This window comes from Tiliqua scincoides, unplaced genomic scaffold, assembly GCF_035046505.1.
Source record: "Tiliqua scincoides isolate rTilSci1 unplaced genomic scaffold, rTilSci1.hap2 HAP2_SCAFFOLD_82, whole genome shotgun sequence".
NCBI classification, from domain to species: domain Eukaryota; kingdom Metazoa; phylum Chordata; class Lepidosauria; order Squamata; family Scincidae; genus Tiliqua; species Tiliqua scincoides.
In genome coordinates, this window is record NW_027101662.1 from 9,848 (window position 1) to 137,247 (window position 127,400).

Genomic DNA, 127,400 nt, shown 5'->3' on the forward strand with positions numbered 1-127,400 from the left:
TTGGCCTCCTTTGGGGTGAGGCCCGATCCTGCACGCGGCCTAGAGGGGGCAGAGGACCGCTCTTCCCAGCGGGCGAGGAGGGGGGCGAGGCGAGGCGCGGGCGGAGCAGCTGCCGGCGGCTCAGCGGGGCTGAGCTCCTTACTGCTGCGGCCGCTAAATTTAGCGGGCTGAGCCGCTCAGGAGCCGCTGGCCGAGCGGGAAGCGCGGCGCAGGCGCCGGGTCGGCCTGGAGCGGGAGGCGCTCCCCGCGAGGGGCCCAGCGCTCCCCCGCAGTTCGCGCGCGGCCGCGGCGGGGCAGGCGGGCCTTCCTCGGGAGCGCTCCGTCCTGCCCGGGCAGCGCGCCTGGGCCGCGACTCAGAAGGCGAGGCGGGGCCGCGCAGGGGTCCCGGCGGGGCGGGGCGGACTCTGCTCGCGCCGCCCCGGCCCAGGGGAGAGGAGCCCGCCGCGCCAGGCAGGACTGCAGGGGCCTCCTCGGGCCAGCGCGCGCCAGGCCTGCGCAGACGCCCGAGAGGCACGCGGCTGGAGGCCCGGCTCTCCGCCATGGGATGCGAGTGCAGCCCAGCGGCTTCTTCAGGCCGGGGCGGGGCGCCTGAGCCTGTGGCCAGAATCCCCACTGAGGCCCCTGGCACCCCGCAGGCACCCCGCACACGGGCCACACCTGGCGGCTGCAGGGGGCAGCGTTCTGCTTGACAGCCCCCTCCTGCCCCAGGCCAGGCAGAGAAGAGGGCCTGGAGATGAGCCCCTCCCCTTCTGCCAGAAGGACTTTCAGGTGCCAAGAAGTGGTGGGAGAGGAAGCCATGGCGGGGCTCTTCTTCATCTCCTTGCTGGTTCCCTTCGGAGATGCTTCTTCTTGGCAAGCAGATTTCCTTGGCATCGTACAGCACCCTTCTCTCTGCGCTCTCCCAGGGGCTTGGCCTTGGTCCCCCGCCCAGGCCCCCCTGCCTTCATTTTTGACTAGAAGAACATCTTGTCTTGTTTGCCCAGGGAGGGCTGGCTCCTGTGCACATGTCGGCAGAGGCTTTCACCCCAGACAATGCCAAGTGCTTTCCAGAAGCTGTGCCAAAAACCTCCTGATTCACATGTGTGATCCGATAACTAGCAGCTGTCCATCAGCCCAGCCAGCTGCTGCCTGCTCTTGTGCCTCTGCGCTCAGTCTCATCCGCTCTGCTAGAGAACACCCACCTCCTTACTCACTGCAGGCCTCGCGCTGGCCGTCCACCCTGCTCCTCCCAGGCTCCAGCGAGCATTCCTGTCTGCTCACATCATTCTGCCTGGACGCCTGCATGTGGCAGAAGACCTCACGGTGGGTGGGGCCTTTGCTCCAGTGACCACCAGGGGCCTCAAGATGAATGTGCTTGGGAAGCATTGGCTGTGGGAAAGATTAGAAAGGCAAGGAGGGGGGAGTGCCAGGGGTGTGAGGAAGCCTGCTTTAAGTATTCCAAGTGTTGGGCTGCCCAGAGAGGACCGATTGGTGCGAGTGGCACCTGTGCTGCGACCGGTCCAGGAATACCAAAACAAGAAGAAAAGGACAGCCAAATGATTCTTTGCCAACACGCCCCTTACTGCTGTCACATGGTTTAGCCTGGCATGAGAGCAGCCCTCTTGGATCCGGGTGACGGGGTGTCCGTGCAGAAGGTCTGCCTTCCCCACAGACTGGTGTCTCCCCCTTCTTCACTGACCCTGGACCGATGGCACGTCAAGTCCCTTCAGTACTTCCCTCCATGGGTCAACTTTGCATTCCCCCTTTTAGTGGCATTTTATGCACAGCCTGTCAGCAGACTTTATCGCAGTCTTGATGCAGGATGATGAGCCTGAGCACACGTGTCTGCGCTGATCAGGTCCTGTGCAAAATGCTGTGTGTACACAGAGCACCACTCAAAAGTGTCCTGGAACCTTGTAGAGGCGTTTTGCTGCCAGGTGTGCCTGCGATGCCCAGTGCCCCAGACAGGTATGCAGGTTACCTGCCCCCAGCTCTGGTCTGGAGAGGGGGGTCCCAGCTTAGTCTGGGAGTGTCATGAACCCTTTCCTCCTTCTGTGCACAGCATTGCCCTCGGCTGGCCACAGCTGAGAGAGGCAACCCCTCTGTACTTCTGTCCTTGCAGGACTGACACAGCAACTCCTGCCTTGGAGGAGCAGCCGCTTTGCTGAGCGAGGACCACCCGCGTGGCTGGTTTTTCAGTACGATTGTGCCCTCGTTTTGAAGCAGCAGATGCAGCAGAAACAGCAGGGGAGGTCCCAGGTGAGGACAAGTGGAAAAGCAATGGCCAAGACATGTCTGCTCACATGTGTGACAGAAGCACTCAAAGACAGCGCCTGGTGGGCTTTAAAGAAGGCTGAGACTGAATGTCCCTAGGCAGTTTACAGTGCCTTGAGCCACAATTCGAAAGAGAAGCACCAACAGGCAGTTCATAGTCAAGGCTGGAGGTTGCCTGTCCAACAACCTCCTGGAAAGAGCAATGATGAAGAGTTGAGGAGGTCCGAATGTTGTCTCTGGCAGCTGCAAGCTGGATGTGTGGCTTGCAAGGCCTTCAGCAGGGCTGGGGCACCACCTGGGCAGAAGCAGGGCGCTCCATGCTTCACAGCAGGCAAGGAACCTGTCCTTGAATCCCAGACTTGTTAAGCACGTGCCCAGAGGTGCTGTCTTCCTTGTCATCTGTTCCCAGTGTTGAACTTCTGAAGCTGCCATCAGTGCTGAGACAGACTGTTATGAGGCTAAGTGTCAGGTGACGACAGCTGTCTGGAATCCCAGGCTCTGTCTGAAAGCAGCAGGGGCTGAGCAGAGGACCTTCTGCGTACAAAGCATGTGGCCTCTGCCTGAGTGAGCCCCATGTCTTTGGCCTCACATGCCTTCCAGGACTGAGCCCTGGCACTGGAAGCCGGGGAGCACCAGGGACTGACCGGGCCCAGTGCTGGCTGAGGTCTGATGGGCCATGGCCACTTGAGAACCCCCCCCCCCCGCCTCTGAAGCACCCATCTGAGAAGGAGAACATGTTCCAGAGACCTGTGTTGTCAGTGAAGGGCAAACTCTGGGGGAGCCTCTCACTGGCCAGTGGGGAGCAAGCAGAGATCTCCCCATTCTCCTTTGGAGGTGGAGGTGCTGCCACCCACCTTTGCTACTGGAGAGCTTTGGGAACTTCTGGGGGCCTGGTGCACTTGGGGGCTTGGCCCCAGAACCCCCCTGCTGCCTGGTGCTGCGGCTACTCTCAGGGCACCCTTGCTCATTACTGCAAGTTGCTGTGCTGAGGTTTGCCATTCTTCAAGATGTGCAGATCACCACCTGAACCTCGCTGCAAATGTGCTGGGAGGGAGATAGCCAGTTCTTGGGCTGTCGTGCCTGTCCAGATGTGGGAAATGCCTCTTCTGTGCAACAAGACTGGATCCAGGGGGACACAGGAGAACCCTTCAGGCTACCTGGTATCCAGCCTATAGGAGCCTGCCAATTTCTGGAGGAGAGTCCTTCACAGATTACAAGCCACGATGGGTATGTGCAACCTCCTGATTTTAGAAGTGGGCTACCTCAGAATGCCAGATGCAGGGGAGGGCACCAGGATGCAGGTCTCCTGTTGTCTTGTGTGCTCCCGCTGACGCATTTGGTGGGCCACTGTGAGATACAGGAAGCTGGACTAGATGGGCCATTGGCCTGATTCAGCGGGGCTCTTCTTATGTTCAGTGGAACAAAGTCTGGGGGGGCTGGAGGTGGGGGGCTTGTCTGTCCCTGCCCTAAGTGCAGCACTGTCTGTGAGCCCCAAACAAGTTGAAAGGGAGGCAGGAAAGAAGGGAGGTCATCGGGCCTGATGGTGGGGAGGGACTAGTAGGGAGTGATGTTGTGTTCTTTCTTCAGGGGTTACTAGAGCACTCCCATGGAGGTGGAAGCAGGAACAGGCCTGATGCCAGAAATGGTTCTTGAAAGGCCATTTGGAAATGATCTGCGCCATGGTGCGCTGTGCAGCCTGGACACAAGCCGGGGGCGTCTGTGCTGGCCCCAGCACACGTCTTGCAGAAGCACTGGTCATGTGGCTGGGCTCAACCTTTCAAGTGGGATAGAATCCCCCAGAACCAAATGGTCAGCCATTGGGCATTAAACGCACTGAGCACATGGGCAGCCAGAACCTTTCTGCCCCTCCTCCCAGGCCCTTCTTTCTTGGGAGTGGACTGGCTAGTGGCTGGACTAAAGCAGCCTCTGCACTGGACTCCGCCTGGAGAGTGGACCAGAACATTTCTGACATCCCAGCCTTTGTCTAGTAAGTGCCAGAGAGGCTGCCTTGACCTTCTCTGTCAGCAGACCAGGGCAGGCAAGTATGTATGCATTTGGGTTGGTAATGCAGCTGCCTCTGCATGTGGCACATGATGCACAGGCTTAATTTGAAGAGCTCTGCTCTTGAACTGTGACAGGAGGCATGGGCAGCTACTGCATCCAATAAGGGGGGGCTGTGGGCCTCCTCCCTCGAACTGCCCCTTCTGCCAGGGGGTCACCTTTGGCCAGGACAGTGCTCTGTTCAGAGGTCTTGAGCCAACTTGTTCCAAACAATTGTGTGGAGGAGGAGAAGGGAGAGGAATGGACCCACCTGCATTTTGCAGAAGTGACTTCTCTGAGTGCGTCAGGTGTGAGCTGGCCCTGCAGATCTTTTACTTGGCCCCAAAGGTCCAGGCCAAATGTGCAGAAACCCACGTGGTAATCGGCACTTGCCACCATATACCCAAGTGTCACTTTCCCACTCGCCCCCTCTTAGTCAGTGAGTCTGTAGACTTCCATGTGACGTGGGTTGCCACAGGGGCCTGGAGGCATGTCGGAGCAAGGCAAAGGACCTGAGGAGGAATTGCAAGCTGGTCATGGAGGGCAACAATTGATCTGGGCTCTCCAGGACAACTGTACCCTTCTTTGACACTCTCTGTGTAAACTGTGGGGTGGTTGTCATCTGCCTCTGTGCTTCAGGAGTGGTGCAGAGGAGGAAGCGCCACAGAACCAAGGGACCCCAGTGGGTTAACTTCTCTGCTGCCAGGAGTGTCTGCATTAGATGAGTGGCTGAGTGCCCTGGGGGTGCATGGAGCCTGTTGTCACCCCATGAGCCATCCCATCAGGTGTCCAAAGCTGCAGGGAACTGCTTGCGATCCCATGCAGAGGACAGTGTTGAGCTGGCAGGGAGGCAGCCAGTGTGGTGGGCAGGGTGGTCTTTTGGGCTTCTGTGGACCTGTGGGCACCAAGGACCTGTGGGCAGGACAGCCCAGGAGTGGGACTGGTGAGGGCAGTGGCCGACTGGAGGGCCTTGCGCAGCAGAGCTTGCAGCAGAGACTGGCCCCTTTCTGGGAAGGCAGCTGTTGTGATGGTGGCCTTCCTTGCCAGGATTGATCCCCCCACAGCCTGTGTGTAGGAGAAGCACAAGGAAGTGGCTGCTGGCACCCCTTCACGCTTTGTGGATGCAAGTCATTATTTACTGTGTCCATGTAATAGGCGATTGCTGGTGTGGCGCGCAGTAGCCACGCTGTTGAAGATGGTTTCTGGACTTTGCATTGAGATCTATACCATGAATCAGTTTTGTGAAGATTAAGCCCCTTGTCTTTGCTTGAGCCACTGTCCACAGAGCATGTCCCTGATCCTGAACATGCTGCTTCTGCCACACTTTCCGTCTTTGGCCATGTTCCCCGCTGAAAAGTCACCTGTCCTCACACTTGCTGCAGCTGCAGAACCTGCAGTGGGGGGGGGGGGCCCTGAGGCAGAGGCACACTTGACCTGCCTCCAGTGGGCACGGATGAATGAAGCGGGTGACTGGGCTTGCAGGCAGGGCATGTCCAAAAGCTCCCTTCCCTGGTTCTGAACAGGAGGGTGACCCTCAGGAACTGCTTAATCAGGCCCCAAACAAATAAGCTTTACTTCTGGGGGGAGCTGCCTGCTTGGAACCAGAGAGGGGCCCCCATTTTCTCAAGAAGGAATTTCCTCTTGGAGGAAACCCACTTCCTTGGTTGAAGAGCAGAACTGCAGAAAACAAGGGGGGGATCCACAAAGAATCACAGCAAATGCCTCCCAGCCCAGTCCTATTCTTGGCCAGCCCGCTGGGCATCAAGGCACTGATGCAGCCTCTGCTGCATCCTGGGGACCACAGTGGGGACCACTGTGCAACAGAGATGCAAGTGAGCAAAATTCTTACAAACCTCCTCTACAACACCGGGGCCCCCAATGGGTCTACTTGGATTTGGTGCAGCTCTTTGGTGGTGCAAGTGCAAGGGGGCTTGGTGTTGGTGGGCAGGGGCATAGGATATCAGTGGTACTGTTGCCACCAGTGAGTGCCCCCTGCCCCCCTCTGACAGGCCTCCAGGCAGCCTTGCCCCTGCCCCAGTCCTCCCTCTCCAGCCCACCCCCAGGCCGCCTCCCCCAGCAGTGGTGGGCCGCACTGGTGCCAGCACTGTACACCTTGCTACTGCTCTTGTAGTGCCAGCCATGTAGGCCTTCCACTGACAGAATGTGCCTGCCGCCAGCATAGGGCACCCTCAAGGTTGGGCTGTGAAGCAGGATGTTTCCTGTCCTCGGAGGGCACAACCGAGGGGAGCTCCCACCTCTTTCAGCAGACAAGTGCAGCCGGAATTTTTGCCAAACCAGAAGGTCTTTGAAGAGAGGAAGGTCGCCTTGGGTGCCCTTTGGGGAGAAAGGCGGAATACAAATCCAATAAAATAAAATAAATAAATAGGGCCTGTGAGGCTTGTGCCACAAGGAGAGCCCTGGATTGTGGTGGCTGCAGATCCCATGAGTTGAAACCCATGGCTGTGACTCTCAGCTATGTCTTCCCACAGAGCAGCTGCATGTGTTGCTTGGAGGGCCTTGGTGGCAGTTGAGCAAAGCTGGCCTTGTCATCGCATCCCCACCAGTAATGCTGCCTGTGCATCAGGCCCATCCAGCACCCTCTGCCTGCGGGGCAGAGCCAGTGGTGTAGCTAGTGGGGGTGCGAAGCGCAAAGTTTTGTAGGGAGCCTCACTGCAGCATGCAGGTGGCCCCTCCCCCTCCTTCAGAGCTATTCCAGGCGATGGCAGCAAAATGGTGTACGCCTTCTGGGAGTGTGCCAGGGAGGCCTTCTGGGCAGATGCCTCCGTTTTGCTCTAGCAGCCCAGACTGGCTCCAAAGGAGAGTGGGAGGGGCTGCTTGCGCTCCGTGGTGAAACTCCCTGCAAAACTTAGTGCTTTGCACCCCCTCTAGCTATGCCACCGGGCAGAGCATCTCCACGAGCAAACGCTTGCGGTGAGCAGGTTCTCTTCCCCACAAGGATGGAGCGCAGTCTGCAAACCCCACTCCTCCTGACCTCTGGGGGAGGGGGAACTACACAACCCACTTCTCCTCCTCCCTCCTCCAGGGGCCTGCAGTCATGCTCGCTGTCCTTGCCTCTGTTCCTTGAGCTTTCTTTCCCACTCCAGCCTAAGGGCTCCAGAGAGGGAGGAAATACCCTGAATGAGTAGGCAGGAGCACAACCAATAGGGAGGGCTGGCTGAGCTTTGAAAGCAAGTGTGGCCAAGAAGGTAGCAGGGACCTACACTGGGAGGGTGGGTAGTAGCAGAGACCTTGAGACGAGACAGGGCATATGGCGCTCTCTCTCTCTCTCTCTCACACACACACACACACACACACACACACACACGGAAACATGGAAAAGAGCCTGGAAACAGAAGGGGAAGATGTCTTTCCAGGATGAGGCAGAAAGAGGAAAAGGGGGGGCGCCTTCCTGTCCAGCCTTCCTGCAGCTCCAGGAGTAGAAATTCCAGGCCACAAAACTCCCTGTGATCCAGTGGGGGATAGCAGAGCAAGAAAGGCTTGTGTAGGATGAAGCGCACAGGTATGGATGTGTGTGCGCGCTGACACAGTAAGGGGCCAAGGGGGCTGTCGGCCCCAGGTGCCAGCCTCTGGGGCGGTGACACCACTAGTGAGCAAAATTGCTAAAATTGTGGTTGTTTGGAGTAACCCCCTCATGCATACTGTTGGTTATGTACTTTGCAGCAAAATGCAGTGACAGAATTGGAGTGAAGTATCTCCATTCTATCCAAAATTATGGCCCAAAAAACAAAAATGCAACTGTAACAAAAGGCATTAAATGCATGGAGCTCTATGGAAAGTGAAACTGAGCCATATTGTGTGTTTACTCATGAGTAGGTAAGCTTGCCATAGTCCATTGGAAAGGGCAGGCTGAGAGGAATCCAACGACACCAGAATGGTCCTGATCCAATAAATGCACCCCCCAAATAACACCCGAGAAGGAAGTCCCTGCCTCTAAGAGCTGACAAATGTATTGAGCCCTATGGAAAGCAAAACTAAGCTACAAGTTGGTGTTTGCTCACAATTAAGCAAAGGTGCCTTGGGTCATGGTCGGGTCAGGGAAAGAGGAATGCAAAGCCACCAGAACAGTCCCAATCTGGTGAAAGTGGAGCTCAGCAAATGCTCCAGAAGGCAGATCACCCCCGCCCCTCAAAGAAAAGAATAAAACAGGGACTTGGGCTGGTAAGGTGAATTTTTTTTTCTTTTTTAGACTTGTAATGCTAGGGGTGTCCTGATGGTGTTATAGTTTACATAGAAGAACTTAAATTGAACTGGGCACTGGGTAGGGTTGAAAATCTTAACTGATTTTTCTTGGGGGGGGTTGTGATTGCAGGCATGCTACAGAGAAAATGCACTTGGTGGAACAGGGCTGGCTTCCCTTTATTTTATTATTTTTATTTAGCATTTGTTTTACTTTAATTATATTTATTTTAATTTCTTTGGTGATGTCACATCTGACCAAGAATCACCTCCAGTGAGTCCCTGACAGATTGTCATTCTAAAAAGTGGGTCCCAGTGCTAAGAGTTTGAGAACCACTGCAATAAGGTGTTAGTAAGACGACACCTGGTGTGTGTGTGTGGGGGGGGGGGTAACACTACTAGTGATCAAAATTGTGGTTTTTAGAAATAATACCATCACGTTATAGACCATTTGATGCATGATTTACAACAGAATGCAATGAAACAAACTGCACTGAAATATCTGTGTTCTATCAAAAGCTATAGCCGAATAACCAAAAAAGAAAAACGCAACTCTCTTACGCTACAAAAAGTGGATTTGCTCAACTCAAAACTTACCAATGAGCCCGAGTGTTCTGAGAGCTAATGAGGTGTTTTGGTAACACAGCAGGGAACCAAGAAGATGTTGTTATGAGTCAGCTCCCTTTTCCATGTATCAGAGCTCATACTAGAACTCCTATTCAGTTGTGTGAGTGTCATCAAGTTGGCCACTCTTTTTCTTGTTGATAACTGATTGGTTGGGTAACCTGTATTGCTCTGTAGTGAAATAAAGTTAACGGGGGTGACACCATAAGTCATCAGATACGGGGGGCAGTATGTCACAGGGACGGGCATGAGCACAATCTTCAGAGCCCAGGTCAACCAGGCAGATAGACCTGGGCTCCCGGTTTGGCTTCCATGGCTGAGGTTTGCTGAGTGGATAGACCTGGACTTGGAGCCCAGAGCTCCCTGCTGGGTAGACCTGGACTCCCATTCTGCCTGCCCTCTGGAGCTGCCTCTTCCAGGTGGGTAGATCTGGGCTCCAGGTTTAACTTTGACATCTGTGGCCAAGATTTGCTGGGCGGGTAGACCTGGGATGCCACCTGGACTTGCAGCTCAGATTGTCATATTGGGGGGTGGGGTGTCAAAAATTTATGGGCTCTGGGTGCCAAATGACATTCATTCACCACTCTGTGTATGTGTGTGTGTGACACTTTGGGGGCTGGCTGGAGACTAGGGTGAGGGGCTTTACCTGTACAGAAACTGGCCACAATGTGTATGCTTCCCAAAGACTGCCCAGGTTGGAAGGAAGGAGGCCCCCTGGACACCTGCTGGCCTGGGCATGGGTCAGGGCTGAGAAGTGCAGGGGGCCATCAACACACACCCAGCTTTCGCCTCCCTGTGTACAATGTGGGGTTCCCATGTGGCGTGGGGAGGCATGTTCCTTGTCACAGGGCAGCCTCTGTGGCCAGCAGGTGGGAGTCTGTCCCATGGGGGCTCCCTCTGCTCATCTGTGTGGGTGGGGGAATGGCCCTACCCTGCTGCTCATCCTGTTGGCATTGTGTGCAAAAGGTGGCACACCAACCCTCCAGCAGTGGTGGTCTGGGGAGCAAGAAACACTTGCTCAGCACTTTGCTGAGGCTGGCAAGCCACGGCCTGAACAGCCATTGCAAGGCCAGGAAAGTCCCAGGTGCTGTGCCGCCTGAGTGTGCCCTACTTGAAATCGCCCCACCACGGTCCTCTTTGGCTAGAATCCTCCAATGGTGCAGTTTCTGCTCTTGCCCCACTGTCCCCAGGGAGCAGTTTCTCTGGCGGCAGTGGCTGTGGTGGCTGCACACCCAGCTGTTACCTGAAGCTCGGTGGAGCCTGAACAGATCTTGCGGAAGAAAGAGCTGCTGAGATGGGGAACAGATCAGGCCCAGGAGGAACCACGGCACTGGGAGGCAGCAGCCTCAGAACCACGAGGCCACTTTTGCTCTAACCATCAAGTGGGATGTCCAGAGGCAGCCCTGAGACTGCTGGTGAGATGTAGCAGCACCTACCTCGGGCACATTTTAGCCAAATCCATGGTGGTGAGGCAGTAAGGAGCTCTATTTGGAGAAGGGGGAGATACACAGTCCAGTGTGCTCTTGCCTGCCAAGTGGATGGGGGCCTTGGGCAAAGGATCAGTCCCAGAGCTGGAAGAAGCGCTGAAATCACCACAGATGCCATTCCTTGTCGTGCTGGGAAAGAGCCAGACCCAGTCCACCCAGGCCTGATCCAACTACATGACAGTGTGCATGTATAAAATGCTGCACTTTCACTCCCAAATTCTGAAACCAACTTTTGTAGTTGGAAGGATACAACTCAGAGCATTGGCACACCTTGGCTGAATTTGCCTCTGCTTGATAAATCAGGGCTGTGCGGGAATACTGTGCCACAAACCAGGAGCAGCAGGCTGGGCGCCTCTAATCTATAAGGTGCAGTGAAGATGGGCCAGAAGGCAGAGACTCAAAGCGATGCTTCACAAAGGGCCTTCCAAGAATGCCCACAGCACAGCATCAGCCTGCAGAACTCCCTGCCACATGGAATGATAGAATGATTGAAGTGAGGGAACAAAATTCATGGTGGATGCAACATGGGATGTAAGGACTTCATTCCTCTGAGACATCTGGCTGTCAAATACATGACCCATGCTGCACTGAGATACTGCAATATTCATGAACTGATTCATTGTTTAAAGCATGACAGGGAAGAAACTCCTGTTGGCCATGAGTTGCTGCACTCTGGCCAGCTGCTCTTCACAAGAGGCCATGCCATCTTGCTCCTGGCGGCACTTTGGTGCCTGGGCAGCCATGGGGGTGGCAGAAATACACATGCTGACCTATTTCTGGCACAGAGGCAGCAATGAGAATGGCTGGGTTTTTTTGCCTGTTATGCAGGTGTTAAAGGGACAGGAGCCTTGTTGGGGAGAAAAGTTGGCTATCCCACTCATCTCTCCTGGCTGGGGGTGCTGCTCCTTCTAGGCCAGCAGCCCTGGAGAATCTGCACTGCTTCCTCCTGTTTGGGATGTTTCAGCCACAAAAATCTGTATATCAGAGAAAGGGAAGGTGTGGGGGGGGGGATGCCCCATGTATGCAACTGTGCCCAGACCCTCATCACCCCATCTTGCTGGCACGAAATTTGTGGCACCTTTAGACATTCCGCATGGGGGGGGGTCTTCTGTATTTGAGAGAGAAACAGCCGCACTTCCTCACTGATCCAATTCAGTCCCCTCACTGAAGTTCCAGCAGGCCAGCTGCTGCTCCTTTGCTCAAGACAAGGCAGGACGGCTACTCTTACAGACGCCCCTGCTGCTGAACCCCCCCCACTTGCCGTGCCAGCTTTTACGAGTAGACCGAGTCCCAGCAGGAGTGGGAGCCTCCATTAACTTCTTGGGGGTCACTGGAACGGCTGCCTGTACAAGGACACCTCAGTTTGGTCCTCAGGGTTCAGCAAGGGACAAGGGAGAGCCAGTAAGGGAAGCCTGAAGCTGGCAAAACCATTCAGCTCCCCTCAGTCCCAGATGAGGCCTCTGCCTTCTCCCTCCTCGCTCTGCAGGACTTCCAGAGCCAGCAACACCCTTTAAGCCAGAAAAATGCAGTGCAAGGAGCCCTGGGCAGAGCAGGGGCGCCTGGAACCAACTCTTTCTGCAGCAGCCATGAAGCTCCCTGGGAGGGCAGTCAGTCAGTCAGCCCCATTCAGACGAAGGGGAGGTGGGGCTCCAGCAGTGGCTCTTCCAACACTTGTTCTGACTGAAATGCAACGGGAGGGGGGGGCTGAGAATTTGCTTTCAGAGACCCTAAGGGGAGTAGTGAATTCTGGCCGCCCCTTTCCTGACCAAATTTCCTCTCCCTGCTGCTCCCCTCATGCCAGGCCTGTGCACCTGAGCGGGATGAGGGTGGTGGTGCAATGGGGAGGGCCTGCCAGCCTGTTCTCCACACCAGCTACCTGCTGGTCCCTTCCCCAAACCTGCTGGAAGCCCCAAGAAGGCCAGATGACTCTGCCCCCCCCGTGTGTGGCGGGGGGGCCTCAATTCCCCTCCCCAGCGGCCTTTAAAGAAAGGCGGCCAAGCGCCTGGCAGTCGGGTGTCCGGCTGGCGAGGACACGTGTGCTTGCCAGTGGCTGCCCCGCGGGCCCAGCGCGCAGCAAACACACACCGCACAGCAGGCTCTGCCTCGCCTCCCTTTATTGGCTCCACTCGCGGCACAAGAAGCCCAGAGAAGTCCCGAAAGGCGGCGAGGCCCCGGTGGGCTCCCGCGCAGGGCCAGGTCCAGGCGGCCACGTCCGCTTTCCTTTCGCGCAGCAGAAGACACAGAAGGGCGCCATGCAGAGGCTCCGCGGTGCCAGTGTCTCCGCAGGGGCAGCAGGGCCGGCGGTTGCGCAACAGGCGCGGGGGGGGGTTAAGCAAGGGCAGGAGGGCGGCGGGCAGCGCTCCGGCCCTGGAACTGCAAACACAGCGCCCTCACCCAGCCGGCAGTCCCGGGGGTCCAGCACCCTGGCGGCGGCCGGCTCCGAACACGGCAGGCGCTCCTGGAAAACCGGGGGGGGCGCGGTGGGGGAGCAACAGTCCCGTCAGACGCCCCAAGGGAAGCATCGCAGGCGCGGCCCTTCCGCGGCGAGCTTCCTTCCCAGGGCAGCAGCATTCGAATTCGGCGGCGGGTCGGGGCGGCCGGCCGTCAGCCGCTGTCGGGCTCCGGGGGCGGCGGGGAGCCGCCGTCGCGGCCGCTGCTGTCGATGGAGGACTCGCTGCCGGTGCTGTCGCCGGAGAGGAGGCGGGTGACGCGCAGGTCGGCGCGCAGCAGCTCCACGTCGTTGCCGATGGCCAGCGCGCCCAGGCCGCGGATGAGCCGGCCCAGGCCGGGCCCCGCCGCCGCCTCGCGCCCCGGGCCGGCCGGCGGGAGCAGCAGCTCGTCGTCGTCGTCGTCCTCGCCGCTGCAGGCCTCCGGCTCGCCCGCGGCGCCCTCCGGCTCGTCCCAGCCGCCGTCCTCCTCCGGCGGCGGCCCCGCGTGGGCGCGCGCCTCCAGCTCCTCGCCCAGCGAGTCCTCGGAGATGGGGCCGAGGCGGGGCGCGGCGCGTCCGCGCTCGGCGGGCGGCTTGTAGCAGCCGGCGGGCCCGCGCAGCAGCAGCCTGCGCAGCGGCACGAGCGGGAGGGCGCCGTCGGCGGCGCGGCCGGCCTGCTGCAGCTGCTGGTGCCGCGCGTCGGCGCGCCTCTTCAGGCGGCGGAACTCGGCCAGCGCGGCCGCGGAGGTCTGGAAGAGCAGCAGCGCCAGCGCGCGCGCCTTCTCCGGCCGGGACAGCAGCGCCGCGTGGCAGCGCAGCAGCACCGCCTTGTGCCGCGCCTCGTGCCGGTACACCCAGGCGAAGAGGCGCGGCAGGCGCGGGTCGGCCACGCAGTAGGTCACGCGGTGCAGCAGGTACAGGTGGCCCGGCCGCGGCCCGGCCCCGGCCTCGGCGGGCGCCAGGCGCAGGCCCTGCGGCCCCACCGTCAGCCGCATGCGCGCGCCCAGCCGGCCGGCCTCGCTGCGCGCCCAGATCCTGCCCACGGCGGCGTCGGTGCAGCCCTCGCCCTTGGCCTGCAGCGTGGCCGCGTTGCCCAGGTACAGCACCGAGAAGGCGGGCGCCTCGCCGCTCACGCGGAACGTCCTGCGCCTGCGGCGGAACAGGCCGCCCACCCGGCTCAGCGCGCCCTCCGCCGCGCCCGCCGGGCACTGCCCGCGCGCCTTCGACGGGGGCGGCGGCGGCGGCGCGCGCCGCTCCTCGTCCGCCGCCAGCAGCTCGAACTTGTGCCTCTTCCAGGGAAGCATCGCGGCGCTGCCCGACGGCGCGGCCGGCCCGGGGCGCTGCTGCTGCTCAGCTGGACGCGCCCGCCGCAGCGCCCGCCGCCCGCGCATCCCGAGGGCGCCGGAGGAGCGGCGCGGCCGGGCAGGACGTCGCCGGCAGCCGCCGCCGCAGCCGCGCGCGCCCCCCGCGCCGCGTCGCCATCCCCGGCGCTCACATCCCCGCCGCCGGAGCGAGTGCTGCGGCTGCAGGCGGCGCCGCGGCTAAATAGAGGCCGGCAGGGGGCGCGCGCGGCCGGGGAGGAGCCAGCGCCGCAGGACGCCGCCCGCGCCCGGTCCTGGGGGGCGGGCCTCGCCGGCCAGGCCGCCCGCGCAGCGCTCCCGGGCAGCGGCACCCGGCGCCCCAGCCCTGGTCTTCGCGCCGCCTGCGCCAGTCGGGGCCCGGCCGCGGGCTGCTGCTCGGCCCTCTCCCCGGGACCGGCCGCAGCCCAGCAGCGTGCCCAGCCGGCCTGTGGCCCTGCACTGTGGCCGGGCCTGGCCGTCATAAGAACATTAGAACAGCCGCGCTGGATCAGGCCAGAGGCCCATCTAGTCCAGCTCCTGCATTTCACAGCGGCCCACCAAATGCCCAGGGAGCACACAAGGCAGCAAGAGGCCTGCATCCTGGTGCCCTCCCTGCATCTGACATAGCCCATTTCTCAATGTGTCTTGGCCCTTCCCTCCCTCCCTGCTCCCTGACCTGGAAGCAGCTCCCAGGACCTTCCCTGATCGCGCCTTTGGGGAGAGGCTTTGTCCAGAGACCCTCTCGCTGGCCGCCTCCAGCCCCATCCTGTTGGCAGCTCCAAAGCATTCCAGAGGGCTCTGGCGCCTGCCTCCTTGTAGGCTGCCCCCGAACCCCCCACTTGTCAGCACCTTGCTTCCGCTGGGCCCTGGTCATTAGACACTGTCCCTGAGAAGGGCAGTCCAGGCACGGGGTCTGCCTGTGTCTTCAGTAGTGAAGACTGGCAGGCAGACTGACTTTGCTCCACCTCTCTGCAGCCCCCTGCCCACTTTAAGTCTTCCTTTTACGCCTTTGTCACCTAAGGGTCCAGCCACCTCCAGGGCAGCTTTCCTGCTTCGCATGTGTTTGAAGAAGTGCTTCTGGTCCACCAGGCTGTTTCTAACCATATGTGTCTCACAGCCCAGTCAGGTGCTACCCAGAGCGCCAGGCTGCCACAGCACCAGAATGAGAGCTGCGGCATCCAACATGCTCTCCCCCACATAAGGAAAGTAGCCCCACAATGAGGCTACTCAATTCTGCACCTGCTGTCGAGCAGGCACAGAGTAACAGTTCCATGTCGGACCAAGCAGCTTGACAAGGGGCTCTGGATCCAGTGGAGACAAGCTCCACCGGTACCACCTCCTCCCTCCTCGTTTCCTCCCCCACCACATCTCCCTGCCCTCCGCCAGCCCTCTGCCCACCTCCCCCCATAAGAACATAAGAACAGCCCCACTGGATCAGGCCATAGGCCCATCTAGTCCAGCTTCCTGTATCTCACAGCGGCCCACCAAATGCCCCAGGGAGCACACCAGATAACAAGAGACCTCATCCTGGTGCCCTCCCCTGCATCTGGCATTCTGACATAACCCATTTCTAAAATCAGGAGGTTGCGCATACACATCATGGCTTGTAACCCTTAACGGATTTTTCCTCCAGAAACTTGTCCAATCCCCTTTTAAAGGCGTCCAGGCTAGACGCCATCACCACATCCTGTGGCAAGGAGTTCCACAGACCGACCACACGCTGAGTAAAGAAAAATTTTCTTTTGTCTGTTCTAACTCTCCCAACACTCAATTTTAGTGGATGTCCCCTGGTTCTGGTGTTATATGAGAGTGTAAAGAGCATCTCCCTATCCACTCTGTCCATCCCCTGCATAATTCTGTATGTCTCAATCATGTCCCCCCTCAAGCGTCTCTTTTCTAGGCTGAAGAGGCCCAAATGCCGTAGCCTTTCCTCATAAGGAAGGTGCCCCAGCCCCGTAATCATCTTAGTCGCTCTCTTTTGCACCTTTTCCATTTCCACTATGTCTTTTTTGTGATGCGGCGACCAGAACTGGACACAATACTCCAGGTGTGGCCTTACCATCGATTTGTACAACGGCATTATAATACTAACCGTTTTGTTCTCAATACCCTTCCTAATGATCCCAAGCATAGAATTGGCCTTCTTTATTGCCGCCGCACATTGGGTCGACACTTTCATCGACCTGTCCACCACCACCCCAAGATCTCTCTCCTGATCTGTCACAGACAGCTCAGAACCCATCAGCCTATATCTAAAGTTTTGATTTTTTGCCCCAATGTGCATGACCTTACACTTACTGACATTGAAGCGCACCTGCCATTTTGCTGCCCATTCTGCCAGTCTGGAGAGATCCTTCTGGAGCTCCTCACAGTCACTTCTGGTCTTCACCACTCGGAAAAGTTTGGTGTCGTCTGCAAACTTAGCCACTTCACTGCTCACCCCTGTCTCCAGGTCATTTATGAAGAGGTTGAAGAGCAGGTCCTGCGTACCCCACCCCGGAATGTCTCCTCCCTGCCTCTCCCCACACTCCCACTTACCTTTCCACCACTAGGTGATTCAGGCAACCGATGAGCGGCAGACCGCTGGCCTCCCACTGGTGCTGGCGCAGCGCAGGCTCGCGGTGGACTAGGTCCAGCACTGGGCTAGCACTAAGCCCCACAAATGTGCCTTATGGTACACAATGGGACTTCTTGACTCTGCATCCACTATCTAGTGGGCATAAAGAGTTCTGTGTTGAGCTGAGAGGCTCTGTGCGGAGCTCCGGATCTAGCAGAGCTGAGCTGGTTGGATGGCCATATACAGAGGGTGTTTGTCAGTGGTTTTGAGTCAACCTGGAGGACAGTTTCGAGTGGGATATCCCAGGGCTCTGTCTTGGGCCCAGTTCTCTTTAACATCCTCATCAGTGACTTAGATGAAGAGATACAAGGGCGTCTCATCAAATTTGCGGGTGACACCAAGCTGGGAGGAGTAGCAAACGCAATAGAGGCATTCAGGAAAACCTGGAAAAACTGGAATACTGGGCTGAAATGAGTGAGAATTTCAACAGGGAAAAATGCCAGGTTCTGCACAGGCAAAAATAACCTGGATAATAAGATCTCACCTGGAGCACTGTATCCAATTCTGGGCACCTCACTTAAATAGAGATGCAGCTAAACTGGAGTGGGTTCATTGAAGAGCTATGATCAGAGGGCTGGAGAACAAGCCCTATGAGGAAAGGTTGAGGGAATTTGGTACGTTCAGCCTGGAGAAGAGAAGGCTGAGAGGGGATATGAGAGCTCTCTTCAAATACCTAAAGGGCTGTCATATGGAAGAAGGGACAAATTTGTTCTCAGCTGCCTCTGAAAGTAGAACTAGATCAAACGGCTACAAACTGCAAGAGAAGACATTCCGATTGGATGTCAGGAAGAAATCCCTGACTAAGGGCGGTTCAGCAGTGGAACAAATTGCTGAGGGAGGTAGTGGACTCTCCTGTCTCTGGAGATCCTCAAGCAGAGACTTGACAAGCACCTGTTGGAGATGCTCTAGGAGGATTTCTTGCTACAGGCAGAGCGTTGAACTAGATGACCTTGTAGGTCCCCTTCCACCTCTATGATTCTATGGTTCTTCCCACCCGACTCCTGGGACTGGTGCTTTTCTTAAATGACCTGGAGGCAGGGCTAAGCAGCAAGGTGGCCAAGTTTGCAGATGACACCAAACTTTTCCGAGTGGTGAAGACCAGAAGTGATTGTGAGGAGCTCCAGAAGGATCCCTCCAAACTGGGAGACTGGGCAGCAAAATGGCAGATGCATTTCAATGTCAGTAAGTGTAAAGTCATGCACATTGCGGCAAAAAAATCAACACATATATGCTAATGGGTTCTGAGCTGTCTGTGACAGATCAGGAGAGAGATCTTGGGGTGGTGGTGGACAGGTCGATGAAAGTGTCGACCCAATGTGCGGCAGCAGTGAGGGAGGCCAATTCTATGCTTGGGATCATTAGAAATGGTATTGAGAACAAAACGGCTCATATTATAATGCTGTTGTACAAATCGATGGTCGGGCCACACCTGGAGTATTGTGTCCAGTTCTGGTGGCCACATCTCAAAAAGGACATAGTGGAAATGGAAAAGGTGCAAAAGAGAGCGACTAAGATGATTAGTGGGCTGGGGCACCTCCCTTATGAGGAAAGGCTACGGCGTTTGGACCTCTCTTTTCAGCCTAGAAAAGAGGCGCCTGAGGGGGGGACATGATTGAGAAATACAAAATTATGCACAGGAAGGATAAAGTGGATAGAGAGATGCTCTTTACACTCTCACATAACACCAGAACCAGGGGACATCCACTAAAATTGAGTGTTGGGAGGGTTAGGACAGACAAAAGAAAATATTTCTTTACTCAGCGTGTGGTTGGTCTGTGGAACTCCTTGCCACAGGATGTGGTGACAGTATCTGGCCTAGATACCTTTAAAAGGGATTGGACAAGTTTCTGGAGGAAAAATCCATTATGGGTTACAAGCCATGATGTGTATGTGCAACCTCCTGATTTTAGAAATGGGCTATGTCAGATGCAGGTCTCTTGTTATCTGGTGTGCTCCCTGAGGCATTTGGTGGGCCACTGAGATACAGGAAGCTGGACTAGATGGGCCTATGGCCTGATCCAGTGGGGCTGTTCTTATTAGTTGTTTCTCACCTCAGCTGGCCTCAGGGTGGGACTCTGCCAGGGGAGGGGGAGGGGTTTCTCTGCTCCCAGGGTTCCTGAGGGTCTGCAACCGTCTCACGCAGTCCTGAGCCAACTTGGCCTGCCAGGACCAGGCCTGTCTTCTGGTTACTGAGGATACAATCCTAGCCATATTTTCCTGGGAGTAAGCCCCATTGACTATAATTGGATGTACTTCTGAGTAGACATTCATAGGATTGGGCTCTGAACCATTCTGAAAAATGTGACTTTCTAGTCGTGATTCTTGCCTCTGATCCTTGAGGGAGCACACAGGATCAGAAACTTGCATCCTGTTGCCACTCCCTCGCACCTGGCATGCAGAGGCAGATTGTCTCTGAACCCTGGAGGTCACATGTAGTCATCTTGGCTTTTCTCTGCACTTTTCTTCACCTGAACTTTTCCTCCCTCAATCTGTCCAGGTTCCCTTTAAGGAGGAGGCCAAAACTTCCAGGTCATTTATCGAAAAGCACCACTTCCAAGAGATTCTTGAGGCATACTTCTTTTCACCTCTCTCTGTCGTGAAAATTGTGCATTGACATCCCCTCTCTGTTTCCTGGTCCTCAACCAGTTCCTAATCCATGAGAGGACTTGCCTTCTTTTTCTCTGAGGTTTTCTCAGCAGCTTTTGGTGAGGGACTGTGTCAAATGCCTTCTGAAAACCAGATATATAATATCCACAGGTTAAGAACATAAGATCCTTGCTGGATCAGGCCAAAAGCCCATCTAGTCCAGCTTCCTGTATCTCACAGTGGCCCACCAAATGGCCCAGGGAGCGCACAAAACAACAGACAAAACCTGTGTCCTGGTGCCCTCTCCTGCATCTGGCAATCAGAGGCAGCCTGCCCCTAAAACCAAGAGCTTGCACAGACCTACCATGACTTGTAACCCATAATGAACTTTTCCTCCAGAAATTTATCCAATCCCCTCTTAAAGGCATCCAGGCAAGGTGCCATCACTACTTCCTGTGGTAAGGAGTTCCACAGACTAATTACATGCTGGGTAAAGAAATATTTTCTTCTGTCTGTCCTAACTCTCCCAACACAGGTTCTCCTGCATCCACATGCCTGTCCTCAAGATTTGAAGAGAGGGGTGTTACCAAAAGGGCTGTTTTGTTTAGGGGAATTAGTATATTAACCTTTTGGAAACTTTTAGGACCATAGGCTGGATAACAAGACAGGGTAGAGCAAAGAAATCCCTTGTTTAGCTTAAGGAGGAGACTGGGAGAAAGGTAACTTTCAATCAAAGGATTATATTTTTATTGCAAAATCACACAAAGGTAAACATAATACACATGGATAATTGATAAGTATAGATTTCTAGTACTTGTGTCTAGTCTACCTAGCTTGTGGTGGCTGCATGTGCTATGTATTTGGGTGCATCCGAAAAGGAATCAGAAACGGATAGGGTGTAGGGAAGTATTTTAGGGGTTCCTTAATCTGCTAAACCCAGTTTGCTAACTAAAGATGGGGAAGAAGGGAGGAATAGATAGGATGGAAGGGAGAGAGTTTAGACGCAAGATATATTTACCTGTCCGGGGAGCAGTTGGATGGGAAAGAGTCCTAGGAAGGACCACTCCCATGGGAGGGCAGCCAGAGAGAGAGAGAGAGAGAGAGAGAGAGAGAGAGAGAGAGAGGCATGTGCTCTGAGCTTACTCTTAAGGGGTTGTCTGACCTGGAAGCTGACCTAAACTGACCGGAAGTATCCCAGAGCTGTGCACATGCTCAGTATACACACAGGTACACGTGGAGTATGTAAAACAAAGGGTGGAAGGGTCCAGAAATCAGCTTTCAGCAAAGCCTGACTCTGGGGTAGGGGGGAGTAGCTTGCTTCCTGTTGCTACTGGATTTTGGAGTCTGGAGGTAGCTTAATGGCTGTGATTTAGTTAACAATAGGTGATAGACTTTGCTGCCAAAGTCCTCCTCCTTTAAGGTGTTTGCATATTCAGTGATTGACTTAAACAATAAAGACATTTCCAGTGTCTCTAGAGAAAATGAGTCTTCCCAGACTGAAGGTGGCCAACAACATGAGCTTATGATTTGACTCCTTTTGTGGCCTGTAAGAGAAGTTTTAGGCCTGCATGTTAGTCCAAAATACATAACCAGATGTAAAAACACAACTTGGAAGGGAAAAGGGGATTTTCATGTAACGGGCAGAGCAGCTTCCTCAAGATGGAGCAGGGGTGGTGGATCTTGTTCCTGGGGTTCCTCTCCCATGGGGTGCAGGCTGCCTGGGGAACACTGAGACATGGTTTGAGGGAATTTCCCTTCCCCAATCTGTCTTCTCCATGGGATCTTTCACTTGTCATTGAATTGAGAGGGTTCCAATCTCAGAATCATGACACCACATGGAATGGGTGATGAAGGAGGCCATGTGGGAAGGGGAGGACCCACATGGTTCCAGTCAAGCTAGTGGACGGGGGCCTCATTCCTTCCTAAAATGCAGCCAGTTTGTAGAACCTGTGCAAGTCAAAAGAAGTGAGAAAAAATACAACTGTTCCAAAAAAGTCTGGATCATGAGTCACTTTTTGTTCTGAATGGCTGTTATATATACAAAGATGTCAGGATGCTGGTACGGACCAGAGAGTGTGGCTGAGGTCAGCTGGTCAAAGGTCTAACCGTCTGAGGTTTCCCAACTCCCCAAGCAAGCCCGAGGCCTGGAGTGCAGTTCCCCTTTGAATTCAGACACTTTGGCTCCCAAGAAAAGTCTCCAGCGTATCAGAAACATCAGGGATCCCTAAACAGGATTAGTACCACAACATCCTGGCACCATAAACAAACATTTGGCCAAGAACAAGGGAGGCAGGGCAGTAATAAGGATGGGACCCATCAAGATCTGCCAAATAGAAGGTCATGGAACGGTGCCTGCCAAGGAAGGAAAAAGCAGACAGATGATGCTCAAGAGGAGGAGGCAGTGACAGGAGAGTTAAAAGCAAGGCGCAAACAGAAAGAACCGATGAGGGTGCATGCACAGCGGAGGAAGAAGGCCGCTGACCCAGAGGCGCAGGAACTTCAGGCTCAAGCAGTGGAGCCCCACCAGGGCTGGCCACTGTCAGTTGTGTTCTGTTTCTGACTTTCTATAGAGCTTGGGCTATGGGTTATGACAATGAGTTATCTCAGAATGCCAGATGCAAGAGGGGGCACCAGGATGAGGTCTCTTGCTGTCTTGTGTGTTCCCTGGGCATTTGGTGGGCCACTGTAAGATATAGGAAGCTGAACTAGATGGGCCTACAGCCTGATCCAGTGGGGCTGTTCTTATGTTGGGCTCAGAGTCTGCACTGTCCTCTCTCCACACCCCCGCTCACCCCTTTGGCATGGGACTGTGGTGGGACTGTGGTAAGGGCTCGCAAAGGGCTTTACATTTGTGACAGTGTGTGCCAGTGGTAAGCCGGCATGCACTGTTCAGAATCTGTCCACACTGTACAATAATTGGGCATTCACTCCATCTCATTTGTAATCAAAACCAAGCTGTCCCAGCATCAGATGCACCCTCAAAGAGAGGCTCAGCCCCCCTCCTCCAGATCCCTGAACTGGGCTCCAGCTTGACTGGCTCTGGCCAGCCACCGGAAATCCTCTGCTCTGTGCCCAGACCCAAGACAGGGTTCACACTTAGTCTGAGCAGATGTCAGTGTGTGTGTGTTCCCGGGGGGAGGAGGAGGCTCCTCACAGGTCACGAGTCACCTATTCCCTGCTGCTGTGATGTATCAGGCAGGCATCTGTGGGGCCTGTGGGAGGACAGCAGCGTGACATAAATTGGGGGGGGGGGAGATGCCAGCAAAGATGTCAAGGGCATTGGGTGCAGGTGAGTGTGGCTAAGGGAGCAGGCTGCTGCAACAGTGGCCCCATGTCATATTAGAACATAAAAGCCCCACTGGATCAGGGCAAAGGCCCATCTAGTCCAGCTTCCTGTATTTCACAGAGGCCCACCAGATGCCTCAGGGAACTACATGATAACAACAACAACAACAACAACAACTTGGTGTTTATATACCTCCTTTCTGGTCATTGGATTACTCCTCTGAGTTTATTCAAGGCGGTTTACATAGGCAGGCATTTCTAAACCCCTCAAGGGGATTTTTACAATCATGGAGGTTCTCTCTTTCAAGAACCAACAACATTTCAGGTGGATCTTCCTGGTTTGGTCTCACTTCTGGCCTCCAGTTCTCCCAGCAGGCTGACAAGCAGCTCCATCTCTCACATGGAGGGCAGCCAAGACGCTTCTTGCTCACACGAAGAGCAGGTGGAATCACTTGTCAGCTGCTTCAAGGTCTCGCCATTCTCAGCCGTTCAGGGAGCTGCCTGTGTCCTCGAACTGGCAACCTTCTGGTGTTATCTTCAGGCTAACGGAGGCTCTACCCTCTAGACCAGACCTCCTGCCCATGAGACAACAAGAGACCTGCATGCTGGTGCCCTCCCTTGCATTTGGCATTCTGAGATATGCAAGCCCACTGCTTGGCCCATAGTATATTGGCAACCTTCAGTCTCGAAAGACTATGGTATCGCGCTCTGAAAGGTGGTTCTGGCACAGCGTCTAGTGTGGCTGAAAAGGCCAATCCGGGAGTGACAATCCCTTCCACACCGGGAGCAAGTGCAGTCTGTCCCTGGTCTGTCTCCCTGGCTATGGGCCTTCCTTCTTTGCCTCTTAGCCTCAGACTGTTGGCCAAGTGTCTCTTCAAACTGGGAAAGGCCATGCTGCACAGCCTGCCTCCAAGCAGGCCGCTCAGAGGCCACGGTTTCCCACTTGTTGAGGTCCATCCCTAAGGCCTTCAGATCCCTCTTGCAGATGTCCTTGTATCGCAGCTGTGGTCTACCTGTAGGGCGCTTTCCTTGCACGAGTTCTCCATAGAGGAGATCCTTTGGGATCCGGCCATCATCCATTCTCACGACATGACCAAGCCAACGCAGGCGTCTCTGTTTCAGCAAACATGCAGTGCCCTGTAATGGGTCTGTGTGGGCTATAGCCCCCCAGCCAGCTGTACTTGTTTCTGGTGCTGCCAAATGCTACATGGTCTACAGGCTGCGCTTTGCCTGCATTCTGCTCTGGCTGGGTTAGGCAGCAGTTGTGTGGACCAGCTGGTCTGGGTTTTGGACCTGCCCCCCTACTTCTGCCTGCCATGGGCGTTTCTGGCCAATCAGGCACAAGCAAGTCCCTTGTTAGCTTGCACCTGTCTCATCTGTGTGGGTCAAGGGAGGGCACTGGGATGCAGGTCTCTTGTTATCTGTTGCACTCCCTGGGGCATTTGGTGGGCCGCTGTGAGATACAGGAAGCTGGACTAGATGGGCCTATGGCCTGATCCAGTGGGGCTGTTCTTATGTTCTTAACTACAATTCCCAGGACGCCTTGCAGGTCTCTTGTTATCTGGTGCACTCCCTGGGGCATTTGGTGGGCCGCTGTGAGATACAGGAAGCTAGACTAGATGGGCCTATGGCCTGATCCAGTGGGGCTGTTCTTATGTCCTTATGTCCTGGGTCTTTGTGCAGCAAGCTGTCAGTACTGACTTACCACAGCTGTGCTGGGCCTCTCCTGGCAGAAAGGCTCCTTCCGGCAACTGAACTCTCCCACAGGGAGTGGCCCCACGTTCATTTCACATGGCTGCCCACTCCCGAGAGGGCTGCTTCGTCTTATGTACTCAGAAAAGTATTTTGGGACGCAAGTGTTGCGTCAGTGGAATGAGGGGCTTCAGCTCCAGGTGTTGGGGCTCTGCTTTGCCTCTTTTATGCCTGTGCCCCAGGAGCTCCCACACTGATGGCAGGAGGGGTGCAGTGACATCTAGGGTCACTGGGACATCCAGTCTGCCTGGTTGGCAGCAGCAACCGGTGCTGTGTTTCTCATTCCTGGGTTGTGGACCCAGGGATGGCCTCCCTTGGGGCGTGTGCCTGCCCCTGTCCCCGCTTCATTCACCCTGGTGGACTCTCTCTGACCTGGGACTGGGGGGGTGCCGTGTGTTTCTCCCCCCATTGCTGAGCTGTGCGGGGTTTCCGAGGGCGCTGGAGGTGTTCTGGGAGGGCGTCGCCAGTGTGGAGGTGCCTGGGCTCATGCTTCCTCTTCAGTGTGGCAGGGCTGAGGATATGGTGAATGCCAGGAAAAGAGCCCTGCTGGATCAGGCCAAAGAGGGCCACCTAGTGCAGCTTCCTGCATCTCCCACCAGGGAGCACACGTGGCAGAGAGACCTGCAGCTCTACATGCAGCTATATTCGTGGCTAGTTTGCAGTGAGGGTGGAATTGGGGGAGGGGAGAGGAGGTCCTCCTAGGAAGAGCCCACCCAGCCCAGCTCCTGCATCTCACAGCAGCCCGCCCGGTGCCTCTGGAAGCACACAGGACAAGAGACCTGCACCCTGGTGCCCTCCCCCATCTGGCACTGCCAGGCAAGGATGTGCGGGGGCGGCGGCCAGGTGAGGCAGAGCCTCCCCACCGGAGTCCTTCGAAAAGCGGGGTTGTGGTGCGGGTCTTTCTGAAGGCCTCTGGCGGGAGGCTCTGCCTCACCTGTCCCCCCCAGCACATCCCTGTTCCGAGGCAGCCGCTCCGAGAGCAGGACCTGCGCGTTTCCCCCGCGGCTCTGCCGCTCCCCTGGGAAGGCGGAGTGGCAGGGAGTTCCGCAGGAGCCCGGCCAGGGCTCCGCTCCTCCCCCGGAACTGCCGGCGAGCGTCGGGCCGGCGCGCCGCCTGCTCGTCAGCGGAAGCGCCAGTTCCGGCGAGCGCGGCGCCGGCATGGGGAAGAAGAAGGCGGCGGCCGGCCTGGGCCGGGCCCTGCAGCGGGAGCGCGGCCGGGCGCGGGGCGGCCTCCGGGCCGGCGACGGCTGGGTGAGTGGGAGCGGGAAAGGGGGCACGCGGGGGGGCCGGGCCGGGGGGGGGCGAGCGAGCGCGGCCTCGCTGACCGGCCGCCCTCCTCCCCTCCCCCCCACAGCGGCACGCGAGCGAGAGCGGCGGCGGCGCCCCGGCCCGGCCGGGCCCCGAGTCGGTCACCGAGCAGAGTTCCCTGGAGGAGTTCCTGGCGACGGCGGCGCTGGCGGGCACCCGCTTTGCGGCAGGTGAGTCCCGCGGGCCGGCGGGCGGGGCGCGGCCGGCTCCGCGGCCCTTCTGCGCCCTGACACCGCTTGCTCTCCGCAGAGAAGCTGGACGCGCGGCTGGTCCCCGCCCGGCCCCGGCCCGGGCTGCTGACGGCCGAGGAGGCCCGGGAGGCCCGGCGGCTGCAGGAGCAGCACCAGCACTTCCTGTGCATCCCGCGGAGGTGAGCGAGAGCGCTGCGCGGGGACCGCCTGGCATCCCGGGGCGCAGGCCCGCTGCCGGCAGTGGGACGCCTCCGAGCGGGCTGGGCAGCGGGGCGCCCTCGCCAGGGCTGTGCTGCAGGTTGCGCCGCTGCCTGCGTTTCTGGCCTCCGGGGCCAGCCTGCCGCTCTGCTCTCAGAGCCAGGACAGCAGAGCGGAGCCCAGGAGAGCCTGCAGGCTCCCAGGCAGCAGGAGCGTGGCTTGGAGCTGAGCCGGGCCCTGGCACCTTCTGGGGCGGCTGCTGGTCGCAAAGTTCTGTGTCTGTTCTTTGCCCTCCACTTTCACTGGAAATCTGAAGAACTGGTCTGGAGGACTTCTGTCACCAGCTCTTGTCCTCCTGCCCCTTGGATATTCTTGAAGATTTGCGGTACAACTCTGTGCATGTCATATCTACTCAGAAGCAAGTCCTATGGTGTCCAGCAGGGCTTGCTCCCAGGAACGTGTGTACAGGATGGTAGCTTTCGAAATGTTCTCCGCCCTCTGCCCTAATGCTTTCTATCTGTTGTACCTACTTTGTAATTCCTTTATGGTTGTCACAGCAACCTCCTGAAACCTTTCCACTTTATTAATATTTGTGTCCTTTTCACATTTTTATACCACCCTGCTCTCTCTTCCTTTTATCCTCCCAACAACCCTGTGAGGTAGGTGAGGCTGTCCCAAAGTAAGAACATAAGAACAGCCCCACTGGATCAGGCCATAGGCCCATCTAGTCCAGCTTCCTGTATCTCACAGCGGCCCACCAAATGCCCCAGGAAGCACACCAGATAACAAGAGACCTCATCCTGGTGCCCTCCCCTACATCTGGCATTCTGACTTAACCCATTCCTAAAATCAGGAGGTTGCGCATACACATCATGGCTTGTACCCCATAATGGATTTTTCCTCCAGAAACTCGTCCAATCCCCTTTTAAAGGCGTCTAGGCTAGACGCTAGCACCACATCCTGTGGCAAGGAGTTCCACAGACCGACCACGCGCTGAGTAAAGAAATATTTTCTTTTGTCTGTCCTAACCCGCCCAACACTCAATTTTAGTGGATGTCCCCTGGTTCTGGTATTATGTGAGAGTGTAAAGAGCATCTCCCTATCCACTCTGTCCATCCCCTGCATAATTTTGTATGTCTCAATCATGTCCCCCCTCAAGCGTCTCTTTTCTAGGCTGAAGAGGCCCAAACGCCGTAGCCTTTCCTCATAAGGAAGGTGCCCCAGCCCCGTAATCATCTTAGTCGCTCTCTTTTGCACCTTTTCCATTTCCACTATGTCTTTTTTGAGATGCGGCGACCAGAACTGGACACAATACTCCAGGTGTGGCCTTACCATCGATTTGTACAACGGCATTATAATACTAGCCATTTTGTTCTCAATACCCTTCCTAATGATCCCAAGCATAGAATTGGCCTTCTTCACTGCCGCCGCACATTGGGTCGACACTTTCATCGACCTGTCCACCACCACCCCAAGATCTCTCTCCTGATCTGTCACAGACAGCTCAGAACCCATCAGCCTATATCTAAAGTTTTGATTTTTTGCCCCAATGTGCATGACTTTACACTTACTGACATTGAAGCGCATCTGCCATTTTGCTGCCCATTCTGCCAGTCTGGAGAGATCCTTCTGGAGCTCCTCACAATCACTTCTGGTCTTTACCACTCGGAAAAGTTTGGTGTCATCTGCAAACTTAGCCACTTCACTGCTCAACCCTGTCTCCAGGTCATTTATGAAGAGGTTGAAAAGCACCGGTCCCAGGACAGATCCTTGGGGCACACCGCTTTTCACCTCTCTCCATTGTGAAAATTGCCCATTGACACCCACTCTCTGCTTCCTGGCCTCCAACCAGTTCTCAATCCATGAGAGGACCTGTCCTCTAATTCCCTGACTGTGGAGTTTTTTCAGTAGCCTTTGGTGAGGGACCGTGTCGAATGCCTTCCGAAAGTCCAGATATATAATGTCCACGGGTTCTCCCGCATCCACATGCCTGTTGACCTTTTCAAAGAATTCTATAAGGTTCGTGAGGCAAGACTTACCCTTACAGAAGCCATGCTGACTCTCCCTCAGCAAGGCCTGTTCGTCTATGTGTTTTGAGATCCTATCTTTGATGAGGCATTCCACCATCTTACCCGGTATGGATGTTAGGCTGACCGGCCTATAGTTTCCCGGGTCCCCCCTCTTTCCCTTTTTAAAAATAGGCGTGACATTTGCTATCCTCCAATCTTCTGGCACCATGGCCGTTTTGAGGGACAAGTTGCATACCTTAGTCAAGAGATCTGCAACTTCATTCTTCAATTCCTTAATAACCCTTGTCTCCCAGAAAGCTTCACGGCTGAATGAGGATTTGAACCTGGATCTTACAGGTTTAAGTCCAGCTCCTGAACCACTACACCATTCTAGCGCTAACTGGCTTGTGGTGTTATCTGAGTTTTTGGGTGGTGTTGGCATCCACAGCCCTGCTTGAAGCACTTCCAGAAAACAGTGTTAAACATATACACCCACCCACACACTCACTCACTTCCCATACAGGCAATCAATAATTTTACAGGCTTGTCAGTGGCTGGGAGGGGCTCAGTTGAAAAGCTATCTGAATTTTCATGTTTTCCTTTTGTGATTGGTTATTTCAGACCACGCTGGGACAAGCAAACCAGCCCTGAAATGTTAAATCAAGCAGAAAGAGATGGCTTCCTGGAGTGGAGGCGGCGGCTGGCGCAGTGAGTGTCTCGTCCTGGTGCCCCATAGGAGGCTACCTTGTGGCGGGTCAGCCCATGCCGGGTCCTGCTGGCTCAGCTTTTCTGGCACTGAGTGGCAGCAGCTCTGCAGGGCTTCAGTCAGGAGTCTGGAGAGTGCTCATAGTTAAAATCTCTAGGTCTGGAGAGACTCACAAAGAAGGGATGCCAGCACCAAACTATTGTGACCTTTCTGTGGTGCACTGGCCTCTAGCATGTTGCCAGCACAGAAGGTTGTATCCCTGGTAGATTCCTGGGATTCTTGTGTGTCTAAGCATCTTATTTTGTTTTCCGTAAGTGGGGGAGTCAGTGTAAAAAACATTCAAGTCAGTAAGCAGGCTCTTCCTGATTGGAGGCGTTTCTTAGTTTATATTTGCACTCCTCCAGTCAACGCTAATTACTTAGGCTGCTGACAACAGTTTAAAACGTTAAAAGGGATGGCCAGAAACGTAGCTCAAAATGTGACATGAAACTAAAGCAGTAGCAGAACAAAAGTGTTTCCAGATCTGGCTGTGGGGCTCAAGACAGCCAAAGAAGCAGTTCTGTTGTGCGTTGCTGCTGGAGAAAAGGCGGTGGCCCCGCTGTCTGTCTTGAGTCCCACAGCAGCTACCTTGCTGCTTGATGCTGTAGAGAGATCCAAGGGAACAGCTGGTGCCAGGCACCCCTGCTGGCATTGGTGGCCATGCCTGCCCAGGGATGCCCTAACCTCGGCAAAGTGTGCCGATGGCACCTGGGTATAAGCGCAGTGGGCCCAGTGTGAGGTGTCGGGCCTGGGAGTGATGAGATAAATTGCTTTTCTCCAGCTTGATGGTCTTGGCAACCCCAGCAGAAAAACAGATTGCAAGTAGCTTAAATGTGGGGGTGGTGGGTTAGGTGAAAGGCTTTACTAAGCCCCGCTTAGTAAACAGCCACACTTCCAGCTTCAGCAGGGTGGCAGCTGTGTGTGTCTGTGGCAGCCAAAACAGAGGCCCCGGTGGTGACACTTTCCAAGACCAGCCCGTCTATTTCCAACATAATTTTTTGGGGCTCCGGTCTGCTTCTTCAGACGCCTGTAGCATTCTCTCCTTTGAAGGAGGGAGGCAGCTGTTCAAGGCAGTGGGAGGGAGGAAGCAGAGCTAGGCAAAGCTCTTCAAGGCAGAGCTAGGGGCTGCCTCTTTCCTCCTAGAGCTCTTTGATCCCCTCTTCCACCGTTCCTCTGCCCCCCTGCCTGCCTGCCTGCCTGTGTCAGCAGAGGACCCCTGGTCTGCTCTGCCCTTGGAGAAGTGGACCGTAACTCACCAGAGGTTATGCTGACACAAGTGGCTTGGTTTGCAAGGCACAAGAAGACTCTTTACATTTTCAGCTGACACCTGCAAGACTCAAGAGGGTTGTGGAATTATTATTACTACTGTGTTTCTGTCCCACTTTTCTTCTCTGGAGGGGACCCAAGGAATTCTACAGGCATAGCCCTGTCTATCCCTTATGGGCCACCTCTCATCCTGAGAGGTGAGACTTCTTGAAGCAGAAGATCCTGCACAAGGGGATGTTGGAAGCAGTGTGTCGAAGGACCTGCTGTTCCTTTATACCCATGCTCTGATGCATGGTCAACAGATGCTATTGTAGGGATTGCTGATGCCACCTCCTTCAGCAACAGGTGATGGTGCAGGCATGGAATATGGAAACTACTGTTAGAATGCTCTAAGACCTGGGTGAAGAACTGTTTGTCAACCTCTCCAATGCAATGGTTCTTGCTCCCTCTCCAGACTGGAGGAAGAACAGAAGCTCCTTCTGACCCCGTTTGAACGTAACCTGGAGTTTTGGCGGCAGTTGTGGCGTGTACTGGAAAGAAGGTAATGTTCCATCGTGTGCTGTGAGCGCCACACACCCCTGCTGGGAATGGTGCCACAGCCCTGGCAGCTGCAAGTGGCATGTTCCAGTGACCACAGGGTGGGGGGCTGAGGAACTGATAGCAGTGAAAGTAGTTGGGGGGGGGGACTGGGGTTGTGGGCCTGGGAGCCCAGAGAATGCCTGGAATCTGAACACTCCTTCATGAGGGTTGAAAATGGATCCCCACTCGGTGCAGCTCTGCCTTGTCAGGAGATTCCCTGAGTTGGCTCCTACTGGTTCCCTTAAATGACTTGCTCTCCAGGATCCCAAACAGTGTTGTTGCTTTTTCCTCTGCCCTTCCTTGTGAATGCCATTGGGGACTCTGCCAGAGAGCCCAGAAGCGCTGGGTTACTGGGATGGGTGAGTGATTTTGGCCCATGGAAATGGCATTTTCCTCTTCTTTTACAGTGATGTTGTGGTGCAGATAGTGGATGCCCGGAACCCGCTCCTCTTCAGGTGCCCAGATTTGGTAGGTGAGGCGGGCTCACTTGATCTCCCTTGAGCAGTGTGAGAGGTGTGGTAGCACCCTATACTAAAAAGCCCTCTGTTCTTGGCGGATCGACTCCAGGTTGCTTGTTTGCTCACTTGATTGCTCCTGTGATGCTGCAGTCATAGAAGGTTCTACTGATCCTTGATTTGTGCCCGACAATTGTATGGGATTTGCTGAATATACTGAGCTGAGGAGATATCCTGGGTAGTGCTGAGAGAGACCACACGTGCCCCTGGGAAATCTGGAGCTTCTCCCCACTGTGAGGTCACATCAATCCCCTACGTACAGTCAAACCTGGAATGTGTATCTGAGGCAGATTCCACCACCAACTGCCCACTGGAAATGCAGGCTCAGGATTGCACTTCCAGCTTTTTGCCCAGCAGGGGGCCTGCCTGCCTGCCTGCCTGCTACTTGAGTTCCTGGAGGAGGGGGAGATGTGGGGAGCTTCTTGACTGCTCTCCTTGCTTCCCTTCTCCCTCTCTCATCCACACACTGGAGCCCTTGGAGGCAGGAGGCTCCAGTGGTTTTCATCACATCAAAGCAAAGATTTATTGGGGACGGAAATGGAACAAGGCTGGAACAGGCAGCCCAATTCAGTGTTCCAAAATAAAGGGAAAAGGAGACTCTTGGGAAAACCTCCCTGACTCCAGCATGTACTCGAAATCAGAGCATCCTCCTGGCACTGGAGGGAAGGACATTTCTTGGAGTCGCCAGTGTCATGACTTATACTTTGCTCTCGGTGGCTCCCCCCAGCCAGCTCTCTCTTGCTTCCCTAGTTGGGAACCCAGCTCTGGCTTTACATTAAATGTACTGCTCCGATGTCAGATGAGCACCTGGGGACAATGGCAGGTGGGAATGTGAGAGCACAGAGCAAGGAGCCTGTAGTTCATGCAAGTGGCTCAAGGAAGCCACAGTTGCCACTAGGGAAACTGGGGATGGACGAATGGATTGCTGCTTCATTGGGCGATCTGGCAGAGCGATTCCAGCAGCTCTGTGCTTCTGCTGCCTCCTTGTTGGTGATCGACTTCTCTTGTCTTGTTTGTGCCTGGTTAGGAGCGTTACGTGAAAGAACTCAGCCCTGCCAAGGAGAACCTCGTGCTGTTGAACAAGGCTGACTTGCTGAGTGAGGAGCAGCGGTCTGCCTGGGCACGCTTCTTCGAGGGGGAAGGCGTGAGGGTGGTATTCTGGTCAGCCCTGGCGGAGGAGAGGCGTCTGGCAGCTGGCCTTCAGGTGACTTTGCTGAGCCATGGCAAGTGTGTGTGTGTGTGGGGGGGTGTCTTCCAGGCAGTTATCCAGGCCTTCGGATGTTCTGCCACAGCACCCTCCTGTTGGCACAGTGGATACTTGCATCCACCTTGACTGAGAGCCCTCCACTTCCAGGCAGAGTTGAGGCTCTTCCAGGTGTATTTATGCCCTCAAAGTTCAGGGGCCTACCTTAACTCTGGCAATAGGGGGTTCTCTCGCCTTGCATGTTGGATCCATGCACCCACATGTTCTCTTTTACTTTCAGCCAGTCCTGTTCCTCTGGAAAAGCTAGAGCTGTTGGCAAGAGATATACCCCACCTTTTAGAACAGAGTCATTGCAGGACTGCCAACAACCATAATTGAAAAGAATAATTAAACAGTGATAGAAACACATTAAATCTGTTAAAAACTATTTAGTGAAAATCCTTGTATAATAAATGGGTCTTGATGGCACAGGATGCTTGAAAGCAGTGAGGGGGGGGATCTGGCGGGCTTCCCTGGACAGATTGTTCCAGAGCTGCAGTGGTGCCACCACAGAGGAAGCCCTGTCCATTTTGTGTCAGAGGTGGGCCAGAGAGCTGAGTTGGCTCCTGTGTGCAACCAGGTAGGCGTCTATCAGGCATGCTGGCCCTAAGCCACGTGTGACTCTGAAGGTTTGTACTGGCAACTTCCTGCTTTTTCTGTGGAAGGGGGAGGACACTCCATGATGTGTATTTGGTGTCCATTTGCTCAGGAGATGAATACTGTGGAGCTCCTAGATCCCAGCCAGGAGGAACTGCAGGCTGCACACAGCAGTGGTGGAGGCAGGCTTGGGTCTTCCCCGTGGCCCCCTGGATACGATGAGCACGACAGCAGCCAGGAGGATGTGTACGAGGACTGTGAGGAGGATGCCTGGCTGACCTGTTCTGAAGACGAGGCAGGTGGTGCTGGGGTCTTGAAAGAAAAGGGGTCTTGCGATGCTGAAGTCCAGGAGCCGGGGCTCCAGCAAGGCCAGCCCATCAGAAACAGCAGCTGCTTGGTGTCCAGAGATGAACTCCTGGAGATCTTGAAGGCTGTACACACTGGGAAGACGGTCCGCAATGGAGAAGTCACCTTGGGGCTGGTAAGTTGGCATGGCTGCTTGAGATTGTTGCTCCATCTCCTCTCAAAGCCTGGGACCCTCAACAGCTGCTTCCTTCACCAGAACCAGTGTGGGGGAGAGCGGGAGGGGCCACTTCCCAGGCAGGGCCAGGCAGGGTGGCTTGTAGAGGGCTGCTCTAGCAAGCATGTCCAGCACTGTAGTGGCCAAGGACAAAATGACTATTCCTCCTCCCCCCCCCCCCATAAAGATCTACAGAACCAAGCCCCTGCTTGGGGAGCTGGTTTCAGATGCCAAGTCCCAGTTGTGGTTGGGAGGAGAGCACCTCTGCATGGCACCTGACTTGCCTCAAGCAGGCACAGCTGGGATTTAAGGAGGTCAGCATCCTGGACAGCAGGGTGTGTCCCTCAGGCAGAAATCCCTTGGTGCTTGGGAATCTGAGTGGCTGCAAAGGCAGCGGCCACAGGAGCTCTGACCAGGTGCTTCTCCCCCCCCACCCCCGCAGCTTGCTGCTGGTTCCTGGGCAGGTATCAAATCTCTCCTGATCACATTTCCCCACATGTGGGACCAGATTGGTTCTTCATCTCTTCATGATGGGACAGATTCCTATCAGCCTCCTGACTTCCACTTCTGTCTCTGTTTCTTCACTCAAGAGAACTTCCACATTCTTCCAAGTTCTCTTGGATGTCCTGGCTGCTTCCCAGAGCCGTGGCAGAGCCTGGTTGGCCCCTCTCTGGAGCAGCAGGCACAAGAGCCCTGCCTGAGTGCCAGCCCTGTTCTTCCTTCCCAGGTGGGTTACCCCAATGTCGGGAAGAGTTCGACAATCAACACCATCCTTGGAAAGAAAAAGGTGTCGGTGTCGGCCACGCCAGGACACACAAAGCATTTCCAGGTACTGCCAGAATGGGGCAAGCTGGCGCCACTGGCTGGCTCTCCTCGGGTCAGTGCTGGGAGCCCAGGGGCCCTGCAGGGCCATATAACTTGCAATAACCCAGATGTTGAGCCAGGAAACCAGCTTGGCTTCTGCGGTGTCCTGAGTTGCACAGCAGCCTTTCCCAGTAGTCCCTGAGAACCATCACCGTCAGCTGCTGTCGGAGGGTGGAAGGAAATTCCATGTTCCTCATGGTCAAGGTGGTACCTGGGGAGGGGGGAAACGTACCCCTGCTGAGCCTGTCCAGACTACCTGGGGCTGGGGGAGGGAGAGAGGATGGGGTTGTTGTGGGAGAAAGCAGACGGGGTGACGAGGCAATGGACTAGTGCACAGCGATGCCTTCATCCAGCTGCCACCTCTGTCAGGGCTGGCTGTCTGTGGAGCTGTCCCCATCAGGTGTCTGAGAAGGCCCTTTTTTCCCCCTCTGGTAGTGCAGCCCCAAGAGCTGACCCTGTATTTTTTTTTGGGAGGGGGGAGCATCCCATGTCCTCTAGAATCTCTTGGGTTGACCTGTTGTTGTAGTCTCCTTAAGGCTCCCAGGGCAGTGAGCCCAGATGCAGGCAGGCAGGCATGGCTTGTTGCTGCTCTTCTCTTCACTCAGCACTTGGAGATAATAATAATAATAAACTTTATTTTTATCCCGCCCTTCTCCCCAAAGGGACCCAGGGCGGCTAAGATAGAAGAAGGTGCCTGGCAGGTTCCCTTTCTGCTTTCCAAAGAGAAGCGAGGAGGGGGAAGTGGGAGGGGTGATGTGGCTGAGGCCTGCTTGGTTGTATCTTGCAGACGCTGTATGTGGAGCCCGGCCTGTGCCTCTGTGACTGTCCTGGCCTGGTGATGCCCTCCTTTGTCTCCACGAAGGCCGAGATGACCTGCAGTGGGATCCTGCCCATAGACCAACTGAGGGACCATGTCCCCCCTGTCTCTCTCATATCTTTTGCTCTGCTGTAGGGAGGCCACTTGGGTCATTGGCAGAATTTTGCTGTGACTGGCTGTGTGCAGATTTTAGCTGGGATGCAGGAGCACTGGGGCAGCCTCCTGACTAAAGCAGTTTTTGTCCTGCACCTGTCTAATTAACATAAGAACATAAGAACAGCCCCGCTGGATCAGGCGATAGTCCCATCTAGTCCAGCTTCCTGTATCTCACAGCAGCCCACCAAATGCCCCAAGGAGCACACCAGTTAACAAGAGACCTCATCCTGGTGCCCTCCCTTGCATCTGACATAGCCCATTTCTAAAATCAGGAGGTTGCACATACACATCATGTCTTGTAACCCGTAATGGATTTTTCCTCCAGAAACTCGTCCAATCCCCTTTTAAAGGCGTCTAGGCTAGACGCCAGCACCACATCCTGTGGCAAGGAGTTCCACAGACCGACCACGCGCTGAGTAAAGAAATATTTTCTTTTGTCTGTCCTAACCCGCCCAACACTCAATTTTAGTGGATGTCCCCTGGTTCTGGTATTATGTGAGAGTGTAAAGAGCATCTCCCTATCCACTCTGTCCATCCCCTGCATAATTTTGTATGTCTCAATCATGTCCCCCCTCAGGCGCCTCTTTTCTAGGCTGAAGAGGCCCAAACGCCGTAGCCTTTCCTCATAAGGAAGGTGCCCCAGCCCCGTAATCATCTTAGGCTGGCCAGAGATTCTTGCATTCCTAGGGCTCTGCAATCCCAGAGTGTTGGGTGGGGCAGGGTGAAGAAGGGGAGGTGGGTGCTTAGAACTGGATTAGCGCACAAAGGTTGAGAGCACAGCAGCCATCAAGGAGATTGTAGGCTTGAGGAGGGGCCCGCAGCCTGTTGAGGAATGGCTCATCCAGAGAAGTTGTGGAGGGATGCTCTTTGGACCATCAACTACCAGCTCTCCTCCCTTCGCCCTTGTGCAGCGGTAGGATATTCTTAAGGAGATCAGGAGGAACCAGGTCAGCATGGGAGGGGGGAGAAGGCTGTATGTTGCATGTTAAGGGACAGAGCTTGGATGTCCTGGGGACAGCTGCAGCTCAGAACTTCATGGCCGCCAGGGCATGTCTGGCTTGTGTCTCGGGGTATCTGCTCCAATGAATGATGCGGGACACACCCTTCACCTGTTGTTCACTGCTGGGCACTTCAGTGGTGATCTGGATGTGGAGGAGAGTAAGATTACTCCTTTGCCATGGATAGATCACTTCCTGGTGAGATTTAGGGCACAATCCTAACCAGGTCTACTCAGAAGTAAGTCCTATTTTGTTCAGTGGGGTTTACTCTCAGGAACATGTGGTTAGGATTGCAGCCTTAGGCTTGTTCATGGTTTTCCACATCCACAGAGACGGGACCATGTTGTATGGTCTGCCTCTGAGGCTGAGATGGATTCTTGAAGCCTCTGGGGGACTTCCCATTGCCAGAGTTGGTGACTCACCCAGTGCCCTGGTTGATCTCTGTAATGGGGAGATGAGGGGAGCCTGAGCATCCTCTGCCCAACTGCAGAGTGAGACCAACTGCTCCGAGGAGCTGCGGGAGATTAATCGGCAGGGCAGACGCCTGGAGCAACAGTGGCAGAAGACGGGTGCTGCATCTCGCCACACACCAGTGAGAGCTCATTTGAGAGCCTGTTCGTGGCTGTGCGGCAGCCAAGAGGCTGTTCTTCTCTGCCACCGTCGCATCAGCAGCAAATCATCCTGCTGGGCTTTTTCATGTAGTCTGTGATCTCCCAGCAGATTGGGAGAAACACACAGAAGGCCCAATGTGCTGAGTTGGTGAAGCACTTTGCGGATAAAGTTGATCAAATCCAGCACGGCTTGGACTATACATTAGGAGTATCTAATGACGTTCCTTTGGCGTCTGTCAGTTCTGTCTCCTGGGATTCTTTTCAGCTTGTAGAACCTGAGGGTGTGGACAGGACTCCTTGGAGTGTGAGACCATCTGCTTGCCTGCTCAACTCTTCCCTGGCATGGCTGATTAGATCTGCCCAGGGAGGGTTGACTGAGGGAAGGATGCCACTGCCATTGAAGTGAGCAGTGGTGTGTCCCTTCCTGAAGAAATACCATATTGGACTCTACCATACTGAATGATTTTCAGTCCGTCTTAAACATCCCAGGTTTGGGCAAGGTGTTCTAGTGGGTGATGGCGCCCCAGCTCCAGGGGTCCTGGAGGAAGCTGACAATTTAGAGCTTTTCAATCTGACTTCTGGCCAGTGTTCAGGAGAGAGATGGCTTTGGTCACCTTGGTAGATAAATTGTGATGGGGACCAGACAGGGGAGTGCGTCCCTTTTAGTCCTGCTGGACCTTTCAGAATGCCAGATGCAGGGAGGGCACCAGGATGCAGGTCTCTTGTTATCTGGTTTGCTCCCTGAGGCATTTGGTGGGCCGCTGTGAGATTCAGGAAGCTGGACTAGATGGGCCTATGGCCTGATCCAGCGGGGCTCTTCTTATGTTCAGTGGCTTTTGGCAGCATTGACCATGGCTTCCTGTTGGTTTGGGGCTTAGAGGCACCATTTGGGGTGGTTCTGTTCCTTCCTGGCTGACAGATCCCAGAAGGTGGTACTGGGGGATGGTGTCCTGGCCTTGGAAGGGAGGGGTGCTGCAAGGTTCAATTCTATCTCCTGTGCTATTTAACGTCCATAGGAAGCTGTTGGGAGAGGCCATCCAGAGACTTGGGGTTCTAGTTCTGCTTTCAGAGACAGCTGAGAATAAATTATTCCCTTCTTCCACATGACAGCCCGTTAGGTATTTGAAGAGAGCTCTCAGCCTTCTCTTCTCCAGGTTGAACACGCCAAGTTCCCTCCACCTTTCCTCGTAGGGCTTGTCCTCCAGCCCCCTGATCATCCTCGTCGCTCTCCTCTGAACCTGCTCCAGTTTGGCTGCATCTCTCTTAAAGTGGGGTGCCCAGAACTGCACACAGCACTCCAGGTGAGGTCTAGCCAGAGCAGAGTAAAGAGGAACCACAACTTCTCGTGACTTGGAAGCTACGGTACTGTTAATGCAGCTAAAATTACATTCACCTACTTTGCAGCCGCATCACACTGCTGACTCATGTTCATCCTGTGATCCGTTGCAACTCCAAGATCCCGCTCACATGACCCATCCTCTGTGGTCAGCTGGGGGCCATGCCACCATTAGTGGAGGTGGACGGTGGCTTCTCAGTGGTGGCACCCTGACTGTGGAATTCCCTCCCCTTGGAGTTCTGCTCCCTCCTTGGAGACCTTTTGGTGTGGCCATAACACCTTTTAATTTAGAATGACATTTGACACCGTACATGATGGACTGGCGTTTTAATCACACATAATTTTTAATTGCTTTATGCAGTCCATTGGGCTTTGTCTTGTTCTAATTGTGTTGAATTCTGTAAGGCGCCTTGTTTGCCCTAACTGGGAGAAAGGCAGGGCATGAAATAAACCAGTGGAGCATGGGCAGCCTGGTGCCGGGGTGCAGTGGGGCTGTGTCTGCTTGTGGCATGAGTGCAGATTGGGCAGCTTCATAACCCTCTGCTCTTTGGCTGGGGGAGCAGGTTGCTGAGGACACTTGAAATGCACCACTTGAGTTCAGTGTTTGGAGCAGACATTCTGGGGGATTTCGTCAGTGGGGAGGCAGGGGTGGGAACAGCTGGCTGGCTCACCTGTCACGGTTCCTTTTCTTGTTCCTTCACTTGCCTACGTTTGCCAGCGAATCCCACGACGTGTTTTGGAGGCAACCTACGGGATCAACATTGTGAGGCCTCGTGAGGACGATGCACCGGATCGGCCACCCACGGCAGAGGAGCTGCTGACGGCCTACGGGTGTGAGTGAGGCAACTAGCTGGGTGTCCTGCCCCTGCCCTTGCTCCCAGACAGACCAGGGTAGGACTGGCCATCCTCACAGAGCTGGGTGGTGGTGGTTCAGGGGCCTCTCCCCCAACTCACCATGACCTGAAATGTGTGTGATCTGGAGAGAGACCCCACTGTTCTCCACCAATCTGACGTTTGGGTAGACAGCTTGGCTCTTGAGGCCTGTTCCCTGCCTGAGTTCCTGTCTCTCTGAAGGGCTCTTTGTTGGGCCTGTGAATCACTTAGGAGCCAGGGGCTGCATGTTAGACCTGCTGACCAGGGTCCCTTCCCCCTTGGCTGTGTGGTGATTCAGTTGGGCATCTGCCCAGAGGTGTCCACATAGGCCAGCCAGCCTCTGTCTCTCTGCTCTGTAGTTCTCAATTGGAAGGGTTTTCTCTCTCAGCCATCCGTGTCCTTGGCTCAGGGGGCCCCTGTCCAGCAAGAGCTTTATCTCCCTGAGCTGCGGTCGCTTCTCTTGCAATCTCCTGGTCTTCCTCCCCTGCACAGGCATGAGGGGCTTCATGACAGATCATGGACAGGTGGACCAGCCTCGCTCAGCCCGCTGTGTGTTGAAGGACTACGTCAAGGTAAGCGTGAGCCGGGGAGGAAAGCGGCAGTTCTGGGTGGCAGCACTGGGCTCTGTGGTGCAGGCATGGAGGCAGATGGCAGCGATAGAGAGGTAGAGGCTTCAAATGCTGCTCCTCTCTCTGTACCCCGTCAGCACACTAGAGAACATAAGGGAAAATTTGAAATATCTCAGAAATAACTTCCAGAAAAATGCTCACGACATTCTGAAAATGTTTTGCAATATTCATTTTTAAAAAGTTACATGCTAAATAGTTACGTTGTTGGGCAACGAGAAGGAGAGCTGACAAGCCTCTTGAAGACGCTGCTGTGTCTGGGGAGAGGGGTCCTTTTTCTGAGCACAAGCAGGGCCTGTGCTGTGCTGATCCGGGAAGGGAAGGCCTTGGGAACAGGGGCTGCAGCCTCCTCTGAGAACTCTTCTTCTCCCTGGGCTGCTTCTGCATCCACCCTGAGCGTAGCTTGATTTGTTCTTGAGTCTGAGATATTTCTCTCTCATCTTTCTTGCCTGTCAAGGCGACTCTTATGGTGGCACAAAACATGTACAGAGGTGGTTTTGCCTCACCTAGGATGCCAATGGTTTTCCTTTTATTCAGAGGGACTAGACGAATGGGAGAACTAGACAGAGCCTCCCTGTGTACATCTCATGCAAAAACAGCCACTGTCGGAGCAGGTGAGGCTCCCTTTCAGGCTGTGAGTCAGCAAGGAAGTTCTTCCAAGGCAGAAGGAGGGCGTCATTGTCATCAGTGTCTTCCCCAAGACCACCATCCAGGACCTGAGACTAGCCTGCTCGTTGGGGTTCCCTGACAGCTTTATCTGTTCCTCTTGTGAAGCAGCTCTGGGGAGGGGGGCAGCTTGGAAAAGGCAGTCAGCTGCTAGCAGGCAGAGACTTGGGCCTCATGCCAGGTGGTGGGGAGGTGGCGGCAAGGGCCCCTCTGGGCCTCTTGCTGGAGCAGAGGTGAGACTCACCCCACCCACTCTTCCTTCACAGGGCAAGCTGCTTTACTGCCATCCTCCCCCTGGTGTTGACCCCAAAGACTTCCAGTCCTACCAAGAGAGGAATGGTCCCAGCAAGAATGCAGAGGGTGGGGCAGAAGTGCAGCCTGGAGAGAACCCCAAGGCCAAGCAGATTGAAAATGTGGTGGACAAGGCCTTCTTCCATCAGGTAGCAAGGAGAGGGTGTGTGCATGAGTGTACACCTTTGCATGTTCATACGTGTGTGCGGCCTGGAAAGGATGCGGGAGAGACACTGGCCCTGTCCTGGGGGAGGGGGTGGTGGTTCTTCTGTGCCAGTGACAGGAGCTGTCTCCATTCCAGGAGAATGTCCGGGCCTTGACGAGAGGTGTCCAGGCTGTGATGGGGTCCAGAGCTGGTGTTGACTCACCCCCTGTCTTGGGGCAGAGCCCAGGAAAGCCCTGGAAGAAACATGGTAACAGAAACAAGAAGGAGAAGATTCGCCGTGTCACTAAGCACTTGGAGGCATGACCCTTGAGCTAACAGAATAGGAGCCTCTTGTCCTCTTTTGGAGAGGGAGAGCACAGAGTGGAGGTCCTTCCCTTAGTGGAGGAGCTCTGTAGTTCTCCCCCCAGCCAGAGCTACTCCGATAAGAGATTTGGGATGACAGCTTGCCAGGACCTCCAGGAGAGGCCTTGGAGCAGCCAGGTGTTTTCCTGACCAGGAGGTGGAGGAGCTGCTTGGAAGGCACTCTTGCCTTGTCCTCGGAAGCGGCTGCTTGTCCTCGGAGAGAGACAGTGGTCCACTCTCTACAATAAACTGTTCTTGCATTTCCACTTGCTGGGCATCTTGTTTTCAACACATGAAGTCTTTCAACCCAGAGGTCCCTTGCTGTGGGCTGCTGCCATCTGACAGCCTGGAGGTGTTTTTAGAATCCCCTGCACCCACTGCTTCTCTCAGGTGCAAGAGGGTGGTGGGTCATTCCCAGAAGTGCCAGCCAGGTAGCTGTGGAGACCTGGATGCAGGCTGAAGAGCAGAAGATCCTATTTCTCCCTCTGAGAGCAGCAGGTCCTCAATGGGGCAAGGTGGGACACTGTGGTAAAGACACGGGCTGGTTCAGAATGGGCTTATTAAAGTGACAGGCCATGTTGTGAACTGAGCCCCCCCTCCAAAGCAGCATGCTTGTGCTTTTGTGGTATCCTGCGGGGGAGTCCTGTGGGGGCAACAAAATCACAAGCAGAGATTAAAGGTGGTTTCTGTTTGGAGTTGGTTGGGATCCAAACTGCAAGTGACCCTCCCACGCACTGAAGTCACCCAAAGTGCAGGGAAGCACTTAGGCTGGCGTGGCCCTCCCAAGTGCTCAGCTGGAGGGCCTGCTCCTGGCTGTTTGCTGTGGGGAGTCAGAGCTAGAGCACGGCGCTGTGTCCCAGATGAATCAGCTGCTTGCAGGGAAGGCAGCTCTCTCAGCTGCCCCTGTGAAGAGACCAGGGCTTGTTGGAGGGGTGGCATGGTCTCCACCAGTCCTGCCCCAAGCAGCAGGGTGTGCCAGGTGACAGGAATGGGGTGGCCTTGGCAAGCTCAGAACTGGCAGTGGAAGGAGGTCTGCAAAAGGTGGTGGCACAGAACATCTCACAGTCCCTTCCAGGGTGCAGGAAGAGCGGGGGGGAGGGCATGCCAGGAGGGCACTCCTGATGCCATGCCCTATTCTTATCCCAGGGCAGAGCGCTTCTGCCTGCCCCCATTTTCCTCAGGGGCTTGCAGTGGGGCAGGTCCAGGCCAAAGAGTCTTTGCAAATGGCAACTTTGACTTCACGGGCAGCCAAGAGTAGTAGCCGTCATGGGGCAGATTTGCAGCCAACTAGGGAGGCTGGTGCGTCCCACCTTGGCTTGCAGCCTCGAAGGAGAAGGACTGCTGCTGCCCAGCTGCTCCCATGTCCCTTCCCTTTCAGTGCAAGAACTTGAGAATGCAAAAACTTCCCTTCTCTGTCATTTGGGGGGGGGGGGTTTCAGCAAGTGGCAAAGAAGTCCTGGAGGAGGCAGAGGGCTGTTAGAGGGGCAGCTGCTGCTGTTTGGGTCTTGTTTCAGATGGGTCCTCCCTGGGCAATGGTCTGGCCACTGACAGCCTTTCTGCTGTGCCGGACTGACCTGGCCGGGACTGAGGGGCACCTCTGCTTGCTGCCACCAGTGCCCATTCTTCTCTGATCAACAGCCAGAGGCCCTCCTGGAGGCAGCTTGCTGGTAACCGTGACAGCTCCTGGCCTCATGCTGGTGGGTCCCACACTGGGCGTGCAAGCGGCTTCCGTTGCCTCTTAGAGCTGTGGCCTTATAGTGTGCAGGAGAGGCCTATTTGGATGCAGCTGTACAGCAGGATGGGGCTCCGTCCATGGCAGCAGAGGCCCCTAGCTATGATTTGGGGGGGGGTGGTACTGTATGGGGAGAAAGCATGGGGTGTTGGAGGGGCTTCTCTCCTGCCCTGCTGCTGGGGGCTGGTGCCCGACAAAAACCCTTTCCTGTCAGAAGACTTGGCTAAAGCTACACTCTGCATCTCACAGGTTCTCAGGTAGTGGTGACAGCAGGACTTGTTGGTAGGGGGGCAGTTTTTCTGGGAGGGGGACATGCTGGGGCAGGCAGAGGCTGTGTGAACATAAGAACAGCCCCACTGGATCAGGCCATAGGCCCATCTAGTCCAGCTTCCTGTATCTCACACCGGCCCCACCAAATGCCCCAGGGAGCACACCAGATAACAAGAGACCTCATTCTGGCACCCTCCCTTGCATCTGGCATTCTGACATAGCCCATTTCCCCTCGAGATCCCCCTTGGCCCTTTTGAACTCTGGAGCCAGCAGGCCAGGTGGGCCCTTGGTGACCAATTGCTCTCCCCCCCCCCCAATGCCTGCTGGTTCCAGGGGCTCTTAGGGCCCAATCCTATTCAACTTTCCAGCACCGGTGCTGCCTCAATGCAGTCCCGAGGTAAGGGAACAAATGTTCCCATACCTTGAGGAGGCCACTGTGACTGCCTTCCCATCACAGGAAGCATTGCATACCCCATTGGCACAGCAGCACCAGCACTGGAAAATTGGATAGGACTGGGCCCTTAGTCCTTCTCCACTTGCGCTCCCGGTTTTTTGCCCTGCTGAAGGAGGGGGGCCTGTTTGGAGCACCTGCACTGGGCAGTGTCTGGTCTGCCCTCAGGCTTGATGCACAGCAGAATGTCCCGACCCTTTGGCTACCCCACCCTCCTTTGCCATGCACAGAGGGGGGGGATATGGAGTGACAGCAAAAAGTGGGAGCAGCAGCCACCACAGTACCCATGTGGGTACTTACTCTGCTGCATCCCTGTCCCCCCAAAGTCAGGCATTTCTGCATGAACGTCTGCAATGGTTTTTTGTTTTGGTCATGGACGTGAAGGGGCTTCAAGATGGGGAAGATACACCTACTGCTGCTTTCATCTCAGATTTCAGCCAGAGGGCAGCTGGCAAGTGGGGCTGGAGCAGAGGAGTGGGTGCAGGGTCCTGCCCCCTGCTGGCTAAGGACTCTTATGGCTGCTCTGGCTTCTGTGAGATGATACAGCACAGCAGACAGCAAGTATTCCCAAGGCACAACCCCCCCCCCTCCAAAAAAAAACAGGTGCAAGAAAGGGTTCTGTGATTCATGCTGCTGAGGGCAGGAATTCATGCTACTGAGGGCCTGCCCAGAATGCTCCAGCAGCACAGGCAAGTGAGCCATGGAGAAGCCAGCAGCCCAGCAGCAAGGACATTCCCTTACTCAATGGGCTTTTCGTAATGTGGCCAGAAAACACAGAGACCTGAGTGCGCCTCCAAGCTTGTGCGCTTACCAGGCCAAGGAGCTGCAGTACACTGGGCTGGCTTGTGGCAGAGAGGGGTGCACAGTGGGCAGGGGCCTCCTGCTGGCTGTGCCCAGTTTGCCTCTTACAAGTGAAAAGCAATCTTTTCATTTAACCTCCAAGGTGAAGCTAAACTCAATTTACACTTCCTCCTTTCTGTGCAGTTTTGCTGGGGCAGGGAGTGGAGGGTTTGAATGGCCCAAGAACTCCAGCAGAAGCCTCACTTGGAGGAAGGGCCCATCCAATTCTCTTGCATGGCTCCCCATCACCTTCTAGGATGTTTCATTGCCAACAGGTGAGATTTAAACATCAATTGTTCTTTGTAGATTGGAATTGCTATACATGGGGGGGGGGCTGTGTGCAAAGTGGAGCTGCTGTTGGGGGGGGAGCAGCAGATGGAAGTCACACTGCATTCCAGATTCAATCAACTGGAGGTGTGAGGGAAAAGGCTCTGCCAGAGGTGCCCCAGCCCTTCTGACTATTGCAACTTGTTTTTGCTCCTGTGGAGTCTCAAAGTGGGTGTCTTGGCAAGCTAATAATTTCTAGCTGTGTGGTGCAGGGGAAAAAACTTCCTTCCTGTCAGGTATGCCACAAACAAGTACGTCCCAGGCTAGAGGAAGCTGGTTTGGGGGCCTTGGCTGGTCTCTGCCTGTGTGTGGAGAGAGTCTCAGAGGGCCAGAAAGTGGTGCTGAGAAAGACTCTTCTGACAAGAGTCTCCACTGCTGCCTGGACTGGGCCTTTCAGTTGGGGGGGGAGAGAAGCTTCCTCAGGCTATTGTGGCTGCACATCTAGCCCAGCCCAGCCTGGCAGAGAAAGCCAAGGGAAGGGCCTCCTGGCCAGCGCTCTCTGACCTGGTGAGTCCTGCTCACCCACCCAGTTTCTGCCCTCTCACTACTAGGACAATAGCAGTGCAAGGGGGGGGGGTGTCCAACTGCTTGCAGCCCTTCCATCTGCAGGGAGCCTGCGGGCTTTCGCTGCCCTCCTGATAAGGCAGAGGACTGGGAGTGGGATAATTCCCGACACCTAAACAATGACTGAGCCCCCTCCCTACACTAGAGCTGCTGGCTGGGCCCATTGTGGGCTGTGTGGTACATCTTCTGCCCAAAGACAGGGTCAAGCCTAGAACTCTGGGCAAGAGCCAAGAAGGAGCCCTGGGAGCACCAGGATGACTGGTGGTTCCTGTTGAACTGCCACAACCAAACACCCTCTGGCAGGGCTCAGGCTGGCTGTATTTCACACTGAAATAAACTGGGCAAGGGTAAGGGCCTCCTCCAAATGCGAACTGGCTGTGCAGTGCTGAGTTTGGCTCCAGGAATCATGGACGAGGCCCCCCAGAGAGGAGCAAGCGGTCCCCACGACCACCCTCTGCAAGCACCTCTTGTGAAATAGGGCACCTGCCATCCTGCCTCTGGGGCAGAATGTGCTCAGGAAGGTGGCAGTGCAGCTCAGTGTGCAGTCAGTGGGGAGGGGGAGGAGAGGCAGCCTAGGCAACTGGGTGAGCCTCTGGCAACCCCCCCACCGCAAAGCGACAAGGTCCCCCCGTTCCTAGCCCACTCTTCCTTCCAGGCGCGGGCCGCGCTGCTTGCAGAGGCGGGGCGCGGGGCTCTGGTGGTGCTGCCCGCTCCCTGCTGGCCCGGGGCTCCGGGGGCTCCGCGTCCCTGCGGGAGGGTCGCGCCGGGCCGGACGAGCTCCTCCGCAGCCGGCTCTGCGGCCCTGGCCGGCCGGGCGGGCTCGGGGCTCGGGGCTCGCGGCTGCGCGCACGTGGCCGGCCTGGCGGGAGGCGGCCCGCGTGACGCGGAGGTGCGGGGCAGAGCTCGAGGCCTGCGGCTGACGTCACTTCCTGTCGCCGCCGGGGGCGGAGCGGCTGCTGCGCGGGGAGGCCTGGCGGGTGGCCGGCCGGCCGGCGCGGAGGGCGCGGCGGAGGCAGGTGAGGAGAGGAGAGGAGAGGAGGGCGCGCCGGGCGGGGCAGCACTCCGCCCTGCCGGCCGGCCGGCCGGTCTGCGGAGGGGCCGCGCCTCGTGCTTCGCCCCGCGCCGGGGCCGCGCTCCCCAGGCGCCTCCTCCCGCCGCCCGCGTGGACGGAGCCCTCTGCGGCGCGCTTGGGTGTCGGCGAGCGGCTCCGGCCTGCTCCCGCGCCTGCGGACCGGTCACGGGCGTGCGGCGTGCCTGCGAGGCGGCTCCGGAGGCCCTGCCTCCCCACCGCAGTCCCTGGCCGGCCGGGAGTGCCGCTCGTGCTCCGGCCTGCGCTCCTGGGCACGAGGGGCCGGCCGTCCGCGGGGCTCGTCTCCGCCCCGGAGGCCGCTCAGGCCGCTTGCCGGGAGCGCGGCGCCACGTGCGCTCGCTGAGCCGCCCCGGAAGGAGAGGCGGCTTGCCGGCAGGGCGGGAGTGCAGGTGAGGGGAGGAGCGCCCTGAGCAGGTCAGCAGGCAGGCCGGGGCTCCAGCAGCACTCCCGCTCGCGGACTGCTGCCCCCCTCCCTGCGCCTGGCCGCAGACCCCCAGAACAGGAAGCCTCATCGCAGCTGTGGCCTGCAGCGGGCCCTCTCTGGAACAGGCGCCATCAAGGCTTACGGGAAGGGCCCTGGATCCGCCTGAAGGCCCACCTGGCCCACCAGTGCTTCAGGGAGCACCCGGGACTCACCTGCGCCCTGCAGCTGGCATTCTCAGGTAGCCACACCCAAACGCTCGTGCTTCAGTGAGTAAGCTGCAAGTGGTGACCGATGCCTGTGCCTGCCCTGCTTCAGAAGCTCCGCTGAAGACTTGTTCGCAGACGCATCAGTTGGAGAGCGAAGAGCGTGTCTGTGAAGCGTTTTGCAAACTAGTCGCAGTGGGCCTTGCCTCGTGGCTGCTCTGGACCAGGCCATCTTGGGACCTTTGATCCTTGAAAGAACTGCTGGATGGTGCTTTGCCTGCGCAGTGTCAGCACCACAGCAAGGAGGTCCAGACAAACTTGCGTGCCTTGGATTGGCCTTTGCAGTTATTTGGCTGTCTGAGAAATAGAGTGGATTAGATCAGAATTTGATCAGAAGTTCAAATTTGATGAGCGTTGCCACTCTGTCAGCCTGGCTTGCTCCTGTTTCTGGTTTTGCGTTTTTTCCTGCCCATGTGAATTGGGGCTCTACTGCTGAAAATCAGCTTTCATCAGGGGTTGGCAGTAGGATTGGACAATCTCTTGGTATGCTTGCTTGCCAGGCCTGTGGACTGGCATGCCACCCACCTGAGCCTCAGTGGTGCCCCCACCTTTCAGGTGGTATGGGCTTGGGCTGGAAGGTTACAAGAAGGTGGGCGTGGAACAGTGGTGCTTGTTGAAAACATTGAGGTGTGCTAACCTGTTAGCATAACCAGGAGTTGCTTGAGATGGGTCTTCTTCAGTCTGGGTTCAGGCTGGGCCTTGGTTTCTTGGGTTGTTGATCTGTGCCAGGAAATTAGTGGGAAGAGGGCAGTTCTGGTAGTTCTGCTGAACCTCTCAGTGATTTTGGATGGTTTTGACCCCAGTATCCTTTTGAGCCAGCTTCCCAGAGTGGCGTTGTGAACCCTGTGTTACAGCAATGCTGGTTGCTTTTGGTGTTTGGTCTGTCACATGTTGGTCAGTCACTCTCTGGGGTGTTCCCATGACATTGTTGTCCACCTATTTTTTCCAACTCTAAATTGTCCTGTTAACATAGAAAATCCATATACTTTTTTGAGAACAGCCATGCAGTGACTTCTCCTGTGGACTGCTCTGTCTTTTTGAAAGTCCTGGGAGAAGAGAGCGGTTTAATTCACCATTTTCAGCGATGTTCAGCTTTCGTCAGGGATGCGTAAATGATGAGCTGACATAGTAGCAAGTTATAGTTCTCGTCGCCCTTGCTGCATTCCTTCTCTTCTCCGTTGAGCTTTCTGGCATGCTCAGAGGGCTTGGGAGAGGCAGGCTGGCGTACGGAGAAGGGAGAGAGCCAGCAGGGGTCTCTCTGTTGCTTGGAAGGCCTGCTGTGGAAGCAAGTTCTTTGAAGAGGGAGTCTGTCCGGTGCTGAGGATTCTGCCTGGTCCTCTGCCCACCAGTTTGACTTGAGCAGAGTTCAGGTCAAGCCCCCAAACAGCTGCAGTGGAGAAGGAGCATGCAACGCCAACTGGCAGACGGGAGGCTTGCATGTGGTGGTGACTGTCCCTGATTCTTGCTCATTTCTTCTGTTTGTTTTAGACCAGTGATTTTCAACTGCTGTGCTGTGGCACAGTGTCGTGCTGTGAATGGTCTGCAGGTATGCCGCAGGAGTTTGGGTGAGGGTAATTTGTTAGTAGTGCTGTTGGGGGATGTGAGCTCCCTGCTGGCAGTATGGTGAGCGCTGTCAATTGTAAAAAAACTAATGGTGTGAATTGACAATTTTAGCACTTTGTCAGTGTACCCTGAGATGAGAGAGGTTGAAAATCACTGTTTTAGACCTTTCTGTCTCCTGCCCCCCCCCCCAGTGAAGTTCAGTGTCCTGAAGAGGTGGCTGAGTCAGTCCAGTTGTGATTCCTCTGTTGTTGTAGAGCTCCTCCAGTACACAAATAATCTGCTGCTATGCCAGTTCATGGGAACATGAACCCCCCCTCCTCAAGTCCCAAGAATGGGAAGTTTAAAGGGCCCAGGTGGCCTCAAGTTTCTGATGGCATAGGTCAAGCCTGATTGGTTCCCTAGGTTTATAGATGGGGGTAACGGGCCCCCCTCTGTACAGATATTTCTGATGATGAATTAGGGAATTTGAAGCCTCTTGGGGGGCGACTTTCTGCTGACTGGGGATGTGTGGAAGGCCCAAGGTCCTGGACTCACTCCAGCCCTTGGGGCTTGGGCTTGCCCGGCTTCTTTTTGGCTGGCCTTGGAGTCTGCAGCCCCACTTTCTGCTCAGCTCTGGACATGTCCACTTCTCCTGTTATGGTTCTCTTGTTTGTTTTGTGTAATTTGTGCAGCTGCAAGGTAGCCTCCTTCTGCCTGGCACACCCTGACCTTGGGTGGAGTTAGCAGGAACTTCCAGACGAGGTTGGCTGGAAGCAAGCACTGGCTCCTGGGCATGTCTGCTGAGTGCTGGGAACACACAGCCTCTCTTGGGAAGCACTGCAAGAATGGGGCGGGCCTGGGTTTCCCACCCCAGAAGACGTATTAGTGGGGCAGTCCTTCCCTCAATGCAGGCGGAGGCCGTAAAGTCAGAACCTTCCGAGCAACATGGTGGGGAAGAGGTGGTGGAGACCTCTCCTCCACTGGTTCCTTAGCTGTTTTCTGGAGATGCTTCAGATTCTGTTTCTGAGCTCATGGATGGCCCAGTGCAATTGGAAAGGGATCCACTGACATGCTGGGGCACTCAATCGGCAGGCGTGATGTAGCGGCATCGATGCCCGAAACCCTTGGGATTCCTGGGAAGTGTTGTTGGGAGAGAAGCTGCCCTCTCACAAATTGGACTTCCTGGGGCACTGTGGGAAGCAAGGATGCTGGGCCAGGTGGGTCCCAGAAGGCCTGATCCAGCAGGGCCACTCCTGTGAGCTTGTGTCAGTGGCCTCTTGGCCCCAACTCTGGCTCTGCATCTCCCAGCAGCGTGTCAGGGGCCGTTTTCCTCCTGGAGTCTGCTGCTGTCCACAATCCTCTGTGCACACACACGCTCACTTCTTTGGGATTATGATGTTGCATTCCTTTTTTCAGTTTGGCCCGAGATGGGCTGGCAGCAGCCAGGAGTGCTCATGGGGAGCAGCTGCTGGGCGGCTCTCCAGTGTGCCGGCCTGGAAGCCTGTCACCTGCTCTGGCCAGGCTCTCTGGAGAGTATCCGCAATATGGGACATGGAGCGGACAAGGAAAGCGCCAGGCAGAGGAGGTAGCATTTGGGGAGCTGCTTTGCTGCAGTGTTTAAACATGGACGCTTTTGAGAATGGGAAGTTTCTGAAGCTGACCGGGGCTGGCTGTATTTCTCTGCCTCGCAGCTTGACCTGGAGCTGAACCTGCCCCAGATTGACTAGGCTGGGAGGAATGAACCTTTCCAAGACTGGCCTCTCTGTTGCTGAGTCCTCTTGCAGGACATGTTAGCAGGAGCAGCGGAGCTCAGGAAAGAAACAAGAGAGTAGATTAGCCGCACTTGGGCAAGAGGCAGGACTCAGGACCAGCTAATGCCCTTGGCCTGCCTGCAGTGAGATCCAGTGCCTGCTGAGTAGATGCTCTGCAGGAGCCACAGCCTAACAGTGAAGTGAAGCAGGTGCAGAGTGGGAGGCCAGCGGGGAGATAGTCTTACTCTTGACTAGAACAGGCTCCTGCCTGAACCAGCAAAGCAATGATGTGATGTGGCTCTTTCTGTGATAATGGCTGCTTGGGGTTGTAATCCTCTCTTTCTCCAGTGAATACAGGGTGGGTGTTCTACATGTGCTGCAGTCCACAAAACACATAATACTGTAAGGAATGCACTTTTTAACAAATGTAAATACTTTTTTGGTTGGTGCTTGTAAGTTACAATGGTTTTACTTAAGCTTAAATCTGGAGACAAAGCCCACATTATACCAGAAAGCCTAAGATGGGAAGTGATGGAAAGGGCAGTGAGAGGGGAGCTTTGTTGGAGAGTCACTGGTATCCTTGTAAAATTTCCAGGTATTCATCCAGCCATGATGTCATGCTTATTGTGCCAGGCTTGTCGAGGGAGTACTGTGGTGGGAAGCTTTGTTTGCTATTCAGCAGCCTGGCCCTTTGGACTGTGGAGAGAGTCTACCGTGGGGCCTAGGAGGCTGGCATGGAAGTGGTCATATCTCTGAGTCTGCTCAGAAGACTGCGGTTGGGGAAGCTGAGTGTGCTCAAGTCCAAACTGCATCAGAGGAGCAAAGTCCTTGCCTGTTTCTCTCTGTGTGTGAGTGTGTGTGGGGGGGGGGGGATAAAGAACAGATGGGGGAGGGAGGTGACTGGGATGGTGGTGTGCTGGGGGAGCATTTCACCCTTTTCTCCTGTGCTGCGGTCCTGACAAAAATGCCCCCCCCCCAACTTACAGGTAACCCTGGAAGGGACGCTGCCACTGGAACGACTGAAGTGTTCTCAGTACTCTCAGGAGGAAATTGCGGAATGCCCCAGGATGATCTTTAGTTGAATCTCCCCTCCATGCAAGGTCAAACGAGAAGGCTGAGGCTTTCTCTTAGGGGGTGGGAAGTCAGTGAAGAGGCCCCTCCCACTGCTGCTTCCTGACATTGATTTGTGGAAGCCTGAGCAAGAAGCCCTGGAGCCAGAACTGTGTGCACAGGAGGAAATCTTTAGTTCATCTGATACATGGGGCTGTTTGTCAGGCATGGCTGGTTTGCAGAGGCACCTCATGGCAGACAGGATTGCAAAGTGTCCATCCAGGTGACTTCCTTGAATTGGATGTCCTCTTCCCATTTCTGTATTTCCCTTGACTCTTTGGTAGGCGCCCTGAAGAGATCTCCTGGTGGTCTTGTATCCTTCGCGCGTCTGTTCCTTGCTGGTGGTATCCTAAGGGCTCCAGCTGGCTATGGGAATGGAAGACCGTCCCTGTAGAAAATGCTCTTGGTGCATTTGGCTTGTGGAAAGCAAGTTAGGGTAGGTGCATCCAGAGTGTCCCTTGCCTCAGTCCTGTTGCCCCCCCCCCAATACTAGAACTAACTTAGGATGGGGTGGCTAACTTGCAGCATGCCACACGACATGTTTAGTGTACAGAATCTTTGAATGTGTCACTCTCCCTGCCACTTGTAGTGTCCCAGGATGGTGCAGTGGCCCCGCTGTTGAGAGGAGGCTAGGCCCTGCACTGTTTGCCTCTGGTAGCAGGCAGACCTGCCACGCTTTGTCTGGTGTCACTGCACCAAACATTGTTGGTGATGCCTCTGCGCCCAACCCTGTGAACTGGCTGAACATAAAGGCCTCAGCTGGTCAGCTGCCAGCAGCCCTTGCCAAATGTCAGGCTGAGGTGGTCGCACCCCAGCATGCCTTGCATGAAGGTGACCAGTGGCCAAATGGCCTGTTCTAGCTCTGGCTCAGCAGCGGTCTTTGCGCAGAGCTGGTCCGTACTTTGTCTGATGGGGGAATCGGCTCTTCTGCACGTGGCACTTAGAAAATGTCCACGGGCCGCTAGTGGTACACATGCCACAGGTTGGCCATCCCTGAATTAGGAGGTAACAAGCATGACATAGAACCTAGTGGGCTATGCAAATGACATATTGGGTGAGTTCCTTGTTAACACCCACAGTATTCATGTTCATCAATATAGCTGGATTGTTGAACTGAAACTGTCACACCCTTTGGATTATTTTCTTAAGGTAGAAAATAGCTTGGTAGCTTCTGCTAAGGTATTAACCAAAAATTTTCTGGGCTAGTGGCCAGTTTGAAGGGTGGAAAAGGCACTAGCAAAAAGGGGTCGTGTAGCTGGTGTTGCTGTGTTCCCAATAAGCTCACTTTCCAGTATGTGCACATTCCCTCCTCACTCCAACTTGGTTCCTTAAGTGACATTCCTGAGAGTTTGCCAGGCATTTGCCCTGGAGGGGGTAAGGCTAGGCTTCCTCTAATGAAGGGCCAGCAGTTGGAATGGAAAGCTGCGGTTCTGCAGGGCATCTTGGTGTCACCTTCTAGTCTAAGGTTTTGCAAACTCAGGCTCCCCACCTTGATGTAATCTGGCTGGTGAGCATAAGTCATCCTGCCTAATAACTGAAACCAGACACTGCCCAGGCCAGCTGTTCGGGCTTTCCTGATGCCCTCTCCAAGAAACCTTTCTCGCCCACACCCTACAAATGGGTGCAGCCTGCTCCCCTGCCCTGTCTCTTGTCCTCAACTGGGGTGCAGTTAAGCTTTTATGCCCTCCTGGATGGACACGCCTGCACTCACTCAAGCCCAGGAAATTCCTGGCTGCACGCTCTGCATATCATTCTGCACCCAGGAAAGACCTTGTGCTCTTTGTCTGAAGTCCTGCTACGACCCCAGCCTGGGGAGCAGTGTCATCATTTCCTCTCCCTCCATTTTCCCTCCACAGAAACTTCCACACGGCCTGTTTCCGGCGTGGATAACCTCTTGCTTCAGTAGGCACTCTCGCCTTTCGAGGAGCTGCTGTCTCTGCCCACCCACAGGCCCTTTTTTGACTTCATTTGCCTTCCCCCCACATCTGAAACTGGGCAGCCCTGTCTTGCTCTGCACAGGGACACTGTAGCCCCGTCTGCCTGGCAGGTGAAGAGGCCATTTCTCCTCTCCTCCCACTTTCCTGTCCCTCCTCTTTCCCTTTAATCAGTGACTTCTTGCTCCCTTCCTCGACTATCCCTTCATCTGTCCTGAGCAGTTTGCTGAGCCTGGTCCATTTGAAGCAAAGTGGTGCTTGAGTGCATCCAGCCCCCTCCAGTGCCAGCAGGGGTGGGGCGGGGCTGGCCTGGCCTCCTCTTGCCACCTCGGAGGCAGAGTTGACCTGGAGATGACTGGCAGGGTCAGCAGCTCCCTTACTGAAGGATATTCTGGTGGCCCTGGACTGGGGCGGGGCGGGTGAGCTCATGAGCGACTGAGCTTGATCTGTTGATAGCGGCCTGACTTGCATGTGTCTGGGGGTGCCTTGGTGGAGATGGGGGGCTTCCTTGCTGTCGCTTTGCTCGCTCGAGTATTTCCTGTTTGGTAACTGTCTTGTTGACAAAAATATGGTCACGAAGTGTTTGTTTTCCTTCGTCCCCTTCAGTGAGCATGGGAAAGGTTTGGGATGGTTAGAAAGCAAATGAACATCTAACTTCTCTCATCTGTGAGGGGGAAAGAAGCTGTTTGTTGGTATGGGAAGAATTGTGTGGCCAGAACGTTCTCCAGACCGTGATTAGATCCACCTGGAGTGTAGTTTGTTCTCGAAAGACAGAACTTACTTGTGATTGTAAAACCCGGAGGTTTACAATAAAGCCTGCCTGTGTAAACCACCTCAAATAAGCCCAAAGGAGTAATCCAATGGTCAGAAAGGTGGTATATAAATACCAGTTGTTGTTATTACTAATTTCTGCAAGAAGGAAATATTCGCTAGTTCTGGGGTGTCAAACTCATTTCATACAGTGGAATGCAGGCATTTATGGCGCCTGCTGAGGGCCAGAATTGATGTCATGAAGCAAGAAATGATGTCATGAAGCAGGTCATGTCCAGAAATCAGCACTTTTTTTCTCACTTAGGAACTCATTAGCTGCAGAAGAGAAAATTACACAAACCTTGATCATATTTTCAAGATATGGAAAAGCCCAATTATCACGGGGGGGGGGCTGACCTTTCAACAGTGACAGCTCAGCAGGTCTCCCAGGTGGTGGGAGAGCCCAAGGGCCTGATAAATTGATGTGGCCCCCGGGCCTTATGTCTGACACCCCTGCGCTAGTCAGTGCACTGGATTTCTATTCTTCAAGTTGCTTTCTGTGTTCCAGGAGGCACCTCAAAGCCATCAGCCCTGCTGGAGTCATGTGAATTGTTCTCCCTGCAGACTGCATACAGCTGCCTCCTCGCCAGCAGGCTTCTCTGGCCTCACCTGGGTTGAATCCCCAGTTTCCTTTTCAGGCCTTGTGCATGAAAGAATAGCAAGGAACGGTGCCTTGGGTCGCGTAACGTTTTACCTGCATCTATAGCACATGCTGTGTCCTGGAGGCCCAGCACTATGGGGCTCTGTTGCAATTCACCCGTAAAGTGCACTTTGGCAGTGTGGTGGGTAGCGTACTGCTCAATGCCAGCAGGAAGGCCAGAGCCTTCCCATGTGTGCCAGGGAGCATCACTGGCCACACGCTGGAGCACATAAGCCAGTGGGAGACGCGGGAGGGCAGAACAGGGGCAGGAAGGGGGCAGAACTGGGTGGCAAAATGGGGGTGGAGAGGCTACAGGAAGGGATGGATCTGATGATGATGGCGCAATCCGGTTCCTGTCTTCTTCATGGGCACCCCCTTCCCGTATCTCTCCTTGGATTTCCGCCAGTGAAATTGCTGGCACAGATCCAAGGAGACCCATTGCAGAGCAGGAGGCTTACTGAGGTGTACTGTAAAGGGTTTTTAATCCCCTTTCTCCTCAGAAATCTTATGATTCTCCCCCCCCCCCCGGGATACTGTGCACTTGTTTTTTGTGTGGCAGCACCAGTGGGGGTGGGGTGGGGGCGTGAAGGGTAGGGTTGGGCTGTGGCTCTGTGTTTAGCATCGTGGGGAACTTCTCCTCCCCTCTCAGTGGGGCTGGTGCTTTGGAGGAACGTGCAAGGAATTGTGGTGCTCTGTGGGGTCCCTCTCTGGACATGCAGTGCCGCTGCCTTCCCCTGGCTGCTGCTGTTCTGGGTCGGTCTGCCTTGGCATGTCCTCCCAATAATGCTCTGGGGAGGAGGAGCAGGAGCAGGAGCTCTGGGGATTTTCCCTGGAGGTGCTGTTGGAGTTGACCCTGGACCCTTCTGCGTGCAGCGCAGTGCCCTGTCTTTGAGTGTCAGGTCTTCCTTGTGGCCAGGAGTGCAGTGTGGGGTGACTTGCAGTATCCCTGCCCTTTTCACATGCTGCTCGGTGTAGGCAGACTGGCTGTGCTGCAGCAGCAGCAGCACATAGGAAGGACGGTGTCTGCTGCATGATTGTGCCCAAAGGTGGGCTTTAAAGTGCACCTGGACTGAAACAACGTCCTGGAGCTCTGATTTCTGCAAAGGAGCTTCAACAGAAACTACACTACATTTGTTACAGGTTACAAGTCATAGCAGGTATGTTACTTGTAAGCTCTTGGTTTTAGAGGCAGGCTGCCTCTGATTGCCAGATGCAGGGGAGGGCACTGGGACACAGATTGTATCTGTTGTCTTGTGTGCTCCCTGGGGCATTTGGTGGACCGCTGTGAGATACAGGAAACTGAACTAGATGGGCCCTTGGCCTGATCCAGATGGCTCTTTTTATTTTTTTATGTTCTTACAAGTTACCTGGGATGAGTGTTTGCACATGTAGCCTCTGAGTCCCAACTCATAGCTGCCTTGCACAGCAGAATTGGTGGGGGAGAGCAGTGTGAAGTGGTTTCCTGCGCCCAGTGCAGTGGAGCTTCCTGGCTATCCAAAGTGATGCCATGTGTGTGAGCTGTCACAGTGGGAGTGGCAGCTGCAGTGGAGCAGTTGTACTGTGAGAGCAGGAGGTAAAAAACCAAAAAGCAAAGTCGTTGGCCAGCACTGCAGAGAGGGGACCTCAACAATTTCTGCATTGGCTTGTGTGATTACGGGTTGAGCCCTTGGAAGATCGATCACCACAAGCAAGAAGAGAGGTTGGCTGAGGGAGAGGTCTTTGCTGCATATCCATTCCTGAAGTGTGGTGCTGAAGGGCCTGCTCAACTCTGTCTTGGCAAGATTAGTCTTTGACTTTCCTGGTGACCAACGCTGGAGTGTAGTGTCTAAGTCAGGGGTGCCCAAACCCTGGCCCTGGGGCCACTTGCGGCCCTCGAGGCCTCTCAGAGTGGACCTGAGGGAGCCTCCAGTCTCCAGTGAGCCTCTGGCCCTCTGGAGATGTGTTGGTACCAGCACTGGCCTGATGCAATTGCTCTCAGCGTGAGGGCGACTGTTTGACCTCTCGTGTGAGCTGTGGGATGAGGGTTTCCTCCTCTGCTTGCCGTTTCAAGTCCGAGATGCAGTAGTGGCAGCAAAGGAAAGGCCAGCCTTGCTTCGTGCACGGCCTTGCATAGGCCTTGAACTATTTCAAGACTTTCATTCATTCATATAAGTTCATCTTTAATGTATTCGTTTATGTAAATGTATTCAAATTTTAAATGTAAATTAATTCTTTTTCCCCCCCCCCCGGCCCCCGACACAGTGTCGGAGAGGTGATGTGGCCCTCCTGCCAAAAACTTTGGACACCCCTGGTCTAAGTGGGTGGAGAGCCATGGTGGAGGTTTCATTTGGCCTTCTTGGTCCTTGTGATCCTGGGCTGCCTTGGCGTGCGCAGTTGGCGCGTGCATATGGGGGCAAGCTAATTTTAGCTGTGAGGTGCAGTTCGTAGGGCAAATGATAACGGGCAGCTGCACCCGGAGTCCATCTGCACAGCCTTGGCGCCTGGGCCCCGTTTTTGTCTCTGCACTGCCTGTTTACTCCCATTTTGAGCACAAAGCTGCCCATTGTGTGAAGGAGGAAGGGTTTGGTATCCTACATGCTCCCAACAGTGGAGATAACATCAGGGCTGATGGGTGCGTGTGGGGCTGGGGCTTTAGCTTCCAGGGGGTCGTTTGTCCACTTTGAATAGCTTGAGCTGCACCAGCAGTCTGGGGGCCGCAGACACATCCTCCAGCTCAGCCTCACTCAAGCTTGCAATTGTCTGTGGCCGAAAAAAATCTCCCGCCAAGCAATGCCAAATGCTCCTCTGATAAGGCATCTCCAGCAGCAGTTGGCGACCCTTTTCCCTTTTCTGAAGGGTTACTTTAGACAAAATAGTTCATTGGTGGGACTTCCCTTCCAGATGGGGTGATGGCTCTTAAGAAGGGCTGGCTCCACGTCAGACTCGGTGATAAAAACCGGGGAGAGGCTGCAGGGAGGCACTGAAGAGAGGAACCTGCTGCCTGTTGTGCACTGCCTGACTGGCTGGGGAGCTTGCACGCACACAGGTGCTGCTTCAATCCTTGAAGGCTGTAAGATGTACAACCAGGACTAGCAGCTTGGAATTTGTAGTTTTGTTTGGAGGTTTTGAACAAAATGTGGGGCCTGTCTCAGAAATTCACAGGCTGCAGTATCTTGCCAGGCACTTGAAGTGACTTTGACTGGTCTGCAGGGCACTCCCGGATCTGATGTAGGGGAGTGTTGGCTTTGGGGCTTTTGGAGGGTGCTTCTAAGCTGAAAGCAAAGCCTTCCTTTGACCTTCTGTGTTGGTCACTTCAGAGCAGGGTGGGCTGCTTGCCTTGTGAAGCCATGCACTACAGTGACTTTAGGAATGTATTGGGCAAGTGTTTTCTCCTTTCTCTGTCAGAGGGTGATTTTCTGCCTCTTAACTGTCTCTTGACATGTGTGCCTCGGTGTGTGACTAACTAGCAACTTCTTACTTCTCCTCAGAGAGCCTCTGAGGCAGAGCCTCTCCTCAGCATTGTTTCTCTGTCGCCTGGCTTCTTGCTGCTCCTTTCCCAGTTCTTTTTCGAAAGGGTCAGAATGTTGTGTAGGGTCTTGGAGGGGTGGTCTTGCCCAGACATTTGCTTGCAAAAGGGGAGTACGTGGACCGTCCATAGTTCCACGTCCATTCTCTGCTCTTCGGGGTTAACGTTTGGGGATGGGAAGGGGGCAGCAGAGGTTTTCAAGCAACACAGGCAGGTGAATGGAATTGAATCAGGTTACCCTGGCAAGTAACCTGAACGCTCTTATTGGGGTATTGTGCCCAGGAAAGCAATACTGGGCACACAAGTACCCAGGGCTAAAATGGGCCTCATTGCAGTGCTGTTAATGGATGATCACTTGATGATACAACCCTTGATGTAACCCTTACTTGATCACTTGGTGTAACCCTTACTTCATTTGACTTTGATCTGTGAAGAGGCTGAGGTTGTGGGTTGTTTCTTTGCCTGGTGGTTTTAACCCAAAAGGTATTGTTGTACATCCTGTTAAAAGCCTTTCATGAATTTAGGGCACTAGCTAGTAAGATTTTATTATTATTATTATTATTATTAACAACAACAGTGGTATTTATGCACCACTTTTCAACAAAAGTTCACAAAGCGGTTTACAGAGAAATTTGTAATTTACAGGGCTATTGCTTACTCCCCCCCCCCATTAAAGCTGGTTTAACATCTTGTGTGTGACGGAGGTGCAACTGTGTGATGGCTTGGTTCAAACACGCTACCTGGTTCCAGGATGATTTCACGCTTCTCTTTTGGGATCTGTGCAAAGACCATCTCTTACATTTCTCCCTTTTTAATACGATTTTGAAGTTAGAACTTAAATTCTTCAGGCATTCTTAGCTAGGTAAGCCTGGGTAATACACCAAAGTAGTTTTCAATATGGAAGTCTGAACTGAGGGGAGATCTTGGTAAGGGGGCTTGTTTTGGGATCCCAAATCAGATTCCAAAGACCAGCTCTAAACCGGCTTTGTGCAGGCCAATTCGGTACATTGCAAAGATTCATGTAGTCAAAAGTGCTTGTAGCTGTGGGGGCCTATACAGCACAATGATAAAAGCGAGTCTCTGCAGTGAGGACTTTGATGTTAAATTTGAAGGGCCATTTGAAGGAGAAGTGAAGGCGGCGGCAGCAGCAGAAGGATGTCTGGTGATCCCAAGTTTTTTCTGAACATTGACTGTTTATCCAGTGATGGCTCGTGAGGTGTGGGGCTCTTTCATCCAGCATGCACCTCATGTGTGCACCTCACATGGGGGGGGGGGTTTATGGGTTTCACTGGTGGGAGGGTGGGATTCATGGGTAGGAACCAAATAAGGCTTAGTGGAAAGAGAAGTGTGCCAGCTCTTGGATATGTCCAGTGTCGGCACATCATACTTGCTGCTGGCCAGAGCTGCCTCTGCTGACCACAGCCAATAAAGAGGGAGAGCCTCTTGGGCAACTTGGGAGGCAGATCTGACCAATGCAGGCAAGATCCTGCCACAGTGGCATGCCTGAAATATCCAGTATTGCCTCCCCAGTTGCCCAAGACGCTTCCCCCACTGCACCCCATGAACCCTCTTTGAAGGCCAACAATAAACGTTTGGCAAATCAACAAGCAACTCGAGCATCAAGAAACTCAAAATCTGCCAAAATCCGTGATGTGATGTTGGCATCTTGTGGTCATCAAAACATTGCACCCGTGTGTGGGTGACTGTGTCTGTGTTAACGTGAAAGTGAAACCAACTGTGTATGACCTCGGATGCAGCACATCCCCCAGAGGGTTGCTGCGCTTAATCACCATTTAGTTGGGGATTTGGATTCTGCCATTTGATCCCCAAAGCAGCTCATGATAAACCTGAGCTTTCACGAGGAGGCCCAGTTTGGCTCTTCTCCTGACCAGGAACTCCTCTGTCTTGTGCTGGTGGACTGCATGTGCTCAGGAGCCAGTATTTGGGTCATGAGCGTTTCGCCTACACGCACATTGCTGAAGTGCAGTGAGGCACAGGTCATTTGTCTTGATGGATTTCCAGCTAGACATGCTTTTCTTGGGTGGGACTTGATCGCAGTGATGGACAAAGGGGAGGTGGCATCTGCATGGTCTCGTTCTGTTACAGTATTTTGGCAGCAATAAAAAATGATTGTGGAACCCAGTGCAAAAGTGATGCACTTTTCTAAGGGAGTACAGATGGGGGGGGGTCCAGCCTTTCCCCTTGATGTTCCCACATGGGGAATGAAAGGTACTCCCCTCCCTCCCCAAAGCTTCTGCCTGAGCAGTGCTGGGGTGCTGAACTGGACTCTCACCACACTTCCTCTGAGGGACTCAGGGCAGTAACTGTGGGGTGTCCAAGGGGTCTACTCTCTGCAGAGTGGCTGGGCCTGGCCAGATTGTGCTTCTGAGGCCAAATTCCATCCAGCGGCACATCCAGGCTGCTTCTGAGCAGAGGTGAGCTGCAGTCTTCAGAAGTTTACCTGGCGAGTGGGGAAAGTGATCCTGGCCTCCCCATTGCCACCTGGAGGCCCACCAGGCACAAGCATTGAGGTGGCTGCTTGGTTCTGCCATAGCCTACCTGCTTGGGTGGGGGTCGGGCTGCTGCCTGCCGCTGTCTATCTTGGACTCCCTCCCCACCTACATTCACTGAAGAAAGCTGAATTTTCCACGCCGTATGCTGATGAAGCCCCAAGGGAAGAAGAGGCCCATGAGGGTCTCTTGGATGAGGGCTGCTCTCAGCTTGTTGCACTGTGGAAACAGGCCCCGGCCATGTCCCAGCAGCCGCCTGTCCCATGACCGAAGCTAGTGTGACAGACAGACCCCTTCAGCAGCTGACCTTTGCACCCATCTTGAGAGACATGCCTTCAGGGCTTGTGTTTCCTTCCTTCTTTCATCCAGGTCTTCCTGACAGACCCGAGAACCTCTCTGCCTTGTGCTGAACATGGAAAATGAGGAGAAGCTCATCAACAGAGGCCAGGAAGATGAGATGGTAACTGGGACCAGGGTCTTGCTGCTTGTGTGAAAAGAGAAGTGCTTTTCTTTCCTTTCCAGGGCGAACAGCTGCAAGAAACAGACCAAATGGAGCTGAAAAGGTTTTGGCCGTTCCGTGCAACAGGGCAGAAGTGCCTTGTGTGTCTTCCATGCAACAGGGCAGAAGTGCCGCTGCTTTGTTCTAGGCATGAAGCTGAATGTTTGCTTGTGTTAGGGCAGCTACTGCACAGCCGAGCTGTTGGTTTTAATTTGGGAGTGCCACTGCCTGAGTGGTGCTCGCAGGAATTGGAGCCAGGTGAAAGAGGTGCACTGACTCTGAGATGGTCAAAGAGCAATAAAAGCAACAAGGAAGTTATGTAAAAGCAGCCAGACCTCCTGGCCCCCAGCTCTGCCCCCAGCAATTCAGCAATGCATGGACAGAGCATACTCACCCAATGTGCTAGGCAGAGGGTGTTGCATTGCAGGGGCCCCAGTGCTGGAACAGGCCCTGCCCCTGGTGATCCCAGACCACAGTTCTGCCAGTGGCAGCGTTGAGGCAGAGCCTCCGATCCAGATATCCAGAAACTGCCCATTTCCCGCACAGGAGAATGGCTGTCCTTCCAGCTGCTCCCGCGAGTGCTGGATCTGCACAATGAGTTTAATTCTAGACTCTTCTCCCAAAGCGTCAGGGTGCCATTGACCACCTGATGGGCTTCTCTGTCTCCATGCAGGAGATTTACGGTTACAACCTGTGTCGTTGGAAGCTGGCTTTGGTCACCATGGGAGTGCTCTGTACTGGCGGCTTCCTACTCCTTCTCCTCTACTGGATGCCTGAGTGGCGGGTGAAAGCAACGTGCACAAGGACTCCGCTAAGAGGCTGTGAAGTGGTGCTGCTGAGAACTACGGTGAGCTGGTGCTCTGGGGCCCAAAGGCTCCCACTTGGGCAAGGAGAAGCCCGGCGGTGCCTCAGCACTTGCACCAGTGCTTGTCCATTGTCCTAGAAAGGTGTGGTCTTGAGGGATTCCCCCCCTTTTGAAACTCTGCCAGAACTCTTGACTTCTGTTTGGGAAACTTGTCAAAACCACAACTGTCAAGCCCCTTGCTCTGCTCTTTGCGTGTTTTGTAGCGAAAGCCAAGGCAGCCCCATGGAGCTTGGTAGCTCAGGAGCTGCAGCGATCCCAGTGCCCCCCAGTCTTCCCCCTCCTGCAGTCATTTCCATGTAGGAGAGGTTGGGTTTTGTGAAGCAGCTTCAAGGCCTTCACTGGCCAGTGCTGAGTCACCCCATCCATCCACATGGTTTGAATAGTGACGGAAATCCAACAGTCATCCTACTTTGCATCCCTGGGAAAGGTGGGGAAAGCGTCCTGGTGTGCTTGGAGATCCTGTAACTCCTGTTTCATACTCGGTAACTTCTGTCCCTAAAAGCACCTAAAACCCACCGAGCACTGGGTAGAGCCCCAGTGAGCCGGTCCCAGTCCTGCAAGGTTGTCCTTTCCAGACAACTTGTCACCATAGGTGAGGCTGCTGACAAAACTCCACAGTCAGAGAATTAGAGGGCAGGTCCTCTCCTGGATTAGGAACTGGTTGAGGCCCAGGAAGCAGAGAGTGGGTGTCAATGGGCAATTTTCACAATGGAGAGATGTGGAAAGTGGAGTGCCCCAAGGATCTGTCCTGGGACCTGTACTTTTCAACCTGTTCATAAATGACCTGGAGGGAGGGCTAAGCAGCGAGGTGGCCAAGTTTGCAGATGACACCAAACTTTTCTGAGTGGTGAAGACCAGAAGAGATTGTGAGGAGCTCCGGAAGGATCTCTCCAAACTGGCAGAATAGGCAGCAAAATGGCAAATATGTTTCAGTGTAAATAAGTGTAAAGTCATGTACGTTGGGGCAAAGAACCAAAACTTTACATATAGTCTAATAATGGGTTCTGAGCTGTCTGAGACAGATCAGGAGAGAGATCTTGGGGTGCTTGTGGACAGCTCAATGAAAGTGTCAAACCAATGTGTGACGGCAGTGAAGAGGGCTAATTCTTGGGGCTTGGGATCATTAGGAAAGGCATTGAGAATAAGACGGCTAATACTGTAATGCCGTTGTACAAATAGATGGTAAGGCCACATCTGGAGTATTGTGTCTAGTTCTGGTTGCCACATCTCAAAAAGGATAAAGTGGAGTTGGAAAAGGTGCAAAAGAGAGCAACCAAAATGATTGCTGGGCTGGGGCACCTTCCTTATGAGGAAAAGCTACAGCATTTGGGGCTTTTCAGTCTGAAAAAGAGGCGCCTGAGGGGGAACATGATTGAGACATACAAAATTTTGCAGGGGATAGACAGAGTGGATAGAGAGACACTCTTTTCCCTCTCACATAACACCAGAACCAGGGGACATCCACGAAAGTTGAGTGTTGGCAGAGTTAGGACAGACAGAAGAAAATATTTCTTTATCCAGCGTGTCATTAGTTTGTGGAACTCTTTGCCACAGGAAGTAGTGATGGCATCTTGCCTGGATGCCTTTAAGAGGGGATGGGATGAATTTCTGGAGGAAAATTTCATTACGGGTTACAAGTCATAGTAGGCATGTGTAAGCTCTTGGTTTTAGAGGCAAGCTGCCTTTGACTGCCAGATGCAGGGGAGGGCACCGGGATGCAGATCGTGTCTGTTGTCTTGTGTGCTCCCTGGGGCATTTGGTGGGCCACTGATATACAGGAAGCTGGACTAGATGGGCTCCTCTTATGTTCTTATGAGGCACCTTGGAGGGGAAAGGGGGAAACAGGTGACTGCAATTGTTTGGAGAGATGCCAATTCTCTACAGTAATTGGCCCTGAAGTAGAAAAAGAATCCAGAGAATCAGTTGAATACCAAGGGCGCGCAAGTGAGAAAAGGTGTGTGCTTAGAAATTTCTCCACGTCAGACATGTGTTTGAATTGACTATCCAGAGGGAGAGGTTTCACATGTGCAGGATGGCCAAGTGGAATCTTCATGGTGAAAGTGCTTCTAAAGAGGGAAGAGTTAGCCAGAGTTATATTGTGGGTATATTCTGAACAAAAAGAGCTCTGCCATTAAGCTGTTTAAAGCAGCCATTTTAAATCTTCTTCAGCTCGCGGCACACTGACAGAGCACTAAAATTGTCAAGGCACACTACCAGTTTTTTACTTACATTAAATTACTACATTACAATTAATTTTTAATTAATATAATTAATACAATTAAATCATTACATGACAAGGGGCACAATCCTAACCAGGTCTACTCAGAAGTAAGTTGTATTTTGTTCAATGGAGCTTACTCTCAGGAAAGTGTGGTTAGGATTGCAGCCAAGAAGTTTGGCTGAGTACGAAGTTTGGAGTATATGTGATTCTGGGAAGGAGGAAAAATGTTGTTATTAAAGTGTAACGCCAGAGAGTGCTGACATACATAGAGAGGTCAGACTGAGCACACAGTGGGGGGAGGGGCATGAAAACACATGATAGAAAGAAGTGCAGGATTCAGCTGGAGTGGGGGGGGGGAGAATGTGAGGAAAGTGATTCTGGACCTTGGAAAGGTGCAGAGGAGCGAAGGGAGGGACAGTAAGAGAGGTGCTGACTGCGATTATGAGATTTGGGGGGATGTGCCTGTGGGAGGGAGTGGAGAGGGGAGAAGTGCCAATTGCCTGCTCCTGTATTTAAGGGGGAAAAAGTGTGACCAAAAGCCAGATTCTAGGCATATCTACTCAGAAGTAGGCCCTACTATAGTCAATGGGGCTTACTCCCAGGTAAGTGTGGATAGGACTGTGGCCCAAAGCCCTTCCCCTAAAAGGCAAAAGACAAGGCAGGGAGGGTCGCTTTGGGGAGTTGCAGGCAACTGGGGCTCCAGGACCCTTTTAGCCAGCCAGTTCTCGGGCTGGTGGCCTCAGCAGACTCGCTCGCTTCCTGCCTGCTTGCCTGCTCCTGCCTCCCTCCTTCTCGCTCACTCTGTGGGCTTCTCTAGCTGCCCAGTCAGCATGTGGGGTGGACTTGATACCCAATCCTAGGTGTGTCTACTCGGAAGTAAGCCCCATAATAGTCAGCAGGGCTTACTTCCAGGTAAATGAGGATCCTCTCATTTGCAGCCGTCCTCTCACTCAGCAGCAGGAGATGCAAAGCAGTTGTGGCTGCTCCTTTTTCGCTGGCTGCCGTGTGAGGGTCAAAGCAGCCGCTTCTCTCCCCCCCCCCCGGCATGGCTGCTACCTGCCTCCTCTGGCCCCGCATCACATCTGAGCCTGCCTCGTGGCACACCAGTTTGCCGCGACACAGCGGTTAATAATTGCTGCTTTAAAGGATAAGGCATATGTCTCGTACCCCATGCAAAAAGGTGTCAGAAGAAAATGGGTTTTTCCCCTTGTATGACGTAACAGGCTGTCATTGTGAGGTTGAGGCTGCACACCCTGAGGGTGCAGGTGAAAGGAGGCTCTGCATGGTGGCTATGAGTGGGTGACATGGCAGTGTGTGCAGTAGCAGTCAGCTTATGGCCTGGGCACATGCACCGCATTGGGCCTGCTGCCATCCCTTTCCACCAGGCCACAGCCCTATGCACACTTCTCAGGGAGTAAGCCCTGTAGAACACAATGCGACCGACTTCTGAGTCACCTTGGGTAGGGCAATATGAGCAGGCAGCACCCCCCCCAGTGGGAAGAGGATGGAAACACTGTTGGCTTATCCCTCCCCTTCGCACTCCCAAGCAGAGCAAAGCGCTTGCTGCTGCCTCCCCTCCTTGCCACAGAAATGGCTGCCCTTTCAGGCCAAGAGCAGAGAGCTGCGGCACAGAAGGGCTTCCAGGGGGGACATCGAGGGCACCACCTCACCTGCCAAACTCAGAAATCTCCAGCCCCATGTGGGCTTTGCAACCATATGCTCAGAAACCCTCGTGGGAATCTGAGTGTATGCTTAAGAGGGGCACGAGTGGGAAAGGGATTCCATGGCAGAAGTGGGTAAGGGCTGCTTGGATACTCCATGGCACAAAACCCACATGGTTATGACTTCATAACATGCTCATGTGCCCTGGAAAGTGCCCACCATTTTACACTGTTGGTCTGAGCCTCAGGCTGTGGCTGTTGCGGTAGCGGGCCTGAGCCTGCCAACTGGCGCATGTCTGGTCGTGAGCAGAAGGAGAGCACAGGCTGGCTCCCAGAAGGGGAACGTGACTGCAGATTGCACACATGGTCAGAAGGACCAGCTTGTGATTTGAGAAATGGGGTGGGGGAGGGAGGGAGGAGAGAAATCGAAGGCCCCGCACATTGTCAGAAAAACTACCGTGCAGGTTTCTGTGCATGTTGTGGGGAGGGACTTCTGAAGGTTCTCTGTCCCCTGACCTGAGAGTATGTTGTTCTCCTGCCTACTCACTACTGATGAGATCCAGTTCTAGACTGGACTCCCTTCGCAGTGCAGTGGTGGGTGGTCTTTCTCAAATATGAGTGCACTGGTCGTGTTAAGCAGCCATTAGTTCATCTGAGGATGTTGAAGCTTATTGTTCACTTTTTACACACACTTTCTCCTCTCTCTTTCTTTTTAAAAAGGATGAGTTCCAGATCTGGTTTTGTGCCAAGGTTCGCATTGTGCTCTCTTTGGGTCTCAACCCACTCCAGACTCCAAAATGTGTGGCAGAGAAAATAACCAACGGCTGCAGCAGTCGTATCTATGTCAGCCCTTCAGGAGAGGATGCAAATGACTTGAGCAGCGTCTCCCAGGCCCACCTGCAGGAGGTACCAGCGTCTGCAGTGGAAACAACAGCAGCTTTAGAAACAGTGTTTGGTTTGCCTCTGTCTGATGCGATGGATCAGCCACTTTCTGCTAGAGGAGTTTTGGGGGAGGCAGCAGAGTTCTGACAAAGTGGACTGACAAGGTGAAACCCTTGGTCACACTCAAGGTCATGCTAGAAAGGTCCACCCACACCTACTCCCACCCCAGCCAGAGGAGCAAACTGCTCAGTCTTGAGCATGACCTGCCAGACCTGCTGTGGCTGTGGGCTGACAGGGTTGTGAAGAAGAGTGCACCTCCTGGGTCCGCCTGCGTGGCTGAGGCAGTGTGCTGGCTGCATGGTGAGAAAATGGCCCTGTGGCAGGCAGCAGGTGGGGCAGCACCAGGGGGATCTTTGACTGTGGTCATCTCTGAGAGTGCTGGAGTAGCGCTCCTCGGATGCCTGACAGTATTTGTGTGTCTTCTAGATCCGATGCTTCACCCACCACAGCGTGAGGTACTTCTGGAACGAGGTGGCCCAAAACTTCCGCTCCATCAAGTAAGAGCCACATCTATTTCCCACCGCTCCTTCTGGCAGATGTCCTCCATGCTCTAGGCCCGGGGTGCCAAAACTTCTCCCAGGACTTCTTCAAAGCTGGCACACCAGTTCAGTCACTCCCTTGTCTCCCTTTTCTTTAGGGGTCTGGATGAATCCACGTCCTGCTCTTCGATTCACAGTGAGCACAGTGCAGGCCTGACCAAGGGGATGAGGGAGTACAGGTATGCGCCATGAACATGTGATCCCCCTCCCCTGGTGATAGCCTGTCAAAAACAGCCATGTCCGGCACTCTGTTGCAGATGGTGGTGGCAAAAGAAGCTGTGTTGAGCTGTGTGCATTCTGTGTGTAGGGCTTGCAAAGGAGCAAAAGCAAAAGTGAAGAAGCAGCATTTAACTTACAGATTTGAATAGATCTAAGCTAGGAAACTCCAGCACTGAGAGGTCTGGGGCTGGAGAAGGGACAACTGCCCTCCTGTTCTGACCCCTGAGAACTTGCTGCTGGCCCCCAGGAATTGAAGCACCATCGCCCTACTGTCACAGGGGTTTGGCACCTAATTGCTTTTTTGCTGCTCTTGCAAGCAGGAAGTAAGTAAGCCACTGACTCTTCCACCCCATGGCATTGGGCTGGGAAGGGCAGCGTCCTCAGCCACTTGTGTTGAAGTTGCCTCTCTAATTGTGCCAGTGGCCATGAGACCTTGTCTGTGCTAGTCGAGGGTTGAGATCCAGTTGCTGAAGCAAGGGGAAGGAGGCACAGCCCAGGAACACCAAGCAGTGTGGCCAGGAGAGGCTCTCAAAGGAGGCTGTCCCTTTGTTCTGTTTTCCCCTGGGAAATGGCTGTGGCAGGATCTCAGGTGGTTTTGGAAACCTCCGAGCCTCCTCTGGCCAGTGGGAGACCAGCTGCTCAGATAAGCCATGACAAGATGCACAGTCCCTGTGCTGCCTGCTGCCTCCTGGCTGCTCGTTTCAGTCACTGGGTGTCTTCACCCAGTCAGGGGTGCAGAACAGTGATGCTTTTGTTCTTTCCATCCCCCTTTTATACAGGAAATTGTTCTACGGGGTCAATGAAATTGCTGTGAAAGTGCCTTCGGTCTTTAAGCTGTTAATCAAGGAGGTGAGAAAGGTGTTGCTGCTGCTGTTGGCGGTGTTGTGGGATGGTGAGTGGGAGCGCAGTTGGCGCTGACGGAGCTGGAGCGAATGCTCGATTGCCCTCCTTGCTGGACTGGTGTTGCAACTGAGTAGGAACACTCGTGGCCAGTGGTGGCAGGCTTTGGGGATGGTTGTGGCTTGTTCTTGGTGAGCCTTTTTATTCACCACTCACAAGCACGGAATGGGAGCTGCATGCTCTGACATGAAGTCGGGTGCGCTGTGAGTGGCGGCTTCTCTTGAACGCTTTCCATTATTGCTTCTGGTTCAGGAACCAGGCTGGTGCAAGTGATCTGCAGGCAGCACTGTCTTGCTTGCCATTTGGCCCTAGGTATTGTACTGGGGCATTGTGAGAGAGACAGTTCTGTGGCACCTTAAAGATGAACACATTTGTTTCCGCTTAAACGCAAGACTTAAACCTGCTTGTCCTTTCAGGTGCTGCAGGACTGTCTGTAGTGCTGCAGTTTCTGCTGCCACAGGGTACGTGGCCATCCTCCTGCAGCTAGGTGGGGGCTGGCTGCTTTTGAGAAGGCTTTCCTCATTGTGTGGTTTAGCCCTCTGGGGAGCAGCTTGCGATGGTGGTGGGGGTGCTGACCTGCTGCAGTTGTACTCCGCATGGAAACTTGCATGAGACAAGTGAGAAGAGACAGCCTCTGCAGGCTTGGTTTGGCTGCTGCCTGCTCATTCCGCTTCCATTCATCCTCCATGGGCTTGTATGTGTGTGGGGACCTGGTTCCCCTTCCTTAGGAGAACAGTAGTTATTTTTGATCCATGTTGCTCAGGCACAGAGAGAAAGACAGACATTTTAGATCATCCCAGAGAAGGATGACTGCCTTTTAAAGCTGAGGTGCTAAGAATTAAGGAGAGTTCACTGAGAGTTCTGGCTGTGACAGCGCCCTCAGCAGGACTCACCTTGGACGAGCGACATTAATTTTAATTAATTAATCGACCCCGCTAATTGGGTAAGAGGCACTTTTTCAAGTGGGTGCTCCTTTTTTTAGCAGGGGGAGAGTAACTGGCCCTCCTCACCCCAGCAGTGTCTTTTCTAGTGGCTGTCTGCTGGTATTCATTTGCATCTTTTCAGATTGTGAGCCCTTTTGGGACAGGGAGCCATTTAGTTATTTGATTTTTCTCTGTAAACCGCTTTGTGAACTTTTAGTTGAAAAGCGGCATATAAATACTGTTAATAATAATGTTAATAATTTGCACTTTGAGTTAACCTACTTCTTGTGAAGGGTGTAACACGGTGTGTGTCTCTCTTTCAGGTGCTGAATCCTTTTTACATTTTCCAGCTGTTCAGTGTGATCTTGTGGAGCACAGACGAATATTACTACTATGCCGCAGCGATTGTGCTCATGTCTCTGATCTCCGTTGTCAGCTCTCTTTACACCATCCGAAAGGTGGGTTCCTGCTCATTAGCCAAGTGGTGCGTCCCTGTCTCTTCTGCATTTCCCCTCCTGTCACCTTTCAGCTTCAGGCACGGCTGCTGCTCGGTGTCACTTGACTCTGAGGGATGTAGAGCAATAAGTGTCTTCCCTTCCAGTTTGACTGGAATGTCTGACTGAGATCTGCCACCTTGCAAAACATTCTTGGCAGCAAGAGTGTCTGAAAGTTTGAAACCTTTTTATCGGGAAGCGGTTCTCCAAATACTTCCTGAGTGGTCACTGTGTTGACATGACATCACCACCTGTGGTCACATAAGAACATAAGAACAGCCCCACTGGATCAGGCCATAGGCCCATCTAGTCCAGCTTCCTGTATCTCACAGCGGCCCACCAAATGCCCCAGGGAGCACACCAGATAACAAGAGACCTCATCCTGGTGCTCTCCCCTACATCTGGCATTCTGACTTAACCCATTCCTAAAATCAGGAGGTTGCGCATACACATCATGGCTTGTACCCCATAATGGATTTTTCCTCCAGAAACTCGTCCAATCCCCTTTTAAAGGCGTCTAGGCTAGACGCCAGCACCACATCCTGTGGCAAGGAGTTCCACAGACCGACCACGCGCTGAGTAAAGAAATATTTTCTTTTGTCTGTCCTAACCCGCCCAACACTCAATTTTAGTGGATGTCCCCTGGTTCTGGTATTATGTGAGAGTGTAAAGAGCATCTCCCTATCCACTCTGTCCATCCCCTGCATAATTTTGTATGTCTCAATCATGTCCCCCCTCAAGCGTCTCTTTTCTAGGCTGAAGAGGCCCAAACGCCGTAGCCTTTCCTCATAAGGAAGGTGCCCCAGCCCCGTAATCATCTTAGTCGCTCTCTTTTGCACCTTTTCCATTTCCACTATGTCTTTTTTGAGATGCGGCGACCAGAACTGGACACAATACTCCAGGTGTGGCCTTACCATCGATTTGTACAACGGCATTATAATACTAACCGTTTTGTTCTCAATACCCTTCCTAATGATCCCAAGCATAGAATTGGCCTTCTTCACTGCCGCCGCACATTGGGTCGACACTTTCATCGACCTGTCCACCACCACCCCAAGATCTCTCTCCTGATCTGTCACAGACAGCTCAGAACCCATCAGCCTATATCTAAAGTTTTGATTTTTTGCCCCAATGTGCATGACTTTACACTTACTGACATTGAAGCGCATCTGCCATTTTGCTGCCCATTCTGCCAGTCTGGAGAGATCCTTCTGGAGCTCCTCACAATCACTTCTGGTCTTTACCACTCGGAAAAGTTTGGTGTCGTCTGCAAACTTAGCCACTTCACTGCTCAACCCTGTCTCCAGGTCATTTATGAAGAGGTTGAAAAGCACCGGTCCCAGGACAGATCCTTGGGGCACACCGCTTTTCACCTCTCTCCATTGTGAAAATTGCCCATTGACACCCACTCTCTGCTTCCTGGCCTTCAACCAGTTCTCAATCCACGAGAGGACCTGTCCTCTAATTCCCTGACTGTGGAGTTTTTTCAGTAGCCTTTGGTGAGGGACCGTGTCAAACGCCTTCTGAAAGTCCAGATATATAATGTCCACGGGTTCTCCCGCATCCACATGCCTGTTGACAGCTGTGTGCAGCAACTCCCCCAGTAGCCAGAAGGAAGGGCCACTTTGTTGGAAACAGCGCATGCATCTTGTGTATAAAGTGTACGTGATTCAGAAAGAAGAGACGTTTTCACACCTTTCTGGAAGCGTTTGGATGCCCTTTGGGGTCAGGCTTGTGGGCAAACCAGTGCCTTAGCCTCTTCTTCTCTCTAAAGCTTCTGTCCTGTGAATGTTGCCCAGACCAGGCCAGGCAGGGTTTTTCTCTTTCTTTTGGTTAGGTGTTCTCTGACATTCAGAGGGGGGAAAGCGTCACCTGGGGATTAGCCAGGCTTCCTTGTGCTCAGGCTGCTGCCTAGTCACTGAGTTCAAAGCCCGGAACCCTGACTGGGCTGAAGAGAGAGCAAAATGCTAAAGCTCTAAAATGCTTTGTCCAAAAATCCTATTCCTCTGGGGGTGCCTGTGTTTGGCTTTGCTCTGTCTCTTTGTAAAATGGAAACGATATAAAATACATACCATAGATATTTTAGTGTAAGTCAATCTCACAGATAAGGTTTGAGCCAAAGTATAGAAGTTTCTATGACCTGCAGATAAATGGGGGGACGGGGTTAAACTTTAGGGGGCAGCCTGACTATAATTTTGTGTGATTTTTATCCAAGGCTAGATCCTGAAAAATAATTGGTAGTAAATAATACTATCAGTAATTGTAGCCTAGAACTGTACAGTCTCTAATTTATTAAACATAATAGTAAAAGATGATAAGATACATTGGTATTAACTTTTTAAATTTTGGTCTTCACAACCTATTTGTAAACGCTATCAGAGTAGGTGCACTGTAAACAACATACCAGTAGAACCCTTAATCAGATCTTTCTGTGAGGTGCCTGCTGTGTTAAACCAGAGGCTCTACATATAACATACAACATATAATGCATAACTAGGAGTGCGCAATTCAATTCACAGTGGAGAGACGAGCAACAAGGACTGAGCATGAGCAAGCGCAGCTACAAACAGGTGCAACCATATTCAGAAATAAACCCTTTGCTTTCCGTGGGTGTTGTTCTTAAGTAATGGTTCACTGAATTGTAGCCTGAGACTTTGTTTAAAATGGAAAGAGGATTACATCCTGTTTTTTTAAAAACCAGACCTCTGCTAAACATTCGCAAAATGGAGCGAGGCTACAGAAGGGTCTGCTAAAGAGAACGAGACTTGTTTGATTTCAATGTAAGACTAGAATCCTGGCTTGCTTTTCTTCTCAGGAGGAGAACAGAGGATTAACTTTGGCTCGCCTTACATACGAGTATCTCTGGTATTCTTCTCCATGTCCTTTTGCTCTCCTCTGTGCTTCTAGCTCCCACAACATGCCCGAACAGCCCTGACCCCTGAGTGATCTGCGGATAAGGCGAGGAGATAATTTGAGGCTGTTTTATTGGCAGAAATTTCTTGCCTTAGAGGCAAGTATCCACGGTGCCTTCCATCAGTGCAGCTTTGAAAAAAATCTAGATAACAAAACCACGCTAAAAATGGCAGTCTTGTAGAGCAGGTACAGTTTTCTGCAAGCGAGAGACCCCGACTGAACAAGTCCTTTCCTGGAAGAGGCCAGTGAAGTGGCTTGGCAGGGAGTTGGAGTGCTCCCCCTGGGAGAAGATTCCAGTCCTTGTTGCTGTCTGCTGACCTTCTGGTGTTGATCGCGCCCTCAGCAGGTCCTCCTTGGGTGAGCAGCATTAAAATGTAGGGAGGGCCACCAGTCAAATGTGTTCTTTTGTAGCAAAATCTGCACTTGGAATTCTGTCTGGAAATCAGCTGGGATCCCTCATGCAATTCTCTTGGGACTGAGGTTGTGTGGTGAGTCAGGGCTGGGGCTGCCTCCTGCTTTCTGGTCAGCCTTCAGAGGCCACCCTGGGCCTGTGGTTCTGCTGTGGCTTGAATAGTGGGAGGCAGTTGTTCCCTGGGTGCCGCTGGCACACTGAGTCTGCCTGGAAGAAAGCTCTTCGCACTGGGCCTGCCACTTGCTGGTAGGCTCCTTGGCTGTAAAGTGTGCTTCTTTGGGAGGGGGGAATGGAGGGTGCCACCACCCCTCCCCGAGCAGATTGGGCACCTGTTCCCTACTTGGTAGGTCTGCCAACCAACAGATTCTCCATCGTGGTCTGAGGAAATGGTCTTGAGCGCATCTGGAACAGCAGCCGCCCTGGCCTGGGGCTGGTCAGTGCCTGGATGGAGACTATTCTGGACAGTGACCTCCATTCCCTAATGGAAGGAGGGCAGGGTGTTTCAGTGGGGAAAGCCTCAGCTGGATTACCATGCCCCCCTTAGTCTCCTGTCATCACCAGGCTGCTGGGTACCTATGGCTGGGTGATCCCTTCCCCACCCTCAGGTGTCTGCTCTTCTCTGGCCTGCCAAGCCACTTCACTGGCCTCTTTCAGGAAAGGACATGTTCAGTTGTGGTCTCTTGCTTGCAGAAAAATGCAAGGGGGAGGGGCTGGTGCTCCTGGTGAGTGATGTTGTTGTCTTCTCTCCCCCCCTTTCTTCTGCAGCAATACATGATGCTCCATGACATGGTGGCAGCTCACAGCATCATCCGGGTGACGGTCAGCAGAGCCAATCAAGGTAGAGTGGGCAAGTGAGCAGCCAGAGCTTGGCAGTCACCTGAGAAGTGGTGGGGTCGCTGTCCTGGTGGATTCTCTGCCTGAACTCCTGGCAGTAGGACTGTGAGTGGGGGCTTCCCTGCCAAAAGGGCGAGGCCTCCCCCAGTCTGGCATGCTGTGGCAGGGGAGCGTTCTCAGTGCTCCCCACCCACGCAGCTTCCTCATGACACTGGTTGTGGTCTCCTGCTTTCCCCTTTGAGAGCCAGGACATGGCTGCTGGCTGAAGCCCGGATGCACGGAGAGGGGGGTTCTCCAAGCGTGTGGTTTGAGCAGCAGCCGGATCTCCGCAGTGTTGCTTCAGGGAAGGCGGTCCTTTGTTGGGCTTGAGGGAGCCTTCTTTGAGAGCCGCTCTGGGTCTTCTGTCAGCTTCTCTCTTCCCGCATGTGCTGCTGATGCCACCATGTCAGCGCCTTGCTTCTGATCTAAAGGGCAACCTTCCAGTCTGCCCCTAGTTTGTTTCACGGGTTCATCCTCTGCTTTCCTCACCCTGCAAGTGCTGCTGCTGTTGGGGTTCAGTACTCATACCAGCCCCCAAGTTCCAAAGGCCATGGAAAAGCGTCAGTGTGGCAGTGGGGCATCTCCGGGCAGAGTGTGGCCTGAGTCTGCTTTCCTTGGGGGAGAGCGCGTGAGTCTTGTGGCACTTTTGGAACAGTGATTGCATTGACAAATGGAGGCAAGTGGAGGACACTACTGCAAGCAGGCGATCTGCTGTCCCCAGTCACACAGACCTGCCCTTGGAAGGTTCCTTGGGCCAACTCAGAGGGTGCCATCTCTTCTAAATGGCACATGGCTGGTGGTTCTCTCTTGTATGTGCAGCTGCATAAGTATAAGAACATAAGAACAGCCCCACTGGATCAGGCCATAGGCCCATCTAGTCCAGCTTCTTGTATCTCACAGCGGCCCACCAAATGCCCCGGGGAGCACACCAGATAACAAGAGACCTGCAAGGCCTCCTGGGAATTGTAGTTAAGAACATAAGAACAGCCCCGCTGGATCAGGCCATAGGCCCATCTAGTCCAGCTTCTTGTATCTCACAGCGGCCCACCAAATGCCCCAAGGAGCACACCAGATAACAAGAGACCTCATCCTGGTGCCCTCCCCTGCATCTGGCATTCTGACATAGCCCATTTCTAAAATCAGGAGGTTGCGCATACACATCATGGCTTGTACCCCATAATGGATTTTTCCTCCAGAAACTTGTCCAATCCCCTTCTAAAGGCGTCTAGGCTAGATCCATGCCACCTGTGTCTCCCCGTGGTGGTGGTGGTGGTGGGGTGTGTGTGTGTGTGTTGTGCTCTCCAAGCTTGGAAGGATGCTCCTTCCAAACACTTGAGAGACCTCCATGTTCATATGCAGGCTGTGGAGACATACATGTTGCGTGTTTGGGAGCACGTGTAAATGCACATCTTTGCAGATCTCGTAGTCTTTGGTCATGCTGGACATTTCCACAAACTATCAACATAAACCTGAAGGAGAAGGTCGGACTCTTTGGCTTTTTGGCTCCCCTAGAGAAGGAGATGGTGCCTGAAGTGATCCCCTGCTGACACTCTGGCCTCCACCTCCACACAAATTCTCTCCCTCCTGTGGAAGGGGAGATTCCCTTATTAGAGAGGGAGGGAGGATGCAGGGGAATTATGCAGGGCATGGATCAAGTGCTCTTTACCCACTCACATAACACAGGAATCAGGGGATATCCACTAAACTTGAGTGCTGGGAGAGTTAGAACAGACAAAAGAAAATATTTCTTTACAAAGTGTGTAATTAGTCTGTGGAACGCGGACCTGGGGCCGTGACCAGGCACACTCCCACTGTCCAGTGTTGAGGTGACTCAGGACTCCTTGGGATCAGCACCTCGCAGTTTTGGAGAAGGATATGTGGGTTTGAAGGGCTGAGAGAGTTGGCTGTTCTCCGAGAGCAGAGCATCCTCCAGACCCTTGTCCACTGAAACACAAGGAAGGTAGGACTTTCCTGTGGACACAGACCAGCCTTCCCATGAGACTGTAAGAAATAGACATTTGATTCAGGGGTTTACGTTCGTGTGCTGGGGGAGCTACTTGCTTGAAGAGGCCACATGTGAGTGCCATTAGCCTAATCAAAGAATTGCTAGGCAGATGCCTTGGCCCCGTGACAGTTTTGGTTCCTCTGCTTATTTTCCCCTGTACTTGTAACTTGCAGGCGTAGAAGAGATCCTGTCGACAGACCTTGTACCTGGAGACGTCATAGTACTCCCATTGAATGGGATGATCATGCCTTGTGATGCAGTGCTTGTCAGTGGAACTTGCATTGTGAATGAGAGCATGTTGACAGGTAATGCAGAATGACTGGCCTGGCAGGCCCAGAGCTGGGAATGGGCTTGCAGCCTTTCCAGTGGCTAGGGCGCCCCTACCTCTGCCAGCCAAGCTCTCCTCTGGTTTCAGGTGAAAGTGTTCCAGTTACCAAGACCAACCTGCCAAACCCCGCTGGGGACCCCAGATCCCTGGAGGACGAAGTGTACAGCCCAGAGGAGCACAGGAGGCACACCTTGTTCTGTGGCACAGCCGTCATCCAGACCCGCTTCTACACTGGGGAGCTTGTCAAGGCTGTTGTGGTCAGAACAGGTATGTATTAGACACACACCCTTCACTTGCCTGGCGCTTGAAGAGAATGGATGACTTTTGGGCACAGCAGGAGGCATGACTGTCCTGGCTCAGACCTGCCAAGCTCCATGGGATGCTGCTTCACCCTGCCAGCAGCCTAGTTGTTGGTTGCTGGATTCAAGAGTTCTCTCTTGCCCCCCCCCCCCACTCTTGTTGAGCATCCAGGCAGAAGCCTTGCTCTGTCCTGATTGCCGAACCCTGCCTGCCCAAAGGATGCCCTCCACCCATGGGCTGTCCCTCCCTGGTGAGAGTCACCCCTCTTGGTGGTGAAGCCTGCTGTTCTCTGACTTTCCTTTTGGAAGATGTCCTCATCCTGGAAGATGGAACCTTGGGGCCTTTCCCAGACAGACTTGCTCTTCAGGGTGTGTACTCCACACAGAATACCATGTCTTCACCATGTTTACGCCAGGAGGGAGGTTTTTTTTGGTGTAGGATTTGTGTATCTGACCTGTCCCCCATTTCAGGCTTCAGCACTTCCAAGGGGCAGCTGGTCCGTTCCATCCTGTACCCAAAGCCCACAGATTTTAAGCTCTACCGAGATGCCTACATGTTCCTTCTCTGCCTGGTGGGCGTGGCAGGTGTTGGATTTCTCTACACAGTTGTTATCAGCATCATTTACCAGGTACAGCTTCTGTCCCTTTTTCTCTTTCCTCCTCTGATCGGAGTCCTAGTATCTCCAGAATATAGTAAGGGGGTTTATGGAGCTGCTTGTGGTAAGTCACATTAGAGTTCCAGAGTTCTTGGTCTCTTGGCAATTCCATTTATGAGGAAATGGGTCTCTGTAGCTTCCAACCAAAACATTTCTGTTGTTCATCCTGCCCCTGCTCATTCTCATTAGACTCCAGATAACACAAGGGCCCCCTCTCATTCCTGCTTGATACCTTTTTAGAGCACCCCAAAGACAGATTGCCCTCACCTGCTTTGTGGTCAGGTTCTGAGGAGCTCTGAGGAGTTTTCTGGGTTGGTTTCTCCTCATCCTGACCCTGGCCCCAAACGCCTTAGCCAGGGATTGATGGGAAGACCTCGAGGACCCACCACTTTGTGGCAAAGCACTTCAGCAGGGAAATCTCCAGGTACAGGATGTAGAGCGGCCAGATTGTGTGTCTCAGGTAGGGAACTGGCTGCCTGCCAGCCCCTTGGGAGGGACCCACAGCCTGAGTGTCAAATTGGGCACTGTCCTGGCTAGCGCACTTTGAGGTTGCATGTGGTTCCTTGTTCCCCTCTAGTGAGGCAACTCCTGTTGCATGTCATGATGCTTCAGTGCAGGGGCCACTGGGCACTGAGCTTATCTGGGTCCGCATGGGTTTTGCTAGCAGCAAATGACTTGTGTGTTGGGAGTGCACTGACTGTTGTTATTCCACTGCAGGTTTCAGCCCACATCATAGTAATTGAGTCTCTGGACATCATCACTATCACTGTTCCTCCGGCCCTTCCTGCTGCAATGACTGCTGGGATTGTTTACGCACAAAGGCGGTTGAAGAAAATTGGCATCTTCTGTATCAGCCCTCAGAGAATAAACATTTGTGGCCAGCTGAATCTCGTCTGCTTTGACAAGGTTCAAGTTATTTGTTAAATCTTTTGCTTGGGGAGCCCTGTGCTGAGTTGAGAATAAGGCTTCAGAGGGAGCCCCTTTGCTGCTTGGTGCAGTGTGTGGATTAGGCTGAGTAGGAGAGCAGCTCCTAAGGAGTGGAGATGTTTCAGCCTCAACCTGTGCAGCTCAGCATGCTCACCTGGCGATGGGCCAAGCCTTTGGGAAGGGAGCACTTCTGAAGACCTCCTTCATTAGGTTTTGCTCAGTCATCACCCTCTTCTGTTGCCCGACAGAAGAGGTGTGTCAGTACTTCAGTAACTGTCAACAACTGGGGACTAGTGCTGTCCCCATTTTGGGAAACCAGTGCAGCATGAGCTCTGGTGACACCTGAGTGCCTTTGCGTCTGTGGCCCTGTCTCCCCACCTGCCTTGGGCCAAGTTGAGTCTTTGGCAATCATGGCAGCTTGGCTTGGAAGAAATTTGCTCCCTGGCCAAAGACAATTCCGTTCCTCTAACCCCAGTATGTGTTGGCATCCACGATGGGCGTGGTGCTCTGGTGCCACTGGGGTCTCTAGTGCTGCTGGGAGGGATCCCAGACGTTTGCCCTGCTGAGGTCCATCAGGCTTCTCTGAATGTCTCACAACGCCTTTTTAAGACACCTATAAATACAACACCTATAAATTGTATAATTGTCACCTATAAAGACACCTATAAATTCTCCTTGCTGAATCTGCAGGTCTTGGCTCTGTCCTTGTCCTCCTAGACCTTCAGCACAGCTGGTTGCTCTCTCTAGCTTGGCTTCCACTCTGCCTTGGTTGCAACTTTCAGAGAGGCAGTCTTGTCAGTTTGTGGTGAGAAAAGTAGCAGAGTTCCTTCTCATCAATACAGATGAGCCCATTCATCTTGGCAGCAGCATTTGTGGATGCCGCTGGTGCCACGTTCTTGTGGCTCTCCTCCCATGTCTCCCGTTTGTCCTTCAGGGATTTCACAGGGGGATGTTTATCCTTCTTGCACCCCCCCCCTCTGTTGGGGTCTCTCAGGAGTCTGCTCTGCTCTTGATATGTGCTGTCTCAGGGCAAGCTGTGGCACAGCTGTCCCCTTGGCATGCAGCTGTGTGACTCTGCTGCCCCAGGGCTCCCTTCCTTCCCACCACCCAGTCCTGTATCCCAGCTCTAGCTCTTCAGCTTGGAGGCTTTGCTGTTCCCTGAGCTTATTGGCATCCATGAACTGTGTTAGTGTGCACTTTCAGACAGGCCGCTAGCCTGGGCTTTTTCTTGGACTTCCTTCTCGCTTTCCTTCCTCATGTCCAGCCTGTCCCCAAATCCTGCCGTACCCTCCCTTCCAGTACTGCAAGGATGTGACGAGTGTCCTGCTCCCACACCAGGCAGGCTTCTTGCCTGTCGTGCTTGTCCTGCAACTGAATTCAGAGGCATAGTGCTGCCTCTCTTTGCCAGGAGCACAGCTTAGGGAAAGAATGCAAAGAGGAGGTAATAATCACTTCCATTTGAGTTCTTTTACGTGCTCAGGGGGATGGGAGGGACCACTTGAACCTATTCTAAGCTCCTGGAGAGAGAATGATCCATGGGTTTTCTGTCAGCTGCCATCTCCCGCATTAACGAGGCTATTGTTAAATGACTTTTTTCTTTTAATTAAAGGCCCTATTGAGATAAAATGGTGAAAAATCCAAAAATTCAATAATTAGGTAGACAGACGTTTTCCCCAGGGGTTAGTTATGATCCCAAATAAGCAGAAGGGAGGCCACCACTAACGGGCTTTTGTTTCATCAGAGGCTGCAGAGTCCCTCTTTCTAGCACAGATCTCCTTTGATTCGGTGCATTCACATCCTGAGAGTTTCTTCACCTAGCACGATGGGGGGGTGGGAGATTTAATGTATTTAAACATTTATACCCCACCTTCCCTAAAGCTGAAGGCAGCTTGCAGAACTTAATACGTAAAACAGTATTGAATTATTAAAAAATCTAGATAATTTAAAACCAGAACAGCAGTAATTACACAGATTTCACAGGTGATGAACCTGGAATGACTAGTGCTAAAGGAAGTATCTGGACTCGAAGAAAGGTGCCCAGAAGGGGCATATCTTCCATGGATCCTGGATTCTGTCAGCTCTCTTTTTGTTCTTGGAGTTGCCTTTCTGTGGGGGTGCACAGGGAAGGGGAAGGGAGTGTGTGACCGAGCCTGTCTTTTCTGCTCTTTGTGTTCCTACTCATTCCTTCCCGGATCTGTGCTGCTTTGGGCTAGGGCAGTGGCTCCCAGACTTTTCAGCACTAGGACCCACTTTTTCAAACAACACTGTCGGGACCCACCAGCTGTACAAAACTTTTTTAAAAGCTTCACTTTACCAGGTGTCCAAACCTCTTTTTTTATCCCTTTCACTGTGGTGGAGGGGACTGCACTCTGGCGCATTTGTTGAGCTCCGTGTTCTTTGGATTAGGATCATTCTGGTGACCTTGCGGTCCCCTTTGCTGGGCCTTACAAATTGATGGTAAGGCCACACCTGGAGTATTGCATCCAGTTCTGGTCCCCACATCTCAAAAAAGACATAGTGGAAATGGAAAAGGTGCAAAAGAGAGCGACTAAGATGATTACGGGGCTGGGGCACCTTCCTTATGAGGAAAGGCTACGGCGTTTGGGTCTCTTCAGCCTAGAAAGGAGGCGACTGAGGGGGGACATGATTGAGACATACAAAATTATGCAGGGGATGGACAGAGTGGAGAGAGATATGCTGTTTTCCCTCTCACACAACACCACAACGAGGGGACATCCACTAAAATTGAGTGTTGGGAGAGTTAGGACAGACGAAATAAAATATTACTTTACTCAGCATGTGGTTGGTCTGTGGAACTCGTTGCCAAGGGATGTGGTGATGTCAGGCCTAGACACCTTTAAAAGGGGATTGGACAAATTTCTGGAGGAAAAATCCATTGCGGTTTACAAGAAGTGACGTGTATGTGCAACCTCCTGATTTTAGAAATGGGCTGTGCCAGATGCAAGGGAGGGCACCAGGATGGAGGTCTCGTTGTCTGGTGTGCTCCCTGGGGGATTTGGTGGGCCGCTGTGAGATACAGGAAGCCGGACTAGATGGGCCTATGGCCGGATCCAGCGAGGTTGTTCTTATGTTTTTATGCCTTTGATAAGAGTAGGCTTACTCATCTACTCACGAGTAAGCATACGCATGTGGCTCAGTTTCCCTTTCCATAGCGCTCGGTAGTTTTTCCTTGTCAACTATCAGCTTGTCTGTTTTGTGACCCACCAAAAGCAGTTTGGGGCTAGGAGGGCATGAATTGGGGCACTGGCAGCTGAGCGGACACTTCCTGCCTTCTCTAGGTGTCCTGGCAGTTTCATTGCCAACCAGTGTTGTATGGCAAGCATTTTGCCTCCTAGTTATGAGTGACCAGTTGTGATGGAATGGGGACTGGGATGGGCATCATGGTGCAAATGTGTGCTTTGCACTGCACGACTTCCTGTAATCTGTATGTGGGTGAGCCTCCCAATGGGCAGCTCCCCTCAACGTTCATGCCCGTTTGCCTGAGAGATGTGGAGGGGTCTGTCTCCCTGATGCCTTGCTGACTTTTCACACTTGTGCAGAGGGTTATGGAAAATTACAGAAGTGTGTGGCTGCATGTGCACATGGGTGAAAAGCTTTGCAAAATGTGCTTCTTCTCTCTCCTGGCCATCTCTTTTGTCCAGATTAGACCAGATCAGAGCAGAGCTGCTGCAGAGTCTCCTCTAGGCAGATGACAGTGCCTGGCCTGCTTCACCTGGGCTGCAGCGCTGCAGCAGGGCCTCTGGATCACATTCTGGGCCACATTTTAGATGTTGCACTTTGTGCTTGTGCTCGCGGTCCAAGTATTCTCTTCTTAAGTTTCCCCTTTTATCCCCCAGTAGACCGGCACTCTTACGGAAGATGGTCTTGATCTTTGGGGGATCCAGAGGGTCGAAAATGCTCAGTAAGTAGAGAAGCTCAGCTGCCAGGTGGTACTCAAGATAGATGTGTCTGTGTGTGAGTAGAGCTGGAAGGGCGTGGCAGGTACTTGTCATGATCAGGAAAAGCCTTTATCCACCATGAAGTAGGCGCTCCTGTTTCTGTGCAGGACCCACCCGTTGGTAGTGTTGGACTTTAAGGGACCTAGGCCTTGGTCAGGTGATACAATTCGAGCTCTTCTGTCATGGGGGGAGGAACTTTATCATGCTTTAAATTACAGTGCTAATTAGATTAACTGAACCTCCCAAGAGCTTGATTGTCCAAATCCATTTTGTATTCTGTACAAAGCTCAGTGTTGCTCATTAGCATTTCCATGAAACATGCTCAGGATGGACTTTGGGTGTCTGTGTTTAGAAGTAGACCGAAACACAGTAGAACATGAATCCGCTCCTTGAACTACTGGTGTTGATGAGCGTGAGAACAGTAGTACTACACTGAGTGACTGTTTTTGTCTTCAGCTTCCTTTTGCCAGAAGAAAATGCTTGCAGCGAGAGCTTGCTCAAGTCCTCCTTTGTTGCCTGCATGGCAACCTGTCACTCTCTCACAAAGATTGATGGAGTGCTTTCAGGAGACCCGCTAGATTTGAAGATGTTTGAAGCCACCGGATGGGTGAGTAGCAACATCTGCCCAAGGAGCAGCAGCTCAACATGCCAGAGAGTTGGCTGTCTCTTAAGTGTAAGACTCAGGGGAATAGCTTCCTAATGTGCACTTGCTTATACGGGTCTCACAAGCCTCCCAGATGCAACCGGAGAACACCTCCGATCATGTCTGGGAGCTCTGGTCTTGCCCTCCACTGTGGGTTCGGAACTTGTGGTGAGTTAAATCCGCAGTTCCGGAATCCACATACAAGGGCAGACTTGTATACCATCTTGGTGTTCTCTGCAAGTGTCTTCCACTTGCGTCTGTTTGCTGTGGTTTTGAGGTTGTAAGATGCTTTGGGCTGTTCTAGAACAGTTTCACAATCCCTCTGGCACGATGCAGGCAAAGAGCTTCTGTATGATGCCATCAGTACGCATGGCAATTTGCAGAGGGCAAGAGACTAAGATCTTGTTGCAAAGGACTTACTGCCTGAAATTCACCAAAGGGGCAGCAGCAAAGGAAGGGGTAGGGTCAGTGGGGAGAAATAAACCTAACTGATGCTGTTCTGTGGGTTTGGACATTTCAGTAAGGATTGTACTGAGGCATCTTGGAAAGGTGGGTTTTGCCTGGAGAAGGATTCTCTCATGGGGGCCTGGGCCCTGTTGAGCAAAGTGCCCGGGGCAAGTTTTCGGTGCTGAATTCATCCTGGGTCAGGCATCCACAGTCATGGGTTGTGACCTCTCAGGTGCTTGTCGTCCCCACCTTGGCCTGTGTTTGCAGTCCCAGGCAGGCAGCAAAAGTCGAGGGGCCCTGGCTTGGTGGTCATGAGGACTGAATGCTTTGTGACCAGGGATTTGCAGCCCAGTTTGTACCCTCCATCCATTTAATGCACAAGTTGGTCTTAAGAAGTGTCACTGGCCATCAGGGCTGCTGAAATGGTAGGACTTACTAGAGCAAGTGTGTTTGTGTCACTCAGATACTTGAAGAAGCCACAGAAGAGGAGACTGCTCTTCACAATCGAATTATGCCAACTGTGGTCCGGCCGCCTAAGCAGCTGCTGCCGGAATCCAAACCTGCCACCCATGAAGAAATGGTGAGCAGTCATAGAGGCCTCCTCTCCACTCCCCTTGGTCACAAGGGCTCCGTTCTGTGCATCTGACTCTCTCGAGCACAAGGCCGGCGGCCTCTATCTGTGTACCGGGCGAGAGTGCTGCTGCTGCCTGGAGCAGGCCCCTGGTCCACCCAGCTCAGGATCATCAGTGCTTTGGGGTGCCAAGCAGACCAAGGTCTTTCACCTCCCTGCTTGGGGACTTTGCCAGAAACTGAAGCAGCCGGTACCTTCTGTGTGGAAAACAGGGGGGACGAGTGCCATTGAGCTCTGGCTTTGTTTTGACTTGGGGATCATTCCTAGACCTCTGGTTCACCTGACCCCAAGATCCAGTCCAGCTGTGGTGAAATGGATCAGATGGACCAGAGCTCTAGGCAAGAGACCCCAAATTGAAACAGCTGGCATTTGTGGTGATCAGTGTGTAGAATGATTCCCACAGTCAGAATATTTGCAGGTGGGTGGAGACTGCATGAGAGTGGCTGAAAGAGAATGTACTTCCCCATCTCTGGCAAAGCTTCTGGAGGGGTGCTGTCACTTGGGTGCTGCAAAGCCATGAAGGAGAGGTCAGAAAAATGGTAATGACTGTCCTCTCCTTTCTTTGCAGGAGCTCTTTGAGCTTTCGGTGAGTGTCGTCAGCATCTTGGTTGTTTGTGACCTTCCCCTTCCCTCATAAAGGGTCTTGGAGAGGGGCAGGTAGGCCCAATGCCCCAGTTGGTTTCCTTCTGCCTGGTGGCGCTGAGAGAGTGAGCTGCAAACTGAGACGTCTCAGTTCAGATCTCGCCCTGCCACCAGCACTGACTGGGTGGCCTGAGGACAGCGGCTCCTGGCACCAGCATCCTGCCCTTTTCAGAATGGCTCATCTTAGTGGTGATAAACATGGCGTGAGGGCGCTTTGCACGTTCAAAGTGCAGCGGAAATGCCAAGACTGATGGTGATTTATTCCCACCTGGTTAGGCTGTCTATGAAATAGGCATTGTGCGACAGTTTCCGTTCTCCTCTGCTTTGCAACGAATGTGCATTGTGGCAAGAGTCCTTGGACAGAAAAGGATGGATGCCTACATGAAGGGGGCCCCGGAGGTGGTGGCTGGATTGTGCAAGCAGGAAACAGGTAAAAGGCGAATGACTTGCTTAGATGGAAGGGCTTAATTCTTCCTGCTGCATTGCACGATTGTAATAATTCCTCATTGTTTATATGAGCAATCACTGTATGGCAGCGGTTTTCAGACTCTCCAGGAGTTTGAAAACCACTCTGAGTTCTTGCAGGAGTGGGGGAAGGCAGTGTGACATGATCCCCAGGATTGCACCGCTCAGGGGGCTGCAGGGGCTTGTCTGTACTTACCAGATCCTCCTGCAGCCTCCTGGGGGGGTGCGGGGAGCCCTGCGCAACCTTCTGCAGGGCTCCCCGAATCATTGAAAGTGAAAGTGGAGCGATCACGCTCCACTTCCAGTTTAGCGGAGGCGGGGTGTGATTGCTCCGCATTCGCTTTCAAAGCTTTGGGGAGCCCTGCAGAAGGTCGCACAGGGCTCCCCACACCCCCAGGAGGCTGCAGGAGGCTCTGGTAAGTACAGCCAAGCTCCTGCAGCTCCCTGAGCGGCACGATCCTGGGGACTGCATTGCTGCCTCCTCACTGCCCCCGCCCCTTAAGGCGAAAGAGGCCTGGGCCCTGGTTTTGCTATTACAAGGTATGCAGATTCATACCTGAAAATTCACTAAACGCACATAGTTCTGATTGGACAAGACCTTGGTTCATGAAGCACTACTTCTTCGCACTGATAATACAGCTGTCCCAGTGCCTCCCTTATCCCCCTTGGCCTGCTCTTTCCCCAGTACAGTTCCTTGCCTTCTGAGGCCTCCCTCCCTCCCAGCATCTCAGCAGAAGTGGTGCTGCTGGAAGGGTGGCCCATGCAGTCAGTGGGCTCTCCCAGTGCTGCCCTTTCAGCAGGGCTGCTTCTGCCAAGGCATCATTTTGCAGCTGAGAGCAGATGATGGCAGTGCTGGTAGAGTCCAGTTTTCATGGGGGCTGCATATATGGCTTCCGAGGGCCGTATCCAGCCTGTGGGTCTTATGTTTGACACCCCAAGTTTAGTGACCGTATCAGTCCTGCTCTGTGTCTTGTGCTCACCGAAAACCGGTGCCAGCTGCTGCCCCTTCAGAGATGACCAAGGTGCAAATCAACTGTTGGGAGAGTGTTAACTAATAATTCTGGTACTACTCTAAGGTAATTGCATAAATAGTTGAGTAGAAATTGTATTGTTTTCATATTGGGATATTGTTCTGTGCTCTTTGGGTTTTGGGGGGGAAGGGTGAACATTTGGTTTCAGGAACCAACTGGAAATTAGAACATGTGATCTTGTGTGAAAAATGTTTCTGGCTTTCATGGAAGTAATTAAGCTTGTATGATGAGGAATTTCTGTATTTTGTCTTGTTTCCAGTCCCCGTGGACTTTGAGAGGGTGCTGGAAGAGTACACGAAGCAGGGCTTTCGCGTCATTGCTCTGGCGCACAGGAGGCTGGAATCCAAGCTCACCTGGCACAAAGTCCAGAATGTTGGCCGGTGAGTGGAGACAAGGGGCAGCAGTTGTGACACCGCGGGGTCTTATTTGGCATCACCCTCTTGCCCAGGCTGAATGCAGAGGGGCCCTGTGCAGTCTCTGCTTGGAAAGGGGGAGTTCCCTGCATGGGGATATGGGTGATATGCAAAATTCCTGTGCAAACAGTTCAAGATCCGCGTTGGTAGCCCTTCCTTAGATGCTCTGACCAGGTGAAGTCACATGGGTGGCGACCACGAAGGGGCTCCTCACTACTGGCAGTGGAACGTCCTTCCCCAACCAGTAGGAGTGACACCAACTCTTTTTGTCGTGCAGGAGGCAAGTTAAAACCTGCTTGCTCACTGAGGCTTTGTACAACTCTTCAGTTTTGTATTGTTATGAGTTCGCTACTTTGATTCTTAGTGGCGGTGTTAACATTCACCTCTGCTGCTCTTGCTTTGAAGGGTGTGTTGTGCATGCAGGTTACAAAAAGGTTTATTCTTCTGCTACTGCTTTTGTGGTTGATTTGTTGGTGTACAGCTGTGAGTTTTTATATAGAGCAGCAGCTTATAAATGTCTTAAATCAGGGGCGCTCAATAGGTGGATCGCGATCTACCGGTAGATCGCGAGGCAAAATGAGTAGATCGCGGAGCCCTGTCTCTCCAAACTGTTAATATGTCAGTTTCGTCTAGTGACTAGACAAAACTGACATATTTAGCTGACACTAAACTGACACTGAAACGGACACTTTAGCTGCTCTTCAGGCATGCAGCAACAAAACTGACAAAACTGACTAGACTCCAGCAGGGGCTCCATACATTAAAGGGGGTGTCTGTCAGACGCTTCCTTCCCCCCTGGTAGATCTCCGGGCCTTGCTGGGTTTCAAAGTAGCTCTCGAGCCAAAAAAGTGTGAGCACCCCTGTCTTAAATAGATAATTTGAATTTATACCCTGCGTTAAACTGTGGTCACTTCCAGAAGGCGAGTCTCCAAACATGAGGCAGCCGTGGCTTTTCAGCCACCACTTGTTGGAGCTCTGCTGTAGTTGCTCTGGGACTGGCAGGGGCTTGTGGCAGAGCAGCCAAGGTGCTGGTGAGCGGGACAGCCATGAGCACCTGCATTTCTGTGTTGGATCAGACCTTTGGCCCACCAGGGCCTCTCTGGTTTCCCCCTTCCTCTAGTTGGTAGTGCCTGGTCTTTAGAAGAATGTGGTCTCTGATTGTGTTGGTGGTTCTGTCTGTAGCCACTAATGGGCCTGTCCTCCACAGAGATTTCCTAAGTCCTCGAAATGTACTTTTCATTTAAAAAACACAAGCCCCTAAGCTAGCATGGAGGTCAAGGAAGAGCTGTTCTGGTTCCATCCTGGACTCGCTGGCAGTTTTATTTTTTTCCCCTGTTCTAGACATTTCCCAAACCACATTATAAGGAGGCCATAGAACAGCCGGTCACTAGGACCTCGTGCTGCCTCGGAAGCCCCTTGCAGGGAGCCCTGATGGGAGCAAGGCCAGCCTCTCTCTGGCCAGTGGGCCGCTGTGGGAATGGGGACACTGGCCCAGGTCTGTTTCCCTGACGGAGCCTGATCTGGCAGCACTACTGTTACAGTTCCTTCCTTTGAACCTGCCCTTCTTGCTACTGCTGTGCATTGACTTGACCCTAGTTCTTCCTTACACCTCGTCACTTGATGCCTTACTAGGTGCAACTGCAGGCGCCTGTGGGGCTAGAACGTGGTGCCCCGGCAGACATCATCCTGCACTTGCAAGGAATCTTGCCTGACAGTGAACTGCCCCTTGATCCAGTTTGGATCATCAAGCTCTTGGCAGCCAGAGTTGGATTTGGCTGCCTTGGAATCGCATCTCTCTTTGCTGGCTGCTGCATGTGGGTGGTTTTTGCCTTCAGTTGAATTGCTGACTGGCAGTAGTTATGCTTCCCTTAACAGTGTCTGCGGTTTCCCCCCTGCTTCCCCTCCCCCGGTTTCGCTGCAGAGATGCCATTGAGGGCAGCATGGATTTCATGGGGTTAATCATAATGCAGAATAAACTCAAGCAAGAGACTCCGGCTGTACTTGAAGATTTGCACAGAGCCAATATCCGCACCGTCATGGTCACAGGTTTGCCAGCAACCGTTATTTCGGCCCTTTCCAGCCAACTGCGAACCCCAGCCTTCCTCAGTGCGGATTCCTTTTTTGTTGTGGGAGTTCAAATGCAGTGACCTGCTGCTCCAGGGCAGTCCTTTGGGAGTGGCTCGTGGGAATGGCACTCTCCCCCTTCTGGAGTGCAAATCCCTCCCATTCCAAAGTGGAGCCCAGTGCAGCCCTCTCCCCTTGGTTTTCTCTCTGAAGGAGGAAGAGGGTACAGTGGGTGTTGATTAAGGTGTGTGCCCACCAGGAAGAAGGGGGGAGGGTGTGCTTTGTCACGCAGCACTGATGAAAGTGGGGCAAGCCCACACAGGGTGGGGGAGGACCACCACCAGCTGCTTTGGCTGCAGAAGAGCTCATCTGCAGCTTCTCTCAACACAGGGATATCTCAAGGGTGGGGGGTCAATGATGTGGGTCAGCATTTCCTTTAAGCAACAAGGCTGTGCAGCTCTAGTAGACGTTCCCCTCTGGGTGCTTCAGAGCTCAATGATGTCATCATGGCTGAGTGCTCCAGAGCCACCCCCTTGCAGCCATAAGCAGTCTCTGCATAGTTGGCGTGGCGGGAGGATTAGAGGGAACTGTGACAGGGCGCGTTAGCGGCTGCCAGCCCTGGACTAGAGCGACCAGGGGTCTGGAGGCTCAAGACCAGCTTGCCTGGATGTGACTTGACTGGCAGCATGAAGGCTCACAGGCCTCTTCATTATGGACACCTGGGCACACAGTCTTTCTGGCTTTAAGAAGCACCCACCTGCTGACCTGTTACCGAGGCTGCCCCGTGGTGCTCCTCTTGTGGCAGCTCTCCTATGGTGGCCCCCCTATGGTGGCCTGGGCCTCTTTGACAGCTCACAATTCTTAAGTTGTGGATACATTAATCTATGATGTCTGATGGAGACGGCCTGCAGTGAAAGTGAGGCACAAACTGGACCGTACTACAAATTTCAAGTTGAAAATTTATTTTTAACGGGTTTTGTGTACTTTTGTGCCAAGTTTTGTGAAAATCTTTACAGCCAAATATTGTCAAAAGCACACAAATTTAAAAAAATTAAGCTCTTTGGAGGGAAAGTAGAGAAGCTTAGGATTGGGCTGGCTGGTGCTGCCCTGTTTTACTGGAGGTGTGAAAAGAGTCCCCTTTGCTTAGCACAGAACACAACGGTTGTGGGATGCAGAGTGAAGCCAGGAGTCTGGGGAGGAAGCCTGGGCAACATGTCTTCTGCTTGCTCACTAGGTGACAACATGCTGACTGCCATCTCTGTGGCCAGAGATTGTGGGATGATTCTACCTCGAGACAAGGTGATCATTGCCGAAGCACTACCTCCAAAGGACGGGCAGACCGCCAGGATCAACTGGCATTATGCAGATGCCCTTGCCAAAGGGGCCAGTACCCCACCAGCCATTGCCCTGGAGGTAACTGGGTGACTAGAGCTCTCTTGAGGCTCTCCTTGCTTATCTGGACTTTCTTTCCTTCTGTGGTGGGCCCCAGGGAGGGTCCTGTCGGGGGCAGCAGCTGGTGCAAAGGGCAGAGGCCCATGTGGTGGCCGAGTCCTGGTGGTTTGACACTGTGGAACTCCTTAAGCCCTTTTTCTGGGACCAGGTTTCTAAAGGACTGGTATAAACCTGCTTGCCCAGGAGGACCTTATGGTGTCCAGGTTGCTGGGCCCAAGAGGTGAGGCCTTCTCTCTTGAGGTGCCCCAATAGTGGAGCACCTTCCCTTTTCCATAGCCAGCCCAGCTGGTGATGGGGGAGCGGCAGGTTCAGAGTAGCCCTCAGAGTGAGTCCATTGCTGCCTCCCTGCAGCCCCCCACAGACACAGCAAGTAGGAACTGGGTCATTGGCTTTCATGCCCTTCCTCCGGCTCCTTTGCACAGAGTTTAAAGGGGGAAGGAGACCCTTAAAAGGGAAACTCCACAAGAGGCTGCAGCAGGGCATGGGGATGGCAAAGTGCCCTTTCCTCCTGTGAGTCCTTCTCCTGTTTTCAGGAAAGTCAGGTGCCCCGAAGTTTTGTTCGGGGGAGGGGGGGAACTTATGTGCATGCCTAAGCAAAGATGGCCATACTGTATGGGAGGGGTTCAGCAGCCCCCGTTGCGCCATCCCTGGTCAAGGTCAGTACTTTGTTGTCAACCTTTGAGCAGGGCCTGAAGACCTTCCTGCTCAGACTTCCATCCTGGCTTCTTTGTGCCAGTTGTTTTAACTGTAAACTGTATTGTCATCTGCTACCTTTTGTTTTTATTATCTCCTGTTTTTCTGCTTTTAGCGTTTGATTTTTAAAAAATTTATTTTATTGTACTTTCTGTATTTTTTAAACTTCTATTGTGAGCTGCCTGGGATGTTCCAATTTATGGGAGGAAAGGTAGAATATAAGTATTTTAAAGAAATATGTTTTCCAGATGATGCCTCCCTCTCAGTCTTGGAAAGAATCTGTAATTTAAAATCAGGTTAAGAAAAATCAAAATTCAAGGTGAGCTTTCTCATCTCATCAGGCAGAAAGCTGAAATCTGCCCAACGGATCAGGTGTTCATCCCTGCTAGTTAGTATCACTTGGGAGGCCTCTTGATGGCGGAACAGACTCTTCTCTGCGGGTTCTGCTCTGTGCAGCATCTTTTCTGTATATTTAGCTGAGCCTCTACAAGAGCCTCTTCTCTCCCTCCCTGATGCCTGCTTGGTCTTCCAGATGGGCGTATCTCTGGGTTCGCTATTCCTGTCTCTTATAAAGAGGTTTCTCTCACCAGCAGTGCTAGATCAGGTCAGAAGTTTGGTCCAAGGGAACTTGCAACCAAGTGAAGTGCCATGACTCCCTTGTTTGTTACAGGATATCCCTGTCAAGTTGGCCCATGAGAGCCTTGAGGACCTGCAGCTGACCAAATACCATTTTGCGATGAATGGGAAGTCGTTTGCAGTGATCCAGGAGCACTTTCAGGATCTTGTCCCTAAGGTCTGTCTCTGGGGTGCTTTTCCAATACAGCAGCCTTCTGTATTGCAGATGTGAAGAGCTGGCCGATTGGGGCATCTCCCCTCCCATGTTTGGAAGAGAGCGAACACGTGCATGGTTGCAAATGAAGTGTGTTGTTCCCTTCAGCTGGAGCAGTCTTTGCCCCAAAGGTTTTCTTTGCTCGATCTGGCATTTCTAAACACCCCTGTGGTACTACAGTCGCCAAGCAAGCAGCTCCTGGCTAGACTGTCCTTCTCAGAGGCTTTCAATGTTCGGTGCCAACCTCATTAATGTGGTCAGACCAAACGGCCAGAGTTCCATTTGAGCTCAGAGAACTCAGAGAACAAATAATTTTGTTCTCAATACCTTTTCTAATGATCCCAAGCATAGAATTGGCCTTCTTCACTGCCGCCGCACATTGGGTCGACACTTTCATCGACCTGTCCACCACCCCCCCAAGATCTCTCTCCTGATCTGTCACAGACAGCTCAGAACCCATCAGCCTATATCTAAAGTTTTGATTTTTTGCCCCAATGTGCATGACTTTACACTTACTGACATTGAAGCGCATCTGCCATTTTGCTGCACATTCCGCCAGTTTGGAGAGATCCTTCTGGAGCTCCTCACAATCACTTCTGGTCTTCACCACTCGGAAAAGTTTGGTGTCGTCTGCAAACTTAGCCACCTCACTGCTCAACCCTGTCTCCAGGTCATTTATGAAGAGGTTGAAAAGCACCGGTCCCAGGACAGATCCTTGGGGCACACCGCTTTTCACCTCTCTCCATTGTGAAAATTGCCCATTGACACCCACTCTCTGCTTCCTGGCCTCCAACCAGTTCTCAATCCACGAGAGGACCTGTCCTCTAATTCCCTGACTGTGGAGTTTTTTCAGTAGCCTTTGGTGAGAACGCCTTCTGAAAGTCCAGACATATAATGTCCACGGGTTCTCCCTCATCCACATGCCTGTTGACCTTTTCAAAGAATTCTAAAAGATTAAACTCAGTAAGTTAAGGATGTGCTATGTAAAAAAGGACTGTTATTGTGTCCATCCTTAATCTCCTGCCCACTGGTTTCACCTGGTCAGCCAGAAGAGTGTGTTTCTCCACAGTGTGCCTCCCCCACACGTCATCTTCTGAGCTGAAAGGTCCCAACGGCTGCAGCCTTGCTTGCTTTGTAAGGAAGTTGCTCCAGCCCTCTGATAGTTTTGCTGTCTGTTTTCTACATCTTTTCCAGGTCTAAAATACCTATTTTGAGATGGGGGGATCAGAACGGTACGCAAGATTCCCAAAACGGCTTCTCTGCAGTACTGCAAAAATTTCCCCTCTATTTACAAAATGATGTTTCTGGAGGAAAAGGGTGAAATGTGTAGACTTTGGTGCATGCTGTAAGTGTTTCTGGAAGTGCTACCTTTTCATGATGTTGTTGACAGAACCACTCTTTTCCAGCTTGTGTTGCATGGCACGGTGTTTGCTCGCATGGCGCCGGATCAGAAGACGCAGCTGGTGGAGGCTCTGCAGAATGTCGAGTGAGTATGTCTGAACGTACTGTAGACTGTGTGTGACCCAGTTATTTGCAGCCAGCCTGACACACCTCAGGATTGAGGCTTTTGTTTTCAGATTTAAAGAATAAAACTGCTAATGGGGAAAGGGCAATTGGTGGGAGTTGCTCTCATTTGAAGGAGGCAAATGTCTTCTCAGTATGGGGTCTTTTGAGTGGCTTACCATACTGGCTATCTGGCTGGCATAAGAACATAAGAAGAGCCCCGCTGGATCAGGCCAAAGACCCATCTAGTCCAGCTTCCTGTATCTCACAGTGGCCCACCAAATGCTTCAGGGAGCACACAAGACAACCTGCGTCCTGGTGCCCTTCCCTGCATCTGGCAGTCAGAGGCAACTTGCCTCTAAAACCAAGAGCTTCCACATATCTACTATGACTTGTAATCCATAACGAACTTTTCCTCCACAAATTTGTCCAATTCCCTCTTAAAGGCATCCAGGCAAGATGCCATCACTACTACTTGTGGCAAAGAGTTCAACTCTTTTCTGGACTGAAGAGGCCCAAACGCTGTAGCCTTTCCTCATAAGGAAGGTGCCCCAGCCTAGTCCTTGCTCTGAACCTGGAAGGCAGGGTCTGTTTTCAGGGGCAACTTTGGATCTGAGGGCAAAGCTCAGAAACGTGGCATTTATGCAGACCAGAAAAAGGGTGACTCCACAGTGCAGAAAAAACAGTATTTTATGGATGAAGGCTCCAGTAGAACACAGTTTGAGAGATCTCTTCCTCAAGTGTAGACTTAGATGTATAACCAATTGCCGTCATTTTATATAATACAGTCAGTTCTTGTTATCCGCTGGGGTTAGGTTCCTGGAAACTCCAGCAGATACAAAATCTGCAAGCGCAGATTTCTGGGTTCTCAGATCACTGGGTTTAGGTGGTGGGATAGCTAACCTGCCAGCAGCGGAGACCTTCAGAAAGACAGTGGATGGTTTCAAAATGATGCCTGGGAATAGTGCGCATAGCTTCAGAATGCTGTGGATTAGCGAGAACAGACTGCGAATGGCACAAGTCAAGTCTCGTTCTCCTGGTATAAGCAAATCTGTGGAACTGGAGTGCATCATTAACAAGGATTGACAGTATATCAAACATCAATAACATGAAAAGTATGAAAATTCCTACATCATTTTTACAGAATCATCAGTTATCATTAGATTTATGTATTTGTACTCAAGGAGCAGCACATTGTAGGGCAAGCATACCTCATACCATGACAGTTCTTGCCCTAGAGATGTCTAACCATCTTAACCCCAGACACTGCAGTTGAAAAAGCTGGAAGAAAAAAATCATAATTGAGTGTGTAAAGAATATGCAGAGAGAAGTAATTTCATGAAAATTGAAGTGTGTGTCTGTACAGGATTCTTCCTGTGAACCTTTTCAGTTTTCACCGATGAGAACATAAATGGAGTTTGCAGTGTGTAACTTGGGTGTCTTGCGTGGCATGAGATAGGTTTGTCCTACATTGTGTTGCTCTTTGAGTAGAGATCCAGAATCTCAAAACTGATGAATTTCTAAAGTATGATGCAGAGTTTAGTTTCATATTGACCATGTTTTTTATGGATACAGTCGAGAAATATTACCAGTGATTACCAAGAGTGTAATCATGTAGTGAATGACACATGAATTCCAGTGGAGCATATATCAGTGTATTGGTTGAGAGGACAATCTTTAAGGCAGTGGCCCAGTAATTGGCAGCAGTTTGATTGCTATGATGGCGCTGTTGCCAGGCAGGGAAGGGTTTTCACTTGGGGGGCTGCTATGGCTCTGTGGAGGGTCTGGGGTGTCTGTGACCCCCTCTGCAGCCCTACCCAGGGCTTCAAAATGTGGAAAGAAAGGAGGGCAAACCCTCTTCCGGGTTTTGTTCCAGATCAGGAAGTGGGTTTTTTTTCTTTTTTCCCACATTTTGAGACCTCAGGGAGGGCTGCAGAGGGGGTTGCAGACTCCCCAAACCCTCCAGAGAGCCAAAGCAGACCCCAGGTAAGTGAAAAATCCCTCTCTGCCCAGCAGCAGCACAATCGCAGTGATTGTATTGCTGCCCTCCCTCCCAAGCAAAGACTTCCAGCATTCCCAAAGTCCAAGTAGGACTTGGGAACCACTGGACTATGCACTTTAGTTTGCCTCTGAGGAAACTTTCAGCTGGTGATCTTATTAGAACTTCTGTCAGTTAAAGTGCCGTTTTCTCCTGTACTCTGAGAGCCACCAACTGTGAGCTCCGTTTCTGTCCCTAGTCTTGAAGGAAAGGAGGCAAGCGATGCTGGTGTGAGAGAGAAGAGTGCTTTTGTGTGAAGGAAGAGATTTCTCAGCCACTGGGAACTGGGGGATTGTGCCGCGTTCTCCGTCATTTCCCACCACCGGAGCTCCCTGGGGAGTGAGGGTCACTTGCTGAACCTTCTCCTACAGAGTGTCGGCTTCCTGCTGAGGGCTGTTAATGGGATCCTGGCTCAGAAGTGGGGAGGCAGGAGGCATCCCTTTCAGGGAGGGAGCAGCAAGCACAGGGAGGCCTTGGACAGTGGCCTCTGCAAGGAACCTGAGTCAAGAGGGTGCACAGTGAGGATCAGAAGGCCAGCCTTCTGGCTGTGTCCCAGTGATAGGTGTAGCTGTGTTTTTCCAATTGGGAATAAGACCCCACACTTGCAACAGGGTGCTCCTTTTCTGTTGCCTGAAGCTGTGACGGTTTGGCTCCTGGCAGTGGTGTGGAGGGCACCAGGGCTTGCCAGACTCTCTCCTCTTGTCGTGGCCCCAGCTGGCTCAGTGGCAGGGCATGCTCTGACTCAGCTTGTCCTTTTGCAGCTACTACGTGGGTATGTGCGGTGATGGAGCCAACGACTGTGGGGTGAGTACCCGCCTTCCCTGGCGCATCCTCCTGTCCGGTGAGGCGGCAGCGAGGTGCTGATGGTTTTCCACCTGCTTTTCCTGGCAGGCGCTGAAGAGGGCCCACGGAGGCATTTCCCTGTCTGAGCTGGAGGCCTCCGTGGCATCGCCATTCACCTCCCGGACGCCCAGCATCTCCTGCGTGCCAAGCCTGATCAGGTAAGCAGCCAGGAGTGCCCCGGAGTGTCCTGGTGCCACTCAGTGACAGCCTGCAGAAGGGTCCTTGCTCGCTGCCGTAGCGCCGCTGGGCTTGTGGCGCTGAACCCCAAGCCGAATCCAAGCCTGATCTCTGGGGAGGGCTGGTAGGGAAAAGCTGTCGCCGGTCAGTGTCAGGACAGGGCTGACCTGGACGGGACCTGGAGACCAACCTCCTGCCGTAGCCGTGGGCTCCCTGCCGCTGGGAGCACGCCGTGCCTCTGCTCTCCCTGCGCGGGATTCCTTGGCACTCAGCGTTTGGCCTCTTGTACGGCAAGCACCGTTCTTGCTGTCGCAACGGTGTGTTGCTGACAAATCTGTGGGTATCTTGTCTCCACAGGGAAGGCCGGGCTGCTTTAATTACTTCCTTCTGCGTGTTTAAATTCATGGCTTTGTACAGCATCATCCAGTACATCAGCGTCACCCTGCTGTACTCTGTAAGTTTCTCCATTGCATTTGGAGTCTTAACACAAAAGGATTTTGCAGGTCTGTTTTTCTTCAGTTTCTGAGCATGTTTGCGATAGCAGGAAGACCTTCCGCCCCCAACTGGCAGGCATGGGTGGGACAAGAGGGAGAGCTTCGTTTGGACCAACTCATCAAAGAGTATGGCCTGTTGCTTTTGCTCATCTTCACTGCCACACCAGTTGGCCTGAGTTCCTCTTACAAACTGGGGAGTTGAGGCTATGAGAGGGACTCGCTGATGGCAGAGGCAGACTCTGAGCCTCTTGCGGGGGGTGCAGTAGGACAATTGCCTGCTAGCCAGGACTTCTCCCGTTGAGCTTCCATGTGGTTTTGAGTGCCTGTATTCAGAGGCATAACCAGGTCATTTGACACCACCACCACCCGTATACAACAAACTTATTTTTAGTAAGAGTCATGACATGAAATGAATAATAATAATGGCCAGAAAATAAACACAGTGAACATTTCCTACAAGCAGGGGTAAAAGTCAGTACCCTCCCTTGCTGCTGTTCCCCAACATGTAGTACTTGGTGACATACTGTCCCTACATCTGGAGGTTCGATGTAGCCATTATGGTTAATAGCCACTGATAGTCCTCTAGTCCACCATGAATGGTTAGAATCATTTTTAAAGTCATCTAAGCCAGTGACCAACAACACCCAAGTTTCCCACCAGTGGCATCTCTAGTGTTGGTGCTACCTGATGTGGGAACTCATGGTGTCACCTCCATTAAATTAATTAATTATTTCAATATATAACAGTACAGATCACCAATAAATCAGTAACCAACAAAAAAATCAGTGGCCAACTTGATGACACTCACACAACTGACTAATGGCACAATCCTAACCCACTTTCCATCACCAATATAAGGGCAATGCAGCTCCGAGGTAAGGGAACAAACATTCCCTTACCTTGAGGAGGCCTCCGTGAGTGCCAGCCAACTGCAGGATGCAGCACATTGGCACTGCTATGCCAGTGCTGGAAAGTGGGTTAGGATTTGGGCCTAAGAGTTGAAGTATTGACTGATACAGGAAAATGAGAGATCTCAAAAAGGACACAGTGGAAATGGAAAAGGTGCAAAAGAGAGTGGGAAGGATAAAGTGGACAGAGAAATGCTCTTTACACTCTCACGTTACACCAGAACCAGGGAACACATCCACTAAAATTGAGTGTTGGAAGAGTTTGGATAGACAAAAGAAAATATTTCTTTACTCAGCGTGTGGTTGGTCTGTGGAACTCCTTGCCACAGGATGTGGTGACAGCATCTGCCCTGGACACCTTTAAAAGCGGATTGGACAAGTTTCTGGAGGAAAAATCCATTATGGGTTACAAGCCATGATGCGTATGTGCAACCTCCTGATTTTAGAAATGGGCTACGTCAGATGCAAGGGAGGGCACCAGGGTGCAGGTCTCTTGTAATCAGATGTGCTCTCTGGGGCATTTGGTGGGGCCGCTGTGAGATACAGGAAGCTGGACTAGATGGGCCTACGGCCTGATCCAGTGGGGCTGTTCTTGTGTTCCCCCCACAAGCCTTGTTCGTCTGTGTGTTTTGAGATCCTATCTTTGATGAGGCATTCCACCATCTTACCCGGTATAGATGTTACGCTGACCGGCTTATAGTTTCCCGGGTCCCCCCTCTTTCCCTTTTTAAAGATAGGCGTGACATTTGCTATCCTCCAATCTTCTGGCATCATGGCTGTTTTGAGGGACAAGTTGCATATCTTGGTCAAGAGATCAGCAACTTCATTTTTCAATCCCTTAATAACTCTTGGGTGGATGCCATCAGGGCCCGGTGACTTATTGATCTTTATTTTATCAAAGAGGTCTGAAACATCTTCTCTTTTAACCTCTATCTGACTTAACTCCTCGGTCAGGAGGGGCCGTTCGGGCAGCGGTATCTGCCCGAGGTCTTCTGCCATGAAGAAAGATGCAAGGAACTCATTTAATTTCTCTGCCATCTCTAAGTCTCCTTTTATCTCCCCTTTCCCTCCCTCACCATCCAGAGGGCCAACCGCTTCTCTGGCGGGTTTCCTGCTTCTAACATATTTGAAGAAGCTTTTATTATTCCCCTTAATGCTGCTGGCCATGCATTCCTCATAGTCTCGCTTGGCCTCCCATATCACCTTCTTACATTTATTTTGCCACAGTTTATGTTCCTTTTTATTCTCCTCATTAGGGCAAGACTTCCATTTACGGAAGGAAGCTTCCTTGCCCTTCACAGCCTCTCTAACTTGGCTGGTTAGCCATGCAGGCACTCTCCTGGATTTAGTGGAACCCTTCTTTCTTTGTGGTATACACCTCTGCTGGGCCTCTATTACTGTTGTTTTAAGCAGCCTCCATGCACTCTGGAGAGACTGGACTCTTTTTACCCTCCCTTTCAACCTCCTTCTAACCAGCCTCCTCATTTGAGGGAAGTCCGCCCATCGGAAGTCAAGGGTTTTTGTTAGAGATTTGCCTGGTATTCTTCCCCCAACATGCATGTCAAAACAGATCGCAGCATGATCACTGTTCCCCAATGGCTCCGTAACATTGACATCTCTAACCAGGTCCTGCGTACCGCACAAAATTAAATCCAGAGTCACCTGTCCTCTGGTGGGCTCTGTGACTAGCTGCTCTAAGCCACAGTCATTTAGCACGTCAAGAAATCCGGTTTCCTTATCGTGACCACCAGAACACAAATTGACCCAGTCAATATGAGGATAATTGAAGTCCCCCATGATTACAACCCTGTCCCTCCTTGTCACCTCCCTGATCCGTTTTCTCATTTCAAGGTCCCCATCCGATTTCTGGTCTGGAGGACGATAGCACGCCCCCAGTATTACATCGCTGCACAAGCCTGGTAATTTAACCCACAGAGATTCTACGGTGGAGTCGGACCCACCTTCAATCTCTACTTTGCTGGATTCTATCCCTTCCTTAACATAAAGGGCCACCCCACCTCCAACACGCCCCTGCCAGTCCCTCCTGTAGAGTTTATAGCCCGGGATTGCGGTATCCCACTGATTCTCCGCATTCCACCAGGTTTCCGTTATGCCCACTATGTCAATGTTTTCCCTTGTCACCAGGGACAGGCATCTTCTCATGCCAGGGACCTCCAGACTCTGGTTCGTGGGCCAGATCCACTGCAAGAACATAATTAGCTCAGGCATGGAGCAGTGGTGGTGAAGCCTTGCCATTCTGCCCCGTGGCCTCCTTCACACCCACTCTTTGCAGAGCTTTGCGCCAGACAGCCATTGCCCTCAGGTCATTGGGGTGCAGAGCCTTCTTGGGAGGTATAGCAGAAGTGGAAAGAAGTGGCTTAGATCAGCTAGTCACAGAGCCCACCAGAGGACAGGTGACTCTGGATTTAATTTTGTGCGGTACGCAGGACCTGGTTAGAGATGTAAACGTTACTGAGCCATTGGGGAACAGTGATCATGCTGCGATCCGTTTTGACGTGCACGTTGGGGGAAGAATACCAGGCAAATCTCTAACAAAAACCCTTGACTTCCGACGGGCGGACTTCCCTCAAATGAGGAGGCTGGTTAGAAGGAGGTTGAAAGGGAGGGTAAAAAGAGTCCAGTCTCTCCAGAGTGCATGGAGGCTGCTTAAAACAACAGTAATAGAGGCCCAGCAGAGGTGTATACCGCAAAGAAAGAAGGGTTCCACTAAATCCAGGAGAGTGCCCGCATGGCTAACCAGCCAAGTTAGAGAGGCTGTGAAGGGCAAGGAAGCTTCCTTCCGTAAATGGAAGTCTTGCCCTAATGAAGAGAATAAAAAGGAACATAAACTGTGGCAAAAGAAATGTAAGAAGGTGATAGGGGAGGCCAAGCGAGACTATGAGGAACGCATGGCCAGCAACATTAAGGGGAATAATAAAAGCTTCTTCAAATATGTTAGAAGCAGGAAACCCGCCAGAGAAGCGGTTGGCCCTCTGGATGGTGAGGGAGGGAAAGGGGAGATAAAAGGAGACTTAGAGATGGCAGAGAAATTAAATGAGTTCTTTGCATCTGTCTTCACGGCAGAAGACCTTGGGCAGATACCGCTGCCCGAACGGCCCCTCCTGACCGAGGAGTTAAGTCAGATAGAGGTTAAAAGAGAAGATGTTTCAGACCTCATTGATAAATTAAAGATCAATAAGTCACCGGGCCCTGATGGCATACACCCAAGGGTTATTAAGGAATTGAAGAATGAAGTTGCAGATCTCTTGACTAAGGTATGCAACTTGTCCCTCAAAACAGCCACGGTACCAGAAGATTGGAGGATAGCAAATGTCACGCCTATTTTTAAAAAGGGAAAGAGGGGGGACCCGGGAAACTATAGGCCGGTCAGCCTAACATCTATACCGGGTAAGATGGTGGAATGCCTCATCAAAGATAGGATCTCAAAACACATAGACGAACAGGCCTTGCTGAGGGAGAGTCAGCATGGCTTCTGTAAGGGTAAGTCTTGCCTCACAAACCTTATAGAATTCTTTGAAAAGGTCAACAGGCATGTGGATGCGGGAGAACCCGTGGACATTATATATCTGGACTTTCAGAAGGCGTTTGACACGGTCCCTCACCAAAGGCTACTGAAAAAACTCCACAGTCAGGGAATTAGAGGACAGGTCCTCTCCTGGATTGAGAACTGGTTGGAGGCCAGGAAGCAGAGAGTGGGTGTCAATGGGCAATTTTCACAATGGAGAGAGGTGAAAAGCGGTGTGCCCCAAGGATCTGTCCTGGGACCGGTGCTTTTCAACCTCTTCATAAATGACCTGGAGACAGGGTTGAGCAGTGAAGTGGCTAAGTTTGCAGATGACACCAAACTTTTCCGAGTGGTAAAGACCAGAAGTGATTGTGAGGAGCTCCAGAAGGATCTCTCCAGACTGGCAGAATGGGCAGCAAAATGGCAGATGTGCTTCAATGTCAGTAAGTGTAAAGTCATGCACATTGGGGCAAAAAATCAAAACTTTAGATATAGGCTGATGGGTTCTGAGCTGTCTGTGACAGATCAGGAGAGAGATCTTGGGGTGGTGGTGGACAGGTCGATGAAAGTGTCGACCCAATGTGCGGCAGCAGTGAAGAAGGCCAATTCTATGCTTGGGATCATTAGGAAGGGTATTGAGAACAAAACGGTTAATATTATAATGCCGTTGTACAAATCGATGGTAAGGCCACACCTGGAGTATTGTGTCCAGTTCTGGTCGCCGCATCTCAAAAAAGACATAGTGGAAATGGAAAAGGTGCAAAAGAGAGTGACTAAGATGATTACGGGGCTGGGGCACCTTCCTTATGAGGAAAGGCTACGGCGTTTGGGCCTCTTCAGCCTAGAAAAGAGACGCTTGAGGGGGGACATAATTGAGACATACAAAATTATGCAGGGGATGGACAGAGTGGATAGGGAGATGCTCTTTACACTCTCACATAATACCAGAACCAGGGGACATCCACTCAAATTGAGTGTTGGGCGGGTTAGGACAGACAAAAGAAAATATTTCTTTACTCAGCGCGTGGTCGGTCTGTGGAACTCCTTGCCACAGGATGTGGTGCTGGCGTCTAGCCTAGACGCCTTTAAAAGGGGATTGGACGAGTTTCTGGAGGAAAAATCCATTATGGGGTACAAGCCATGATGTGTATGCGCAACCTCCTGATTTTAGGAATGGGTTAAGTCAGAATGCCAGATGTAGGGGAGAGCACCAGGATGAGGTCTCTTGTTATCTGGTGTGCTCCCTGGGGCATTTGGTGGGCCGCTGTGAGATACAGGAAGCTGGACTAGATGGGCCTATGGCCTGATCCAGTGGGGCTGTTCTTATGTTCTTATGTTCTTAAAGATCAGATACAAGGAGGCTCTGGGGCAGAACAGTGAGACTGCCACTGCTGCCGAGCTTGGATGCCTGTTTTAGGCAGAGAGAGGGGGTGCCACTGGGAAGCCCAGGGGAACCATTCCCTGAGTATAATGGGGTGGAATCCCCCCACCACCATAAGAAGAGGGTGGGAACATCCACGAGGACTCTAGTGGAGTCTCCATGAACCTTTTGGTGCCTGGGACTGGTCAAGCTTGGTGAGCTCACGTTGAGTTTTCCAAGTCACTAACCCCTCCCTTCCTGCACAGGTGTGCGGTCTGGGAGTGAGAGGCTATTTCTCAAGGCCTTGATGTCCAGGGGCCCCTTTGATCAGCTGCAGCTAGCCTGCTGGCTTCAACCTGCTGGGAGAGTCTTGCCTACTGGTGGTTGGCCATCTTCTGTTTGCTTCCCTGCTGCACCATGCTCTGTGGAAGGGGAAGAGCTCCCCATGGCAAAGTGCAGCAGGCTTCTAGCTGGTCTGCCGCTTTTGGATTCTTGTGAATGGCTGCCAGTGTATTTCTGGGGCTCAGTTCAAGGTGCTGGTTCTGCCCTTGGAAGTCCCTAATAGTGGGGGATTCATGAGTGGCCTCTGACCCACACCTTCCAGTGTGCTTGGACTGTGAGCCTAAGCATTCCCTTGGTGGCGCAGTGGGCCAGTGTCAGCCCTCCGCAAGGGCCTGGCTGCCCAGCACTCTTTCTGGAGACATTCAAAGACTTTTCCCCCCTTTGGTTTTGTCGGGAATTGGTGTTCAGCGGTGGCGGCAAATTGTTTAGCGGTGGTGTTTCAGTAGTGGTGGGTGTGGTTTTTGTCTTATGCTTGCCTTTTTAATTGGCCTGTTCAGTCACCTTGTGATGAGCTGCCTTGATGGAAGGCAGGGTCAACCTTGAGGACTGTGACAGATGCTCGGACAATTGGGGTGTCATCCCAAAGTGTGCCTTGGTCTCCTGCAAAGCTTCCCTTCCGCTTCCTTCACAGATCCAGAGCAATTTGGGAGACCTACAGTTTCTTTTCATTGACCTGGCAGTCATCTTGGTGGTGGTCTTCACCAGTGAGTATTGCACTTGAAAGAGCCCTTCGTAGCCTGTGACTTGCCTGCCGCCCGCCCCAGCCGTTTGCAGGGCACTCCTGCAGCCCTTGCTTGCAGAGGGAGATCTGGTGCATGCAGTCAGGTGCGTAGCCAGCCATGCAGCCTCTTCCGCTTGCCCCATGGATGGCTGCAGCGCTGTGTGGAAAAAGAATGGTGTCCCTGGCACACTACAGGTGTGACAGAAGCAGCAAGCCATTTGCCTGGACTGGACCGCCACGTGTCCCCCAGTGCTGGGACCCTGAGAATGGGACACTTCCAGCCCTAAGGATGGGCTTGGAGGCTGTGGCTGATATGATGCTGCAGCAGGGCCTCGGTCTGGCCTCAGCTCGCTGTGCCCCAGGCTTGCCCTGTCTTGGTGTAACAGTTGAGGCTGTGCGTCTGAATGCCAGTGGAGACTTCTGACGTCCCTGCTTTGATTGCTTCCTGCCTTTTCTGCAGTGAGCCTGAATCCTGCCTGGAAGGAACTTGTGGCCCAGAGGCCGCCGTCTGGCCTCATCTCGGCGCCTCTTCTCTGCTCTGTCCTCTCTCAGATCCTCGTGTGCCTCGGCTTCCAAACCCTGGGGTTTCTGTGGGTCAGGCAGCAGCTGTGGTACGAGGCCTGGACCCCACACTCAGAGTAAGTCACCACAGACTGTCCTGCTTGTGGCTCGTGTGCAGGGGGCCTTGGGTGTGAAGGCATCACTCACCTTCGAGGAGCAGTGGGGCTGCAGCGTGAGTGTGGAGAGTCCCGTGGCTCCTTCCGTTCTTGGCCAGCCTCTGGTCTGGAGGTGGCTTTTCTCAGGCTCTTCTGGCCCTTCCAGCCTGCGCTGTCTTGACAACCACATGCTAGGTTTCTTATTGGGCCATCAAGAGTCAATGAGTGTGTGTGTGGAGGGGAGAGTCTTTCAGCTGAGGTGGGCCAGTGCCTCTAGGGTTAGGGTCCCTCTGCATTCTGAGCCTGAGTAGCCAAGTGGCTGGGAGTGCCTGAGCTGGGGTCACGGCATGGCTCAGGGACGGAGCTGCAAATCTGGGCTCTGCCAGGAATTCCCGCTAGCTGGCTTTGACCAAGCCCCACTCTCTTGGCCTCAGTCTTCCCTATCTGCAATATGGGAGTGCTGGTGCTAACTCACCTTACGTGAGGGTTGTGAGGATAACGCCAAGTTAATACATGTGGCAGGCGCTTTGCATGCAAAGAAAGCACTGGCTGCAGATACAGAGCCTCCCTGAGCCCTGTGGCTGGCTGGCTGGCTGGCTGGCTGGCTGGCTGGCTGGGGCACGCCCCTGTGGCGCTGCTTCTGAGCTTGTCTCACTGCCTCGCCTTCCTTGCTGGGTGGCTGGTGAGGATGCAGTCCTGGTCCTTGAGCATCAGGAGGGAGGGAGGGGTGAGACCCACTGAATGAGCGCCCTCTTTCTCTCTGTGCCTTTCCTTTGAACCAGTGCCTCTATAGCGCAACACGGGGTTACCTGTGCGCTGGTGCACACGGACCCTGTCCCAGAAGCGGGGAGGGTGGCGCTGCCTGTTTCGCTGTTTGCTTGGTAGGAGTCAGAAGACTCTGCAAAGAGAGGCTCCCAGGCAATTGGGAAGCCTTGTTAGATCCCTTTAGGATTTCTTTGATGATAAATCCAGCTGTGGAAGCCCTTGAAGTTACAGCGAATGCCTCCTTCTGAGAGGTGTCCGGGAAGTAGGGGATGCCAGCCAGCCAGCGGAGGGTGGCCATGCACAGACCTTTGATCCTGTGTCCTGTGATTCTGGTGTGTTGCAGTGCCTGTAACGCCTCGCGTGCTGCCAGCGCCGTGCAGAACAGGACTCTCCTGGTGGAGACTGCAGTCGACGAGCACAACATTCGCAACTACGAGAACACCACCCTCTTCTTCATCTCCAGTTTCCAGTACCTGGCTGTGGCCGTGGCCTTCTCCAAGGGGAAGCCCTTCAGGCAGCCCTGCTACAAGAACTGTACGTGCCTGTTCTGCAAGGGACCCCTGCAAAACAAGGGCCCCCGAGCAAGGGGGCAAAGGAGAGGGGGCTGGGGAGCGGGCCTCTCCTCCTGGGTAACAGAGGCATCTGACTACCCCACGGATGTTGGGCTCCTGTGTAGAGAAGGCACCAGGGCAGGCGCCCTGCCTCTGTGAAAGAGGGAGCTGTGACCCCAGCCCTTCCTGCTGGATTCGTGGCCAAGCCCAGGTTGTTCTCTTCTCACTCCAGCAGAGGAAGGTCTCGGTCACAGCCTCTTTCCCCCTGTAGAGGTACAAAGTCTTCCCTGAGGGGCCCTGTTTAGTCCCGCTGTGTGGCATAATCCCAAGGGCCACGGAGCACTCTTTCTCCCGTTCTGGGAAGGCTGCGCTTGGAAGGTTGGGAAGTGGGAGCCGTTAGGCAGTAGTGCAGTGGTGAGGGTGAGTGGGTGGATGAGCAGAGCTGCACTAGGCTACAGACAGGAGCAAGGCAGGAGGGGAGGCACTGGCCAGTGGTGGGGTGACCCTGGGCCGCACTACCCTACTGTCTGCCCAAAGGGAGGGAGCCGTGCTTGGCAGGTGTGCTGCAGGAGAGCCCCTGGATTCTGACCCCAGTAGGCGTTCCTGCAGCGCAGGATGGCAGGCATCAAGTGTGCCCTGAAGGTTGCCCACCTCTTGTTCTCTTTCCACCCACTTGCAGACCTGTTTGTCGTCTCCGTGACAGCTCTCTGTGCCTTCACCCTATTCATCCTGCTGCATCCAGTGAAAGCTGTTGACTGGCACCTTGAGGTATGACTAGGGTGGACTGTTGCCTGTTCCCCTCGTCCCGACAGATCCCCGCCCTGTACCCCAGCGTGAGGGAGTCTCCCCCACTCCCTCCCGGCAGCACATGGTTCTGTGGAGGGTGGGGCCTGTTACCTCCTGCCTCGGACCACATGAGACCATGTAGCAATGCGTGTCCTCTACGTTGGCACCTCGTGCCCTGTCGAGATCACCAGAAAGGGAGGGGCTCCAGACGCCCAGAAAGCCTCAACGCTGACCTGGTTATGCCGTCACTCCCCTTGCAGTCCACAAGAGGAATGTGTGAAGGGCCTGGAGGGGAGTTGCAGAATGAAGTGTTGGTTGCACAGGAGTCCAAGGTCATGCTGCTGTCTGGGCCAGCTATGGGGGGGGGGGGTCACAATGGGAACTTTCTTCTAGAGCAGGGGTGTCCAAAGTTTTTGGCTGGAGGGCCACATCATCTCTCTGACACTGTGTCAGGGGCCGGGGGGGGGGGAATTAATTTACATTTAAAGTGTGAATAAATTTGCATAAGTTTACATAAATGAATATATTAAAGATGAACTTATATGAATGAGTGAAGGTCTTGCAATAGCTCAAGGCCTATAAAAGGCCTTGCACAAAGCAAGGCTGGCCTTTCCTTTGCTGCCGCTACTGCATCACAGACATGAAACAACAAGCAGTGGAGGGAGCCCTCATCCCACAGCTCACTTGAGAGGTCAAACAGTCGCCCTCACGCTGAGAGCGGTTGTGTTGGGCCAGTGCGGGCTCCAACAATCTCCAGAGGGCCAGAGGCTTATTGGAGACTGGGGGCTCCCTGAGGGCCGCATTGAGAAGCCTCGAGGGCTGCATGTGGCCCCAGGGCTGGGGTTTGGGCACCCCTGTTCTAGAGGAATGGGCTTGAGCCCTGCTTCTGTCTTGGGGGGAGGGCACAGTACTCCTGCCCTCCCCTCAGATAATGAATAAAAACCACATCTGCTAATGGCTCCATCCACTTTAAAATTCCTCTCCACCATTTGTGGTGGGTGAGTTTGACCCTCTGTCCTGGGGTCCCTCTCAAAACTGGGATTGTTGGGGAGGGGTGTGTGAGTACCACTTCCATTTGTTTCCCTGCTGGGTCCTGAGGCCCTGAGAAAAGCCCCTGACTGGCCTCCGTTCCTCCACCCTTGCACTTCTGGCCTTTTAAGAGGCTGGGCAGGGGCTTGCTGGGGAATGCGAGGAGTCTGGTCCTGTTGGAGGTCTCATCCATATATGTCTGAATTACTTGTTATGATCTCATGATCACTTCTGTCCAGGGTTATGCATACAGGTTGAGTCCATATCTAGGGTTCTGTTCCCAGCACCACTGGATACCAAAAATCACATTAAAGAAAATCCATTTAAAAAACAACGTCCCTCTGCTCAGCAATTTAAAAACAGCCTTGCTGACCTTTGTAATGCAAGACAGAAGCATCAGGCAGGCCCTCAGGCAGAATAAATCATTCTCCAGAAAGGCAGTGACCCTTCACTGCATTCTTTCACTTGCTCAGGAGGAAGGAAGGGGTCACTTGCCTCAAGCAAAGCTGTTCTAAGAGAACTACTGATGGATTGTCTGTCAGCTGTCCTCTCCTGCGCTAATGAGGCTGTTGTTAAACAACTTTTTTCCATTAAATTAAAGGCCCTTCTCATTGAGTTGAGATAAAACCCACAGGTAAAAAATGTGTGGATAATTAGGATATACCTGGATTGAAGTTAGAAGAAATTTTGGTTGGCTTTTTCCTCTCCTTCCACTTCTTGGGCTGGGAAGAACCTCCTTTGTGTCCTTGTGCCTGCTTAGACCCCCTGTCTGAGCAGCTTCGTGGGGCAGGGGCAGAAGAGGTAAGAGGGTGCTCCCCACCGCACTGCTTCCTGGGTCTTGGCTCCCTCAGTGCCTGGTTGTGGGATGGCCTCAAGGGGAAGCTGGGAGGCTCTTGCCAGGGTGACCCTCCCCAGCCCCCAACTGCTGCATGTCCCCCCTCTCACCTATGGGTCTTGGTTTTGCAGCTTGTGTGCCTGCCCTCCTCATGGCGCTTCTCGATTCTCCTCCTTGTCATCATTAACACCTTGATGTCTGTCCTGGTGGAGGTGAGTCATTTGGGGCTTTGGGGGAGAGACCAGAGTGAGTTTTCTGCGGAGACCTGGGTTGAGCAGTCTGTATTCCACTCTGGAGGCATCCGCTGGTCCCCAGTGTATGGACTGGCTCTGGGCCAAAGGTCAGAACATGCATGACTTGAAACAGCCAGCGCGCTGCTCTCATGCCTGAGCTGAAGCCCACCAAGGGTGCCCGGTGTGTCCCCAAAAGTGGAAGGAGTTCTTAATGCGATTGCAACACTTCTTTCCCTCAGATGCCCTGGGCAGCAGGGCTGCCTCCTAAAGGGTTGCATGTGGGTTAGGACTGTGTGTCTGCACATTCTGCACCAAGGGAAAGAAAGATCCTGTGCTCCATATAAACTCAGCAGCTGGAGCACACTTGAGTGATTGTTCTGCAGAATAGTCATTCTAATTTTCTTTCTAAAATGGAAGCTGAGATGGGGGGGGGGCTTTGCTTGCAGGAGGCCCCAGAATCAATCCCGGGTGCCCGAAGGTGTAGGATTCAGAAAGATTCTCCACCTCCCAAACCCTGGAGAGTTGCTGCCAGTCTGTGTAGATGATCCGGAGTCAGGTGTCCCATGGTCTGCTCCCACACTGGTCCACTGCAGAGTTTGCAGTTACACAACCCTGACTCATGGTGGCTAGGCTGGGGCTTGAAGCCAGGGACAAGGACTTGGTGGGTGTCTGCAAGAGTTGAGTGGCAGCGGGGTGGGTTGGGGAGTGGAGGGCAGAGGGTGGGAGCTTTGCCTGAGGGTCTCTCTTGCCAGTTGTGCTGGAGCAACTCAGTACAGCAAATGGGTAACTACTGGACTGAGCAGACCCACGCAAGAGATGGAAGAGCTGACCTGAAACACAGCGCAGGTTTCCAGCCTGGTCTGTGTAGTACTGGTCAGGCAGGAGTGCTTGGGGAATCATCAAAAGATCAGGGGGCAGCAGAACTGCTTTCTGGGTCCCCCATGTGCCTGGCCCACGTCCCAAGCGAGGAGCAAGTGGCTGCTTTCCCACTGCTGGACTAAACTGCCCCCCCCCCACGGGCTGTCCTCTTCTGCACTCCGTGAATTGCCCCTGTGTTGCTGCTGCTGCTGCTGCTATTTGCGACGTCCTCACTAACCCTGAATGATCACTCGTCTTCTTGATTCTCCCGCTCCCTGCAACACGCCACAGAGTTTCCTCCTTGACACGGTCCTTTGGAAAGTTGTCTTCAATCGAGACAAGCAAGGGGAATTCCGCCCAGCCTCTTCCTCCTCCTCTTCCTCCTCCCACCCACCACAGGTTGGAACTCCGTGCTTTACTGTTCACGCATGCAGCTGTCCTGGTTGCTGCCTGTTCTGAGAGGACTGTGTGTGGGGTGGGGGACTTGTCCAGTGCATGCTTGTCCAGGCCCACAAACTCCTCCTCTTCTTCCTCTTCTGCAGTGTCCTTAATAAAGGGTTGAGCACTCCCTGGTGGTGGTTAGGCAAGCGGCCTGGTGGTTGTGATGCTGACACTTTTGGGGGTGGAGGTGGGGGGAGGGAGGCCCCAACAGCACAGGACAGCTCACCTTTCAGCTGCAGTGGTGCCACAAGGTGGGGTGGAGTCTGCGCGAAGGCCGGGCCCCGTGAGCAGAGGCCTGAGCCAGGGGCTGCCTGCGTCCCAGGACAGAACTTGAACCACTGCAGTGTCCCAGTCCAGGTCCTGACCTGCCAGTTTCCAGCTCCTCAGAGTTTTCTCCTGTTCAGAGGAGACCTGCAGGCAGGCCTCAGGTGTCTTGGATCAGCTGGCATAATCAGGGGTCACTGGCAGGTGAGGTGGGGTCAGACGTGAGATGTGATGCAGTCTTCGCGTGCCCTGGTGCCTGCATCCCATCACAGCAGCACTCAGCTTGCCACAGTTTCAAGCAGGAGCCGTGAGTTCTGCAGCACCAGTTTCCTGCCCGGCCACTCTGCGTTGGAGTCGGGGTGGTTGGTGATCCTCAGGCCCCTCAGCGTTAGGTTGGCATCTGCAGTCACCACTGAGCTGGCGAGCCGTGCACCATAGGCAGTCCCCCACACGGCTTCCTCTTGGTTGGGTCCCTTGGCGCGATGGCAGCAGGCGTCTTAAGGAGCTACAGCAGGACGGGCAGCGCTGTGGTTCTTTCCTGTGCAGCCCTCCTCTCTGCTGCCACCCGGTGGCTCCTTCTCACGCCTGCTTCCCGAGCACCCTGAGGAGCTTGCCTATGGCATACTGGGGGTGGGGGTCGTGTTCTGGCCAGAGAAGCACTTTGGTCTTGCTGCCTCCCCTGGAGTGTGGCTTCCAGCAGTTGCGCTCTCTTTTTCTCCAGGAGGTGCTGGATCGCTGGTGGGGGTGCACCCTCCCTGCTCTGCTTGGTTTTCGAAGGAAACCTCCCAAAGCCAAATACATGCACTTGGCCCAGGAGCTGCTGGTAGACCCTGAGTGGCCACCCAAGCCCAGCACGACGACAGAAGCCAGAGCCCCCGCCCAGGGAGGAAACAGCCCCTGTCAGATCGTCACGGTGACGTAGCAGCGAGTGGCCGTGGTGCTTCCTGTTGCAGGGTGCCCAGGACGTCTCCAGTTGCTGATCACCTGAACTCCAGAGTCCCCCTGGGCATCCCTCCCTCGGTGCAGCACCGCACGGACAGAGATGCATGAGGCAGCGGATGGGTGCCTTCCTGGCATGTTTGGCCCGTGTTCCATCTGTGGGTTCTGCGTTAAGTCTCCACTTCACGGTACCCAAAGCTCTCCTCCTCCTCAAGCCTGCACTTGCTGACACGCAGGCGACTCGCAGACAGTCTGGTGCCTCTGGAAGTGTTCCCTGGTGGCAGGTCACTGATCCCTCTTCTTGGCCACAGAAGGGCCAGCTGCTCAGTCTGCCCAGTGGCCCAGGGATGGTCCTGGCACCAGACACTTGGCAGTTTCTTCCCAGGTGCTGCCAAGCAGGTGGTGCTGCCTCTCCCACCCTGGCCTTGCCCGTGTCCAGCTCCGTGCTTGGCTGAGGCAACAGGGCCGGCTTCAGGTTCTGTCAAGGAAGGACTTGGAGTTGGGAGGAGGAAGTCACATCTGCACTGTTGGTGCTGTTGATCTCAGGGCTAGTGCTGAGGCCGGCAGGGCAGCGCTTTTGCGTTTGCCCGCCAGACTGGCAGCTCGTCACTGGCACACTCCTGCTGTCTTAACGACCTTGCACTCAGATGCAATAACTGGGAACCAGCAAGCAAAACGCCCTCTCCCGCCACCAACAATCCCTGCTTGGGTTTGCCTCATCTGGGTTTGGGAGGCTGGTGAACTGGCCTGGCTGGCAGTGGCTTCAGCAGCTGTATATGCTTCTTGCCACTAGGTGGTGCTAGGTGCCAAGGAAGGGTGCTTGAGGAGGGACAAACACTGACATGGTGAGCCCAGCTGTACTGCCAGGGGCAGGAGCCAGATGTCCAGGCCGTCCAGGCCCTGCCTGCTCTTCCCCTGCTCTCTTCCCCAAGGGTTCTTTAGCACAGATCTGCAGTAAGCAGGCATAAAGCTGCGTGCCGTATCTGCACGTGGAAACCAGTCCGAGGGGACAATTCCACAAAGTTGGGTGAGAAGTCTTGCAGTCTTGCTTGGGGCATCTCTTAAATGTTCCACTTCAGAGCGTCTCTTGGAGGGTCACGGCCAGTTCTGTGTTGTTGCACGAGACCATAACTGAGAGATTGTGGCAAATGGTCCTGAGATCTTTTGGGGAGATCTGTGGGGAGATGGGACAACAGCATTGCACAGGAAGGGGGCAAATTGCCCGGGTGCTGGGCTGCTGCTGCTACCTCACCCCTAACAGTGGGACCTGCTTGCATCTTGTAGACTCTAGGGCACATGTGCCCTGCCTGCCTCCTTGCCTCCCTTGTGCCTGGCCATCCCTGCTCCATGGCCTGGAGGGCTTTTGGTGCTGGAGAGTTGGGAAGGCTGTTGATGCCTCAGGACAGAATCAGCTGTGTGGGTTTTCTCATCAGTGCAACATGGGAAAGCCCTTGTTGCAACCATTTCCCCCCATTTAAAATGTGTAAAAAAAAACACAACCTTTTATTTCCATGAAGCTATGCATCTTTAGACCTTGGAACTGTGACTTACATCCACCTCGCCTAATTTGCCAGTGACTTGTGTGTGTGTGTGTGTGTGTGAGAGAGAGAGAGAGAGAGAGAGAGAGAGCGCAAGCCATGGGTTGATCGAGGCGAGGAGGGCTGCTGGATGCTGCTACTGTGGAGACCGTCTGCTTGTGTCCCCAGGAAGGAGATGCTGAGGGACGTTGTGGACTGGGGAAGCCTGAATTTGGATCTCAGAGCAGTCTATAAATGTAAACTAGGAGGGGGGCTAATCCAGCCTGTGGGGCTTACAGGGGTTGGGGTTACTTTGTATGAACACTTCGCAGCATCTCCAGGTGCCAGCTTTGCTCCTTGTCTTGAAGGCATTTGAAAAGGAAAGTTTGTCTCTTTTGGGTCTGCAGAAGGCAGAAATGGCCTTGTGCCTCGGAATGACTCCAGCTACTCAGCCTGGTTCTGCCCTCAAGTCCTTGTCATTGCTAAAAAGATTCAAAAGCTGAACTGGTCTCTTTCACGGACTGCCTCAGAGGTGGTTTTGATCTTCCTGCTGTAAAGCTCAGTGTTGCATTGAGAACCTGGATTCAGAGTTCCTCCTTTAAATTATTTGAAAGTTATGCAGATCTAAAATGTTAAATCTGTCTTTTTGGTGTGCTAGGATTGTAAATATGGCCAGTTATTATTTTTATTAGAAGTTGTCATGTTTGTTGATCTTTCGTAAGGACCAGCTTGCTCAAGAAACGAGCAACTATGAGATGATACGTTATTTGGAAGTGAAACTGGCCAGACCTTTTCTGTGACGTGGCATCCCTCAGGGCAACCCTGTTCTCCTTTCCTGCGTGTCTCTTCCCCCTCCTCTGCCCGCTGCATGCAAGCAGAGCCCCCCCCCCCGCCTTTCTAGGAAGGTGCATGTTGTAGTGGTCCACAGGTCAGTGCCCACCACACTTTTCCTCTGCTTTACACAACTGCAGCCTGGGCAGGGGGGAGAGACATGGGCAAAATTCTCTCGTTTTGTATATTTGAGTTTTAAATTCTACTGTAAAATATGCTGCAAGCAACACTTGACTAGGAGGTGATAAAGGCAGGCACTAAGCAAAGATGTTTATTTCTTTGTACCTTTTAACAAATTGCACTTGGGTTTTTAAATTTCTGTTCTCTCCTGGAGTGTGTTTTAAGGACCGTGCTGATCAGTGCACCTGAACTGGATGAGTGAATCTGCTGTAGAGTATTGTGTTTGGATATGTCGCAGTTGTATGAAAGAGCTGACAAAACCCTTGTCCCTTCAATGCTGCCAGCTCTCTTTGTTCTGGAAATGCTTTCCTTGGTCACCCCAAGTCTTGAGGTTTTCAAGAGAGTTGTGCAACTGTATCCCTCCAGATTCCCAAGTTTTAAAACTAGAGGTTTGTACAGCTGATGAAAATGCTTCTTGAATGTCTCCAATGTGGTGTTCCATATAGTCAGGCTTATCAAAGACCATGTTCAATGAACTTGGACGGCTGGATACATTATTAGATAACTGCACCCCCCCTCCCCAGCTCCCCAGAATGTTCTTGGGGTGAAACCTTCCAGTGCTGGGGGCCCCCCACAATCATCTCAGAACTTTTAGGGGGACAGGACTGTGCTGTTTTGTGTCTTCTTTACTCAGAAGTAACACTTCATCTTCCTAGGTAAAAACGAGTTTTGCTGCTTTGTGAAGGTACCAGAGGCATTTTTGTGTAAATGCACGTTGTAAATACCCTTGTAAAAATCAAATTTTGTGATTTAAGTGATTTGAAATAAAAGTGTGATTTGCTTGTCTGTTGTGGTTTCTTTGAGCAGGTGTTTCTTCCTCTGGCTTGAGAGAGGCAGAATCTGGTCTTGGCTCAAGTGCTAGAACTATTTCAGGAGGAGACATTTTTCAATATAGAGAATACAGTTGAAAGGTTCCATTTTCTCCCTTTTGAGGATCACAGAAAAACCCAGAAGGTGCCCAGTTTAAACGGCAGTGTTGGAGAATCTGCAGCAGAGAGAGAAACTTTTTTCAGAAGGTGTATCTCCTGTCTGAATGCTGACACGCAAGATGCCTGTTGACAGGCAAATGGAGAAGGGGTGGTGGCAAGATCAAGTGCTTAGAAATATGAATGCTGCCTCTGCAGCGCTGATTTCAGGCCCCAGAAAACAGCGAATGGGTCTCCAGATGTGGAGAAGAGTGGTGAGCCTGGCTGCAGGGTAAGCTCTCTCCTTGGCAACGTTTCTCCAGCATTCTTGGAAAGACTAGCAAGAGAGGGAGGGGGTCCAGTGGAGGGAGGATGTGTGGACACCCACTCCATTGCATTTTGAATAAGGGTTTTTTATTGACAAGGTTGAGGTTGGGAAATGTTGTATTTGTGGGATAGGAATACGCATCCTCTTTGGGGCTGGGGTACAGTTAAAGGACCTCAAACTGAGGACAGGAATATGCCAGGTGGACAGTGGAAGCAAGGAGGCCGTGGGACGGGTGCCAGTGTTACCCAAGCCAAAGGGTTCGGCATGCCCTGGTTTGTGTGTGATGGGAGATGTCATGCTTGGCAACATTGCCCTGACCACTTCTTGTAACAACTGGATTTGGCAGGTGACCAATTGGCACCATCAGGAGGGCTGCTGCTAAAGAATCTTATTGGAAGCTTTACCAACAGTGAGCCAAGTTCACAAAGGGTTAAAGGAAAGTACTGAAGTACTTTCTCCAGGGGCTGCTCTGTGGGGGGCATTCCAGATGTCTGGGCAAAAGAACAGAAGCCCATCGAGTGCAGCGCCAGAGGTGTCTGCCCAGCTCTGCTGTGAAGACAGATGCAAGGAACTTTCTTTGCCTCCCTGTGGTGTTGCTGCGGGGGCGCGGGTCGCACCGGGTGATGTGGGGGGGGTAACATGCTAAAGTCGTGGTGGTTAGGAGTAACCCCACTGTATTATATACTGTTGGATGTGGAATTTCGAGCGGAATGCAATGCAAAAAACCTGAGTAAAATATCTCCTTTCTATCAAAAGTTATGGCCAAAAAAACGAGAACAAAAATGCATGGATCGCTATGGAAAGTGGAAGTGAGCCATATCGTGCATTTACTCGTGAGTAGGTGAACGTGCCTTAGTCCAGCGGAAAGTGCAGGCTGAGAGGAATCCAACAACACCAGAATGGTCCTGATCCAATGAATGCAGCCCCCAAAAACACCTGAGAAGGAAGTCCCTCCAAGCAGATGAATGTATGGAGCCCTATGGGAAGCGAAACTAAACCTCACGTGCCTTGGCTGGTGTGGAAGATCAGGTGAAGGAGAGTGCAAGGCTACTGGAATGGTCCTGATCTTATGGAACTGGAGCTTAACAAATGCTCCAGAAGGCAGACTCCCCCTACTAAAAAGGATCAAAACAGAGGCTTCAGCTGATAAGCTGAACTTTTTTGAGACTTGCAAAGCCAGGTGGATCCTGACAGTGATTTGGTTTAAACAGAAGCTCTTAAATTGAACTGGGCACTGGGTAGGGCTGAAAACCTGACTGGTTTTGGAGGGGGTGTTACTGCAGGCAGGCTACAGTGGAAATTCACTTGGTGGAACAGGGCTGGCTTCTGCTTACTTAATTATTTGTTTTACTTTAATTCAGGGGTGTCCAAAGTTTTTGGCAGGAGGGCCACATCAGCTCTCTGACACAGCCAAAAAAAAGAATTAATTTACATTTAAAATTTGAATAAATTTGCATAAGTACATAAATGAATATATTAAAGATGAACTTATATGAATGAATGAAGGTCTTGCAATAGCTCAATGCCTATAAAAGGTCTTGCACAAAGCAAGAGCTGCCTTTCCTTTGCTGCCACTGCTGCATCACAGATGTGAAAGAGCAAGCAGTGGAGGGAGCTCTCATCCCACAGCTCACACGCGAGGTCAAACAGTTGCCCTCACGCTGAGAGAAGTTGCGTTGGGCCAGTGTGAAAGTATTGGCAACCTTCAGTCTCGAAAGACTATGGTATCGCGCTCTGAAAGGTGGGCCAGTGTGGGCTTCAACAAATCTCTGGAGGGCCAGAGGCTCATTGGAGACTGGGGGCTCCCTGAGGGCCGCATTGAGAGGCCTCGAGGGCCACAAGTGGCCCCCGGGCTGGGGTTTGGGCACCCCTGCTTTAATTATTTATACTTATTTATTTTAATTTGCCAGATGATGTCACTTCCACCATGACATCACTTCCCCCATCACTTGGACAGATTGTCATTCTAAAAAGTGGGTCCCAGTGCTAAAGGTTTGAGAACTGCCGCAATAAGGTGTTAGTAAGTTGACGGGGGGGGGGGGGTGTAGCACCACTAGTGACCAAAATCACTCAAATCAGTTTGGAGGAGTAAGAGCAGCATGTTATGTATCAATCAGTGCGCAGTTTCATGCAGCGCATGCACCGGGAGACGCGAACCGAGTGACGCCACTGCTGCCCCCTCCTGCCCCCCTCCAGGGGCCCAGCCGCTTCTCTGGTGGTGTTCCTCGAAGGGGGCTGCCCCGCGCCCGTGCATGCCTTTCCGCCTCCAGCCGGCGCCTTCCACCCTGCTTCCCCCACGGGAAGGCTCTGTGGCAGTCGGGCAGTGCCCGGACTCGCCCCTTCCGCCCGCTCCAGCCCCCCAGCTGGCAGTGCCCGCGGGCTGCTCCCGTCGCCTGCTCCGTGGCAAGGAGTCCGCAGAAGGGTGGCGCTCCGGGAAGGAAGGGCTTCCTCGAGCCTGCCCGTGCTGGTGGGCGGCAGGGCGAGGAGCTTCTCGCGAGGCTCTGGCCTGGCCGGCAGGGCTGGCTGGCAACACGGCCCCTTTCCAAGCCTGGCTGGACACGGTGGTTTCTCCCGCTTTTCCCGATGGTTTCCAGCCAGTTTGCCGACGGGGTCCCGCTGCTGCTGCACTACTCAGGCGGCCAAGGCGGCCTCCTGGCTCTGGGGCTGCGCATCAGCAGGCCACGTGCTCTGCTGAGAGGGCCCTGCCAGTGAGGTGTGCCTGTGTTGATCCCAGTGGGGTCAGGGCCTGCTGTTACTGCTGCTGCCCCCCCCCAGGCTAAGGCCCTGTGGAGCCGGAACTGCCTCAGCAACCAGCACCGCCACACAGGGGCTCAGGCCACAGCTGGTGCCTGCTGCCACCATGTGCTTTGCACTCCTGCCTGACCCTGCTGGCCACTGGTGGAGGCTGTGACTCAACAGGCACTTCAGCCAGCCCTCCTACAGCCCCCACTTCTCCAGGCAGCTAATTTTAGCAGCTAGTCTCATTCCCCAAGCAGTTGGCTGCAGATGGTGCCTTGGTGAGAAAGCAGCTGCTCCCCAGTGGCCGCCTTGGAGCATGAAGCTCCGTGGAGCGGGAGACCCAGGACATAATGAGGGGGTTGAATGGCAGTCCTCCAACTGGCCCCAAACCTGCTTGCCCAGCAGAAAGGGCAGAAACTGGAAAGGATGGACGAGGCCCCATATTCTTGCTGTGCTCTGAGCAGTGAAGGCGGCCTGCCCGGACCTGGCCCAGCAGCCACCAGCAGTGGAGAGAATGCCCAGAGGGGGACCTGTGCCAGTCCAGTGCTGTGCCAGCCACAGAGAGGCTAGTTCTAGCTCAGCACCCAGGCAGCAAGTGGTGGGAGGCGGCACCATGTGCCCTTTGGCCTCCACTGGGGTGGAATAGCTGCCTTGCTGTGGTTTAAGACCATTTGTCCTGGTCCCACTAGCCCCAGAGCAGCAGAGAACAAGCCCACTCCACCTTCCACGTGGGACACCCTCTTAGATATTTGTGGGTAGGTGCATCCCCTCTTAACCACCTTGTCTCCAAACTAAACTCTCCTTTGACCTGTCCTGGTAGGACACGGATTGCATCTCCCTCCCCATCCTAGTCACCACCTCTGGACCTGCTCCAGTTTGTCAGGATCCCTCTCAAACTGCAGTGCCCAGAACTTGACAAGGCACTCCATAGCACTCCCTTGAAACATGCCTTCGGTGACCAATTGATGCAGCTGAGAATCACATTCACCTTCTTTGATGCCATGTCACAGTGCTGGTTTATGTAGAGGTGTAAAACCTGTCTTGTATCCTGGGTCAAATAGCATTCATGGCACCTACAGAGGGTCAGAAGTGATATCATTAAGCAGATGTCCAGAAATAAACATTGTTCTCACAAGAAACACATCACTCATTGTGGTCTTGTGTGCTGCCTGAGGCATCTGGTGGGCCACTGTGAGATACAGGAAGTTTGACTAGATGGGCCTTTGGCCTGATCCAGTAGGGCTCTTCTGATGTACCTTGACCATTACAATATGGGGTACCTCAGCGGTCTATCCTATCCCCTGTGCTTTTTAACAACTACATGAAACAGCTGGGGGAGATCATCCAAGGATTTGGAGTGGGCTGCCACCAATATGCAGATGACACCCAACTGTATCTCGCTTTGCCATCCTGCTCCAAGGAAACTGTGAAAGTCCTGGGGTGCTATTTGGTTGCCATTATGGACTGGATGAAAGCCAATAAGCTGAAACTTACTTGCTGAAAAGACAGAGGTTCTCCTGATCAAGAAACCCTCAATGCAGGTACTGATAATCTGCCCTCTGAATGGAGTTCCATTCCTCTTACAAGAACAGGTATGCAACTTGGGAGTTCTCCTGGACTCTTAGCTCTCTCTGGTGAACCAGGTGACAGCAGTTGCAAGAAGTGTGTTCACCTAGCTCAGGCTACTGCGCCAACTGACTCCATACTTGAGCTGTTTGGACATGGCTATGGTGACTCATGCTTTAGTAACTAAGACTGGACTTGTTGGCAACCTTCAGTCTCGGAAGACTATGGTATCACGCTCTGGATGGTGGTTCTGGCACAGCATCTAGTGTGGCTGAAAAGGCCAATCAGGGAGTGACAATCCCTTCCACACTGGGAGCAAGTGCAGTCTGTCCCTGGTCTGTCTCCCTGGCTATGGGCCTTCCTTCTTTGCCTCTTTGCCTCAGACTGTTGGCCAAGTGTCTCTTCAAACTGGGAAAGGCCATGCTGCACAGCCTGCCTCCAAGCAGGCCGCTCAGAGGCCAGGGTTTCCCACCTGTTGAGGTCCACTCCTAAGGCCTTCAGATCCCTCTTGCAGATGTCCTTGTATCGCAGCTGTGTTCTACCTGTAGGGCGCTTTCCTTGCACAAGTTCTCCATAGAGGAGATCCTTTGGGATCTGGCCATCATCCATTCTCACGACATGACCGAGCGAATGCAGGCATCACTGTTTCAGCAGTGCATACATGCTAGGGATTCCAGCTCGTTCCAGGACTGAGTTGTTTGGAACTTTGTCCTGCCAGGTGATGCCGAGGATGCGTTGGAGGCAGCGCATGTGGAAAGCGTTCAGTTTCCTCTCCTGTTGTGAGCGAAGAGTCCTTGACTCGCTGCAGTACAGAAGTGTACTCAGGACGCAAGCTCTGTAGACTTGGATCTTGGTATGTTCCGTCAGCTTCTTGTTGGACCAGACTCTCTTTGTGAGTCTGGAAAACGTGGTAGTTGCTTTACCGATGCATTTGTTTAGCTCGGTATCGAGAGAAAGAGTGTCGGAGATCGTTGAGCCAAGGTACACAAAGTCATGGACAACCTCCAGTTCATGCGCAGAGATTGTAATGCAGGGAGGTGAGTCCACATCCTGAACCATGACCTGTGTTTTCTTCAGGCTGATTGTCAGTCCAAAATCTTGGCAGGCCTTGCTAAAACGATCCATGAGCTGCTGGAGATCTTTGGCAGAGTGGGTAGTGACAGCTGCATCATCAGCAAAGAGGAATTCACGCAGACATTTCAACTGAACTTTGGACTTTGCTCTCAGTCTGGAGAGGTTGAAGAGCTTTCCGTCTGATCTGGTCCGGAGATAGATGCCTTCTGTTGCAGTTCCAAAGGCATGCTTCAGCAGGACAGCGAAGAAAATCCCGAACAAGGTTGGCGCAAGAACACAGCCCTGCTTCACTCCGCTTCGGATGTCAAAGGGTCTGATGTGGAGCCATCGAAGACAACAGTGCCTTTCATGTCCTTGTGGAAAGATCTGATGATGCTGAGGAGCCTGGGTGGACATCCAATCTTGGGGAGAATCTTGAAGAGGCCGTCCCTGCTGACCAGGTCGAAAGCCTTCGTGAGATCTACGAAGGCTATAAAGAGTGGCTGTCGTTGTTCCCTGCATTTCTCCTGCAGTTGTCTAAGGGTGAATACCATATCAGTGGTGGACCTGTTGGCTCGGAATCCGCACTGCAATTCTGGATAGACGCTCTCTGCAAGTACCTGGAGCCTCTTTAGTGCAACCCGGGCAAACAGCTACTGCAGTGCATTCTATGTGGGACTACCCTCTAAAACAGTTTGGAAACTGCCGTTAGTGCAGAATGCGGCAGCTTGAGTGGTTACAGGGGGCCAGTCAATATGACGACTGCTTCAGCCGCTACACTGAGTGCCCATTTGCTTCCAGTTCCAATTCAAGGTGTAAGTTCTAACCTTTAACACCCTCCACGATCTGGGTCCAGGCTATCTGAAAGACTGTCTCTTTGCAAACATTCCAGCCTGCCCTCTTAGGTCATCTGAGGGGGCTCTTTTACAAGTGCCACCTTTGTCTCAAGTGAGAGGGGGTGGCAGCTCTGGAGCAAGCCTTCTCTGTAGTGGCACCACAACTATGGAATTCCCTTCCACAGGGATTGAGATCTACTCCCTCCCTCATGACTTTTCGGCGAAGGCTCATAAGATCAGCCCCACTGGATCAGGTCATAGGCCCATCTAGTCCAGCTTCCTGTATCTCACAGCAGCCCACCAAATGCTCCAGGGAGCACACCAGATAACAAGAGACCTGCATCCTGGTGCCCTCCCCTGCATCTGGCATTCTGATACATAACCCATTTCTAAAATCAGGAGGTTGCACATACACATCATGACTTGTAACCCGTAATGGGTTTTTTCCTCCAGACACTTGTCCAATCTCCTTTTAAAGGCATCCAGGGCAGATGCCGTCACCACATCCTGTGGCAAGGAGTTCCACAGACCAAACACATGCTGAGTAAAGAAATACTTTCTTTTGTCTGTCCTAACTCTCCCAACACTCAATTTTAGTGGGTGTCCCCTCATTGTGGTGTTGTGTGAGAGAGAAAAGAGCATCTCTCTATCCACTCTATCCTTCCCGTGCATAATTTTGTATCAAAACATACCTGTTTTGTCTATCATTTGGCTGCTGAGTAGATATTTGCCCTCTGAAATACGGCTGTGACTTGACTGCCTCCCTGGACTTACATGAACTGAGGAGATGGGCCTTGCCCGCCTCCAACCTTGGACTCTATACCATCTAAGAAACTGCACCTGCACATGCTGTCAGAAGGACTGACATACTCCTTTCCTATATTACTCTCTTTTTGTCTTTAACTAATTACTTACTGCTTTGTATGTCACCTTATGCTGATCTGTGCCTCACTATTACAAAGTGTGAACAGCCCACCCAGAAGCCAGACACGCCGGCGACAACCGTGGAGGCCACCCACGGAGGACCCCCTGGATCCAGGACCCGCGACCGGAGGCTGCCCTTGGCGGAAGAAGCCTGGCCTGGCACTGCTGGCCATGTGCAAGGTGGGAGTGAGCGCATCTCACTCTAGCCTTAAATATAGTGACTTATGGACTTCCAACTCACCCCATGTAACCCCCTGGAACGGACCTACATACCAGACTTGAATGCTCTGTGTTTGTGACTGACAACACTCTCTCACTGTATGTAACTGTGTTCTGGGATCTTATATTTGCTATCCAGTTGCTTTTCTGTTCATGAAACTGAAACATTCTCTAATAAAAAGTTAACCTGTTCTCTGTTTTGGTACGTTCCATTATAATGTGAAAATTTAATGTTTTTAAGGCCTAATTTGATGTTTCTACCTGTTGCTATACCTTGTACTTGATTATAAAGCCTTGTTAGCCGCCTTGGGCATTTGCTTGGCATGGGAAAGCTGGGATATAAAGTAAATACTTCTGTTCTTACTAGCTGCAGATGTCAGACGAGAAAAATGTGCAAATCTTGGTCATATTTTCAAGTTGTGAGGCAGCCCAGTTATCACCTGGGCTGCCCTTCCAGCCGTGCAGCTTCTTCTGCAGCCTCATTGTGCAGCTCAGCAGCTGAGAGCTGCTCTGCGAAGGAGAAGCTGTGCCGCTGAAAGGATGGCCCATGTGACAACTGGGCTCTCCCACAGCACCTCGGCTGCGCCTTCCTCCCTCACCCCTCTGGTTCTGCCCCTTCTCCCATAGCTAGAGGGGATTATTCAGTGGTAACGCTGCACTTCTCATTCTTGTAAAAACAAAACCTAAAATCTGCAAAAGATTAAAATGAAACCATTCTCTAACACCTCTACATGCACATGGCTGAATCTGCTGACACTGTATCACCGACCTAGTCCACTTTTAAAGCGAATATAATTTATAAAAATGCACCCTTAAATGAAAACACACAACACCCATTCTGCACTTCTAACTTTGGAAAATACCAAAATACATGGAAAAATAACAATTTCCACCCATTTCTGCCCATAGCATTCCTTGCCTTTAGAGGCCTCCTTCTGTCTCTCCCACCCAAAGCCCTTGGCAGAAGTGGCACTGCTGAAAGGGTGGCGCTGGAGGAGAGCCTTATTATAATGGGCTGGATAAAGAGCTTCCAGGGGCCACATCCAGCCCATTGGCCTTACGTTTGACACCCCTGAGTTTCTGTTTAGCTTGTCATCTCCTAAAACAGTGGTTCTCAAAATCACCAGGAGTCTGAGAAGCACAGGGAAGTCTTAATGGGGTGAATCTGGAATGGGGGGGGGATGTTCCCACTGTCCCGCAGCCATTGCGGCACTCTGGGCACCCTGGCATATTTATATATACCTTGGGGAACTGTGCAGCCCCCTGGAGGGTCCTGGAGGCTCACAGCCCCTTCAGTGAGCCTCCCTCCACTGGGGTCCGATCTGCAGTCGGCACCCACTTCCAGTTTGTGGTTGGAGCACAAGAGTATGGCGTTTCCAAAACCGGAAGTGGGCTCTGAGTGCACATTGGAGCCCACTGCAGCAGAGGGGAGACTGTGAGCCTCCCCCCCCCCCCGGTATGTGTAAATGCACCTGGGTGCATTTTTAAGATGTGGGGACCAGCACTGAACTCAATACTCCAGGTGTGGCCTTGCCATCAATTTGTACAAGGGCATTATAATATTAGCTGTCTTTTCTCAATACCTTTTCTAATGATCCCAAGCATCGAATTAGCCTTTTTCACCACTGCTGCAAATTGGGTTGACACATTCATCAAACTATTCGCCAGCACCCCAAGATTTCTCTCCTGATCTGTCGTAGGCAGCTCACACCCCATTAGCCTAAACATGAAGTTTGGATTTTTTTTGTCCCAATGTGCATGTCTTTACACTTACTGACATTGAAGCGCATTTGCCATTTTGCTGCCCATTCTGCCAGTCTGGAGAGATCCTTCTGGAGCTCCTCACAATCACTTCTGGTCTTCAGCACTCAGAAAGGGTGCTGCAAAAAGTCATCTGCAAACTTAGCCACCTCAGTGCTCAACCCTGTCTCCAGGTCATTTATGAAGAGGTTGAAGAGCACCGCTTCCAGGACAGATCCTTGGGGCACACCGCTTTCCACATCTCTCCATTGTGAAAATTGCCCATTGACACCCACTCTCTGTTTCCTGGACTTCAACTAGGTCTCAGTCCATGAGAGGACCTGCCCTCTAATTGCGTGACTGTGGAGTTTTCTCAGCAGCCTTTGGTGAGGGACCGCGTCGAACGCCTTCTGAAAGTCCAGATATATAATGTCCACGGGTTCTCCCACATCCTCATGCCTGTTGACCTTTTCAAAGTATTCTAAAAGGTTTGTGAGACAAGACTTACCCTTACAGAAGCCATGCTGATTCTCCCTCAGCAAGGCCTGTTCGTCTATGTGTTTTGAGATCCTATCTTTGATGAGGCATTCCACCATCTTACCTGGAATAGATGTTAGGCTGACCGGCCTATAGTTTCCCAGGTCCTTTTAAACTGATCCCTGGGGGAAGGCCGACAGGAGCCGAGGGGTATCCGGTTCGGGACTCCTCATCCCATAGGGATGAGGATGGGGAGGTTAGAGAACAACAAGACAAAGGCAGGGTAGGAGAAGAAATTGGGAAAGGTAGGGTGATGGGATGTGATAGACGGTTTGGCACAATGAGAGGATGCGGGGACAAAGGAGCGAATAAGCAGCCCATCCTGGGGCATTCTGTGTATAAATGCTTTTATGTGAATGCCCGAAGTCTACGAGCAAAGGTGGGAGAACTGGAATGTCTGGTGACAAGGGAAAATATTGACATAGTGGGCATAACGGAAACCTGGTGGAATGCGGAGAATCAGTGGGATACCGCAATCCCGGGCTATAAACTCTACAGGAGGGACAGGCAGGGGCGTGTTGGAGGTGGGGTGGCCCTTTATGTTAAGGAAGGGATAGAATCCAGCAAAGTAGAGATTGAAGGTGGGTCCGACTCCACCGTAGAATCTCTGTGGGTTAAATTACCAGGCTTGTGCAGCAATGTAATACTGGGGGTGTGCTATCGTCCTCCAGACCAGAAATCTGATGGGGACCTTGAAATGAGGAAACAGATCAGGGAGGTGACAAGGAAGGACAGGGTTGTAATCATGGGGGACTTCAATTATCCTCATATTGACTGGGTCAATTTGTGTTCTGGTCACGATAAGGAAACCAGATTTCTTGACGTGCTAAATGACTGTGGCTTAGAGCAGCTAGTCACGGAGCCCACCAGAGGACAGGTGACTCTGGATTTAATTTTGTGCAGTACGCAGGACCTGGTTAGAGATGTAAACGTTACTGAGCCATTGGGGAACAGTGATCATGCTGCGATCCGTTTTGACGTGCACGTTGGGGGGAAAATACCAGGCAAATCTCTAACAAAAACCCTTGACTTCTGACGGGCGGACTTCCCTCAAATGAGGAGGCTGGTTAGAAGGAGGTTGAAAGGGAGGGTAAAAAGAGTCCAGTCTCTCCAGAGTGCATGGAGGCTGCTTAAAACAACAGTAATAGAGGCCCAGCAGAGGTGTATACCGCAAAGAAAGAAGGGTTCCACTAAATCCAAGAGAGTGCCCGCATGGCTAACCAGCCAAGTTAGAGAAGCTGTGAAGGGCAAGGAAGCTTCCTTCCGTAAATGGAAGTCTTGCCCTAATGAAGAGAATAAAAAGGAACATAAACTGTGGCAAAAGAAATTTAAGAAGGTGATAGGGGAGGCCAAGCGAGACTATGAGGAACGCATGGCCAGCAACATTAAGGGGAATAATAAAAGCTTCTTCAAATATGTTAGAAGCAGGAAACCCGCCAGAGAAGCGGTTGGCCCTCTGGATGGTGAGGGAGGGAAAGGGGAGATAAAAGGAGACTTAGAGATGGCAGAGAAATTAAATGAGTTCTTTGCATCTGTCTTCACGGCAGAAGACCTCGGGCAGATACCGCTGCCCGAACGGCCCCTCCTAAATGAGGAGTTAAGTCAGATAGAGGTTAAAAGAGAAGATGTTTCAGACCTCATTGATAAATTAAAGATCAATAAGTCACCGGGCCCTGATGGCATACACCCAAGGGTTATTAAGGAATTGAAGAATGAAGTTGCAGATCTCTTGACTAAGGTATGCAACTTGTCCCTCAAAACGGCCACGGTGCCAGAAGATTGGAGGATAGCAAATGTCACGCCTATTTTTAAAAAGGGAAAGAGGGGGGACCCGGGAAACTATAGGCCGGTCAGCCTAACATCCATACCGGGTAAGATGGTGGAATGCCTCATCAAAGATAGGATCTCAAAACACATAGACGAACAGGCCTTGCTGAGGGAGAGTCAGCATGGCTTCTGTAAGGGTAAGTCTTGCCTCACAAACCTTATAGAATTCTTTGAAAAGGTCAACAGGCATGTGGATGCGGGAGAACCCGTGGACATTATATATCTGGACTTTCAGAAGGCGTTTGACACGGTCCCTCACCAAAGGCTACTGAAAAAACTCCACAGTCAGGGAATTAGAGGACAGGTCCTCTCGTGGATTGAGAACTGGTTGGAGGCCAGGAAGCAGAGAGTGGGTGTCAATGGGCAATTTTCACAATGGAGAGAGGTGAAAAGCGGTGTGCCCCAAGGATCTGTCCTGGAAGCGGTGCTTTTCAACCTCTTCATAAATGACCTGGAGACAGGGTTGAGCAGTGAAGTGGCTAAGTTTGCAGATGACACCAAACTTTTCCGAGTGGTAAAGACCAGAAGTGATTGTGAGGAGCTCCAGAAGGATCTCTCCAGACTGGCAGAATGGGCAGCAAAATGGCAGATGCGCTTCAATGTCAGTAAGTGTAAAGTCATGCACATTGGGGCAAAAAATCAAAACTTAAGATATAGGCTGATGGGCTCTGAGCTGTCTGTGACAGATCAGGAGA

At 53.0% G+C, this 127,400-nt stretch overlaps 3 protein-coding genes across 5 annotated transcripts; 2 read left to right on the forward strand and 1 right to left on the reverse strand.

The window, feature by feature from the left end:
* Window positions 1-13,109: 13,109 nt before the first annotated feature.
* On the reverse strand, window positions 13,110-14,378 carry LOC136636074 (protein FAM43A-like). The gene has a single exon (XM_066611097.1). The coding sequence runs from the start codon at window positions 14,331-14,333 to the stop codon at window positions 13,206-13,208; it is 1,128 nt and encodes a 375-aa protein (XP_066467194.1). The 5' UTR covers window positions 14,334-14,378; the 3' UTR covers window positions 13,110-13,205.
* Window positions 14,379-25,767: 11,389 nt separating this feature from the next.
* LOC136636075 (large subunit GTPase 1 homolog) lies at window positions 25,768-41,792 on the forward strand. The gene is made up of 14 exons (XM_066611098.1): window positions 25,768-25,860; window positions 25,964-26,087; window positions 26,167-26,287; window positions 28,937-29,023; window positions 30,781-30,867; window positions 31,313-31,373; window positions 32,448-32,624; window positions 33,373-33,741; window positions 34,508-34,609; window positions 35,432-35,574; window positions 39,271-39,395; window positions 39,928-40,007; window positions 40,994-41,167; window positions 41,320-41,792. Exons 1-14 carry the CDS (start codon window positions 25,768-25,770, stop codon window positions 41,485-41,487), a joined length of 1,911 nt encoding a protein of 636 aa, XP_066467195.1. The 3' UTR covers window positions 41,488-41,792.
* A 3,219-nt stretch (window positions 41,793-45,011) lies between these two features.
* On the forward strand, window positions 45,012-114,817 carry LOC136636073 (polyamine-transporting ATPase 13A3-like). 3 transcript variants are annotated; one of them, XM_066611095.1, is made up of 33 exons: window positions 45,012-45,094; window positions 61,659-61,749; window positions 62,462-62,635; window positions 67,256-67,441; window positions 67,904-67,974; window positions 68,115-68,195; window positions 69,015-69,084; window positions 70,382-70,516; window positions 74,643-74,715; window positions 76,929-77,060; window positions 77,171-77,350; window positions 77,854-78,011; window positions 78,756-78,944; window positions 82,826-82,887; window positions 83,381-83,531; window positions 84,478-84,594; window positions 85,214-85,231; window positions 85,564-85,717; window positions 87,043-87,163; window positions 89,118-89,242; window positions 90,495-90,673; window positions 92,076-92,198; window positions 93,641-93,720; window positions 96,537-96,579; window positions 96,667-96,776; window positions 97,153-97,249; window positions 104,057-104,129; window positions 104,607-104,784; window positions 105,911-106,101; window positions 106,798-106,886; window positions 108,900-108,980; window positions 110,151-110,258; window positions 111,286-114,817. In XM_066611095.1, the coding sequence occupies exons 2-33, from the start codon at window positions 61,702-61,704 to the stop codon at window positions 111,484-111,486; spliced, it is 3,798 nt and encodes a 1,265-aa protein (XP_066467192.1). In that variant the 5' UTR covers window positions 45,012-45,094; window positions 61,659-61,701; the 3' UTR covers window positions 111,487-114,817. The 3 variants fall into 3 exon arrangements, with proteins under 3 accessions (XP_066467192.1, XP_066467191.1, XP_066467193.1); XM_066611094.1 differs by lacking the exon at window positions 45,012-45,094 and adding an exon at window positions 46,653-46,726; XM_066611096.1 differs by lacking the exons at window positions 45,012-45,094; window positions 110,151-110,258 and adding an exon at window positions 46,653-46,726.
* The last annotated feature ends 12,583 nt before the right edge of the window (window positions 114,818-127,400 follow it).

Excerpts from the sequence above, each read along its gene's own strand:
- LOC136636074 (XM_066611097.1), bottom strand. The coding sequence starts at position 14,333 with ATGCTTCCCTGGAAGAGGCACAAGTTCGAGCTGCTGGCGGCGGACGAG.
- LOC136636075 (XM_066611098.1), top strand. The coding sequence starts at position 25,768 with ATGGGGAAGAAGAAGGCGGCGGCCGGCCTGGGCCGGGCCCTGCAGCGG. Across the intron at positions 30,868-31,312 it reads TGGCGTGTACTGGAAAGAAG|TGATGTTGTGGTGCAGATAG; the intron begins GTAATGTTCCAT and ends CTTCTTTTACAG. Across the intron at positions 40,008-40,993 it reads TGTTGAAGGACTACGTCAAG|GGCAAGCTGCTTTACTGCCA; the intron begins GTAAGCGTGAGC and ends CTTCCTTCACAG.
- LOC136636073 (XM_066611095.1), top strand. The coding sequence starts at position 61,702 with ATGGAAAATGAGGAGAAGCTCATCAACAGAGGCCAGGAAGATGAGATG. Across the intron at positions 67,975-68,114 it reads CAAAACTTCCGCTCCATCAA|GGGTCTGGATGAATCCACGT; the intron begins GTAAGAGCCACA and ends CCTTTTCTTTAG. Across the intron at positions 110,259-111,285 it reads CCTCCTCCCACCCACCACAG|GAGGTGCTGGATCGCTGGTG; the intron begins GTTGGAACTCCG and ends CTTTTTCTCCAG.